At 39.4% G+C, this 144,179-nt stretch overlaps 2 protein-coding genes across 3 annotated transcripts in view; one reads left to right on the forward strand and one right to left on the reverse strand.

Annotated features, from left to right (window-relative positions):
* Positions 1-15,532: 15,532 nt before the first annotated feature.
* Positions 15,533-96,175, forward strand: si:ch211-236l14.4 (SITS-binding protein). Its single transcript, XM_062035583.1, has 10 exons — positions 15,533-16,296; positions 23,119-23,290; positions 57,723-57,930; positions 63,843-63,993; positions 77,064-77,261; positions 78,193-78,461; positions 78,534-78,670; positions 81,652-81,773; positions 91,939-92,118; positions 92,187-96,175. The coding sequence occupies exons 1-10, from the start codon at positions 15,826-15,828 to the stop codon at positions 92,358-92,360; spliced, it is 2,082 nt and encodes a 693-aa protein (XP_061891567.1). The 5' UTR covers positions 15,533-15,825; the 3' UTR covers positions 92,361-96,175.
* A 13,998-nt stretch (positions 96,176-110,173) lies between these two features.
* Positions 110,174-144,179, reverse strand: part of cpt1ab (carnitine palmitoyltransferase 1Ab (liver)) — a 35,940-nt gene continuing 1,934 nt past the window's right edge. The window contains exons 2-19 of one of the 2 annotated variants that reach the window (XM_062035580.1): positions 139,070-139,234; positions 138,565-138,707; positions 135,267-135,438; positions 132,802-132,903; positions 132,562-132,699; positions 132,371-132,448; positions 130,589-130,696; positions 130,001-130,088; positions 127,024-127,219; positions 122,419-122,607; positions 122,228-122,333; positions 122,035-122,151; positions 120,013-120,177; positions 118,677-118,808; positions 118,435-118,587; positions 115,257-115,370; positions 112,335-112,427; positions 110,174-112,260 (exon numbers count right to left, since the gene is read on the reverse strand). In XM_062035580.1, the coding sequence (XP_061891564.1) occupies positions 112,174-112,260; positions 112,335-112,427; positions 115,257-115,370; positions 118,435-118,587; positions 118,677-118,808; positions 120,013-120,177; positions 122,035-122,151; positions 122,228-122,333; positions 122,419-122,607; positions 127,024-127,219; positions 130,001-130,088; positions 130,589-130,696; positions 132,371-132,448; positions 132,562-132,699; positions 132,802-132,903; positions 135,267-135,438; positions 138,565-138,707; positions 139,070-139,210 (2,322 nt within the window). In that variant the 5' untranslated portion in view covers positions 139,211-139,234 and the 3' untranslated portion in view covers positions 110,174-112,173. Of the gene's footprint in view, positions 112,261-112,334; positions 112,428-115,256; positions 115,371-118,434; positions 118,588-118,676; positions 118,809-120,012; positions 120,178-122,034; positions 122,152-122,227; positions 122,334-122,418; positions 122,608-127,023; positions 127,220-129,456; positions 129,542-130,000; positions 130,089-130,588; positions 130,697-132,370; positions 132,449-132,561; positions 132,700-132,801; positions 132,904-135,266; positions 135,439-138,564; positions 138,708-139,069; positions 139,235-144,179 lie in introns of both variants that reach the window. The other variant, XM_062035581.1, reaches the window with a different exon arrangement.

Raw genomic sequence — 144,179 nt, forward strand, 5'->3', positions numbered from 1 at the left:
ATTTTAAGGCCGCGCAAGACGGCTGATAAGCAATCATAGTTCAAGACTTAATATACATTGACATGAAACATACTTTGATACATTGTGTACATTAAGGGGAACTGCACTTCAATTTTGCCTATCATTCACAATCACATTTTTATCAATGCATTCTGATTCGTAATATACGGCAAGTACGAGGTAGCTAACAATGCAGCTAATGATAGTACTCTAATGCGCCCATTAAGCGCTCTAAAAAAACCATTAAAAAACGCCAACAATACTTAATTTACATCTCATTACCTGAATATTACCCAAGTATTAGCAATATTGTTATAAGCGCAAACACCAAGGAACTACTTTTAGCTGCACCGTGGTAACAAAGGTAACAAAGTTATGCAGGTATGACATACTGCTGCATCACCTCTGAGTTGGTGAAAGTTAATTTTAGATTATAAATCATGCTTCTCACTTATATAGTAGAAGGTTGTTGCCATAAATTTAGATGATGGTCAACTTTGACATCCAACTTATACCTGGAGATGGTGAAACAAAAGACACAAAAATGTATCTGCTTATCACTCAGCTTTTAAAACTCATAGCTCATCCTCCTTATATTATATTTGGACATAAAAAGATATGTTCTGGATCATAATTTTTCCCAAATTAGTGTTTGTTGTCTCTAATGAAATATGTCATGATTATGTGTTGTTATAGAAAATAGCAGATGTTAAACGTGCGTCTGTAAAATTAATATGCCACAGTATGCTTAAAATGAGCAAAATACGTAAAAAATACAAGTTATTATGAATGTGCCGGTTGCTACATTACATATATGCTTATAGCATGTACGTTAATAGAGGTTTTTGGATGTTTTTGTAGAGCGCTTTATAGGCGAAATAGCACGAATGCCCTTACCTCCATTGTTAGCTGACTTTTGCTAGTGCTTATTTACAAGTTGGAATGCATTTAAAAAAATAAAAAAAACATATGTGAACTTCTCTCATATAAGGATTGTGAATGATAAGCAACATGTAAAAAAAATGCAGTCCTCCTTTAAAATTCCCCAAAAAACCCAAAGAGAGTGGATAACCGTCAAGAGCATTTACTCTATTTCTTTCATTTCGCTCAAAACGTTCCAGTCCAGATCCCCATCTAGATTCAGGACTTTTTTTTACTATTATGAGGTCGGGCCTGGCGTAATAAGTCTGCGCTCTTCGAGTGCTTTTCTAGCAAATAATTAATTCTCTTTTTAGTATATGCCGAGTGCCATTAAACAGATTTCGGGCCACACTTGGGTTAACTTGATCTACTACTGCCGCATAGGGTTGTTGTTTGTTTTTTATAATTTTGCCTCTAAAAGACTTTTTGAAAACTATCACACAGAGTTAAAGAGTGAATACTCCAACCAGTCTGCAACTGCTTATGCGACATATTTGGCTCTAAGACTTCAGTAATTTTTTTCTTCTCTGTATAAAATTTTTGCGCTCAAAAACCATTTGCATTTAAACGAGCGTCTAAAACATTATGCATTTTCATTCAAAATGATCTTTGAAAACACATCTAGTCAGTTTTTTTAACAGAGCCCCCAATCACAAGATAAGTTATCTTGAGAACTGATCAGATTTGGAACCACACTCCTTTTTCATTTCAGAGAACCAACCGAAACCCACAAGTGCGACCCCGTTGGGTTGACATAGAGCAACAGAGAGACAGCCCTTAAGACTCATTTTTAGTAGTAAAGGGAATTATATTTAAATAGTGCTTTCCTCTAGAGACTCAAATAGCTTTACTTACAGAAACCCATTATCTACATATTTTAGTTACTTTTAACCCAGTGTGGGTGGCACTTGGAACACGTGGGTAAAGTGTCCAGCACAAGGACGAAACGCCACTGACTAAGATGACAGAAGCAGTGATGGAACCTGGAACCCTTAAAGGCCTACTGAAATGATTTTTTTAATTTAAATGGGGATAGCAGATCTATTCTATGTGTCATACTTGATCATTTCGCGATATTGCCATATTTTTGCTGAAAGGATTTAGTATAGAACAACAACGATAAAGATCGCAACTTTTGGTATCTGACAAAAAAAAGCCTTGCCCCTACCGGAAGGAGCGTGACGTAGTCAGCTAAACATTTCCGCAAAGTTCCCTATTGTTTACAGTGATGGCGGCCAGAAGTAAGAGCGATTTGGACCGAGAAAGCGACGATTTCCCCATTAATTTGAGCGAGGATGAAAGATTCGTGGATGAGGAAGGTTAGAGTGCAGTTCAAGACATATCTTTTTTCGCTCTGACCGTAACTTAGGTACAAGCTGGCTCATTGGATTCCACACTTTCTTCTTTTTCTATTGTGGATCACAGATTTGTATTTTAAACCACCTTGGATACTATATCCTCTTGAAACACTTTAGCTACGAGCTAACGTGATAGCATCGTGCTTTAACTGCATATAGAAACAAAAAAAATAAACTCTGACTGGAAGGATAGATAGAAAATCAACAATACTATTAAACCGTGGACATGTAAATACACGGTTTATGCTTTCCAGGCTGGCGAAGGTTAACAATGCTGTGCTAACGACGCCATTGAAGCTAACTTAGCAACCGGACCTCACAGAGCTATGCTAAAAACATTAGCTCTCCACCTACGCCAGCCAGCCCTCATCTGCTCATCAACACCCGTGCTCACCTGCGTTCCAGCGATCGACGGTGCGACGAAGGACTTCACCCGATCACAGATGCGGTTGGCGGCCCGGAGACGTAGGAAGTCAAGGTGAGGTCGCCGGCTAGCGCATCTGCTCTCCAACAAAGTCCTCCGGTTGTGTTGCTGTAGTCCGCTGCTAATACACCGATCCCACCTACAACTTTCTTCTTTGCAGCCTTCATTGTTCATTAAACAAATTGCAAAAGATTCACCAACACAGAAGTCCAGAATACTGTGGAATTATGAAATGAAAACAGAGCTTTTTGTATATGATTCTACGGGGTACCAATACTTCCGTTTAACTGACTACGTCAAGGGCATACGTCATCATACCGAGACGTTTCAGCCGGATATTTCCCGGAAAATTTAAAACTGCACTTTATAAGTTAACCCGGCCGTATTGGCATGTGTTGCAATGTTAAGATTTCATCATTGATATATAAACTATCAGACTGCGCGGTCGGTAGTAGTGGGTTTCAGTAGGCCTTTAAGTTGCTGACATGGCCAACCGAGCCACGCTGCCCCTTTAGTAGGGTTGGGCGTCGGGCATCAATGGGAGCCGAGACTTACATTCTACCGGAACCGTCCAAATTCTTAAACATTAGTTCCTATTTTTGATGCTCAGTCCGCTAACCATCAGAAATAGCTGCCACATAGGTGGTTAACAGCTACATTATGTGTCTCTCGTCATACACAGTGTGGAGCGCTCCTTTAGGTCAATAATCCTCCATTGAGGAAAATGAACTACATTTCTTACAAGGACTGAAGAATGACACTAAATATGTTACACACAGAGAAACAGAATATATAAGTAAATGGTAAAGTTTAAGAAGTGTATATGGAAGTACATTACAGCAGTAAGTAAACAGTTATTAACAGGACATTAACAAGTGGTTTAATAAGAGTCTAAAAAGAGGATGATATAACAACAACTGTTGGACTCCTTTGCTGCTCTTTAGCAGAAACTGCCAGCCACGCATGTAAGGGGAAGACGGATCGATCCATTAATCCGTAGTAACGATAACAAGGTCAGTATTTGGTAGATACTAGAGTGATTAGATTTTTTTTTTTTAATGTTAAGTTGTTGTCGTTATTATCAATGTTTATAAACTCATGGAATAAGGCCCTGGACACAGGAAGACCTTAAATACAGAAAACAAAAGATTTCAATTAATTATAGATTGTAATTGTTTTGCTTTTTAGTTATTGTTTACTACAGTATTGACTTGTTTTGATCAAACAACTGTATGTGAATAAAATAAGGAAGTAGTTTAAAATTTGTAATAATATTCTTACATTGTCATTAGCACTCACTGTAAATAAACAAAAAATACATATATACTTAAAGCATGTGATTGGTATCAGTCGATTTCAGTCATGGATGATCAGAATCAACAGAGTAAACAACAGAATATGTGGAGATATTTTTTAATGTAGTTTTCAAAAATAAAGTGAAACTTTTGTGAAAGTGTGCCTGTGTGGAAAGAAACGTCATAACTATTTTACTGCTTAAATATAGCCCCGTGAAAAATATCATAGTATATTTTGACCATTCTTCTTAGGAGAATAAGAATTGAGAATCGTCCAAATTCAAACAATGCCCAACCCTTGTGTTGGAGTATGTTGATAGTTGTGATATATTTCAAAAGTACATATCAATTGTCCTTAGGGTCCTTAGGGTGAACTTGAGCCAATCCCTGCTGAGTTGGACTGACCTAGGAAATAAACAATTCACACCTTGGACAATTTAAAGTCTCCAGTTAGCCCCATATGCATGTCTTTGGGCTTTAGGCGGAAGCCAGAGTACCTGAAGAAAACGGCAATGCAAATTCAATTAGTGGTCAATTGTACGGAATGTGTACTGTACTGTGCAATGTACTAATAAAAGTCTCAATCAATCAATCAATCAACGTGGCACTGAGAAAAATATGAGAACATTCCTCCACGTTTTTTCTTCAAGTATACGTTGAGTATTAGGACACTTTTCTCCGTTCCCTAAAATCACACAAAATAAAGCATCATTAATACCGTCACCAATCTTCCATCAGAACTAAATAAGTGGTCAAAATATGTGACTATTTCAATCAATCAATCAATCAATCAATCAAAGTTTATTTATAAAGCCCTTAATCACAAGTGTCTTAAAGGGCTGCACAAGTCACAACTGCACAACTGCCTTGTGGTTAGAGTGTCCGCCCTGAGATCGGTAGTTTGTGAGTTCAAACCCCGGCCGACTCATACCAAAGACTATAAAAATAGGACCCGTTACCTCCCTGCTTGGCACTCAGCGTCAAGGGTTGGAATTGGGGGTTAAATCCCCAAAATGATTCCCGAGCGCAGCCATCGCTGATGCTCACTGCTCCCCTCACCTCCCAGGGTGTGGAACAAGGGGATGGGTCGAATGCAGAGAGTAATTTCACCACACCTAGTGACTATCAGTGGTACTTTAACTTTAACTTTAACGACATCCTCGGCTCAGATCCCACATTAGGGCAAAAAAAACCTCAACCCAATGGGAACAATATTTCAGGTCCGATTTGTCTTGTTAATGCCCCACGTTCACACTCTCTGAGGGAGTGGATGCATGCCAATCAGCAGTCCTCGTCCTATTTATAGCCGCAAGGGATGGAACCGAGTGGGGGGTAAATTCAGACCCTCCCTTGATGTTCTGTTGATGTCATTAGCCTGACCTCTAACCCAGGAGCCCGACTGCTGCAATGCCCATGTTGAACTTGAACAGACCGACATGCATGCATCCACTATGCTGCGTCCCTGCCCCTGCCAAAGTCATGTGGTGGATTAGGAGCTAAGGGGGTCTGACATATATACAGAGGGACAACAGCAACTGATATTTAAGATATGTCAAGCAGCTCCTCTTAGGACATCTGCTGTGGCGCTGTGGAAGACCTTAACCTACAAACACACCATTGTTAAAGGCCTACTGAAACCTACTACTACCGACCACGCAGTCTGATAGTTTATATATCAATGATGAAATCTTAACATTGCAACACATGCCAATACGGCCGGGTTAACTTATAAAGTGCAATTTTAAATTTCCCGCTAAACTTCCGGTTGAAAACTCCTTTGGATATGACGTATGCGCGTGACGTAGCCAGTAGAACAGAGGTATGGCTCCCCCATTGAGGCCAATACAAAAAGCTCTGTTTTCATTTCATAATTCCACAGTATTTTGGACATCTGTGTTGGTGAATCTTTTGCAATTTGTTTAATGAACAATGGAGATTGCAAAGAAGAAAGTTGTAGGTGGGATCGGTGTATTAGTGCAGTGTTTTTCAACCTTTCTTGAGCCAAGGCACATTTTTTTCATTAAAAAAAATACGGAGGCACACCACCAGCAGAAAAGGTTAAAAACTGAAACTCCACCAGGTTGTCGTGCCTTATTTTGAGTTTGTTGTTGTTTCCTGTGTGTAGTGCTTTAGTCTCTGTCTTGCGCTGTTCATTTGGTGACCCTTCCTGTTTTGTTGGTGTTCTCCTGTAGCAGCGTCACGCCTTCCTTTTGAGTGCTATTGCCCGCACCTGCTTTGTTTTCGCAATCAAGACTGTTTAAGTTGTGCGTACGCTATCCTTCTTTGTGGGGACACTGTTGATTGTCATGTCATGTACGGATGTGCTTTGTGGACGCCGTCTCCGCTCCACACGCTGTAAGTTTTTGCTGTCGCCCAGCATTCTGTTTTTGTTTACTTTGTAGCCAGTTCAGTTTTACTTTTGTTTTGCATAGCCATCCCTATGCTTCAGTGCCTTTTCCTAGCAGGACTTGCCTTTTGTTCATTTTTGGTTTAAGCCTTACATTAACTTTTTACACACCAAAAAACACTGCACTAGACAACGGCACATTATTATAATTATTGATTTGCAAAAAAATATTTTTTGGACCTATTAGGTGAAGTTGCATAATTTCCCACGACACACCAGACAATATCTCACGGCACACTAGTGTGCCGCGGCACAGTGGTTGAAAAACACTGTATTAGCGGCTGGCTGTAGCAACACAACAAAGAGGACTTACTTGGATAGCAGACGCGCTAGCCGATGCTAGCTGCCAACCGATGCTAGCCGCCAACCGCATCTGTGATCGGGTGAAGTCCTTCGTCGCGCCGTCGATCGCTGGAACGCAGGTGAGCACGGGTGTTGATGAGCAGATGAGGGCTGGCTGGCGCAGGTGGAGCGCTAATGTTTTTATCATAGCTCTGTGAGGTCCGGTTGCTAAGTTGCTAAGTTAGCTTCAGCGTCGTTAGCAACAGCATTGTTAAGCTTTGCCAGGCTGAGAATTATTAACCGTGTAGTTACATGTTAATGGTTTAATAGTATTGTTGATCTTCTGTCTATCCTTCCAGTGAGGGATTTATTTTATTTGTTTCTATCTGCATTTGAGCCAGATGCTATCACGTTAGCTCAGTAGCTAAAGAGCTTCGCCGATGTATTGTCGTGGAGATAAAAGTCACTGTGAATGTCCATTTCGCGTTCTCGACTCTCATTTTCAAGAGGATATAGTATCCGAGTAGGTTTAAAATACAAATCCGTGATCCACAATAGAAAAAGGAGAGAGTGAGGAATCCAATGAGCCAGCTTGTACCTAAGTTACGGTCAGAGCGAAAAAAGATATGTCTTTCACTGCATTCTACTCCGTCACTCTAACGTTCCTCATCCACGAATCTTTCATCCTCGCTCAAATTAATGGGGTAATCGTCGCTTTCTCTGTCCGAATCGCTCTCGCTGCGTTGAAAACAATAGGAAAATATGAGGAGGTGAACAACTGACTACGTCACGCTACTTCCGGTAGGGGCAAGGCTTTTTTTTATCAGAGACCAAAAGTTGCGAACTTTATCGTCGTTGTTCTATACTAAATCCTTTCAGCAAAAATATGGCAATATCGCGAAATGATCAAGTATGACACATAGAATGGATCTGCTATCCCCGTTTAAATTTAAAAAAATCATTTCAGTAGGCCTTTAAAGCTATGTCAATTTTTAAGAATAATTATTATTCTGGGGCCAATAATGTGTTATTATATTAAAATGATAAAGTCAGACCGGTTTGGCTGACTGTCAGATCTTCACTAAAAGTTGTGTTTCACCGTCACTAAACCTGTATTGAAGGCACCCATACGTTATCAAAGAGCTTCAGTGGCACCATGTTGACACTGACAGACACAGTGGACGGTGACAGTCCAAATAATAGCAATTTGACCTTTGACCAATCGCAGTGCTGCATTTGAGGCTCACATAAACAAAATAGTTGAGTTGAGTTGAGTTTGTGTTTATTTCGAACATGCATGCATACAACATGATACATCACAATTTCCAGTTTCTCTATTCAACATGTTCGAAAAGGAGTAGGAAGAAGCAGAGCTTATTTAATCCTACCCCTTTTCCTTTACATAGCAGTTGCTAAAACTTTTGTTTACTTCCTGTTCTCAATTTATTCACAATATACTCCAAAAGTTATAACAATACAAATAAATAAATACATAAATAATAATTAGTGAAGTAAGTTATATTTCATATGGTGAGATAAGTAAGATTATCTAGAAAATGAATAGATGGATGGAATAAATTCAGAATGTTTATTATGGTTCTTCTTGTTTGTACTTTGTAAACACTTTAAATTTGAAGAGTTTCTTGAAGTGGATTATATTAGTACATTGTTTTATTTATTTAGTTAAGTCATTTCATAATTTTTAATTCCACATACTGATATACTGAAGGTGTTAAGTGTTGTACGTGCGTACAAATGTTTTCAATAAAAAAAAATTCTAAATTTACATTTCTCCTTCTTTGTTGAGAAGAATTGTTGTATATTCTTGGGTAGCAGGTTATAGTTTGCTCTGTGTACAATTTTAGCTGTTTGCAAATTCACTATGTCATGGAATTTCAGTATTTTCGATTTAATAAATAAAGGGTTTGTATGTTCTCTATATCCAACATGATGTATTATTGTAACTGATCTTTTTTGTAACACCGTTAATGAATGAAGTGTACTTTTGTAGTTATTTCCCCATATTTCTACACAATAACTCAGATATGGTAACACTAGCGAGTTACCCTCTTTCACACTCGAACAACTGAAGCCACACAGCCCGACTCATGTGCACAATGCATGAAGTTTGATCAAAACATTCTATGGCTGTAGATATCGATTATTTTAGTAGTCTATTGATCTATTGATTACTTTGTTAATTTAAATTTGTAATCGAACAAAACACACTTTATAGCCTCAATGTCTATTTTGAGGAAACTAGTAGGAATAAACACAATTTTTTTTGCTTGCCATAAACTTCATTGTTTGTTCGAATAAATGCTCGTCATCCACAATGTGGTTGCACTTTTTTAACATACACTACCGTTCAATAGTTTGGGGTCACCCAAACAATTTTGTGGAATAGCCTTCATTTCTAAGAACGAGTTTCAGATTAAAGTTGTCTTTTTCTGGCCATTTTGAGCGTTTAATTGACCCCACAAATGTGATGCTCCAGAAACTCAATCTGCTCAAAGGAAGGTCAGTTTTGTAGCTTCTGTAACGAGCTAAACTGTTTTCAGATGTGTGAACATGATTGCACAAGGGTTTTCTAATCATCAATTAGCCTTCTGAGCCAATGAGAAAACACATTGTACCATTAGAACACTGGAGTGATAGTTGCTGGAAATGGGCTCAAGCAACAGCTTAAGCTTTTTTCTAATTAAATAAATCTATTTAATTGAATAATCATTGCAACCCTACTCGTATAAACGCAACACTTGTTTTTGCTCCCATTTTTTATGAGCTGAACTCAAAGATCTAAAATGTTTTCTTTGTACACAAAAGGCCTATTTCTCTCAAATAATGGTCACTTAATCTGTCTAAATCTATGTTAGTGAGCACTTCTCAAGATATTATATCCAATTTAAAGTTGTGACATATCCAGATGCTGATTACACAGCATGATCATTGCACAGGTGTGCTTTAGGCTGGCCTCTATAAAAGGCCACTGCAAAATGTGCAGTTTCACTGTATTGGGTGGGCTCAGAAAACCACACTTCGCCAATTTGCCCTATAATGTGCCAATCCAGAGCATCTCGGACATGCCCGGAGAGTATTCTGGCACCCGCAAATTGTGTACAGATCACGCTGCCTGCCTTTTGCCCTGAACAGTGAATACCGTGATTCATCCATGAAGAGAACACCTCTACAAAAGGCCACATGTCATTGAATGTGAGCATTTGCCCACTTAAGTCAATTACGACGACAAACCGCAGTTAAGTTTAGGCTCCGACGAGAGCAATGAGCATGCAGATCAGCTTCCCTGACATGCTTATTGACAGATCAATGATTTAATTCTGTAAACCCATCAATGCAGCAGCTATCAGAGTGGCTGGTCTCAGATGATATTAGAGGTAAAAGATGCTGGCGATCCTGAGCTGGTTTGGTAACATGTAGTCTGTGGTTGGATGTACTGCCAAATTCTCTGAAAAGCCTTTGGAGACGGGGATTTGGTAGCGAAATGAGCATTCACGTCAGCTCTGGTTGACATTCCTGCTGTCAGCATGCACATCTGTGGGATTTTGCTGTGTGATAAAACTCCACATTTTGCCTGTGCAATAATAAAGCTGTCTAATTAGCACCTTATATGTCACACTTGTGGGGTGGATGGATTATATCGGCAAAGATGAAATAATCACTAATGCAGATTTGGACAGGGCCGCCCCTCCCTTCATGATCCATGGGTGCCCTTGTTTTGCGTTAATAAGCACATGCAAAATAAATGAATGACAAGGCGCTCTATATGAACATTTACCGCAAAGGTATATCTAGTCTCTTCCTGCTCTATCATTGATAAGAATTAAATGGCAATTTTCCACAAATATTTCCACTATCCCCTGTGTTAGTACTGGGCTGCTCCGTAGACGTACTGGGGTTGAATCCCAGCCAGGGATGTGCCAGGAACATATTCAGCTTTATGTTTTGGTTATGTTTAATGTCATGATTTCTCATGACATTTATCATCAGTTCCCTTGACTTTTTTATTTCCTGTCTACTGCTGTTATTTTTACGCTTCTCGTTCACAACCGTTTGCCCACTTGTGGTCTTAACGCTGGCCCCCTTCCCCTGTCCCTGATTGGAAATGAGGACACACCTGTCCCTGGTTGCCAATCAGGAAGCCTTCTATAGGGGACCTAGAATGCAAAACCAACTTTGTTTCTGTTTTGTGTGTTTGGGATCTTCATAAGTCCCAAAATTTTGAAATCAAACCATGGTAGAGGTATTTATGAAACAATCTGGCCTTTCCCCATACAGTACTTCCTCCAAACGAGACATTTTAAATTGGCCCAATTTGTGACGTTTTTCCAATTTTTGACCTCTGCGAATATCATCAATTAATCAATCAGTACTTATGTGTACGGTCCCACAAGTGCCTCAAAGGGCTTCACCAACCACAAACACATCCACTGATCTTAACCCACATCCGAAGTACATGTCAAACTACTTCCTTAACGTAAATGACCGCCAAAACCACAACACCAGAGGGAGCTCCACTAACCACGTTAAACCCAGATTCCGATCTAACAAAGGTCTTAACTCATTCTCTTTCTATGCCACATCAATATGGAATGCACTCCCAACAGGTGTAAAAGAAAGGGCATCTCTATCCTCCTTCAAAACCGCACTAAAAGATCACCTCCAGGCAACTACAACCCTAAACTAACACCCTCCCTTCCGCATAATACCTCTTCGGATTGTAAATAATCAAATGGAAACAATCAAATGTAGACACTTTTTCTTATACTTTCTGATCCCTCTCTCTATGTCCACTACTTGCTGTACATATCCTCAATATCCATTTCTCTGTTGATGCAATTGTTGATGCTGATTGTTGATGACTGAAGTGTTGATACCAACCAAACCTAACCCCCCCCCCATATCCCACACCCCGGATTGTAAATAATGTAAATAATGTAAATAAATTAATGTATATACTCTGATGATTATCTTGTGTGATGACTGTATTATGATGTTAGTATATATGATAGTATATATCTGTATCATGAATCAATTTAAGTGGACCCCGACTTAAACAAGTTGAAAAACTTATTCGGGTGTTACCATTTAGTGGTCAATTGTACGGAATATGTACTTCACTGTGCAATCCACTAATATAAGTTTCAAAATCCGGGCAAAGAAAACTCCAACAGCCTAAAATGTGAAAAAGAAGAAACCTCCTGGGTGACCGGCTGCAATGGATGCCGAGTGGGTCCAGTTATTGAATTATTACATTCATGATAATGTGAGCGTCCAGCCTATTGGAAATCCAGCAGAGGGTTGTAGGGGGATCTTTCTTCCATGTAGACAAGTCGACAACGCAGAGATGTCACCACTGGTGCATAGAGGAGTGGTCTATTCAGGGTCACAACTTGGGACAGCTAGCGCCTCTACCAGACGGGTACCTCTCTAGTAAGTGTGGAGAGTGTTTTGCATATTACCTATCGGGCTTTTTATAATGTCCACAAAGTTCAGTGAACAGGTTGTGTGTTATGTGGGACCATGTCAGTTGACTTTTTGTACTGGTTATAGTTCATTTGCACCATGAATGTGAATGGTTTTTGAATTGGGTCATGTAAATTGATTCTCTGCTCTTATCTCTTAAGAGGAAAAACTCAGTCATTGACCAAATGTACTCTTGCAGGACACAATATGGTAGCATTATAGTGAAACATACCTCGGGCCAATCGTCTGATTAAACTTGTGCCACCAAGAACGAGACAATTTTTATATGTTAGAATGCCAAAAAAACATTTGTCTTTTTGTCTCACATAAGGATTGTGAACGATAATAATTCCCCCCAAAATGTGCAGTTCTTCTTTTATGGCCTCAAAAAGGCATCTCAACCGGCAGAGGAATAAGAATAATAAACATCGCAATTGCAATTGCACCTTTGCTGCTCAGGCCCTATTATGTAGTTCTAAACATACCCCAGCTCATAAACTTACAATGAAACATGGTTTTATTTCGTCCAAGTATGATTTTGCGGCCATTTTTGACACACTCTGCTACATTCATGCAGTGTTTGAGTGACCAGCAGGCTAATGCACACCTGGCAATAAACTACACAATACAGAGAAAGACCAAAAATAACAATATTAAAAACAGCTTATTACCATCATTTTGCCAAAATCTTCATTAGCTGTGGACCAACAACCAGAGATAAATTATGACTTTTTTCCATATTTCTGCACAATAACTGGCGAGCGGTAAAGAATATGGAATGATTTTTGCTCCAGAACATATTTATTATTGACATATACTACTTAATTTTCAATTGTTTTTATTAGATTTCCAGTGTATTTTCTCATCTATTATTACACCCAACATGTGGTTTATTTTACTCTTTCAATGTCTACTCTGTTTATTTGTATTTGTGTTTGACTTTTTCTTCTACTGTTACCGAATGGCATTATTTTAGTTTTACTGAGAGTCAAAGATAGTCTGTTTTTGTCAAACCATCCTTTAATTTGTTCATTTGTTTTTGTTTTTATTTCTACTAGCTTCTGTGTGTTCTCTCCTGAACCAAACGCAGATGTTGTGTTGTGTGTTTACCTCGCACAAGACACTGTAATTGGTGGCTCTCCATTGTTGACGGCGAACCTTCACTTCCCATACTTGTCTTCTTTCCAGGTTGTTGGGAAAGCATGTAAAAAGTTTCCGCAGTCTCCTTTGATCAATCACTGAGGAGACTCTACCATTAGGGGTACGCGGGCTTCATCTAGTGGTACAACAAAGAATCACTTGATTAGAGTACAGTGTTTTATTTTCCTATATTCAAACACAGTGTTACTGTTCAAACTATGTGTAATTTGACAGTGGCCAAAATATCAGTTCAATAGGTTTATTGAACTTGATGATTAGGTGGGATGTGTTTGCTACTCTAAGTGACAGGTGCAAGACGATGTGTAGAATTAACCATGTGAACGTTACCAGAGTTTGTTGTATGTGCGTGTTGGATGAATCCTTCGTCAGACCAAAGGGGCGAGGCGAGAAGGCAGTCCGTGGGCAGGCAAGCGGTCGGGGGCTGGAGAGAAGCAACGAGGTCTGTGTCCAAGCAGGGGTTGAGGTTTGAGGGAGGCAGTCCGGAATCCAGTGGGAAGTCGAGGCACACACCTCGATCACGGGAGGCAGGGGAAGCACTGCGGGGAACACAGAGGACATAAGACACGGGAACAGGGAAGACACAGAGAGAGAGCAAGTACGCTGGAGGGAAGCCAGATATGGGATGCTTACTACAAGAGTGAACTACGTTCCGGCACTGGATCTTCGGGTCCGCTGTTCTTTATGTTTATTTTCAATCCGAGACTCCATTCAGGTCTTCCACATCAAACACTTGTTGTCTCATGCTGCTTTCTTAATTCTATCACATATTAATTGTACCCCCAACAATGTGAACAACAAAAAATATATTCCCCTCCAATTTGCATGGGTTTTGTAACAAAAATAAAGTTACCATAAACTTGCATGAATTAACCAAAGGAAATAACTTTTTAATCACATTATGTGTACAATATGAATTTATATTTATGCATTCTAATTATTTATTCTCACCAACTATGAAATTATATAACATCACATGGACAAAGATAAGACTTTCTGGAGGAAAGTTCTGTGGTCAGATGAAACAAAAATGTAGCTGTTTGGCCGCAATACCCAGCAATATGTTTGGAGGAGAAAAGGTGGGGCCTTTAATCCCAGGAACACCATACCTACCGTCAAGCATGGTGGTGGTAGTATTATGCTCTGGGCCTGTTTTGCTGCCAATGGAACTGGTGCTTTAAATGGGACAATGAAAAAGGAGGATTAGCTCCGAATTTTTCAGGAAAACCTAAAATCATCAACCCTGAGGTTAAGTCTTGAGCGCAGTTGGGTGTTCCAACAGGACAATGACCCCAAACACACGTCAAAAGTGGTAAAGGAATTGCTAAATCCGGCTAGAATGAATGTTTTACAATGGCCTTCCCAAAGTCCTGACTTAAACGTGTGGACAATGCTGAAGAAACAAGTCCATGTCAGAAAACCAACAAATTTAGCTGAACTGCACCAATTTTGTCAGGGAAGAGTGGTCAAAAATTCAACCAGAAGCTTGCTAGAAGCTTGTGGATGGCTACCAAAAGCGCCTTATTGCAGTTAAACTTGCCAAGGGGACATGTAACCAAATATTAACATTGCTTTATGTATACTTTTGACCCAGCAGATTTGGTCACATTTTCAGTAGACCTATAATAAATTCATAAAATAACCAAACTTCATGAATGTTTTTTGTGACCAACAAGTATGTGCTCCAACCACTCTATCACAAACAAATAAGAGCTGTAGAAATTATTGGAAACTCAAGACAGCCACGACTTTATGTTCTTTACAAGTGTATGTAAACTGTTGTTGTATCAAAGCTTCTTCGTTATCATTGCGAATCAAAGTTTACGTAAGTCTATCCTAAGATGCGCCTGTATAATTGCATTCAAGCGTGTCCATACTCTCTAAGAAAAATGTGAAATGCCACAAGAACAAATGTGGTTAAAATATGTCAAGTGTCCCGACTCCCCCCGCAGAGTGCCATTACCCACCCAAACGCACCACCAGTCGTCACCGTACAGGCTGGACACATCTTTACGCACGCAGAGCGCACGGAAAGTCTGCAGCCACGCATTCCCTTGGCTCGACCGTGGCCTCCTCGCCCACGCTGGCAGCTCCAAGACTCTGGCAAAGACCCCTGATCCCTCACCCCCCCCCCCCCCACCCCCCCTCTCCACCTTGCATGGGAAGAAAGAGCGCGACGTTACGTCAGACGGTACACGGCGCAAGCGAGAGCGCGTCTTCGGGGCTATTCGTCGGCACTGCTGCCAAACCGGGGGCGGCTCGCCGCTTTATTGATAGTTCGAGCCTTTTGTATGCGGCGTCACGATGCGGTAAGTCACGTATCCATTCCTGCGGTTTTGACAGGTTTGCTGGACGGCAAAGTGGCGCAATAACGAGTGTAGTTGAAGGAAATTACACGCGCAAAGATGGCACCATGAAGATTTGGGCGCACGGAGCTTTCTGCAGCATTTCTCGGTGTTTGCGTCTTTGCTGATCGGAAAAGAAAAAAAAAAAAAAATGCCTCACGCTCGAAATAGGAACCCCAGCCCCATCCCGGAGGGGACGTGGGACACGGGTTTGAAGGAGATGAACGAGACGTGGAAAGGAGCGATCGCGTGTCTCGGCGTGGCTGTTTTCTTCGTCATGACCATCGGGATCATATACTGGCAAGTGGTGGACCAGCCCAACAAGAACTGGATCCTCAAGGGGACGTTCAGCGGACTCATCTGGGAGAGAAGGACCCACTCGTTGGTCATCCAGACCCTGGCGGAGGACAGGACCTACGTGGAGATAGACGTCGGGAACGCGGGGGACCCCGACCTGGAGGTTCCTTTTGTCAGGAACCTGTGCTGGCTCAACAAGACCGAGTTCTGCTACACCTGGGACAAGGTGGCCGAGATCAAGATCTCCCTGGACGTGGACGAGGACGCGGGGAGCGAGTGCTACAGTATGACGTGGACGCCGGTGCAATGCCATGTGCAGCTCAAGGTAGAAACATCAAGCTTCCCTTTAATATGTGCTTACTTCTACTGGGCCTTTCATGCATGCGCATTAGACACCCTTAAAATGATTCATCACATGCAATTTGTCAATCTGCATGCATGGAAGCTAGAGCATTTGTCTGATTTCACATGTTTCACTGTAAATCATTTCATTGTGAATTTACCACAAATTTACTGGCTAATAATTACATTACTTACACAGTAGTATTTACAGTAATTGTATTTGTATGTTTAGGACAGAACAATTTACATTAGTTGTGCATACTCATAACTATGTATGTGCTATAATCTATAGTTTGCATATTCATAGCATAGTGTTTTGTATACACACATATATACATATATACATTATACAGTCGTGGTCAAAAGTTTACAAACACTTGTAAAGAACATAATGTCATGGCTGTCTTGAGTTTCCAATAGTTTCTACAACTCTTATTTTTTGTGATAGAGTGATTGGAGCACACATATATATACACGTATATATATACATATATATATACACATGTATATATGTGTATATATATATATATATATATATATATATATATATATATATATATATATATATATATATATATATATATATATATATATATATATATATATATATATATATACGTATATAAACACATGTATATATACATATATATATATATATATATATATGTATATATATACATACATATATATATATACACATATATATATATATATATATATATACACACACACATATATATATGTATTATATATATATATATATATATATATATACATATATATATATGTATATATATATATATATATATATATATATATATATATATATATATATATATATATATATATATATATATATATATATTAATCACTGCTATGTTGAAATTGTAACTAATATTGATACTGTTGTTGATAATATTCATTTTTGTTTCACTACTTTTGGTTTGTTCTGTGTCTTGTTTGTGTCTCCTCTCAATTGCTCTGTTTATTGCAGTTCTGAGTGTTGCTGGGTCGGGTTTGGTTTTGGAATTGGATTGCATTGTTATGGTATTGCTGTGTATTGTTTTGTTTGATTGATTAATTTAAAAAAAATAAAAAATAAAAATATATTTTTTTAAGTAAATAAATAAAATGAAAAAAATAGATTTTTTAAAAATGAGAATCGATTCTGAATCGCACAACGTAAGTATCGCGATTCGAATTCGAATAGATTTTTTCCCACACCCCTAATATATATATATATATATAGTACATTTCTCAACATTCAAATTAGTGCACTTCTGGATTTTATGGTAAAATACATCTTGTAACCCTGTGTTCGTTTATGCATGTTTAATGACAATACAATAAATCCTAATCCTAATTTACTGTGGAATATATTTACAGCAATTTACTGAGCTGTACATTTTATGGTTAATTACAAAAAAACTTACAACTACACGTTGTAACTTCAACATTTTCATTTTACACTAATAAAAAGTTTAACAGCATAAGGCCACTTACTGTACAACAGTGTGCGACAGTCTATACAGAACCCGTTGAAACACATATCAGTTAGAAATTTACAGTAATTTGTCATGATATTACAGAGGACTTGTTCACAGTCTTTTACTGTACCATAACAGTCATTTGCTGTGAAATACAAGGATATTGTTTTATTTTACAGTCACTTGTACTGTTACAGTAAATTTGATTACAGTATTTTACTGTGAAAGAATACTGTTATGCTGTGATTTTCTGGTACATGTCTACACTGTAGTATTGAAATTTTTGCAGCACAATAAATCTTAACCGTCCTTACACTCGCTCAGTCAAAGCTATGTTATACTTTCGAAAGTTTGGGATATGTCATCAACAATTTACAGCAGTATTTACCCTCAGGAGACAAAGTTGTACTTTTCTGTCCTTTCAGTAAATTGTTGCTGTATTTTGGCCATTTTCCCTTAAGTGTTATTTTAATGGTAACTTTTAAGTTTGCCATGTCCAATTCTTTTGCAGTCTGTTCTATACACTGGCAGTTATTCAACAATACTGACATATGAGTGAGTCCTTTAAAACATTTTAGATTTTTTTTAATTTTTTTTTTACATTTTACAAAATACCAAACGTGTAATGTTATTTAGATGTTTTAGGCTTAGGGGTTTTAATTAAAATATGTCACAGTTTTCAATTAGTATAAATTTGCACAACATGTTGGTTTACTAATTTAAACCTGTGACAGTAAAAGCCTTTCGAAAGGTAAAAAAACAAACAAACATATGTGTTCTTTTGTTTAGGACTGAAGTTGATTGAGAAATTTGAGCAAAAAAAGCATGATTTCAAAATGTTTTAAAACCCTTTGAGGGTTCCAGGTTTGATCCCGCTTCCACCATCCTAGTCACTGCTGTTGTGTTCTTGGGCAAGACACTTTACCCACCTGCTCCCAGTGCCACCCACACTGGTTTAAATGTATCTTAGATAATGGGTTTCACTATGTAAGGCGCTTTGGGTCTCTAGAGAAAAGTGCTATATGAATGCATTTCACTTCACTTCTATACTTTTTGACTTTAACTATTAAAATCAAATGTCCCCAGAAGGTCAATAATTTCAGTTTGCTATGCATCATTCTTACCCAATATGTTCCCTCGCATGATGCTAAATAAGGTAATCGAAATATTAGAACTACCTTACAGTATAAGGGCAGCCCAGTTACAATAATTGATATACTGTAATACTATTCTGACACTATGTTAATCAAAACTGAGGAACATCTTGTATTGGATTTTTTTGCCGTGCATTATGTTCTGTTATCACGTTGCAACTGCGTTTTTATGTTAGTTTTTACAAGTTTCCTGACATGGTGGCACTTTTAGATGTTGGCACAAATAGCTGAAATCATATGATTGTTGAAATGACTTGTAAAGAAAATAACATTCCTTCGGGCCCCCTTTTGGAACGGCCCGGCACATATTGTACTTTCCCTCTGCTTAATTCTCACACATGTGCCCATCAGGATGCTTGGGGAGGTTAATCTGTCCCAACCACCGTTTCTAGTCATGTGGCGGGACCGCGTGGGCTTAGAAAGCACAATTTCCCCAAATCCTCAGCTGACCACTTGGCGCCGATTCTGAGAAGCTTAGATTTGAGGCAACATCAATGAGCGACTGTTATTTGACGTTTCCTGAACATTTTAATCTACTGTACACATAACATATAGCAGATTAGTGCTAATGAACTGCTCTCAACTCATGTGACGCAGTGCAGGGCCAGAGCAAACATTTGCAATATTGCTCAATTTGGATGAAAACATTTGTTTATTATTGTGGTTGTAGTTTGCACCGGTGGAGAACTGCACATTGGATCAGATCAGGGTCCAATATTTGTATTTTTTACCTGATCCGTGATCAGCTTATGAGCTGCTGAGCCCAGTTGAGCGTTACCACAGCTGTCCCAGTGTTTACATGGCTAAAGATTGTACTCACGTGAAAGATTCCTTAAAGGAGATGCACCTGCACGGAGAAACAATTCAATCAATCAATTAATTGGTAACCTGCTCAGTGGCCTTGTGGTTAAAGTGTTCGCCCTGAGACTGGAAGGTTGTGAGTTTAAACCCCAGCCGAGTCATACCAAAGAATATAAAAATGGGACCCATTACCTCCCTGCTTGGCACTCAGCATCAAGGGTTGGAATTGGGGGTTAAATCACCAAAAAATTATTCCCGAGAGCGGCCACCGCTGCTGCTCACTGCTCCCCTCACCTCCCAGGGGGTGAACATGGGGATGGGTCAAATGCAGAGGATAATTTCACCACACCTAGTGTGTGTGTGACAATCATTGGGACTTTAACTTTAACATTAATCAAAGTTTATTTATATAGCCCTAAATCACAAGTGTCTCAAAGGGCTGCACAAGCCACAACGACATCCACGGCTCAGATCCCACATCAGGGCAAGAAAAAACTCAACCCAATGGGCACAATGAGAAACTTCGGAGGGGACCGCAGATGTGGGGACCCCGTCAAATTACATTTCCATATTCCATGTTACACACATGCAGGATTTGCATGAATTCCAAAAGGGTGCGTGTCTTGCCAGATCACTGTCTCCAATTTGAGAGCAACGCGTCTTCAATCCACAGTGTTAAGCCGGTTCTTAAATATTAATCCTCACTGCTATGGCGGAAAATAAACAAAGTTGCTTTCAGGTACATTATCACTGGAGGACTAGAGGACGAGGAATGGCTAAGCATGCTGCAAACACACACTCCAAAGCAGGACGACACAAGAATCTAAAAAGTAAAGATTCAACGTAAAGAAGGGGTGATCGATCCAGGTGTTCATACTATCGATACCTAGTGTAGTATCAGTATATACACCAGGGGTCCCCAAACTTTTTGACTTGGGGGCCGCATTGGGTTAGAAAAATATACATATATACATATACAGTATATATATATATATAAAACACAGAGGCTATTTCATCCCTACAAGCCTGTTTCGCAGATTTTTAAAATGCCCTGAAGAGCAGGGAAACCTGCGAAACAGGCTTGTAGGGATGGAATAGCCTATGTGTTTTTTGCTGACCTAGCGTATATCCCCGGTATTGAGCACTGTATAACAGATGAACCACAGTAACCTTGAATATATATATATATATATATATATATATATATATATATATATATATATATATATATATATATATATATATATATATATATATATATATATATATATATATTCCGAGCGCAATGATGTCATGTTATTGATGGGAAAATGCATTTTTAGACAATATGAATTGCCTGTGCGGCTATGAGACACCGAGAGTAACAAGCGGTAGAAAATGGATTAGAAAGGACAGATTTTTTTTTTGAATATGAATTTTTAAATTTTTTATTTTATTAACTTGGGACTTCCCGCAGGCCAGATTTTGGATGCTGGCGGGCCAGATCCATCCATAGTTTGGGGACCCTGCCCTGATATACACCATACTAAAGTGATTAGATTAATATAATCTTTTTCTTGTTCTTATGTTTACAAATTCCTTATTTGTCATTTTTGTTATTGTTTACAAAGCCAGGGAGTAAGTCTCTGGATACATGAAGGCTTTGAGGGCAAAAACCTACGTAATTTAAAAGGGAGGTTTTACTTTTGTTTAGCAATTGTGCAATAGCTACTTTATTTTGTTAGTAAAAAAACATTGCATGTAACATTCTATACCACAATTGTGATTCATCTTGTGATTTAGGACAATATTAGCAAATTCAAAATGTATTAAGATGGAAACTGTAGCTGCCATTATGATGTGCAGTGATGTTTTCAAATGACCATAAGTCTTGAACTATACAAAGTAGTTCAATGGTTGGAATCTGCGCTTTTGCATGATATACTATAGTTACTATGGTAATCTAAGTCACAGCAGCTCAGACGAGGCACCAAGCAGTGTGGGTGAGGAGCGTTTCCACAGAGTGTTTCCAGGGCGGCCAGCCTGGGTGTCAGGGACAGACGCGGAAGGAGATTTTTACACCAAAGTACTAAAGCTTAGTGATATATCGGATTGTAGGTGTTTTTTTACCCTTCGCGTTCATATTGCGCAGTGTTTGTTACATTTTTGTTGCGTTTCGCTTGATTGTAAAATATGTCGATCGAGAGGGGGTGATGACGTTCATATGTTGTCAATATTCAGTGTTTTATCGTTCATAGTTAATATTGTATATCACACTGTGGAGGTATCTTCCCTCCGGGTTCTCTGGACCACCAATCACCGACACGACAGCTCCTTTTCAGGGTTTGAACACTGGTTTATTTTCATAAATCGTGCACAGTCTTTTCGGTGCTTTTCAGCAGTTGTCTTTTCTCTCTCTCTCTTTCTCACGCGTGCTCCAACTCCAACTCCAACTCCAACTCCCCTCTCCTCCCCGGCCGCTGCCTTTTAACAGAGCGACAGGTGATTAGATAAGCAGGCCCAGGTGGACCATCTACGCACCTGTCGCTGATCTCGAAGCCGGTCCTGGCACACCCCGCTTCGCTGCAGGTCCGCAGGCCACGCCCCCCTCCACACACACATTCTTTATTTTTTTATGTACATTCTGGGTGTCTCATTCAGTAAAAAAATAAATAAAAATCCATTCTGTTTTTAAGGCGGTCTGTCATAAAGTTTTTAGCATTCAATCAGACATTATTGTGAGGTTTTGTATTAGTGTTCCTAAAAATAGATATACCGGCCCCCAGACACATTGTTTTCTCTAAGTTTGGCCCCCTGAGTCAGAATAATTGCCCAGGCCTGCTGTAGAGTGTAGACACTAAGGGTGAGCATTACTGCAAATTTTGATATGGATTTGATACCAAGTCAAGTGTTTCGGGTCTCGCAGCTATATAAAGATATGTACTGTATATATATATATATATATACATATATATAAATATTTGTGAAAATTAACAAGCGGGAACTAAAAAACAATATTGATCAGATAATGAAATTACCCTTAGTATGGATATTTACCACAGGCGATAACTTGGATGCTCTTGGAGTCTATGGTGTACTCAATATGTTAGACCTCATTTACAGACACACCCAGCTAGCTTAGCTGTGCGCTAGAACAGTAAACAAATCTCACTCCCCTACACCTCAAGAGCTGCACTAGTCAGTGGGTTGGGAGCTTTTAGCCCACTGGTTTGCATGCTTGACTAACAATGGCGTTGTGTGGTCATGGGTTCGAGCCCAGGCAAGCAGGGCTGTACTTACACTAGCATCAGTTTCAAGAATATATCACTATGTTTTTATGTAGCACAACTTTTTTTAATTATTTTTTTGTTATATGGTTGTCAGGACTGCTTCTCCATGACAAACATATCCTGGTACGGCGGCGCCAGTGTCAATGGTCAGACGTGGCCAATTAATGATCAAAACGCCACCATGCAGCCCTTCGTCGTCAGCGACCTCAAGGAGAATCCCTCAGGCTTCGGCTCTGCACTGGAGCGCTACTTCCTTGGCTCCTCAGGTGAGTTTAGCTGGTCTTTGCAGTGACACTGTGTGTTTGTGCGTCACCGTGCTCCTTGGAAATGTGACCACGACAATTAAGGCCGGCCCCGGGCATAAACAATATATGCAGTTGTTTACCGAGCGCATATGATTACGGCAAGCTGTTTGCTTGTTTTACTTTGATAGACTGAATGACTTCATTGATACAATCTGACTTTGTCTCCAATAAACTTAAATTCAGCAGTGAGTCAACTGCTCAGTGTTCGCCCTGAGATCGGTAGGTTGTGAGTTCAAACCCCGGCCTAGTCGTACCAAAGACTATAAAAATGGGACCCATTACTTCCCTGCTTATCACTCAGCATCAAGGGTTGGAATTGGGGCTTAAATCACCAAAATGATTCCCGAGCGTGGCCACCGCTGCTGCTCACTGCTCCCCTCACCTCCCAGGGGGTGGAATGCAGAGGGTAATTTCACCACACTTAGTGTGTGTGTGACTATCAGTGGTACTTTAACTTTAACATGTCCTTTGTAATAGTGTTGGTCCGTTTAGTGGCATCCTGGCCATGTCCATTCAAAAGCCAACAGGGATAATTGCTCATTTAGCATCGCTTTGAATCCTGTCAAGGGGGCATATTTTACGTCAGTATTTCTAAAACCACCCTACTTTTTAAGTTTACATTGTAACCAAACCTTTTCTCTTAACCTAAAATGTCTAAAAAACATTATTTTTTTCATAGTTTTTGCATATTTTTTGTGTTTTGTTTACTTTTTCAATTAATGCCAAAGCGGTTTAGCAGTTTTGGATTAGCTTCACTGTGGTCGAAAGTATCAAAAATGTTACTTTCCCCTTGGAGCTATCAACCTATTTCTTTACATTTTCAAATAAACTTTTGAAATTATTTGGAATATGAACACATGGCTATTGATTATAATAGATTTAACTAAATTGTAGTTGTCAATATAGTCTTTTTGTTGGTTTACACATGATTATTTTTTATTTATAGTAAATACACATCCTTATGTAACTTGTCAAATATTAATTATACATTATTGTTAAATGTACCGTACTTGAAATGCATTTTTTGTTTGTTGGTTTTTTTATGCACACACTTCCATAGCCAAATCTACTTCTGGTGGGCTAAAGTAAAAAACCCAAAACCAGTGAAGTTGCCTCGTTGTGTAAATCGTAAATAAAAACAGAATACAAGTTTGTCGCTACATCTGTAAGTGCAAGTTAAAACGCTACTATGCAAAGCAAAAGCCATTTATCAACAACACGCAGAAACGCAGCCGGCAGCTAAGCCTGTGACCTTCGATCCCTCAGGCTGTACTGCATCAACAAGCGACATCAGTGTGTAAAGGATATCACCACATGGGCTCAGGAACACTTCAGAAACCCACTGTCAGTAACTACAGTTGGTCGCTACATCTGTAAGTGCAAGTTAAAACTCTCCTATGCAAGGCGAAAACCGTTTATCAACAACACCCAGAAACGCCGTCGGCTTGCTAAGATGGACTGATGCAAAGTGGAAAAGTGTTCTGTGGTATGGAAAACTGTGGATGTCGTGTCCGCCGGACCAAAGAGGAAAATAACCATCCGGACTGGTATGGGCGCAATGTTCAAAAGCCAGCATCTGTGATGGTATGGGGGTGTATTAGCGGCCAAGGCATGGGTAACTTACACATCTGTGAAGGCGCCATTAATGCTGAAAGGTACATACAGGTTTTGGAGCAACATATGTTGCCATACAAGCAATGTATTTTTCATGGACGCCCCTGTTTATTTCAACAAGACAATGCCAAGCCACGTGTTACAACAGCGTGGCTTCATAGTAAAAGAGTGCAGGTACTAGACTGGCCTGCCTGTAGTCCAGACCTGTCTCCCATTGAAAATGTGTGGCGCAATATGAAGCCTAAAATACCACAACGGAGACCCCGGACTGTTGAACAACTTAAGCTGTACATCAAGCAAGAATGGGAAAGAATTCCACCTGAAAAGCTTCAAAAATTGGTCTCCTCAGTTCCCAAACGTTTACTGAGTGTTGTTAAAAGGAAAGGCCATGTAACACAGTGGTAAAAATGCCCCTGGGCCAACTTTTTTGCAATGTGTTGCTGCCATTAAATTCTAAGTTAATTATTATTTGGGGGGAAAAAAGTAGTTTCTCAGTACTTTGAACATTAAATATCTTGTCTTTGCAGTCTATTCAATTGAATATAAGTTGAATAGGATTGTATTCTGTTTTTATTTACGATTTACACAACGTGCCAACTTCACTGGTTTTGGGTTTTGAAATACAGTAATCCCTCCTTTATTGCTGTTTATTAAATTACCGCAAATTAGGAATGATTATTTATAGATGTTATTTAATAGCTAGAGCATGAAAAAACTGTACTCTTTTTAACATTAAGAAAGCCTTCTAGGCTTGAAATAACCTCCACATAGTCACATTTACAAGTTGCAAACTTCGAATGGCGATGTGGCGATGGTTGCCTACAGTATTATTTGAATTGAATTGAATTATATATTTCAAACCTGCACAGTACAACAACACACATTTTTTTAATTTTTTTTTTACATTTTGGCAGAGACATTTATGCAAGGCTTGAAAAGGGGTTGGATGAAGCAAATGCTTATAATATCCCAACCCCTCTCACTCATTTAACATAAACAATATAATACAAGAACAATACTATACAAACAAAAACAAGGAAAAGCTCCTGTACACTAACAATACAATAATACCACTGTTACTATGAGACAAGACAAGACGAGACAAAACACACACACACACACACATACACACACACACAGGCCCATTACAACACTCACTAGGCTGCAATCAGCTCTGCAGACCCTAGTGGGGGTCAGCAACGCGCGGCTCTCGAGCAACCTGCGGCTCTTTAGCGCCGCCTCTGGAGCTTTTTTAAAAATGTATAAAAATGGAAAAAGATGAGGAAAAAAAAAACATATTTTGTTTTAATATGGTTTCTGTAGGAGGACAAACATGACACAAAAAAATTGTTAGAAATCCCACTGTTTACATTAAACATGCTACACTGATGAGAGTATTTGGCTGGCGCCATTTTTTCCTACTAATTTCGAAAGTCCTTGAACGCACCGTAGTTTGTTTACATATACAACTTTCCTTGATGCTGCCACAGAAAGACGTGTTTTATGCCACTCCTTCTTTGTCTCTGTTAAATGATAATTGGTAAATGGGTTATACTTGTATAGCGCTTTTCTACCTTCAAGGTACTCAAAGCGCTTTGACACTATTTCCACATTCACCCATTCACACATACATTCACACACTGATGGCCATGCAAGGCGCTAACCAGCAGCCATCAGGAGCAAGGGTGAAGTGTCTTGCCCAAGGACACAACGGACGTGACTAGGATGGTAGAAGGTGGGGATTGAACCCCAGTAACCAGCAACCCTCCGATTGCTGGCACGGCCACTCTACCAACTTCGCCACGCCGCCCCTTTTGTTTGTCCATCAAACGTTTTATGCTGTGCGTGAATGCACAAAGGTGAGCTTTGTTGATGTTATTGACATGTGAGGAGTGCTAATCAGGCATATTTGGTCACTGCATGACTGCAAGCTAATCAATGCTAACATGCTAATTAGGCTAGCTGTATGTACATCCTTATGCCTCGTTTTTAGCTATATTTAAGGTCATTTTATTTGCAGTTTCCATTTCCTTCAACTTGGACACACACATCTTCACCTTTGGCCATTCTAGGCCAGTAATTGCCAGGAGTTATCACACCCTCTGAAAAGCTTCCGTTTTAGTAGTTTTCCAATGTTGTAAAAAATGTGTAGAATAAATATTACATTTCAACATTTCTGTCAACAAAGATATGCGACACATAGTCATTTTGATAGTAGGCTAATATAACTAATATAGACACTTATATCATGTGTTATCTTCATTATAACACTTACAAAAGGCTCTAAATTTTTTGCGGATCCAGACTTTTTTTTTTTTTTTTTGGTCCAATATGGTTCTTTCAAAATTTTGGGTTGCCGACCCCTGCCCTAGTGTGTTACACAAATGATATTAAAGAGCAAAATGAGGCCACAAACAGCGTGCAGCACAAAGTGTGGTGTGAAACGTGCAGGGTGTGAGGGAATCCCCCTGGGGATCTCATTATAAACTTGTTTGCTGGTGTGCAAGTGCAGAAAAATAATGCAACTGACTCCCGGAAAAAGCACGCCCAAAATACACCCAGCTGGATGGGGAAGTGGCCCACAAATAGACTGAAAGACAATACTGTCTGTGGCATGTTGGTTTAATAATTAAGAGATTACACTACAAAGAGACGCAAACCACTTTTTGCATCTTAAATTAACTCTCACAGACATGGAAACAATTGCCTTTTGTTTCTATTCAAAGACCAAACTGGATGAGGGCCTTAGTGTCTCTTTAAGTTATTTTAGGGGTGTTAGATGTAATCCCGGAGGAAAAAGGGAGGAGACACGAAGTTAATAGTTGATAGTTAATGTGAGTGATGAGGAATGTGTCATAATCTCAGTTTTCGGTGTTTGCTACATTGAAACTGCTGTCAATCTATGCCATAACCATCAAATTCATCTGTCTCTGATAATTAGCCAATGTAAAGACACAAAAATTAATATGTTATGTTGTGATGCTGCACACACTCTACTAAAAACAAGGCATGCATGGATGTATTAAGAATTACAGTGGTAGACTGAACAAGGGGGTCACATGCCGTATAGCTACTACACCCGCCATCTTTACAGTGGACTAGTGTTGTAACGATACCAATATTTTGGTGCCGGTACTAAAATTATTTCGGTACTTTTCTAAATAAAGGGGACCACAAAAAATGGCATTATTGGCTTTATTTTAACAAAAAATCTTATGGTACATTAAACATATGTTTCTTATTGCAGTTAAGTCCTTAAATAAAATAGTGAACATACTAGACAACTTGTCTTTTAGGAGTAAGTAAACAAACAAAGGCTCCTAATTTAGTCTGCTGACGTATGCAGTAACATATTGTATCATTTATAATTTTACTATTTTGTCAACATTATTAAGGACATGTGGTAGAAAATTAATTATTAATCTACTTGTTCATTTACTGTTAATATCTGCTTACTTTCATTTTTAACATGTTCTGTCTACACTTATTTTTCTGTTGTTTGATACTCTACATTAGTTTTGGATGATACCACAAATTTGGGTATCAATCCGATACCAAGTCTTTACAGGATCATACATTGGTCATATTCAAAGTCCTCATGTGTCTAGGGACATATTTCCTGAGTTTATAAACATAATATACATTTTTTTTAAAACGAAAGATGTTGTGATGCCAAAAAATATCGACATAATCATAGTATTATCGACTAGATACGCTCCTGTACTTGGTATCATTACAGTTGGATGTTAGGTGTAGATCCACCAATGGCGTTTGTTTACATTTTGATGCCGGTGAGCTACGGTGTGTAGTGAAGCATGTTTAGCTATTCCTCGTCCTGCAGGGATGATACTTGTAAGAAACCTACTTTATCTGTCACCATGGAGACCAGGATTAGTGATTTAGAAGTAGCGAAAACACTGCCATGTCTTAAAGCACTTTTTCCTGAGGGCGTTTCAGTGTTATAACTTCACCTCTATTGTTAGTTTTTAAGCCAAAATGCATCCGTTCTCCCTTTTCTGTCTACACACTGTGTCTGCTTGTAAGTACTCTGTAAATGTGTGCCGCCGAACATGCTCGTCTGCTCGTAAACCAGCAATGTCACAACGTGACGACGACAAGGGGTGCGGGGGGGTGGGGGACCGGTACTTTTCAGAGACGGTATAGTACCGAAAATGATTCATTAGTATCGTGGTACTATACCGCGTATCCGTACAACCCTACAGTGGACCTATGATGATTTTGCTCTTTTCTGACTTAAAAAAATTGCAATATTGGATACTAATCTTGTGTTAAACAATGCCAAAGCGTTAAAAGTTCATGCATCTAGGCGTGAGCTTGCAAGCAGTTTTGGATGCTTTTATAGAGGATGGAGCGTGAAGGGTCATATGCAAATCTGGGAACACCTCCACGCCCAAACAGCTTGCAGACAGACTCAAAAACCGGGTTATAATTATGTAAATTGATGCAGAATTTACCTAAAAGCATATCCAATACATAATATGTAGACCGCAAGGAAGTGTTTAAAGTGATTCAAATCATCATACAGTGCATCCGGAAAATATACACAGCGCTTCACTTTTTCCACATTTTGTTATGTTACAGCCTTATTCCAAAATGGAATACATTCATTTTTGTCCTCAAAATTCTACATATAACATCCCATATGACAATGTGAAAAAGTTGGCTTTTTTAGAAATTTTTTCAAATGTATTAAAAATAAAAAACTAAGAAATCACGTATACTTAACTATTTACAGCAGATGTCCCCAAACTACGGCCCGCCAGCATCCTAAATCCAGCCCGCGGGTTGTTTTATGTTTTTAAATTATTATTTTTTAAATCTGTCTTTCCATTTTGTACCGTCTCCTAGCCGCTCAGGCAAATCATATTGTCTTAAAAATGCATTTTCCCATCAATAACGTGACATCATCGCGCTTGCGCCGCAGTGTTACGTTACCGTAAAATATCAAATAATATTATTTATCTCATTCACGTAAGAGACTAGACGTATAAGATTTCATGGGATTTAGGGATCAGGAGTGACAGATTGTTTGGTAAACGTATAGCATGTTCTATATGTTATAGTTATTTGAATGACTCTTACCATAATATGTTACGTTAACATACCAGGCACGTTCTCAGTTGGTTATTTATGCGTCATATAACGTACACTTATTCAGCCTGTTGTTCACTATTCTTTATTTATTTTAAATTGCCTTTCAAATGTCTATTCTTGGTGTTGGGTTTTATCAAATAAATTTCCCCCAAAAATGCGACTTATACTCCAGTGCGACTTATATATGTTTTTTTCCTTCTTTATTATGTATTTTCGGCCGGAGCAACTTATACTCCGAAAAATACGGTACATGTAAGGTCAGAAAAAAACACAGAGGCTATTTCATCCTTACAAGCCTGTTTTGCAAGTTTCCCTGCTCTTCAGGAAAATCCCCTGAAGAGCAGATTTATCAGATTTAATTTTTTATTATCTATAGCAGGGTTGTCAAAAGTGTACCCCGGAGGCCATTTGCGGCCCGCAGCTACTGTTTTAAAGGCTCACTGCACATTCTAAAAAATACTATTAAAATAAACAAAAACATAACAAAAGTGAAATAAAAAAGCTTAAAGGTTAAATGTAATTTAGAAAAAGTTGCAATGTTGACTAATAAAACAAAGCTGTTTTTTTTTCTTTCAAATTGTCATTGCTCAAAACATAATATTGAATCAAAATCAATGTTATTATAAATTATTGACCTATCCAAGGTTTCGATTACTTCACATCAAATATTCCACTAAGAAAAATATTCTTGGTGGAAGATTTTGCAAATTTGGTAAATAAATAACCCAAAAATGTATATTTTGTTGTTTTCTTACTGCACCGAAAATTAACCGAACCGTGACCTCTAAACCGACGTACGTACCGAACCGAAATTTTTGTGTACCGTTACACCCCTAATATACACATACATACAGCCCTGCCCACTCAATGCGGACCCCATTTACAGCCTTGGCCATGAAGCTCAAACCCAATGAAGTCGAAGAAATTATCTTTAGACCTCCGAGACAGGATTGTCTCGCGGCACAAATCTGTGGAAGGGTAGAGAACAATATTTGCTGCCTTGAAGGTCCAAATGAGCACAGTGGCCATTAATGGAGGAAGTTTGGAACCACCAGGACTCTTCCTAGAGCTGATCGGCCGTCTAAACTGAGAAGGGCCCTAGTCAGGGAGGTGACTCAGAGCGCACTCGGCCGGAAGGGGGGGGAACACTCTGGACAAGTTGCCACCTCATCGCAGATAATTCAATCAAAAACATAAAATAAAATCATCATAAGAAACTATTCCAATTAAAATTAAAATCAAAGAGTGTGGATAAAATACTTTCACTTGTGATATGCAAAATTAAAAGTTTTAAAAGTGTTTTTTGCCTGGATTTGAACATTGCCAACATTGAGGCTTGTCTCACAGTTTTAGGAATTATATTCCTGATTTTCGGAGCATAAAAATTAAACCATGTTTGGTCCTGACATTGGGCACTGCAGGCCCCCTTTAAAGAGGAGTACTGTCATGGTTAGCACCATACACATCAAGAACATTTGTACAGATATTGAAAAACACAAAGCACTGAACGTAGTTATGTTCCAGATTCACCCACTTACCCTTCCGTGGGGAGACAATTTATGCAAAGTGTGGATTCTATTTATTTTATGATATTATACGTATTTAAATACATAGAAACACTTCCTATGCTTTTAAAACACTTCATGCACACTAAAACCAAATTCTTTAACATGGAAAATTTAAATGCGTACTCAAATCTTCCTGGAGTAAACGGTACTTTAAAATGTGTGATGCACTAAGACTGCAGTACATTTACTGTCTGTCTTTCAATAATTCGTTAATTTTATTCTTACAATATACAGGCTGCTAGTAAAAAAAAATTAAAACGTTGAACACCATCCAAACAAACCTCCAGTTTGTTTGGATTTTCAAACAACTTTTCCCCCATGCAAAATAATGGACAGTGTAAAACTAAGCAAAGGGCTCAAATGACAAAAGCTTAAAGGGGCTGTTTGCTGCCTAGAGGGCGCTCACGTTCAAAACGAGCTGCAAGCATTATATCCTGGCCTCTTCCTGGACCGACCATGTACAGTAAACGATGCCCCACTAATACTGTACACACAGTAGCAAAGTGATAACGTTATGTTACAAGGACAGTGTTTTAAATGAATATTATTTCATTCACCGGTTTAACAGCAAAAAGCAACCATAGCATCCGTTTTTAGATCATTTCATTCTTCAACATCTCTATTGTGGATGTGCACATGCACCAGGCATGCATGACTACTTGAGCCAGCCAGTCTTGATCAACAGTCAAGTTTTACAAAGTTTAACTTCTAATTGTGACCAATATAAACATGTATTTGTTAATTATGTTCTCTTAATAACATAGGCTAGTCCCTTGTAACTTTACAAATATCAACTATATAGCGATTGAACAATAACAGTAATCCCAGTGTCCAACTCTTGTGACTGTTTTGACCTTGTGTTGTTTTTTACCCCCATGTGTTTTGTGTTTACGTTCCTGTTCAGTGCTCTTAATATGTAGTTTAACTTCCCCTGTCTGCCACTGAGTGCTGGCTCTCACGCCAGTCCTTGATTGGCAACCAGGACACACCTGGTGTGTATAAGTGATTATTACATTTTAACAGAAGTGTAGATAGAACATGTTAAAAGAGAAAGTAAGCAGATATTAACAGTAAATGAACAAGTCGATTAATAATTCATTTTATACCACTTGTCCTTAATAATTTTGACAAAATAATAGAATGGAAAATGACACAATATGTTACTGCATATGTCAGCAGCTAAATTAGGAGCCTTTGTTTGCTTACTTACTACTAAAAGACAAGTTGTCTTGTAAGTTCACTATTTTATTTAAGGACAAACTTGCAATAAGAAACATATGTTTGATGTATCGTAAGATTTATTTGTTAAAATAAAGCCAATAATGCAATTTTTTGTGGTCCCTTTTATTTAGAAAAGTACCGAAAAGTATCGAAATAATTTTGGTACCGGTACCAAAATATTGGTATCGGGACAACACTACTCCAGACCATGACTTTATTTGTTCTGCAAGTGTTGGTTGAATTATGAATTGTTTGACTCCAGAGGTGTAGTTAGGATCTGATACGGTTAGTAGCTCTAAAATATTATTTAGGAAAGCGCTATGTTGAATTTGACCCTGATACTTGCAAAGAACATTTGCCTAGTAAAGCTTTGACCTCAAACTACTGTACCTCAGCCATTTGTTTGTCTTTGTCATATTTCAGTGCAATAAAACATACAGTACATGCGTTACAGTACCACTTCAGTTGTCTGCTGACAAGGAGCATGTACATACATCAAACGAGCAAACAACCTTTAATCTTAGCTGACTGGGGCCAGTCTCTGTAGGTTTAAATAAGGTCAGGCAGAGGCTATTTACAATTTTAGGATTGTATTATGTTGCAGGGTGTCAAACTATATTTTCCTGAGATTGACATATAGGGCATAACACATTTTAAGGGGCGGTTTGCAACTTGCCCAAAGGATATAAAAACTAAAACCATAATACCAGCGGCTAACTTATGTCTATTTTTCACAATTACTAATTATATTGAATAAAAATAGATTGGTTATGAAAAAGGGTGGTGTTCATGGCTGTCACTCTTGTCGGTCTCTTGGGGGGCAAACATTCAATAGCTCCTGTTAATTTGCCTCTTGCTGAACTGATACCAGCGTATTATTAATGATCATACAAGTCGAATATACAACTTAGATTGTCAGGCTCAGATGAGCTTTGCTTGCGACTTGCGGAGGCCAGCAGACGGCGTGCAGGCACAAGTATATGAAATGAAAAATACTAGTGCAACGTGGAAGTGCACAGGAAGTAATGCGAACAAACCAACATCTTGTATTATTGAATGCAAACAATCCATTACATTAAATACCAGGAGGTAGGTGGAACTGGAATATAAACCCTCTTGATTGGCAATCAGGGACAGGTGAGTCCACTACTCGCCAATCAAGAGCAGGTGAGGGAAACGGCACTCAGGGGTAGGAATAAAGTTACTGCAGGACAAAACATACAACAGGAAAAATTAACTAGAAATAAGAGCGCTGGACAGGAACTAAACACTAAACACATAAACAACCTGTCAGGGACAATCCTGACAAAGAAAAATAGACAAATTTGATAGATTGGACCCATACAAGATTTAGAATATATCAGCTGAGTTTTTGCAATTGTTCCCCTGTGTCAGGCCAAAAATATTGTCATATCTATAATTCAGCGTCTGCAGTTACTTTAACGGTGTGTATAGATTAGAGTTGTACAGTATACCAGCACTAATTAAGCACCGCGGTACTAATGAATAAAAAAAAAGGTACCATACTGCCTTTGAAAAACACCCGTTCTTTTTATTTTTCATGGACATGGTGGCAATATGAGCTGAGGCGCCTGTGAGTAAACACACACGCAGAGCACTTACAAGCGAAACAGCAAGGAGACAGAAGAGGGACAAAGGACGTATATTGGCTTTAAAACTAACGATAAAGGTGAAGCTATAAAGACTGAAGCACCGCTCTGCTAGTGGTGCTTTAAAACAGTGGTCCCCAACCACCGGGCCGTGGATCGATCAGTACCGGGCCGCACAAGAAATAAAAAATAAAAAAATATATCAAAAATTATTTTTTATTTTTTATTTTTATTAAATCAACATAAAAAACTCAAGATACATTTACAATTAGTGCACCAACCCAAAAAAACTCCCACCCCCATTTACACTCATTCACACTCATTCGTACAAAAGGGTTGTTTCTTTCTGTTATTAATATTTCTGGTTTCTACATTATATATCAATATAGATCAATACAGTCTGCAGGGATACAGTCCGTAAGCACACATGGTCATATTTTTTTTTAGGACAAAAAACAAAAAAACAAACACTTTTTTTTTTTTTTTTTTTTAACTAATATCAAGAGTTTTCTCCAAAAATACATGTTTTTATTACAAATGGACCAATGCAAATACCAATAGAAATAGCACTATTGATAATGAATAATAACAATAATTACCTCTATTATCAACAATACAATTGTTTCAAATGCAACAATACTTATACTGTATGTAATGATGACTTGAAATACAAAAGAAAGCAGATAAATGGAGGGGAAGAAAGAGAAGCCAACTATATTAACCTTGTAGATTGTTATAGTAACAATAGGTTAAACTGTGTCAGTGTGCCATCTGTTACCCAGTTTCCCCTAGGGTAACAACGTTAATATATGTTAGATGAAACGTGATTATATGCATGAGTGTATGTATGTATATGTACTTGTATATGTACAGTAAGTGTATATGTATGTTTGTACAGTGAATGTGCGTGCGGATGTACGAACTTTGTGTGTAGGTATGTAATGCACTGGGTGTTTACAACAAAAACAGAAAGTATATTGAGTTGGGGCGGCATGGTGTAGTGGGTAGAGCGCCCGTGTCAGAAACCTGAGGGTTGCAGGTTCGCTCCCCGCCTCTTACCATGCCGTTGTGTCCTTGGGCAGGACACTTCACCCTTACCCCCGGTGCCGCTCACACCGGTGAATGAATGATGAATGAATGATAGGTGGTGGTCGGAGGGGCCGTAGGCGCAAATTGGCAGCCACGCTTCCGTCAGTCTACCCCAGGGCAGCTGTGGCTACGAAAGTAGCTTACCACCACCAGGTGTGAATGAATGATGGGTTTTTAACATGTAAAGCGACTTTGGGTACTTAGAAAAGCGCTATATAAATCCCAGGTATTATTATTATTATTATTATCAACTAAATCATGACACTGATTGTTTAAATGTATGTTCAATTTCATAAATCATTAACTCTGAAAGGAATCTGATCAGTGTTAGACATTTTACAAAGAAAGACTGCACATAGATTTATAAGAATTGTATAATTTGAAGAAAATTTGTTTACAAAATAAATGGTGAAACATTTTATTGTGAAAAAACATCCGTCCATCCATCCATCTTCTTCAGCTTATCCGAGGTCAGGTCGCGGGGGCAGCAGCCTAAGCAGGGAAGCCCAGACTTCCCTCTCCCCAGCCATTTCGTCCAGCTCCAGGATCCTGAGGCGTTCCCAGGCCAGCCGGGAGACATAGTCTTCCCAACGTGTCCTGGGTCTTTCCCGTGGCCTCCTAGCGGTTGGACACCTACCCAGGGAGGCGTCCGGGTGGCATCCTGACCAGATGCCCGAACCCGCTCATCTGGCTCCTCTCGATGTGGAGGAGCAGCGGCTTTACTTTGAGCTCCTCCCGGATGGCAGAGCTTCACACCCTATCTCTAAGGGAGAGCCCCGCCACCCGGCGGAGGAAACTCATTTCGTCCGCTTGCACCCGTGATCTTGTCCTTTCGGTCATTACCCAAAGCTCATGACCATAGGTGAGGATGGGAACGTAGATCGACCGGTAAATTGAGAGCTTTGCCTTCCGGCTCAGCTCTTTCTTCACCACAACAGATCGATACAGTGTCCGCATTACTGAAGACGCCGCACCGATCCGCCTGTCGATCTCACGATCCACTCTTCCCTCCCTCGTGAACAAGACTACAAGGTACTTGAACTCCTCCACATGGGGAAAGATATCCTCCCCAACCCGGAGATGGCACTCCACCCTTTTCTGGGCGAGAACCATGGACTCGGACTTGGAGGTGCTAATTTTTGAAAAACCTCATTCTTCTGTAAATAATTTTTACACAAGGGAAGTATTAACAGGGTAAGGAAAGGGACAAGCGGTAGAAAATGGATGGATGGATGGTAATATTTGTTATACATAATTGAATACTACGTATCGGTCGTGACAAATTTAGGGAGAGGAAAAACATTCCCAAATATTATGAAAATACAAAATAAAAGTTGACTGGTCTTTTTCTAGAAATGTGTACTTTAGATACTGTATTGTACGACATACAGTCGTGGTCAAAAGTTTACATACACTTGTAAAGAACATAATGTCATGGCTGTCTTGAGTTTCCAATAATTTCTACAACTCTTATTTTTTGTGATAGAGTGGTTGGAGCACATACTTGTTGGTCAGAAAAAACATTCATGAAGTTTGGTTCTTTTATGAATTGATTATGGGTCTACTGAAAATGTGACCAAATCTGCTGGGTCAAAAGTATACATACAGCAATGTTAATATTTGGTTACATGTCCCTTGGCAAGTTTCACTGCAATAAGGTGCTTTTAGTAGCCATCCACAAGCTTCTAGCAAGCTTCTGGTTGAATTTTTGACCACTCTTCTTGACAAAATTGGTGCAGTTCAGCTAAATGTGTTGGTTTTCTGACATGGACTTGTTTCTTCAGCATTGTCCACACGTTTAAGTCAGGACTTTGGGAAGGCCATTCTAAAACCTTCATTCTAGCCTGATTTAGCCATTCCTTTACCACTTTTGACGTGTGTTTGGGGTCATTGTCCTGTTGGAACACCCAACTGCGCCCAAGACCCAACCTCCGGGCTGAGGATTTTAGGTTGTCCTGAAGAATTTGGAGGTAATCCTCCTTTTTCATTGTCCCATTTAAAGCACCCGTTCCATTGGCAGCAAAATAGGCCCAAAGCGCATAATACTACTAAAACCATGCTTGACTGTGGGCATGGTGGTGGTAGGGACAACGGTTTGGGAATAAATGGGGGATTATTGAATAATTGATGGATGAATGGGGATTGGTTTGTTTCACAAAGATTAATGTGTCAACGGTTAATGAGTCAGTTTTGGACATTACATTGGTGTCAAATTCATTAGTAGCAGGAAGTAACTGGGGAGTAGTGACAAATGCTATAATAGGCAGTGACCTTTGCCCATTATTATGTTCAGTTGGTGAAAGAGTGAGTTCCAAAGTGGGTACTTAGTAAAGCCGACTGGGAAAATTTTAAGGCAATGGCAGGAGAGTGTGACTAAGGTAAATATTGAGTGGAATCAAACAAAGATAAGGCAGGGATAACGGCAAAACATTTGGAGAATACACAGTCCAGAAAACCTCTTAGAAGAAGAGAGAAGAAAAAGTTTCCAGGGGTGTGAGAAAGGAGTGAAGTTATTGACCGTTGGATAGATAGAGCATTTACATAACATGGAATGAGGACAGCAATAAGCCGGTCAAAACCAAGCGCTCCAGGTAAAGATCAAATTTGTGATGTAATGTTGAAGCATTTAGGTGAAGGGGGCATTGTCAAAGCTGTTGCAGATGTATAACAAGGTGTGGAAGGAGGAGAAACTACCAATAACATGGAACGAAGCAATAATCATTCCTCTAAAAAGAAAACCTGGCGAGGTTCCGTCTAAACCCTCCCCTTACAGACTTATAGCGTTAACATCCAACTTGTGTAATATAATGGAGAGGATGGTAACAGTAAGGCTAGCATTACAAATGATATTGAAAAGAAAGGATTATTAGCATTTTTAGATGGATACCTCCATGGGGAGGTGCCAGGGGAAGCTCAATGGGTAGGAGGACATGGAGAAACCCAGGACATGTTGGGGGTGACTATGTCTCTCATGGCTGGCGTGGGATTGCCTTGGGATCCCCTGGGTAGACCTGAACAAACTGGCTGGGGAGAGGGAAGTCTGTGCTTCTCTGCTGAGTCTGCTGCCCCCGCGATTCGACCGTGGATAAGAGGAAGAAGATGGATGGATGGATGGATGGATGGGTATTAACAAATTATCAAAGTGAAATTAGAAATGGGAGAAATACAAAACCCAAAACCAGTAAAGTTGGCACGTTGTGTGTATCGTAAATAACAACAGAATACAATGATTTGCCTTCGATCTCTCAGGCGGTACTGCATCAAAAAAACGACATCAGTGTGTAAAGGATATCACCACATGGGCTTACAAACACTTCAGAAAACCACCGTCAGTAACCACAGTTTTTCGCTACATTTGTAAGTGCAAGTTAAAACTCTATAATGTAAAGCAAAATTAATTCATCAACAACACCCAGAAACACCGCCGGCTTCACTGGGCCCGAGCCCGGCAAAATATAGGGAGGTCACTGTTTGCTGATGATGGGGCTTTGTGGAAGTGGGGAAGAAATGTGGGACATGTTTTGAAAATGCAAAGAGCGATCGAGGAGGTGGTGGAATGGGGATGTGTTTGGGGATTCAGGTTTTAAGTGGGGAAAAACAAAGACTGTTTTTTACAAGAATAGAGTTATAAAAGGGCTGTAGTTAAGAATGCATCACAAAGAGGTATAAAAAGAAGAACAATCAAAAAGTTTAGGTGTGGTTTTTGATTTAAGGTTAACATGGAAGGGACATATACAAAGAATTGTGGATAAATGTAAAAAAAAAATGTGATAAATGTGACAACGTGTTTGTCAGGTAGCACTTGCAGGGTGAGTTGTGTACCTCTTAAAAGAGTTTATGTGGCCTTGATTAGGTCAATTTTAAATTACGGATCTATGGCATATTGCTCAGCAGCCAAATCAATAATTTAAACATTAGATGTTGTGCGAGCGCAAGCATTGAGTGTGCAGCGTTGCTTTTAAAAGGAACTAATAATGAATTATTGGATACATTTACAGGGAAGCGATGATTCACACAGAACCAAAGCTGAGCTTCAAGAGAGTGGTAGGAGTCGAAGCGGTATGTTCGTAGAGATACAGTAGGTATTAAAGGCCTACTAAAATGAAATTGTTTTATTTAAACGGTCCATTCTATGTGTCATACTTGATCATTTCGCGATATTACCATATTTTTGCTGAAAGGATTAAGTATAGAACATCGACGATAAAGTTCGCAACTTTTGGTCGCTGATAAAAAAAAAGCCTTGCCTGTACCGGAAGTAGCGTGACGTCACAGGTTAAAAGGCTCCTCACATTTCCCCATTGTTTACACCAGCAGCGAGAGCGATTCGGACCGAGAAAGCGACAATTACCCCATTAATTTGAGGCAGGATGAAAGATTCGTGGATGAGGAACGTGAGAGTGAAGGACTAGAGTGCAGTGCAGGACGCATCTTTTTTCGCTCTGACCGTAACTTAGGTACAAGCTGGCTCATTGGATTCCACACTCTCTCCTTTTTCTATTGTGGATCACGGATTTGTATTTTAAACCACCTCGGATACTATATCCTCTTGAAAATGAGAGTCGAGAACGCGAAATGGACAGTCACAGTGACTTTTATCTCCACGACAATACATCGGCGAAGCACTTTAGCTACGGAGCTAACGTGATAGCATCGGGCTTAACTGCAGATAGAAACAAATAAAATAAACCCCTGACTGTAAGGATGGACAGAAAATCAACAATACTATTAAACCATGGACCTGTAACCATACGGTTAATGCTTTCCAGCCTGGCGAAGCTTAACAATGCTGTTGCTAACGACGCCATTGAAGCTAACTTAGCAACGGGACCTCACAGAACTATGCTAAAAACATTAGCTATCCACCTACGCCAACCAGCCCTCATCTGCTCATCAACACCCGTGCTCACCTGCGTTCCAGCGATCGACGGGGCGACGAAGGACTTCACCCGATCATCGATGCGGTCGGCGGCTAGCGTCGGATAGCGCGTCTGCTATCCAAGTCAAAGTCCTCCTGGTTGTGTTGCTGCAGCCAGCCGCTAATACACCTAACCCACCTACAGCTTTCTTCTTTGCAGTCTTCATTGTTCATTAAACAAATTGCAAAAGATTCACCAACACAGATGTCCAGAATACTGTGGAATTTTGCGATGAAAACCAAGCTTTTTGTATTGGATACATTGTGTCCGAATACTTCCGTTTCAACGATTGACGTCACGCGCATACGTCATCATATATAGACGTTTTCAACCGGAAGTTTAGCGGGAAATTTAAAATGACACTTTATAAGTTAACCCGGCCGTATTGGTATGTGTTGCAATGTTAAGATTTCATCATTGATGTATAAACTATCAGACTGCGTGGTCGGTAGTAGTGGCTTTCAGTAGGCCTTTAAACAAAGACTGTGTTTTTTACAAGAAAAGAGTTATAGAAGGGCTGTAGTTAAGAATGTATCAGAAAGAGGTAGAAAAAGTAGAACAATCAAAATGTTCAATAAGGCACTTTTGGTAGCCATCTACAAGCTTCTGGGAAGCTTCTGGTTGAATTTTTGACCACTCCTCTTGACAAAATTGGTGCAGTTCAGCTAAATTTGTTGGTTTTCTGACATGGACTAGTTTCTTCAGCACTGTCCACACGTTTATGTTAGGACTTTGGGAAAGCCATTCTAAAACCTTAATTCTAGCCTGATTTAGCCATTCCTCTACCATTTTTGACGTGTGTTTGGGGTCATTGTCCTGTTGGAACACCCAACTGCGCCAAAGACCCAACCTCCGGGCTGATGATATTAGGTTGTCCTGAAGAATTTGGAGGTAATCCCCCTTTTTCATTGTCCCATTTACTCTCTGTAAATCATCAGTTCCATTGGCAGCAAAACAGGCCCAGAGCATAATACTACCACCACCATGCTTGACGGTATGGATGGTGTTCCTGGGATTAAAGGCCTCACCTTTTCTCCTCCACACATATTGCTGGGTATTGTGGCCAAACAGCTCAATTTTTGTTTCATCTGACAACAGAACTTTCCTCCAGAAGGTCTTATCGTTGTCCATGTGATGTCAGATGAAACAAAAATGACAAAACAATGACAAACATGATGAGCAGGTAGGGTAATGCTAAGGTGAGGCTAACCTAGTGTGTGCAAAGTGTCAGGTCATTCAGTGGTTGTAGAACCACTACCTGTGCATAAAAGGTGTACAAAGTCAGGACCGACACCCAGTACCACACAGCTAATAAAAACCAAGATCTGAATTTGTTCCATTGTTCGTGGGCCAAATCACTTATAATAAATGTAATATTATGACAATGACTACTGTAATTTGATTCTTTTATTAAGCCATATAAGTTGTTATCATCTCAGGTTGGGACAGGTGTGATGCTGGTGTGGCCCCAAGTGTGCACGTCGGGTGTTGCTTGCATGTGGTCCAAGGAATGTTGTTGATTGGGGGGGGGTCACCCTGCCTGCACCATTCCCTCAGACTAGATTATCAGATAGTATGAATTAATGAACAAATGAAGACGTGAGCATGTGACAGGAGTATTGTTGCTTTTCCTTATAACTCGTTGTACTGTAGTATGTATGGAGAGACAAGAAATATAGTTTCTTCCACGTATCTGCATTCATAGCATACAAAGTATAGGTCAGAGAAATGTTCTCTGACAAGATCTCAACAGTGTCTTTGTGCTAAAAGACCTCCCTCACAACGCATACTTTATCTGTGCATACATTGTCACTGTGTCTTCACTTTGACTTTTATGTCATCACAACCTTTTATCCCTCAAAGTCTTCATGTGGGGTCAAAATGAAAAACACTTTTGCTCTGGTTGGTTTATTCTTGTGGTCTCTCAATAGGAACAGACTGTATGCACTTATTCTTAACAGTGATTTTTGTACAGTGGTCCTTCATGGTGAATTACGGCAGAACATTTTGCTTTCACCCTACTTTAGTTGTGTTTTCATCCACCTGTGTATTTAATACATGAGAAAAGCCAGACGGATTATTTGATTGTCAAATAATAACTCTGTATGTCACATTATTTTCATGATCCGTTGCCCGGATCATGTTTTGTTTAAGTTTAGTATTTCCTTAGTTGTTGATTTAGTTCAGTTTCAGCACCCTGGTTTGTTTATTTGTTGCCATGAGTGCTGATTATTGTCACCTGCCTCTGATTAGTTGTCGGTACGCTCACCTGCTCCCGATCACTAATCGGAGAGCTATTTATTCCTGCCTCTCCCCACACTCTTCCTGGCAGTTTTGTTTGCTTCACGCAACAAGTTGCTTCCTGCTCTTTTTTGGCTCCTTTTTTGTATGTTTGTACAAACCCCGTTTCTATATGGGTTGGGAAATTGTGTTAGACGTAAATATAAACGGAATACAATGATTTGCAAATACTTTTCAACCCATATTCAATTGAATGCACTACAAAGACAAGATATTTGATGTTGAAACTCATAAACTTTTTTTTTTTTTTTGCAAATAATAATTAACTTAGAATTTCATGGCTGCAACACGTGCCAAAGTAGTTGGGAAAGGGCATGTTCACCACTGTGTTACATGGCCTTTCCTTTACACTCAGTAAATGTTTGGGAACTGAGGAGACACATTTTTTAAGCTTCTCAGGTGGATTTTTTTTTTTCATTCTTGCTTGATGTACAGCTTAAGTTGTTCAACAGTCCGGGGGTCTCCGTTGTGGTATTTTAGGCTTCATAATGCGCCACACATTTTCAATGGGAGACAGGTCTGGACTACAGGCAGGCCAGTCTAGTACCCGCACTCTTTTACTATGAAGCCACGTTGATGTAACACGTGGCTTGGCATTGTCTTGCTGAAATAAGCTGGGGCGTCCATGGTAACGTTGCTTGGATGGCAACATATGTTGCTCCAAAACCTGTATGTACCTTTCAGCATTAATGGCGCCTTCACAGATGTGTAAGTTACCCATGTCTTGGGCACTAATACACCCCCATACCATCACAGATGCTGGCTTTTACACTTTGCGCCTATAACAATCCGGATGGTTCTTCTCCTCTTTGTTCCGGAGGACACGACGTCCACAGTTTCCAAAAACAATTTGAAATGTGGACTCGTCAGACCTCAGAACACTTTTCCACTTTGTATCAGTCCATCTTAGCAAGCCGACGGCGTTTCTGGGTGCTGTTGATAAACGGTTTTCGCCTTGCATAGGAGGGTTTTAACTTGCACTTACAGATGTAGCGACCAACTGTAGTTACGGACAGTGGGTTTCTGAAGTGTTCCTGAGCCCATGTGGTGATATCCTTTACACACTGATGTCGCTTGTTGATGCAGTACAGCCTGAGGGATCGAAGGTCACGGGCTTAGCTGCTTACGTGCAGTGATTTCTCCAGATTCTCTGAACCCTTTGATGATATTACGGACCGTAGATGGTGAAATCCCTAAATTCCTTGCAATAGCTGGTTGAGAAAGGTTTTTCTTAAACTGTTCAACAATTTGCTCACGCATTTGTTGACAAAGTGGTGACCCTCGCCCCATCCTTGTTTGTGAATGACTGAGCATTTCATGGAATCTACTTTTATACCCAATCATGGCACCCACCTGTTCCCAATTTGCCTGTTCACCTGTGGGATGTTCCAAATAGGTGTTTGATGAGCATTCCTCAACTTTATCAGTATTTATTGCCACCTTTCCCAACTTCTTTGTCACATGTTGCTGGTATCAAATTCTAAAGTTAATGATTATTTGCAAAAAAATAATTTTGTATCAGTTTGAACATCAAATATGTTGTCTTTGTAGCATATTCAACTGAATATGGGTTGAAAAGGATTTGCAAATCATTGTATTCCGTTTATATTTACATCTAACACAATTTCCCAACTCACATGGAAACGGGGTTTGTATTTTGGCTTATTAGAATAAATATTTTTTCTTATCCGCATCTGCATCTCGGGGAAACGACCAGCGCATAAACTATGCAACCCCGACGTGACAATTATGTTGTTTTACCAATAGCAGGAAAAACATGTTTATCAACAGAATAGAGTAATCTTGTTTATGTACAAAACTACATCACACAGTATGTGTAGGCAGCGTGTTGTGCATGGTGGCCTGACCCCAAGATGCAGGGATGGCAGGTGACGGGCAGGCGGAAGGATCTTTTGTTAGATAAAAACTTGCATAGCATCAACGCGGTCAAGGTAACAGACAACGCATGAGTCAAAGGTAGCACCACATTAACCTTGGACCTCATTGATGATTAGGTTTGGGAAACAACAACTCACGATTCGATTCCATTTATTGAGGTGACAGTTTTATTCAGAAACTATTCTAAAGTTAACACGAATCTTGAGACAAACCGATTCTCGCAATATACTAATTGGTACACCTATTATGATAAAACCTTTTCAAAACAGGTTAAATGTTTCAAAATATCCTCTTGGCTGCTGAGGTATGGCATATACGCACAACAAGTAAGCAAAGAGATTGCCTAAAAAACGTATTTTTAATTATTTTTGTTGTTGTTCTAAATTTATTCTTGAGAATTGATTCAGAATCACAATAGATAAAAATCGGAACCCTGAATGGAAGCGATTTTTTGTTTCCGCACCCGTACGGATCTCCTGATTAATGATCTGAGGCAGACGAGTCTCCTGATCACCAATGAAGAGTAGGTGTGGAGATCAGCGCTTAGAGCAGAAAGTGGGAAAAATAATAAAAGAGCCCTATAGCAGTGGTCCCAAACCACCGGGCCACGGCCCGGTACCGGTCCACGGACCGATTGGTACCGGGCCGCACAAGAAAAGTAAAAATAAATAAATAAAAAAAATAAAAAAAATATATATATATATATATTTTTTCTTTTATTAAATCAACATAAAAAAACACAATATATAGATGATATATCAATATAGATCAATACAGTCTGCAGGGATACAGTCCGTAAGCACACATGATTGTATTTCTTTATGAAAAAAAATAATAATAATAATAATAATAATAATAATTTTCAAGCGTTAAACGGTCCGCAGCTACAAAAAGGTTGGGGACCACTGCCCTATAGTAGAAATCAATATATAACACAGAAGAAGAATAAAAATAAACCCAACCTGTCATCAGAGATCATGACACACAGCTGTCACAAACTTTGCGCCAACTCGAAGTTGTCTTTGTACTTTCTGTACACTTGCCCTCCTTTGGCGCGATTCGAACAGGCGGGCCCTTAGCCATGCACTCGTATTCCGAATATGTTCAACAGAGACACGTCACAGAATGATAATCACCACTTTTCTTGATACAAATATTGTAAATAATCCAGTGATTCTAAACACTTAAGTTATAAACACAGTAGAAATAAACTACTCAAAATAAGATAATCTGCAAAGTCGCTGGGGAGTCCATTGGTACACTTACTTAAGATTTGGAATTTAATGTGGTCTCTCCTCATGCAAGTTCTAAATGACTCTGCCACCTGGCAACAATAGAACAAGTGCATTAACTGTGGCGGCTAAGCAGCTAACTGTCTATCTCCATACGCAGTGTCAATAATCCTCGGATGCAGTAAATAAAGTAAATTTCTTACAAGTTGTATTATCACTGGAGGACGAGGCTGAACATGTTTGACCTGAATGATCTGACTTGGGACCATTGCAAAATTATGTGCGTCCCAAAGTCACCAGCCTTGGCGTCACTATAGACAGCGATTTTAAATTTGACAAACAAGTCCATGGCGTTTTAAAATCGTGTTTTTATCATCTTCGTCTTTTAGCAAAGGTAAAACCATTTTTATCTTTTAACCTTTTTGAACAAGTCGTGCATGCTTTTATTTCAAGTCGCCTGGACTACTGCAATGCACTTTATGCTGGCATTAGCCAAAAAGCTCTCTCCCGGTTGCAGTTAGTCCAGAACGCGGCAGCACGACTTTTAACAGGGGCCAGGAAACGTGAGCATATAACCCCAATTCTTCGGAGTTTGCACTGGCTCCCTGTTCATTTTAGAATTGATTTTAAATCCTTGCTGTTTGTTTTCAAAGCTTTACATGGACTGGCACCTCAGTATATCTCGGACCTCATCCAAATTTACACTCCTGCACGCGCTCTGAGGTCCGAGAGCCAGCTCCAGCTCGTGGTGCCCAGGACGAGACTTAAAACCAGGGGAGACAGGGCCTTCTCTGGGGTCTGCCCTAAACTCTGGAACACTCTGCCCCTCCATGTTCAAACTGCTTCCACAGTGGAGTGTTTTAAGTCTCGTCTTAAGACCCACTTTTATTCTTTGGCTTTTAACACTACGTGAGTTGTGTGGTCTTCTGTCCTCTGTTGTCCTGTGTGTTTTTTTTTATACATTTTGATGTCTATTTTACTGTTTTAATTGGTTTTACCCTTTAAAAATCGTTTTTAATCATATTTATTTTTTATATTGTCTCTGTATTGGTTTTCTATTCATTTATTCTTTGTTTTTATTCAGTCATTGGTGTAGCATAATATTGTTTTTAATATTGTTTTTAATATTGTTTTTAACATGGCTGTGCAGCACTTTGGAAACATTTTTGTTGTGTAAATGTGCTATATAAATAAAGTGGATTGGATTGGATTGGATGTTTCTCACAGAGTAAGAACAAGCAGGAGGCTAGCCATTAAAATAGCTTGAAACAGCACAAGAAATAAGTGCTTGGTAAACTTTCAATGTAAATGGAAGCACGTTACAGTAGGTTATTAACAAGAAATTGACAAGTAGATTATTAAGAATCTAGAGAGAGGATAATACATCAATTGTTGGACTACTCGGTTGCTGTTTGTCCACTATCAGACATACATGTAACTAGAAGACTGATCAATCCATAAATTGATACCCAATTGATACCCAGGATAATGATAGATACATAATTAATTCCATCAATCTTTTTGGCTTTTGTTGAAGACAAAAAACAAAATATTTAAATGAGTTGTAGATAGTAGATTTTTCTTTTGTTTAGTTATTGTGTACTATTGACTTTGTTTTGCTCAAAAATGTAACTGTAACCCCTGACGCAATTATGTAATAAAAGAGAATAAGCTACTTAAAATAATTGTGTTGATATCATACTTGCCAACCTTGAGACCTCCGAATTCGGGAGATGGGGGGGGGGGGGGGTTGTTGAGGTGGGGGGTTCTTGCGGGGGGTGTATATATTTTCAAGTATTTCTAATATAGAGATTTGTACAGGGTAAAAGGGATTCTGAATAAGGAAAGCTATCACTCCATTTTGCAACGCCATGCCATACCCAGTGGACAGCGCTTGATTGGAGCCAATTTCATCCTACAACAGGACAATGACCCAAAACACACCTCCAAATTGTGCAAGAACTATTTAGAGAAGAAGCAGGCAGCTGGTATTCTATGGGTAATGGAGTGGCCAGCACAGTCACCAGATCTGAACCCCATTGAGCTGTTGTGGGAGCAGCTTGGCCGTATGGTACGCAAGAAGTGCCCATCCAACCAATCCAACTTGTGGGAGCTGCTTCTAGAAGCGTGGGGTGCAATTTCTCCAGATTACCTCAACAAATTAACAGCTAGAATGCCAAAGGTCTGCAATGCTGCAATTGCTGCAAATGGAGAATTCTTTGACGAAAGCAAAGTTTGATGTAAAAAAAATCTTATTTCAAATACAAATCATTATTTCTAACCTTGTCAATGTCTTGACTCTATTTTCTATTCATTTCACAACGTATGGTGGTTAATAAGTGTGACTTTTCATGGAAAACATAAAATTGTTTGGGTGACCCCAAACTTTTGAGCGGTAGTATATAATCCGTTCATGAATGAGTATATCCGTTCGTCCACCGTGTTCAATGGAGAAGTCTGATCTACAAAATGTGCAGGCAGCATACCCCTTCCCCTTCGACCTATCCTGGATGAACTGAAATTATTTTTTCCAATCATTTTGGAACTTGCAAGCGTAATTCTTCTTCTTACTCGTCGTCGCCATGTCTCTTCTTCATTCTTCTGCTTCGTCTCTGTTATGTTTTTGGACATTACTACTTGCCGTAGTTTTGAAGCAATGCATGATGGGAATCCGGATGTTGTGTGTTAGTGTATTAACATGCCGGCTGGAATAAACACACGCTGAGAAATAGCTCCGTGCCTGCCTACTTTATGGGTTATAGATAAACCTATGGATAACGGAGACATATATAATAGTCTCCTTTTCAGGTGAGAGAGGACGCTAAAGGCAGTGCCTTTAAGGCACGCCCCCAATATTGTTGTCCAGGTGGAAATCGGGAGAAATTCGGGAGAAAGGTTGCCCCGGGAGATTTTCGGGAGGGGCACTGAAATTCGTGAGTCTCCCGGGAAAATCGGGAGGGTTGGCAAGTATGGTTGATATTGTGAAACTGTCAATAGCACTCACCATGAATAAATAACAACATTTACATTCCTGATCTTACTCATGAACTCAAAATCGTTAGCATAAAACCCCAATCGGACATTCACATTAACAGCAAGATTTGTGTAAATGTTTTTTTATGAGATTTTGAAACATAAAGTGAAACTTTATTGTATTTATGGTACGCAACATCATATCATGTATATATATATGTTCAAAGGATTGATATGTATATACTGCTTGAAAATAATTTGTAGTAAATTTTTGGTTCCGTCTCTTAAAAGCATCGCATTCGAGAATCGTTACGAACTGGATTTAAACAAGGAATCGGAATCGTCCAAATTCAAACTTTGCCCATTTCAGCCATGCTTGCCTTGTTGTTCTTCTTGTTGCATATGCGGGCCTACTTACAATTCTGGTCTTGGCTCAAAGGAAGTTATAAAAAAAAACATTGTTAATTTTTGTTAAAACACATCAAAATCGATTTTAATCAATACGCCGAGGTAAAATTCGATGCACCTCGACTTTTCCTCCTAAAGTCTGCGGAAATTGGGTAAACTTCCCATCCCTGCTCGATATTAAGCTTGTGTAGACGCTGTATGTGCATTTCAAAGACAAGAACAATACAACATAAAGACCAACTGACCAAGCACACGTCCTGTCATTCAGAAGGTCAGTCAGTGAGCAGCTGTCCAGAGAAGAAATGTGAAACACTTCAAGAATGACTCATTGTGCCAACCAAGGCTTTGTTAAACGCAAGCTGTCATCTCCTGTATGAGAGGGCTACTGTACTAGCAACATTTTCCACAAGCTAACTGAAATATTTCCATCATGGACAACAAGCGAGACAAAAGAAATACATCCAGTCCATGAAGAAGAGGGCTTACAGTTTCTTGAAGAAGGGTTGCAGGGATTTTGCATGGTCACACTTCAGAGGACAAAGGCTTTGAACAATAAAACAGATTGATGATAACAACAGAGTAGAGTATACGGTTGTGAGTGAGAGAGTGGGTTTGGAAATTTCTAAGACTTGAGCACAATTTAACATACTGTATGTCAATTTGTTAAGGTTAAAGGGGAACTGCCCTTTTTTGGAATTTTGCCTATCGTTCACAATTATTATGAAAGACATGGAGGCTAGTGCATCTGCCTCACAATACGAAGGTCCTGAGTAGTCGTGAGTTCAATCCCGGCCTCGGGATCTTTCTGTGTGGAGTTTGCATGTTCTCCTCGTGACTGCGTGGGTTCCCTCCGGGTACTCCGGCTTCCTCCCACCTCCAAAGACATGCACCTGGGGATAGGTTGATTGGCAACACTAAATTGGCCCTAGTGTGTGAATGTGAGTGTGAATGTTGTCTGTCTATCTGTGTTAGCCCTGCGATGAGGTGGCGACTTGTCCAGGGTGTACCCCGCCTTCCGCCCGATTGTAGCTGAGATAGGCTCCAGCGCCCCCCGCGACCCCGAAGGGAATAAGCGGTAGAAAATGGATGGATGGATGGAGACGAATAGATTTTTTTAATACATTCTAAATGTCAAATAAAACTCAGCTTACAGCGGAGCCAATGGGAGCTCCACTATAAATCCCATTATATCTGATAAATAACCATGGCCAACAATATTGTTATTATAAGCGCTAACGCAGATAAACTATGTATAGCGGCACCGTGATTACTTCCGTGTGTCCGTATGTTTACATCATCGAGTGGTCTGCTGCTTCCTTGCTCCCTGTAAGTATAGTGTAGATCATAAATCATGCATCTCACCTGGACAGAAGAAGTCTGAGTAGGTATTGCAACAAGTTGGTACACTTTGACAGCCATTTAGGACCCGTAAACGGAGAGGATGACACGAAAAGACGCTTGGTGCCCGTCACCCCATGTCTTTGTGTTTGTTATGAGTCATTCTTCATGTAATTATGAATATATTTAGACTTAGACTTCCTTTATTGTCATTCAAATTTTAACTTTACAGTACAGATAAGAACAACATTTTGTTGCATTATCTCTTTGTAGTGCAGGTTAAAAGAGCAATAAGGTGCAGATGTAAATAGATTTACTGTACAGATAAATATATTGCACTTTTGCATATGCATCCACATTTGTGGATGTATGTTATATTGTCTTTATATTCCAGTGAGTTAATCCGTTTTTGGGGGGAAATGAGGCGATTATTATGATGCGTTCAGTTTGTCTGTGTTAGTGCTTATAATAACAATATCCCTAATACTTGGTTGATATTCAAGTCAAAAATGTAAATGGAGTATTGTTGGCCTGTTTTTTGAATGGTTATATGAGGGCCCTAGCAGTCAGAATCCTAATGACAGCAGACCTTATACAGTAAGTGATGTTGTATTATGTTTGTTGGCTCTCGTGAAGTCTGCAGTGAGTAATAATCAGTGATGAAGAAAAAAAAATCCAATGTTGTGATGCGTTTTTTAAATTAATGTGCCGCGTACGCTTAAAATTATCATGTTTTTTTAAGAGCTTTATAGGCTCCATTGTGCGACTCCCATAGGCTACATTGTAAGCAAACTTTTGATCACCTTTATTTAATATTTAAAATGCACAAAAAACATCCGTCGTCATGTCTTTCATAATGATTGTAAACGATAGGCACATTTTTTTTTAAAGTGCAGTTCCCCTTTAATGTTGGGCATCAATTAAAGTTTCCATTAAAAGGGAATTCCTGCTGAGCACATGTGCTTCCATGTTGCAATTTGCATTTTATAATCCTAGTCCGGGAGTAGTCTACGGCCCTTTCTACACTAAGGTTATCCAGGGTAACCAGGGTATCCCACCTAACCTTATCCTTGTCCACACACACACAATGGTCGTTTAAGACCAGTTCCCTCCCCCCCCCGTCCGCCGCGCAACACAACCTAGTCCGCATGCGCGGAAAATGCGCACCTCATAGTCACCTCCAGTGTTGCTTTGTGTGCAAGTTCTTAAATTAAATGTAACTTATCTGAACAATATCCAGTTTTGTGGTATTTCAATTAACTGGAATCCAGTGTGCTGTGGGGCCCTATTGTAGTGAATCACACCTGAGCCATCATAAATTAATCAAATCTTTATTGGACACGTGAAAGTAAACAATGTGATAAAGAACATTTTACATCAACCAATCTAGATATCTGGTCAGGACACTCCTCACTCTTTTGCCTTCACCTTCATTGTCCATTCGTTTTTTGGTGACTTTATATACTCTGGACCTAGTCGTTGAGTCTGCTCTGGCAGTCCAAAAGCATTCAATGTTTTCCGTAGTCTTCCCTCGTCAGCCAGGTAATACAAAACACACGCTACCTTTTTAATCACATCCACTGGAGCCTGCATTCTCGTTGTTTCTCCGTCAACAAATGGACAAAGTTTTTCGCTAAATAGAATCACAGCTGACCTGGACATTCGAAAGTTCTCTTGCCGTCTGAGAAGTGTTGTATCCCAAATAGCTGCAATCGCTTTCTCTTAAGGTATTCATGTGTGATTTCCACAAGCGTCTGTACAGATGAAAGGAGAAACACGGGCATGTCTGGATGACTCGCCTCCATCTTTCTAGTGTTTACCTCCGAGTGGAAACAGGTTGTTATGAAGCGGACTGTGGCGCGTTCTTTCTGACGTCACTTCCTGTGTGGGGCGCGGTCTTTCTGGCGTCACTTCCTCTTCGAACTCAGTTTTTAAACGATCAATGAGTCCATACAAAGCTAAGAGCCGGAGATTCAAGAAATACACGGCGCACTTATCCGTGTAAAAAATTATCCAAGGAGGGTTACCTTAAACGATGGTTTAGTGTGGCTGAAATGGGGCTTAGGCTAAATAATTATTTGTTAAAGGCAGGGGTGTCCAAAGTGCGGCCCGGGGGCCATTTGCGGCCCGCAGCTAATTGTTTACCGGCCCGCCACACATTCTGGAAATGCTATTGCAAAAATAAAAAATAAACATGAAAAAAAGTAGAATGAGGTGAAATCTAACTAGAAAAAGTTGCAATGTTGACACAAAGCTGCCATGCAGGCTGTTTTTTTTTCTTTTGTCTATCTTTATTTTTCTTTTTTTGCCATTGCTAAAAAAACAAAACAAAAAAAAACAATGTTATAATGAATTATTGACCTATTCAAGGCTCCAATTATTTCAAATATTTCACTTTAAAAATGTTTTATGTGGAAAATATCATATATATTGTGTGGTTGCCATACAAAAACATTGTTTTCTTTGACAAAAGAGCATAAAACAAACAAAATAATAGTTAAAACGTAAAATTGACAGATATATCTGAAGTTGTTCTTGTAACTTAAATGTTGACAGTAAAAAAAACCTAATACAAATGTATCACTTTATGAGTGGGGCACCTTTTGGATCCTAAATATATTTATTTATCTTTTCACAAAGATTACTCAAAAATAACAATGAATTAATATCAATGGTGTCTTGCATTATTGATGTTTTTAAGGCTCTAATTACTTCACATCAAACATTGCTTTCTGAAGGTTTTGGGCAGTGGGGGAAATACTGCATATTTCATTTTTATTATAAAAAAACAAAGTTGTCTTGACAGAAAAGGCATAAAACCTTTTTGGTTTTTTAAATTTGATATCAACCTGAAGTTGATATACTGTAGAGATTTACTGTAAGCGTTAAATAAATAAAAACAATAATAATTTGACTTGTTTTCAACATTTTAATGACTTAGACCCTTTATGGTCCCCGGGAGCCCTAAAAGTAAAAAAAAAAAAAATCCATATATTTTGTTATGATTTGAAAATGAAAACTATCAAAATGGCCCCCGCAGGCTTTAATTTTTCCGTGTGCGGCCCTCAGTGGAAAAAGTTTGGACACCCCTGGTTTAAGGGGTTGAACGACTTAGTGTAGACAGGGCCTAAGTAGGCACAGGTGTGGTGTTGTATACAGCATGGATTGGGAGTGTCACAGGTAAAAGAGCACAGTGTTCCAAAGTAGCAGGGAGTCCAGCGGCAGTGCTGTTTCAATGGTCTACACGTTGTGTACAATCTGTGTTGACCTCTTAGAAGCTTCCCAAAGGGGAAGAAACATTTTTTTTGTGATACTAAAATAAGTGTCCCATTAAAGAGAATGCTTTACTTGCCGGCTTGAACGCTCAGTCAAGCATATGATTTTACTTCTGAGAGCTGGTGGAAAATATTCATGGGGAAGCTTGGAGTGTTTAAGGAATCGTTCTAAAAATAGGGCCCCCCATTTGCTTCCCCTCTAGCTCTCGGGGCACACCACCTTGGCGGTAACCCAAGACTCCAAACCTGCTTCTCTTTCTTTAAATAACCAGTAGAGTTCTGCTCCTGTCTGCCATCGAGGGATACCGTTCACTGGGTGTGCGTCTGCGTTGTACCCTGTTGCACTTCTGAACCGAGTGCGGCTCAGTTTGATTGATGACTTGATAAGAGCTCAACATAGCTCGAGGTATCAAACATCATATCGGAATTATGTAGTCAAAGAAGGAAGAAATTAAACAGCCGCCGCTGATTGAATTGTCCCGTTTCCGTGAGGGCCCACAATGTCGTTGCCCATAAAAATTAAATATGACTCAAGAAGCCACGCTTGCAAACACTTTCCACCTCGCGTGCACTCGGTAGAACCCTGGTATACACTGGTCGACTCTTTTTCCACCGCCTGCATTCCGCCTCCATCCCTCCATAAAACTGTAACATTTTGTCCACTCACCCACTTTTCACTCAGGCACTGCTTAGCCAGGAAGTTTTTACAGTCACGTTTTGCTCGTTGTATTTTCCTCATCATCATTAATGTAGATGTGACAAGGAGTAAGAGGTTGATCCAACCCCCTTGCAGGAAGCTCCAGTGATACAAGTATCTCTTTGACATTATCCATTGCAAACATATGAGATGTGTCCCAACTGAGGTGAAAGACTTTTTGCACGACTTGCGATCCGTGAAACTGTGAATCGGATTATAAACCTGCCTGAAAACAGGGCAGCCATTAAAACTAGAGAGGGCGGCATAATGAGCCAAGCTCTTAGGTTCTCAGACTGTCTGCTGGCCTCCGGAAATCCCTCTGGCACCTTAATCTGCTAAAGAACTCAAATCCCAGTTTGGCTATTAATGGCAAGATTTTGCCAATCACAGATAAGTTATCATGTTGAAAATGGCTGTGAAGAGAATTAACCACACAACACGACCGTGGGGGTGATTGGTGAAAATGGCAGTCAAAGAGTAGGATGAGTAACCTAACAGTAAAGTCAGTGATGGCCAAGCTGTTTGGAAAATGTAGTTAAAGTTAAAGTACCAGTGATTGTCACCCACACACAAGGTGTGGTGAAATTTGTCATCTGCATTTGACCCATCCCCTTGTTCACCCCCTGGGAGGTGAGGGGAGCAGTGAGCAGCAGCGGTGGCCGCGCCCGGGAATCATTTTTGGTGATTTAACCCCCAATTCCAACTCTTGATGCTGAGTGCCAAGCAGGGAGGTAATGGGTCCCATTTTTATAGTCTTTGATATGACTCGGCCGGGGTTTGAACTCACGACCTACCAGTCTCAGGGCGTACGCTCTAAACACTAGGCCACTGAGTAGGGAAATAGGTAAATACAGTCTATTCGGTTCCTTATGGCATTACTACGGCTTGTCCATGTGTATATGTTCCTTGGAGGTTGTTGGTATAGTGTAACGGTTATTGTCATTTTGTTTCTTTGACATTTTTTTTTAAATTACACAATTCAACAATTACATTTTATTTTTAGATGTTTTTTTATTTTTTTAAATGGAATAATACAGCAAAAGGCATAATGTAATGAGGAAAAGCTGCAATGTTTATACAAATGAAGACAGAAAGATGGGTCTTTAAATGTATGAATAACATTTATTTATCATTCATATTACCCTATGTCATTACAAATAACATGATGATGGCAGTAACCCCCATGCACACTGCAGTTGTCTTCTGTAGTTTTGTTGTACCAAAAAATCTAAATCGTAATCGCATATCGAGTTTTCAGAGAAGAAAATAGGCAGCCTTATCTTAAAGGCCTACCGAAATGTTTTTTTTTTTTTTTAAACAGGCATAGCAGATCCATTCTATGTGTCATACATGATCATTTCGTGATATTGCCATATTTTTGCTGAAAGGATTTAGTAGAGAACAACGACGATAAAGTTTGCAACTTTTGGTCGCTGATTAAAAAAAGCCTTGCCCCTACCGGAAGTAGCGTGATGTCACAGGCTGGAGGGCTGCTCACATTTCCCTATTGTTTACAATGCAGCGAGAGACATTCGGACCGAGAAAGCGACGATTACCCCATTAATTTGAGCGAGGATGAAAGATTCGTGGATGAGGTACGTGAGAGTGAAGGACGTATCTTTTTTCGCTCTGACCGTAACTTAGGTACAAGGGTTCATTGGAATCCACACTTTCTCCTTTTTCTATTGTGGATCACGGATTTGTATTTTAAACCACCTCGGATACTATATCCTCTTGAAAATGAGAGTTGAGAACGCGAAATGGACATTCACAGTGACTTTTATCTCCACGACAATACATCGGTGAAGCTCTTTAGCTACTGAGCTAACGTGATAGCATCGGGCTCAAATGCAGATAGAAACAAAATAAATAAACCACTGACTGGAAGGATATACAGAAGATCAACAATACTATTAAACCATGGACATGTAAATACACGGTTAATAATTTCCAGCTTGGCGAAGCTTAAAAATGCTGTTGCTAACGACGCCATTGAAGCTAACTTAGCAACGGGACCTCACAGAGCTATGATGAAAACATTCGCGCTCCACCTACGCCAGCCAGCCCTCATCTGCTCATCAACACCCGTGCTCACCTGCGTTCCAGCAATCGACGGAAGGACGAAGGACTTCACCCGATCATCCGTGCGGTCGGCGGCTAGCGTCGGCTAGCGCGTCTGCTATCCAAGTCAAAGTCCTCCTGGTTGTGTTGCTACAGCCAGCAGCTAATACACCGATCCCACCTACAACTTTCTTCTTTGCAGTCTTCATTGTTCATTAAACAAATTGCAAAAGATTCACCAACACAGATGTCCAGAATACTGTGGAATTTTGAGATGAAAACAGAGCTTTTTTGTATTGGATTCAATGGTGTACCAATACTTCCGTTTAACTAGTGACGTCACGCGCATACGTCATCATACATAGACGTTTTCAACCGGAAGTTTAGCGGGAAATTTAAAATTGCACTTTATAAGTTAACCCGGCCGTATTGGCATGTGTTGCAATGTTAAGATTTCATCATTGATATATAAACGATCAGACTGTGGGTCGGTAGTAGTGGGTTTCAGTAGGCCTTTAAAGTATGTAACTGTATTTATATTATTCACATGTAAAAAATACCTACGTGTTTATTGTTTATTGTGAGCGAACTGTGGTGCTGAATTTCCCCCAGGGATCAATAAAGTACTTTCTATTATATTATATTCTAAAGCATACCAATAATTTATTAACAAGTTAGCCCACAGGCCCTGCCCAAAATAATACATGAAAATGGACTGCTAATTTCTTTTTAAAAGGTCGCCAAAACCTCAGAAGGGGCCAAAAAGTCATAAGCTAAACTTATCCAACTGCACACTGCTCATTATGGGAGTGTTTTTCTCCCACCAGAGTGACACGATATCAGCTAACACGGCTGACCAGCGACATCCGTCACACTCGGTTGCATCATTTCATATCAGATGATTTGGCAATTGATCTATTTACTTTTCCTCAGATCATATTAAGATCATCCACCCACATGCACGTCGTCAACTCTGAGTTTTTAGAATATGTCCGTGTTGTTGGAATGATGCTGCTGATGTTATTGTGTAACATCACGTTACAATGTTAACTCTTAACTGTTCCTTCATGCAGGTGTTGCCCTACTGGTGTCTCCTGACCTCCCTCTGCAGCTGGGGATGGACAGCAGACAACAATTTTGCCTGCAGTCCCTGCCCAGTATGGATCTCCTCCCGCTGCAGTACACTGTTTGTGTGGCCAACAATGTGAAGGCAGCTCACCAGGAAGCAGTGCAGCAGCTCTCCCAGCTCAATCGGGAGATACCAAACATGAGTGCTGTGTGGTAAGTGCTTTTGTAAGGCAAAAGGCAGGGCCATTCAACTGGCAGCCGAATCTGGCTCAGGGATGACACCATAATGGCCCCTGACTTCAGTTTAAAACTTGGGAGACGTAAATGTTTGCAGAAAATTCCGAAAACCACGAAAGTGCTCCTGTCGGAACTTGGTCCACTATAAACACATTTCTTTGCATTGATATTTTAACCTTGCTAGCAAACATACCTGTAGAACTCTGGGGTCCAAACTTGTGATTTAAGTTAAAAAAGTAAAAAGATAGTCTCACACACACACTAGGTGTGGTGAAATTAACCTCTGCATTTGACCCATCCCCATGTTCCACCCCCTGGGAGGTGAGGGGAGCAGTGAGCAGCAGCGGTGGCCGCGCTCGGGAATAATTTTGGTGATTTAACCCCCAATTCCAACCCTTGATACTGAGTGCATAACTGAGGCGTTCCTCAAGGCACCCTATTAAGTACTCTCCTTTTTGGCAGTTAATAATTGTTTTGCAATGTGATTTATGTAAATAAGGAGTTGCTGTAGCTTGTTTACATCAGATGCAGTCCGCAGTCATTTGTTCAACTACTTCAGTTATACTGGTGGTGTTCCTCAAGGTTCTATTTTAGGTCCTCTGTTTTTCATCATTCGGGCTATTCAACTGGTGTGGCCCATGAGTTTAGCTAAAAAAACTTGTGAGACACTCACATTTCTGCAGAAGGTCTGTCATGATCTGTTGCCCGGATCATAGTTTATTTAGGTTTTGATTCACTTGTTTAAGTTATGTTTCCAGCACCCCTGTTTTGTTTTTCTGGGTTGTCATGGGTGCTGATTATTTTCACCTGCCTCTGATTAGTGATCGGGACGCTCACCTGTTCCCAAGCACTAATCAGAGAGTTATTTATTCTTTCCTCTCGCCTCACTCGGTCTGGTGCTTTTCAATCAATCAATCAATCAATCAATGTTTATTTATATAGCCCTAAATCACAAGTGTCTCAAAGGGCTGCACAAGATGTTTTCCCTCATGCAACATGTTACGTTCTTGTTCCTGCTCCTAGTGTTTTTGACTTGCAGCCTTTTGGCGAAGCCATTCTTGTTTTCTGTGCCGTGGGCACCGCACATCATATTTTTGTGGTGATTTATGGACAATAAATCATCTTTCTTACCTGCAAGCTGCTTCCTGTTGTTCCGCCGCATCTTGGAAAGACGACTTCTGGCATATTCATGCCCCGGTACCGTAACAAGGTCCTTAAAAACAGTGTAACACTGACAAAATAAATAGTTCAACAGCGAATAGCTACTGTAGTAGATGCTGGTTCTCCGGAACATGCAAAATAAGATGACTCGTGAAAGAATTCCGGCCTCCTGGTCCTTCGTTTTCTGGAAATGTGGCCTTCAAAACACTTTAGTTCAATATCCCTGGCATAAGGAGTTCCTCAACGTTAATGGAATTGATTGCTATCACTTAAGTAACGGAGTGAAAGTTAAAAGCTACAACACAATCTGTTCCCGGAGACTATTTCACCTTCATACTGTCAGGTTTCAAAATGCACAAATTTTGTAGATTACTACCTTACCCAGTTGATTTTTGGCCAGCATGAAGCGTTTACATTAAAACGAAAAAAAAATGTTTTAAATGTAGGGCTGCAAAGAAGTGGAAATTTTTAATGGTACATTTCTAGACTTTTATTCGGAAGTTTTGTTAAATGTTTGCAAATATTCATGATGAATATGAGGCACTAACTGGATATGCAGATCTATGTATGTACAGTATGTATGTATGTTGCTAACAGGATATATACTGTATATATACAGTATATATACAAAACCCAAAACCAGTGAAATTGGCACGATGTGTAAATCGTAAATAAAAACAAAATACAATGATTTGCATTCAACCTATATTCAATTGAATAGACTGCAAAGACAAGATATAAAAAATTTTATTTTTTGCAAATATTAGCTCATTTTGAATTCCATGCCTGCAACATGTGTCAAAAAAGCTGGCACAAGTGGCAAAACAGACTGAGAAAGTTGAGGAATGCTCATCACTTATTTGGAACATCCCCCGGGTGAATTAATTGGGAACAGGTGGGTGCCATGATTGGGTATAAAAGCAGCTTCCATGAAATACTCCTTTACAAACAAGGATGGGGCGAGGGTCACTATCTACGGTCCGTAATATCATCAAAAAGTTCCGAGAATCTGGAGAATTCACTGCATGTAACATTGAATGCACGTGACCTTTGATCCCTCAGGCGGTACTGCATCAAAAACTGACATCAGTGTGTAAAGGATATAACCACATATAGGCCTGCCGATATTATCGGACATCTCGACCAGAGACAGCCAAGATTGGGCTGAATGAGCGGGCAAATGTTCACATTTGATGGCGTCTGGAACGTTGGAGAGATGTTCTCATCATGGATGAATCCCAGTTTTCACTGTTCAGGGCAGATGGCAGACAGCGTGTGTGGCGTTGTGTGGGACAGCGATTTACTGATGTCAATGTTGTGAATCAAGTAGCCCATGGGCACATATGGGCAGGCGTATATTATAGACAACGAACGCAAGTGCATTTTAATGAATGGCATTTTGAACGCTCAGAGATACCGCAATGAGATCCTGAGGCCCATTGTTGTGCCTGTCACCCAAGACCACCGCCTCATGTTGCAGCACGACAATGCACGGCCCCATGTTGCAAGGCTCTGCACACAATTCCTGGAAGCTGAGAACATTCCAGTTCTTGCACGGCCATCATACTCACCAGACATGTCACCCATTGAGCATGCTTGGGATGCTGTGGATCGGCGTACATGACAGCGTGTTCCAGTTCCTGCCAATATCCAGCAACTTGGCACAGCCATTGAAGAGGAGTGGAACAAACATTCCACAGGCCACAATCAACAACATGATCAACTCAATGCGAAGGAGATGTGTTGCACTGCGTGAGGCAAATGGTGGTCACACCAGATACCTTTTTTTTGTGGGCAGCCTAATGCACATCTGTGCAATAATCATGCTGTTTAAACAGCCCCACCTGTGGCACTAAGTACTTACAAGCAGAAACAGTGTGGAGATAGAAAAGAGAGAATGGGCGCATTTTGGCTTGAAAACTAACGATAAACTTGAACGTATAAACACTGAAGCGCCGCTCTGCAAGAGGTGCTTTGCTCTTGCTCGCCATTTGCTAGCGAGCGGCTAACATCCATCGGCAGTCGCTAGTGTTTTAGCTACTTCTAAATCACTAATCCTCGGCGCCATGACAACAAATAAACAATGTTTCTTACAAGTATCCCCCCTGCAGGTTCGATGAATAGCTAAACATTCTTCACTACACACCGTCGGAGGATACAATAGCTAACCATTAACAGCAAGCTAGCGCTCCTGAATGTAAATTAATGCCGTGGGTGGGTCAATCCAGACATCGACTGTAACGATCGATACCAAGTACAACAGCCGTACATAGTCGAAACTACAATTATTACTTTGATATTTTTTGTTAGCACTAAATCTTTTGTCTTTTTTATTGTTTATAAAGTCAGGAGAACTTTAATTATGACCAATGTATGACCCTTTAACTCATACTTGCCAACCCTTCCGAATTTTCCGGGAGACTCCCGAATTTCAGTGCTTCTCCCGAAAATGTCCCGGGACAACCATTCTCCCAAATTTCTCCCGATTTCCAGCCGGACTTAAGGCACGCCCCCTCCAGGTCTGTGCGGACCTGTGTGAGGACAGCCTGTCCTCACGTCCGCTTGGCCAAACAAAAAGTAACCACAGAACACTATAGTGTTCTGTGGTTACTTTTTGGTTGGCCAACGGTTTGCGTTGTATTGCGCACCCTGACGGCAAGTGTGGGAGTCGGTTCTGAAGTATGAAGTAAAGAGACGTAACTTCGTCACCTCGCCTGGTTATTGACTCCAACCCAGAATATTACACTGCCCATACCTATGCTCCTTCAAAAGCTGTGCTACTGGCTGCAAAGCATTGCACTTTCAAATACAACAATGAGTAGAGAGGAGTGTTATGGGTGTATACGTGTAAATAAATGAACACTGAAATTCAAGTATTTATTTTATTTATATGTATAATAAAATAAATAAATATATATATAGCTAGAATTCACTGAAAGTCAAGTATTTCATATATATATATATATATATATATATATATATATACAGTGGGGCAAAAAAGTATTTAGTCATGGGTGGCTGACTAAATACTTTTTTGCCCCACTGTATATATATATATATATATATATATATATATATATATATATATATATATATATATATATATATATATATATATATATATATATATATATATATATATGAAATACTCAAGTTGGTGAATTCTAGCTGTAAATATACTTCTCCCCTCTTAACCACACCCCCGCGCCGCCCCCGCCCCACCACCTCTCCCCCTGGGCGACCGGTGCAATGGACGTCGAGTGGATCTAGAATAAATACACCACTACAGTTGACACTGTACTGCAAGATATGTTTTCTTTAACTTTTAAAGGCCTACTGAAATGATTTTTTTTCATTTAAACGGGGATAGCAGATCCATTCTATGTGTCATACTTGATCATTTCGCGATATTGCCATATTTTTGCTGAAAGGATTTAGTAGACAACATCGACGATAAAGTTCGCAACTTTTGGTCGCTGGTAAAAAAAGCCTTGCCTGTACCGAAGTAGCGTGACTTCGCAGGTTGAAAGGCTCCTCACATTACCCCATTGTTTTCAATGCAGCGAGAGCGATTCAGACCGAGAAAGCGACGATTACCCCATTAATTTGAGCGAGGATGAAAGATTCGTGGATGAGGAACGTGAGAGCGAAGGACTAGAGTGCAGTGCAGAACGCATCTTTTTTCGCTCTGACCGTAACTTAGGTACAAGCTGGCTCATTGGATTCCACACTTTCTCCTTTTTCTATTGTGGACCACGGATTTGTATTTTAAACCACCTCGGATACTATATCCTCTTGAAAATGAGAGTCGAGAACGCAAAATGGACATTCACAGTCAGTGACGTTTATCTCCACGACAATACATCGGCGAAACACTTTAGCTACGGAGCTAACGTGATAGCACCGGGCGTAATTGCATATAGAAACAAAAGAAATAAGCCCCTGACTGGAAGGATAGACAGAAAATAAACAATACTATTAAACCATGGACCTGTAAAAACACGGTTAATGCTTTCCAGTCTGGCGAAGGTTAACAATGCTGTTGCTAAAGACGCCATTGAAGCTAACTTAGCTACGGGACCTCACAGAGCTATGCTAAAAACATTAGCTATCCACCTACGCCAGCCAGCCCTCATCTGCTCATCATCACCCGTGCTCACCTGCGTTCCAGCGATCGACGGAGAGACGAAGGCCTTCACCCGATCATCCATGCGGTCGGCGGCTAGCGTCGGATAGCGCATCTGCTATCCAAGTCAAAGTCCTCCTGCTTGTGTTGCTGCAGCCAGCCGCTAATACACCGATCCCACCTACAACTTTCTTCTTTGCGGTCTTCATTGTTCATTAAACAAATTGCAAAAGATTCACCAACACAGATGTCCAGAATACTGTGGAATTTTGAGATGAAAACAGAGCTTTTTGTATTGGATTCAATGGTGTCCAAATACTTCCGTTTCAATGATTGACGTCACGCGCATACGTCATCATACATAGAAATTTTCAACCGGAAGTTTAGCGGGAAATTGAAAATTCCACTTTATAAGTTAACCCGGCCGTATTGGCATGTGTTGCAATGTTAAGATTTCATCATTGATGTATAAACTATCAGACTGCGTGGTCGGTAGTAGTGGGTTTCAGTAGGCCTTTAAGTTGACTTCATGAAGAAATTCCAATGAATTCATGTAGATCCATTGCACATCATTATGTGATATCCCCTCTGTGTGACTCAGGCTGCCATTCTGGAAGCTACTCAGCAATGTGGATTCGGGACAAAAGGTGGAGAGGGAACTGAGAACCTTCTCTAACCGTCTTAGAAGACACCAGCTCGGGGAAGGAATCATCAGCCTCAATGAACATTCCACCAACCTCCTCTCTGAAATGGTATGTGCTTGATAGTGTGACCTGCAGTGCACCTGGAAAGTATGCACATTTTGTTATGTTATGACCTTCTTCCGCAATGGAAGAAATTCATTTTTGTGCTGAAAATAGACAAAATTCTCCATAATGACAATGTGAAAAAAAAAAAATTTCAGAGCTTTATGAAATGTATGAATAATAAAAAAACAAAGAAATCACTTGAACATAAGTATTCAAAGCTTTTGATCAATACTTTGTTGATGCACCGTAGGCAACAATTACAGCCTCAAGTCTTTTTGAATACGATGCCACCAGCTTGGCACACCTATCTTTGGGCAGTTCCGTCCATTCCTCTTTAAAGCACGTCTAAAGCTCCATCTGGTTGGATGGGAAGCGTCGGTGCACAACCATTTTCAGATCTCTTCAGAGAATTCAAGTCTGGGCTCTGGCTGGGCCACTCAAGGACATTTACAGAGTTGTTCCGAAACCATCCCTTTGATATCGTGGCTGTGTTCTCAGGGTTGTTTTTCTGCTGAAAGATGAACCATCGCCTCAGACTGAGTTCAATAGTGCTCTGGAGCAGGTTTTCATCCAGGATGTCTCTGTACATTGCTGCATTCATCTTTTCCTCTATCCTGACTAGTCTCCTAGTTATTGCCGCTGAATCACCCCACAGCATGATAGAGATGAGCGCTGCCTGGTTTCCTCCAAACATGATGCCTGGCATTTACGTCCAAGAGTTCAATCTTTGTCTCATTAGACCAGAGAAAGGAAACCAGGTCCAAAGGAAATAAAAATGTTCGATATCTCCTACTGTAGAGATGCCAATTCAAAACTGCTAGGACACTTTCAGATTAATTGAAAAAGTAAACAGCAAAAGGGGAAAAGTAATGTTTTTAGACACTATATCTTTGTTGAGAAGGTTTGGCTACAAAAAACTTAAATAGTTGTGTCATTTTAGAAATATGGCCTAAAACATGTCACGATGAAGGCAACGCTAAATTAGCAAATATTTCAATGGGCTTTTGAACGGTGTTGCTAAAGCTAACTGACACTACTACAAGGGACATGTTGATAAATACTAAACAAAAGTTATCCATGTGGTAATTCTATCCATCAAAGTATACACTTAAAACTGCTGTCTTTGGCCTGTGGCCCATTGGCACATTTTCACTTTGGCTCTTGGATACAAAAAGTGTGGGCCCCTGGGCGTTAGATAGATTCTGGTATTGTTGTCATAGTGTTTAGAGGTCAACTCAGCACATCACAATCTGTCAAGCAGTAATCAAGGTCTTGTCCCTCAAATCCCAAATATGGCACGATTGAATGGAGGCAGCATAAAAGTAGGTGACAGTGTCATCACCAGGAAAGATGAGGTCACCTACCTAGGTTCCATTCTAGAGGCTAACCTTTCCTGTGATAAAATGGCAACCAAGGTAATCAAAAAGGTTAACCAACGAACGAGATTTCTCTACAGAATTTCCTCTCTGGTCAACAAAAGCACCTTGAGGATTCTGGCGGGAACTCTCGTTCAACCCTTTTTCGATTACGCATGCACCTCCTGGTACCCTAGCACCTCCAAAACCCTCAAATCTAAACTCCAAACATCTCAGAACAAGCTAGTCAGGTTACTTCTAGACCTCCACCCCAGATCCCACCTCACTCCTACCCACTTCTCTAAAGTGGGCTGGCTCAAGGTGGAGGACAGAGTTAAACAACTTGCACTGAGCCTAGTCTATAAAATCCGCTACACCTCCCTGATACCGAAGTACATGTCAAACTACTTCCTTAACGTAAATGACCGCCATAACCACAACACCAGGGGGTGCTCCACTAACCACGTTAAACCCAGATTCCGAACTAACAAAGGTCTTAACTCATTCTCTTTCTATGCCACATCAATGTGGAATGCGCTCCCAACAGGTATAAAAGAAAGGGCATCTCTATCCTCCTTCAAAACCGCAATAAAAGTTCACCTCCAGGCAGCTACAACCCTAAACTAACACCCTCCCCGGATTGCTAATAATCAAATGTAAACAATCAAATGCAGATACTTTTTCTTTTTCTTATGCCTTCTGATCTCTCTCTCTCTCTCTCTCTCTCTCTCTCTCTCTCTCTCTCTCTCTCTCTCTCTCTATGTCCACTACTTGATGTCCATATGCCCCCCCCCCCCACCACCCCCCTCCCTCCACACCCCTGATTGTAAATAATGTAAATAATTCAATGTGATTATCTTGTGTGATGACTGTATTATGATGATAGTATATATGATAGTATATATCTGTATCATGAATCAATTTAAGTGGACCCCGACTTAAACAAGTTGAAAAACTTATTCGGGTGTTACCATTTAGTGGTCAATTGTACGGAATATGTACTTCACTGTGCAACCTACTAATAAAAGTCTCAATCAATCAATCAATCAATCAATGTGCCACAACTTACCCCGATTGTCAGAAAAAAGAAGAAGCTAAGCCAGTTGTTAGCTTACCTGGTAACTGGCAATTTATTACCAACTCTTGTCATTGCTACCGAGGTCAAATTCGCGGGACGCATTATAGACACACTTATGTGTTTCCATTTGTGATGTCTTTCTTTTGTTTTGTCTTAAATCTTTACACTAAATAATGTTAGATTTTTTATCATTTTGTTATTTAATATGCATGTCTCATACTATCAAATGTATGTTAGTTTGGGTTAGGTTTTTATATCCGCGAGGTCTTTAAAAGTCTAAAAAGGTCTTAAATCCAATATTTTGAATTTAAGGCCTTAAAATGTCTGAAATTATCCTAAAATCCCATTAAAAAGTCTTTAATACGATTTTGAAAGGTCTTAAAAATCTATTGACGTTACTTTTATTTAAAACATACATAAACTTCAGTCTCGCTTTGAAATGTTTCGATTTTTGAGAACGCTATAACATAACTACACAGCGGAACTAACATGTGCTGCCTGGTCAGAAGTGATCAAACACCAACGGCTATTGCTGTGCGCGCGCAGCTGTGTGTTGACAGCTTGGTTAGCATAGCGGCGGAGAAAACTTAATGAAAGCCCACAGCAAAGCCAAATGACTTGCATACGATGGGTAAGTAAAAGTTCAACGATTTGTGTCTCCTGAACGATCAATTGAATGCATCGTTGAAGCCGGTGGATGGAAACGTATAAAGTGTTTAGTACTCGGATGTGCAGCCGTCAAGGAGGGAAGTGTTTGTAAACATGGCGGTGAAAGTGAATGGAATGATAATGTAAAAGTCAAAAATCCGGGATAAGTCCTGTGTCAAAAGATGCTGAAATGCCACAAACACTTGCACAACTTAACAAACATAAACGTAACTGTCAGGTTCAAACATTGATGACATCTATTAAACAAGGCAAGAAGCAAGGAATCAGACAGAGAGAGAATTAGATTTGGCACAGTGAGGAGAAACACGTACATCTGTACCCTTGTACAGTGTCACTACGCTCTGCCGAAAGATTGTACGCCTCCTCTTTTATTTGGACTTTCCCTGATTACATGGCAACAGCTGTTTCTAAAGGGACGGGGGTCGTAAACAGCCATCGCCTTTGATTACAAAACAGTTCAAAGAAAAGGTTGGTTTAAAGAAAAGGTGGTAAAAGAGTTAAAAAAAGAGGTGCCTGGAACTTGGGCAAATCCTGCTTTCTCTCCGCTTTGTAGTTCTCACGTCAAAACGAAATCTTTCTGTGATTACAATACATCAAAGAAACAGAACACCTTCATGTTGCTTCCCATCCTACACAGTGAAGTTTTACAAGCCTTCTTCTTGGTAGGATCAAGACAGCTTTTGTTTTCTCGCCGGGAACTCATGGCAACACAAAGTTTTGTGATAACTTACTGTAGATACAATAGTTCTGACAGTAACCCCCCCAAAATGTAGGTTAAGTGGCCCCAATTGCAAAAGTAGATCACTATGAGATGTTTAGTAGTTAAGTCATACTATTACATACAGTAAGCACACACTAATTTCTCTGTGGTAGTAGTGTACTCAGCAGTAAAATTATTTTTTTTTAAAAACATAATTCTCTATTATTTCTATTATTTGTTCGAATAATTTCAGGTCAGTTCCTCATGCCTAATCTTTTCTCCAAGTTTACACAGCAACCGACATTAAAAGTGGTTGCCTGTTTAGTGTTTACACTCATCTTATTGTTAAGTTAAAGTATCAATGATTGTCACCCACACACTAGGTGTGGTGAAATGTGTCCTCTGCATTTGACCCATCCCCTTGTTCACCCCCTGGGAGGTGAGGGGAGCAGTGGGCAGCAGCGGTGCCGCGCCCGGGAATCATTTTTGGTGATTTAACCCCCAATTCCAACCCTTGATGCTGAGTGCCAAGCAGGGAGGTAATGGGTCCCATTTTTATAGTCTTTGGTATGAGGAAAGCAATGGAGCTTTGCCGATGTCATCTTGTCATGCCTAAATAAAAACGAATCTTTGTGTATTAGTAATATGTTTCCAAAATACTCACAAAAAACAGGTACAAATGTAAACATACACACTAGATACAAAATGAGCCGAGCACATTTGAATGTAGGGTTGTACGGTATACCGGTATTAGTATAGTACCGCGATACTAATGAATCATTTTCGGTACTATACCGCCTCTGAAAAGTACCGGTGAGCTAGCTACACATCGTAGCTCACCGGTGTCAAAATTTAAACAAACGCCATCGGTGGATCTACACCTAACATCCACTGTAATGATAACAAGTACAGTAGCGTATCTAGTCGATATTTTTTGGCATCAAAACATCTTCTTTCGTTTTTAAAAAATGTATATTATGTGTATAAACTGAGGAAAAATGTCCCTGGACACATGAGGACTTTGAATATGACCAATGTATGATCCTGTAACGACTTGGTATCGGATCGATACCCAAATTTGTGATATCATCCAAAACTAATGTAAAGCATCCAAACAACAGAAGAATAAGTGATTATTACAATTTAACAGAAGTGTAGATAGAACATGTTAAGAGAGAAAGTAAACAGATATTAACAGTAAATGAACAAGTAGATTAATAATTCATTTTCTACCACTTGTCCTTAATAATGTTGACAAAATAATAGAATGGTAAATGACACAATATGTTACTGCATACGTCAGCAGACTAATTAGAAGCCTTTGTTTGTTTAATTACAACTAAAAAAAAAGTTGTCTAGTATGTTCACTATTTTATTTAAAGGCCTACTGAAATGAAATTCATCCATCCATCCATTTTCTACCGCTTATTCCCTTTGGGGTCGCGGGGGGCGCTGGAGCCTATCTCAGCTACAATCGGGCAGAAGGCGGGGTACACCCTGGACAAGTCGCCACCTCATCGCAGGGTCTATCTGTGTTGAAATGAAATTTTCTTATTTAAACGGGGATAGCAGATCCATTCTATGTGTCATACTTGGCCCGGAGACGGAGGAAGTCAAGGTGAGGACAGCGGCGCGGCGGCGGGCGTTGTAGCTTTCGAGGACACCCCGGCCGCCATCAGAGTCGGCAAGAAACATATATTTCCCCAAAGTTACATACGTGACATACACATAGCGCCACGCACGTACGAGCAAGCGATCAAATGTTTGGAAGCCAAAGCTGTACTCACGGTAGCGCGTCTGCTATCCAACTCAAAGTCCTCCTGGTTGTGTTGCTGTAGCCAGCCGCTAATACACCGATCCCACCTACAGCTTTCTTCTTTGCTGTCTTCATTGTTCATTAAACAAATTGCAAAAGATTCACCAACACAGATGTCCAGAATACTGTGGAATTATGTGGTGAAAACAGACGACTTAAGCTGGCAACCGTGCTATTCCAAAAATGTCTCCTTCAACCCTTGACGTCACGCACAAACGTCATCATACATAGACGTTTTCAGCCGGAAGTTTCCCGGGAAATTTAAAATTGCACTTTATAAGTTAACCCAGCCGTATTGGCATGTGTTGCAATGGTAAGATTTCATCATTGATATATAAACTATCAGACTGCGTAGTCGGTAGTAGTGGGTTTCAGGACTTAACTGCAATAATAAACATATGTTTAATGTACCCTAAGATGTTTGTTAAAATAAAGCCAATAATGCAATTTTTTTGTGGTCCCCTTTATTTAGAAAAGTACCGAAAAGTATCAAACTCATTTTGGTTCCGGTACCAAAATATTGGTATCGGGACAACACTATTTGAATGTTATCCACATTATTCACATCCAAATTCTGCTTGAGGCTTGCAAGCCATAATCGACTTCCTTCTTTTTTAGACAATCACACTGTCTGCACACACTGTTTTTCACAACTTTGTGCAGACACAGTCGTACTGTAGATGTTTTTATCGGTTTGCTCAATTCTGACAGCCGAAAAAAAAACACGCAATTCCATTTCAGCGTTCAGGAATTCCAATTGGGTGCATGTCTTGCCAAAACACCTGCAGTGAACCTGTTCTATTTTGGACAGATTATTGGGGGGGGGGAAAGAGACACACCTCAACATCGAATAGTCCTTTAGATAAACAGGCCTTTAGTAACGTTGCTTTGAAAATGGTAATCACATATAACGTTACCAAATTAATGTGTTAACCCTCCTTGAAAATAAGATATATATATATATATATATATATATATATATATATATATATATATATATATATATATATATATATATATATATATATATATATATATATTTATTTATTTATTTATTTATTTATTTATTTATTTATTTTTTTTTTTTTCATTTTATTTATCTTCTCTCAAGAGAAGTATCCCACACTTCTCTGGACATTTGTGTTTTGCATTAAAAAAAAAAGCTATTTTTTCCCCCCGAAATGTGTAGCTCTGGCAAAGGAGATCGACCAAAAACAAATGTGTTGACGCTGGTTCTTAGGAGGTTATGATGCAGTGCAGTTAATTTTGCAGGTATACATGATGTTCTGTTCTTTCTTTATTTTGTTGGCGCTGCCTAAAAACATGATCGGCAGGACCTCCGTTAAATGTCTCAAAGTCAATAATGGGCCATAGTTGTTGGAAAACAAATATTGCTGAGAGAAAACCACCAGCGATTCCTCACTGGGACTGTAACCTGAACATGGCATGGGAAAGGAGCGAATGTAACAGTGAGATCCTGACGCCAGCTGAGTGTGCTGCAGGAACCTTAGAAGAAGAAAACAAGCAGAAGACTTTCACATAATATGTGGATGAGATCTGCCAAATTCAGAGCATTTGACCAAATGTACATTCCACACACTCCACCAGCACACCACCTCAGAGTGTAAGGTGCCAAAGGATGTTAGGAATTAGACTTGGTGAGAAAAGTTCCGATACCCACAAAAAATATATATATACATTGTCCATTAAGGATATAAAACGCCAAATGTGTTCCCTTCCGTAAATGCAATTAGGAAGGAGCCGACATGCATGGCTGCTGATGGAAACTTGCAGGTCCTAAAAGTGTGCGACTCTACGGCAATGTGATCCTTCTATGTTCCTCCTGTTTTATTAGTCTGACAAAACAATCAGTCACGGCTCAGTTTTTTTCATAGTAGTTTGAAGCATAAAACACATTTGGTAGTTGGCATCCAAAAATGTCGATCGTTTCATCGGTTTGGCTCATTTCACGTTGGTGTTTCTGTTGCCGAAATTGATCTGTACATTGAAATTTGCAAACAAAAACATTACAATTATATAATTTATATCACCCAATATCTTCTAATCTCACTTTTCTTAACCTTTTTATATCACACAGTTAGGTAATAATGTAGTTAACTTTGCATGAACATTCCTAAGGATTTCCCTGGCCTAACAAACATATATATATATATATATCTATATATATATATATATATATATATATATATATATATATATATATATATATATATATATATATATATAATATCGAGGGATCGGATTCGCTGTCCACCGGCGTCAAAATGTAAATAAACACCATTGGTGGATCTACACCTAACATCCACTGTAATGATACCAAGTACAGTAGCGTATCTAGTCGATACTACTATGATTACATCAATATTTTTTGGCATCACATCTTCTTTCGTTTTTTTTTTATTTATGTTTTTTTTTTTTATTAAATCAACATAAAAAACACAAGATACACTTACAACCAGTGCACCAAACCAAAAAAACTCCCTCCCCCATCTGCACTCATTCACACAAAAGGGGCTGTCTCTTTCCGTTATTAAACTCCTGGTTCTTACAATATAAAACAATACAGTCTGCAAGGGATACAGTCCTTGAAGCACACATGGTTGTGTGTGCTGCTGGTCCACTAACATTTTCATTAATTAATATTTTTTATGTAATTGTTTTTATATTGTTTTACTTTCTTTTTTATTCAATAATTTTTTATTTATATATATATATATATATATATATATATATATATATTTTTTTTTTTTTTTTTTTTTTTTCAAAGGACCTTATCTTCACCAGACCAGGTTGTCAATGAGAATCAGATTGTTCAAAAGGGTTCTTAAAACCAGGTCCAGTTCAGATTATGTCCAGGTCGGGTTTACCCATGTACACTGAAAACCAGGGAACACAACAGATTGCATACAATGCACAAACAAAATTACATTTTCAAAATAAGCACCCATGTACAGTCCAGATCACGTCCAAGTCGGACTCAGCGACACACACCTTCATTCATGTACAATTAAATTAGGGAACACAACAACAGATTGCATATCATATATAAACAAAATTAAATTTTCAAAATAAGCCTTTGAGGACTTCCCATCTTTTTTTATGTTTTTTGGCATCATTATTGTTTTCAACCATATAACTTTCTAAAGTTAAAAAATACTGAATGAATGTTTTAAAGAAAGAAATACTAAGTGAATATCTGTTTTTGGCCTTAAAAATAAACCTTTTACCGAGTAAATTAAATTGACTAAATCATGACTGTCAACGAACTCTCCTAAAATAACAGAAACCACATCAAGCTTCATAAACAAACCAATCTTTAAACACATTTTTCCAACTTCCACCCAAAACGAAGAATTTATGTTATATTTATAAACTCAGGAAATATGTCCCTGGACACATGAGGACTTTGAATATGACAAATGTATGATCCTGTAATGACTTGGTATCGGATTGATACCCAAATTTGTGGTATCATCCAAAACTATCGTAAAGCATCCAAACAACAGAAGAATAAGTGATTATTACATTTTAACAGAAGTGTAGATAGAACATGTTAAAAGAGAAAGTAAGCAGATATTAACAGTAAATGAACAAGTAGATTAATAATTCATTTTCTACCTCTTGTCCTTAATAATTTTGACAAAATAATAGAATGATAGTATATATATATATATATATATATATATATATATATATATATATATATATATATATATATATATATATATATATATATATATATATATATATATATATATATATATATATATATACACACTACCGTTCAAAAGTTTGGGGTCACCCAAACAATTTTGTGGAATAGCCTTCATTTCTAAGAACAAGAATAGACTGTCGAGTTTCAGATGAAAGTTCTCTTTTTCTGGACATTTTGAGCGTTTAATTGACCCCACAAATGTGATGCTCCAGAAACTCAATCTGCTCAAAGGAAGGTCAGTTTTGTAGCTTCTGTAACGAGCTAAACTGTTTTCAGATGTGTGAACATGATTGCACAAGGGTTTTCTAATCATCAATTAGCCTTCTGAGCCAATGAGCAAACACATTGTACCATTAGAACACTGGAGTGATAGTTTCTGGAAATGGGCCTCTATACACCTATGTAGATATTTCTTTAAAGTCAAGACTAGTTTAAAGTTATCTTCATTGAAAAGTACAGTGCTTTTCCTCCAAAAATCAGGACATTTCAATGTGACCCCAAACTTTTGAACGGTAGAGTATATATATATATATATATATATATATATATATATATATATATATATATACATATATATAATATCGATATCTATAAACATTGATTGATTGATTGATATCTTGACATAAGGGATTGGATTTGCAGTCCATTTTCTCTCTTTGTAGCTCGTAGCTTTGATGCAAGCATCCTCGCTACATGGGTCTAAAAATAACTAGGCTACAGGAAAAGCTACTTTCATAAAGTGGTGAAGCTACCGCCAAGCTACTGGGAAATGTAGTTAAGATATACATTGCTTCCCTTCATGTAGCTTGTTACTGCCCATCACTGCCCATATGAATAGGGATGTGAATTGATAAGAATTTCCCTGTGACGATTACACTTTCGATCCTGCTTAACAATTCGTTTCTCTTTTCGATTCTTGTTTGTAAAAAAGGGATAACTCAAGATATTTCAAGCCTTCTTTTGATATAATTTTGATGATTAGAATTTTGATGATTATCCTATAAAAACCTTCAATTGAAAATCTCAGAAAATGTGCTGTCGCAATCTTTTCTTGTAAAATGTGGATGTCACTACACACATTGTGTAATGACGTCATTCCAATTCACTGGCATCTTTAAGGGAAAAATTGGCAAGCGAGTCCAAGGAATTGATACACTGGAAATCAGAGACGGTTTTCAATTCCCATCCCCAGATTATATTAGATTAAACTTCATAGTCATTACACATAAACCTTTTTGCAATAGGCATTTCTTGCATCGGGATCATTCTAGACACACCATCACATCACCTCTGGAGGCTCTGTCAGAGGTGACTGTTATATTCCTCTGCACAGGAGCACTTTCAGTAAGTCGGCCTGGTCAGTAAGGAGTGCAAATGTGTGGAACTCAGTACCTGAGGAGGTTAAACTGGTCACAATTTACAAGGCCTTCACAAAAACATTTCAAATGTGGCCTATCGACGCCTACAGCTGCCAGCACTAAAAGATGAGACTGTTTTGATGCTAAGATAAATGTTGTGTTGTGATGTTGTATTTTATTGTTTATCATATTTTATATGTATTGTGTGCTTTGTTATTTTTTCTCTCTCTTTCTTTTCTTTTTCTTTTAAATTGTGATTTTACTTCTTGTTTACATCATGGCCAGGGGACTATAGATGAAAACTAGCCTTCAGGCTAATTCTGGCTTTTTTAACCGTGTGTAGTCATGTGTTTTGTGAAATTGCATTGTCCCCTTTGAAATACAAGCCCCGTTTCCATATGAGTTGGGAAATTGTGTTAGATGTAAATATAAACGGAATACAATGATTTGCAAATCATTTTCAACACATTTTCAGTTGAATATGCTACAAAGACAACATATTTGATGTTCAAACTGATACATTTTTTTTTTTTGCAAATAATCATTAACTTTAGAATTTGATGCCAGCAACACATGACAAAGAAGTTGGGAAAGGTGGCAATAAATACTGATAAAGTTGAGGAATGCTCATCAAACACTTATTTGGAACATCCCACAGGTGAACAGGCAAATTGGGAACAGGTGGGTGCCATGATTGGGTATAAAAGTAGACTCCATGAAATGCTCAGTCGTTCACAAACAAGGATGGGGCGAGGGTCACCACTTTGTCAACAAATGCGTGAGCAAATTGTTGAACAGTTTAAGAAAAACCTTTCTCAACCAGCTATTGCAAGGAATTTAGGGATTTCACCATCTACGGTCCGTAATATCATCAAAGGGTTCAGAGAATCTGGAGAAATCACTGCACGTAAGCAGCTAAGCCCGTGACCTTCGATCCCTCAGGCTGCACAGCATCAACAAGCGACATCAGTGTGTAAAGGATATCACCAGATGGGCTCAGGAACACTTCAGAAACCCACTGTCAGTAACTACAGTTGGTCGCTACATCTGTAAGTGCAAGTTAAAACTCTCCTATGCAAGGCGAAAACCGTTTATCAACAACACCCAGAAACGCCGTCGGCTTCGCTGGGCCTGAGCTCATCTAAGATGGACTGATACAAAGTGGAAAAGTGTTCTGTGGTCTGACGAGTCCACATTTCAAATTTTTTTGGGAAACTGTGGACGTCGTGTCCTCCGGACCAAAGAGGAAAAGAACCATCCGGATTGTTATAGGCGCAAAGTTGAAAAGCCAGCATCTGTGATGGTATGGGGGTGTATTAGTGCCCAAGACATGGGTAACTTACACATCTGTGAAGGCGCCATTAATGCTGAAAGGTACATACAGGTTTTGGAGCAACATATGTTGCCATCTCAGCAACGTTACCATGGACGCCCCTGCTTATTTCAGCAAGACAATGCCAAGCCACGTGTTACATCAATGTGGCTTCATAGTAAAAGAGTGCGGGTACTAGACTGGCCTGCCTGTAGTCCAGACCTGTCTCCCATTGAAAATGTGTGGCGCATTATGAAGCCTAAAATACCACAATGGAGACCCCCGGACTGTTGAACAACTTAAGCTGTACATCAAGCAAGAATGGGAAAGAATTCCACCTGAGAAGCTTAAAAAATGTGTCTCCTCAGTTTCCAAACGTTTACTGAGTGTTGTTAAAAGGAAAGGCCATGTAACACAGTGGTGAACATGCCCTATCCCAACTACTTTGGCACGTGTTGCAGCCATGAAATTCTAAGTTAATTATTATTTGCAAAAAAAAATTAAGTTTAGAAGTTTGAACATCAAATATATTGTCTTTGTAGTGCATTCAATTGAATATGGGTTGAAAAGGATTTGCAAATCATTGTATTCTGTTTATATTTACATCTAACACAATTTCCCAACTCATATGGAAATGGGGTTTGTAAACTATGACTATTCTAACCTATTAAAGCATACCTTAACATAAAAAATGGGTTTTGTTGTCTAGATTTGGATTCAGCGTAGCCCAAAAAAGGTGGTGCATATTATATATGTGTGTTGCATGTCAACAACATGAAGAACCGCCACATGTTGGACCATATAATGCCATAAATGTGGAGGGAACTGAGTGTCTCTTTGGTGACAGCAAAACGCAAAAACCTCATTCAAATATGGCAATCGGTACCACTTTTGCACTTGTTATCAAGTGTACACGTAGTCTCACCCGCAATAGCACACGCAATTTTATAGTTTGCGCGTGCTATTTAGCATTTGTGATTTAGATCTTAGTAGATTAGGCCCATTGTGTTTGCACTTCTATGTCTTAAAATTGTTTTTTCTGACCATAGGACCATGACTACCTCAACAACAGGAAAAGAGGGAAGTCCAAGAGACTTACCAGGGACCTCCCACTTGTCAAGCTTCTTAACATTTCCGTCACTCTGTCCCCTTTCCTGAGCGTGGACACCACGCAGTTCCATACGTCCCTCCTGGATGGCACTGAGGCCTTCTGGCTTAGTCTCCCCTCAGCTCCTCACGGTCAGCTGGTGAGTCGGTACACACTGTATGCTCATTCAGCTCTGAATCCAGATTTGATGGAGACTCATGTATAGTAGCTTAGATCAGTGTTTTTCAACCTTTTTTGAGCCAAGGCACATTTTTTTTCATTAAAAAAAATTACAGAGGCACACCACTAGCAGAACAGGTTAAAAAAGGAAACTCCACCAGGTTGTCTTGCCTTATTTAGAGTTTGTTGTTGTTGTCCTGTGTGTAGTGCTTTAGTTCCTGTCTTGCGCTGTTATTTTGGTGGCTTTTCCTGTTTTGTTGGTGTTTTCCTGTAGTAGCTTTACGCCTTCCTTTGAGTGCTATTGCCTGACCTGCTTTATATTGGCAAACAAGACTATTTCAGTTGTGCGGACGCTATCCTTCTTTGTGTGGACATTGTTGATTGTCATGTCATGTATGGATGTACTTTGTGGATGCCGTCTCTGCTCCACACGCTGTAAGTCTTTGCTGTCGTCCAGCATTCGGTTTTTGTTTACTTTGTAGCCAGATCAGTTTTACTTTCGTTTTGCATAGCCATCCCTATGCTTCATTGACTTTTCCTTTCCGTTTTGTTCATTTTTTTTTTAAGCGTTACATACCTTTTTACCTGCACGCTGTGCTCTGCATATTGGGATCACGACAAACCATCCTCGACGCGTTCCGACTTCTGCAAAGCAATGAACTACCTGCTGCCACCTACTGATATGGAGTTTTACATGGTTACCCTGCCGAGCTCTATACAGCACAGACACTCGAAAACGGCACATTATTTGCAGATTATAATTATTGATTTGCAAAAAATATTTTTTGGACCAATTAGGTGAAATTGCATAATTTCCCACGGCACACCAGACAATATCTCACGGCACACTAGTGGTTGAAAAACACTGGCTTAGATAATATCGATCTAAAGTATGTGTTGCCATTCCCCAGGTCCCTTTGTTGACTCAGTGGCAGGGGAAGTTCTGTGTAAAACTAAACGTCACAAACCCGGGAGCGGTGAGCTGGTTCCTGGACAGAGTGGGATCCTTACAAGCACATTTGGGAATGGAGTACATCCTGCTGGAAGGGGGTGAGAGAAATTTGTTTGAGGAACAGTCATTAAGGCCACCTCAAACTCTGGGTGGGGACACGTACATCAGCCTGCTGGCCGACGTGGCCTCCAGGATCGGAGACTCCACCATCATGTCAGCGGGGACGAGGTATACCTTAGTCTTAGTCTTTGAAACTTTTGTGCCATTCTTCTGCTTATTATGACCGTGTTTGCTCGTCAGGTCCAGTCACAAGCCTGTATTTCTAAGGATGACACCCCTTCAGTCTGACTGGGGCCCAATGGGCCTGAAGGGCATCATTCCCTCCCTGCTGCACCACACTCTGCTGGGATACAACTTCCTCATTCCTGATGCAGTAGGTAATACTGCATCTTATAGGTCACCTTTCCCACTTGTGCAAGACAATTGCTCAGCGAGAATGGACATTGTTGGCACTCCACAGGCAGGGATATTAAAACATGTTTATACAACACAAATACTTTGGAAGCATGACAGAAAACCGGCGAACGGATGTGGGAAAGTCTAATCATCATAGCACAGCTGATTGTACGCACTACACACATGGGCTTGGTAAAGAGAAGAGAGTACCTGACACCAAAAGTTTCCATTGATACAACTGAATGGAATGCTAACAAAAGGTGACTCCATCCTGTTGTGCTATCAGAGGTCTCACTTTATTGTATCTTAGCTGTTATTTTGCAACACAATAGAGCGACACCATCTATGCCTTGGCATGCCTACTGTTGTAGAGGATACATCATTTGGATCCTGCACCATCTTCTTAGACTACAGCTGTCTTATGTACGTCCGTGAGCATGAACTGATGAAGCCTGCTGAAATGAGAGGCAAAAAGTCTTCTGAGATAATCGGATCAGTCCAGTTGCTATCTATTTGAGTAATTGTAGAGAAAACAATGACCTGGATGAATGAAAGTATTCTGCTGGCCTAACATAACCAGAAATCATGATCATAATTAAAGATTTGTACTTTTCCTAAATATCTAAATGTATTCATTGTCTTCAAGTCATATTATGCTCTGTTGTTTTTAGGTTAGAGTTTGTATCCAATCAAAATTCACCTAGCTTATGTTGCCATGCTGTACCAAATCTGCTAGAGGCCTTCAGAATCAATAATACGGGCATCCGTGCACTGTAAGTGAACGGACACATACAGTTGATAGATAACTGTGATAGCCAATCAGATCACAAGTTGTTGTCAGTAAGGCCTTCTCGATGGCCTCACGTTGAAAGTGACATTTACGCGTCCTGTGCTTGGATACTCACTGGTTTGAGCCGTGGCAGTGCTATGCAGATCAGCAGAGCCACACCCAGGACCGTTAGCGGATGAATTTGAGAACACATACAGTTGATAGACAGTTGCGATAGCCAATCAGATCACAAGTTGTTGACAGTAGCCTATCTAGGTAGCCTGACATTAACAAGACTGTGATTGGATACTCACTTGTCATTCCAAAGTGAGTATCCAATCACAAGTTGCAATTTACTGAAAAAGGAAGTGTTGCACCGTAGCCATACCAAGCTAGCAGAGAAATCACCGATACTCACTTTTTTAACCCACAAAGACGGAGGACAAAACATTGATTAGGTGGCAGATATATATTTGCAAGGCCATTTTCAGGAAGGATATTTAAAGAGAAACTACATCTTGTGAGACGATGTCGGTCAACCACGGAAGCTAGTTCAGCTGTCCATGCGATGAAATGGGGAAATGCCCGCCATTTCCACTCGAATCAAACGACTATGAGGGGTACCACTGGCTTATACGGCGTTGAATGGGTGCTACAAATTGTGAGTTCAAATATTTTATTTCTTTATTTTTTCACGTTTAATATGTTTTTTGCAATTTTAATTTTGACAATATCACATAACATATGTTTTAATTGCTGATGCGGGTTTATTGATTTTTAAATGCGCCAGAAAATAGCCCGTTTTGTACACTGTTGAGGTGTAGTGCGTGAATGGGTTTCTGTATAGTATTTCTCCAGCAATGGTCATGTGGTGACATAACTTAACTTATGGTATTTTGAGAGGTAATCATTGAAGTCGGACATCACTGAAGGCCTAGGTGGGAAATGCACAGCCCGCCACTGATGGGCACATAGTTAAACTAAAGCATAAAGTCAATACATGCTGCCACTGCCTACCATCAATTTAGTTCTTATAATCCCTCTATGCCAGGGGTGTCAAACGGTCGGCCCGCTGGCCAGATCAGGCTCGCTAACAGGTTTTAACCGGCCCGAGGGATGAGTTTGCTCAGTAAAAAAATTAGCCGAAATTTTTGAATGAAAGAAACTGCTGTTCTAAATGTGTCCACTAGATGTCACAATAGCAATTCTTTGTATCTGTGTAGATTATGCTACAAAAGTAAAAAATAAAAATAAAAATAAAATACATGAGCAAACTACATAAATAACATCTTGTAATTCTGATTTTGATATTATTGTTTTATCTTGATGGATTTAAAATTAACACCAATGAGTTGACTGATGAACATTATCACATAATTTATTCAGAAAGTATAAATAACGACAAATAAAGATAGAATACTATTAACCGCAACATGTAGGTGTAAAAAAAACCCAAACATTATGATTTCAACATTTTCATAATGTGCTTGTTCTATTTTTAAACAAAGAAAACAATCGGCATGATAACTTTTTTTTTAAGTTATCATGCCGTGATTTTACAAGTCCGGCCCACTTAGGAGTAGATTTTTCTCCATGTGGCCCCCGATCTAAAATGAGTTTGACACCACTGCTCAATGCAGTTTGCTAAAAATACTACTTGAATAATCAAGTGTTTGCCAGACTTTGAAAACAATTGAGGGATAACCAACTTTCTGTGAGTATTTAGCACCAGTTCTGTCTAAATACTCTGTATATCTATCAGACTGATTGTATCACTAAATGCATTTTCAACCTGTTGTCCCTTTGTCACACATCAGATAAAAATTAGATTATAGTTATTATAAATACAGAGACAATATATGGTCTGTGCAATATATTTATTGTGCAATGTCCCTATCAAATTAACAAATAGATAAATAAAAATAACTGAACCAAAATTGTTCTTTGATGGTACTCATGTCAGGTCAAAACCAACACTATAAATTGTCAATAAGTGTAAAAGTGAGTGTGAATTTGTACTTCAGTACTCATCCTCTGGCCCAAAGTTAGCTGAGATAGGCTCCAACTCAGCTGTGACCCTGAACTGGACAGTTGGTAGAATATAAATGAATGTTTCTGTTTAAACATTTCTGGGAGAAAATAATAACCAATTACATAATGTGATCGTCTCCCCCGGTCTGCTTCCCCATACAGGTGGCTCTCTATCTGGAGACATGGTCACGGATGAGGAGTTGTTCATCCGTTGGCTGGAGATTGTTTCGTTCCTCCCTGTCATCAGCTTCCACACACCACCATGGGTCTGTGGAGAAGACCGGGTAAAGAATTTTTTTTCTCCAGCTAAATTACCGTATTTTCCGCACTATAAGGCGCACCTAAAAACCTCCAATTTTCTCAAACTGACAGTGCGCCTTATAATCCGGTGCGCCTTATATATGGACCAATATTGAGCCCCAACAGGTCTCGCAACTACGGGATGCATAACGTAACCCCAGCCTCTACTGTAGCGTTTATTCTATGCGCCTTATAATGCGGTGCGCCTTATATATGAATAACATTTTAAAATAGGCCATTCATTGAAGGTGCGCCTTATAATCCGGTGCGCTTTATAGTGCGGAAAATACGGTAACCATAATCTAGATTTAACTACTGTATCACACCAGGACTAAATCATCCTGATTTAGATGAAGCACCTTCATAGGTATCAACCTCATTCATGTAGAATTGTAATTGCATTGTTTTAATCAGCCCCTTAAGTCATCCAGCAGCCAAAAAAAATAGTAAAACTCTTTTTAAAAATATAATCATGAAAATTATGTATTTTGTGTGTAACATTGCCAGTTTGCACATACATTCTAGACATGCTAAATATAGAAGCAAAACACCGGCCACCAAACAATTTCAGTCTTGATATATCACATTGCGAGTGCTATTAGATTATATTTGCATCTCCTCCTCACAGTATTGTGGGCGTTCTGATACTCGGCAAATATTCTGCATGTACATGAAGACAAACAGGCTAAATGGACACACTCTCTATTTTGATCGTTTAAAACAGTGGTCCCCAACCACCGGGCCGCGGCCCGGTACCGGTCCGTGGACCGATTGGTACCGGGCCGCGGCCGCACAAGAAATTTAAAAAAATATATATATATATTTTTATTTATTTTTTATTTTTTATTAAATCAACATAAAAAACACAATATATACATTATTTATCAATATAAATCAATACAGTCTGCAGGGATACAGTACGTAAGCACACATGATTGTATTTCTTTATGACAAAAAAATTTTTATTTTTTTTTTATTTTTTTTTTTACTACCCCCCCCACCTGGTCCGTGGGACAAATTTTCAAGCAAGTACAAAAAGGTTGGGGACCACTGGTTTAAAAGACCTAATCTTCTGTGCACAAGATTAGTAGATCAGCTTTGTGTGCGGTATCAAGTGTACACGTGTCTTAATACACGCAAACCTTTAGTAGTTCAGGCCTGCGCTATCCCAAATCGATGACTATTTCAGCACACTTATCGGAAATAATCGCAATGTTTTTCCTCTTTTTCTCTCCTTTTTAATTGTTATTTGCAACCACTCAAGTTAGCCCCTCCACCTCTGTTACATAGCCAAGATGGCAATGGTTTAGTGTGGTTAGGCTCCAACTGCTGCACACTCGCCATTTGAGGTGTGTCGAGTGCAACATACTGTGAGGGTACTGACAAAATGTTGTCATGGCTCACAGTTTGAACACACTTACGGACTGAAAATGCTAAGTGCAAGTATCAAAGTCCGCCAATTCACACGCAGCTATAGAGTGAATGAGCTGTGCACTGTATCATTTTAATTCTGGGGCAGGCAGCTACGCCCCTGAGAGGCATAACGTTGAAAATATATGCCATGGATGGCACTGTTCAACAAAGCCTTGCGGTAATTGGTTGTACAATCCTGCTAACTAACAACTAAACCAACAGCTGGTCTGTGTTTGTCTGTAGCCCAGGATGCAAAGACAGCAAGCAAAGTGCAGGTAAAAAGTACAAAACCCAAAACTAGTGAAGTTGGTACGTTGTGTAAATGGTAAATAAAAACAGAATACAATGATTTGCAAATCCTTTTCAACTTATATTCAATTGAATAGACTGCAAAGACAAGATATTTAATGTTCGAACTGAGAAACTAAATTTTTTGGGCAAATAGTCATTAATTTAGAATTTAATGGCAGCATCACATTGCAAAAAAGTCGGCAAAGTGGCATTTTTACCACTGTCTTACATGGCCTTTCCTATAACACGTTTGGGAACTGAGGAGACCAATTTTTGAAGCTTTTCAGGTGGAATTATTTCCCATTCTTGCTTGATGTACAACTTAAGTTGTTCAACACTCCTGAGGTCTCCGTTGTGGTATTTTAGGCTTCATTATGCGCCACACATCTTCAATGGGAGACAGGTCTGGACTACGGGCAAGCCAGTCTAGTACCCGCACTCTTTTACTACGAATCCACGTGCATAATGTGGCTCGGCATCGTTTTGCTGAAATAAGAGAAGCGTCCATGAAAAAGACGTTGCTTGGATGGCCAACATATGTTGCTCCAAAACCTGTATGTACCTTTCAGTATTAATGGTACCTTCACAGATGTGTAAGTTACCCATGCCTTGGGCACTAATACACTGTTTGTTTGTGAAAGACTGAGCATTTCATGGAAGCTGATTTTATACCCAATAATGACACCCACCTGTTCCCAATTAGCCTCTTCACCTGTGGGATTTTCTAAATAAGTCTGTAACGAGTAGGTGAGTGGATACCAAGAATGCAGAAACATATAGCGTGTTATCAAAAGTTCTTCCCTTTATTTAGGAAGTAGCATAAAGTAGCAAAACAAAGCGATGGTTGAAAGCACAAAAAACACACCATGCAAAAACTACTAAGAGATATAACATCCAAAAAACCAAAAGCGCTAGACGACGCTAGGGAAAAATACTTCATGAAAGAAGTAAAACAGAAAATAAAGTACAAATAAAGACGCTAGACAAGGCTAGGAATAATAAGGCAAACCAGAAAGGATGGGCACAAGACGAACAAGGGAGTTCTCTGGCGAGACCAATGACATGTGCGACTGCGGAAAACAGTAGGCTAAGTTCCGGCGCTCACATGTTGTCAGCAGCCAGGTTAAATAGGCTGCCGCTTAATTGTCATCAGGTGTGTGCTGCTGCCTCGCGCCAGCTGCACCCCACACTGTGGATGAGAGAGGGAGTGAGCAGGTGTGCAGACAAAACCGATTGAACAAGGAATTTCAGATTGATGAGCATTCCTCAAATTTCTCAGTCTTTTTCGCCAGCTTTTTTGAAACATGTTGCAGGCATCAAATTCCAAATGAGCTAATATTTGCAAAAAAATAACAAAAGTTTACCAGTTCGAATGTTAAATATCTTGTCTTTGCAGTCTATTCAATTGAATATAGGTTGAAAAGGATTTGCAAATCATTGTATTCTGTTTTTATTTACCATTTACACAACGTGCCAACTTCACTGGTTTAGGGTTTTGTATTTATTAACCAAAACTAGTGCAACTGAGAACTGCGCAAAATAGATACAGCAAGCACAGGGAAAGCTATTCATGGAGGTTCAAAGCACAATGATAAAAAGCATCAGGTGTTGCCTGATTGCCAATCAGGGACAGGTGAGGGAGGCAGCGCTCAGACAGAATAAGTTTTAGGAAATGAAACAAAAATAAGAGCGCCGGACAGGAAATAACACAAAATACAAGAAACTAATAAAGGTCATGAGACCAGCGATCTAATCAACACAATGTATACCAGTGTTTTTCAAGATATTGTCTGGTGTGCCGAGGGAAATTATGCAACTCCACCTAATTGGTGCAAAAAATGTTTTTTGCAAATCAATAATTATAATCTGCAAATAATGTGCCGTTGCTTAGTGTCTGTACTGTGTAAAACTCGGCAGGGTAACCACGTAACACTCCACGTCAGTAGGTGGCAGCAGGTAGTTAATTGCTCTGTAAAAGTCGGAATGTGTCGGGTGAGACGAGGATGGTTTGTTGTGATCCTAATATGCAGACCACAGCGGGAGGCAGCGTGAAGGTAAAAAGGTATGTAACGTTTAAACCATAAATTAACAAAAGGGAAAGGAAGAGGAAATGGCTATCCAAAACGAAAGTAAAACTGAACTGGCTACAAAGTAAACAGAAACAGAATGCTGGACAACAGCAAAAACTTACGGCGTCCACAAAGTACATCCGGATATGACACGACAATCAACAATGTAAATAGCCTTGCTTGCTAACACAAAGGTGCGCGGAATAACGCTCAAAGGGAGACATGAAACTGCTACAGGAAAACACCAACAAAACAGGAAGTGCCACCAAAATAACAGCGCAAGACAAGAACTAAAGCACTACACACAGGAAAACACCAACAAACTCAAAATAAGGCACGACGACCTGATGGAGTTTAATTTTTTAACGTTTTCTGCTGGTGGTGTGCCTCCGGATTTTTCAATGTCTAAAAATGTGCCTTGCCTCAAAAAAGGTTGAAAAACACTGATGTATACAATATATTGTATAGAAAATAATGAATACTAATAAGTCACAAATTGCAAGATGATATTAAAGGCCTACTGAAACCCACTACTACCGACCACGCAGTCTGATAGTTTATATGTCAATGATGAAATCTTAACATTGCAACACATGCCAATACGGCCGGGTTAACTTATAAAGTGAATTTTAAATTTCCCGGGAAACTTCCGCTTGAAAACGTCTAGGTATGATGACGTTTGCGCGTGACGTCAATGGTTGAAGCGGAAGTATTGGGACACATTGTATCCCAATACAAACAGCTCTGTTTTCATCGCAAAATTCCACAGTATTCTGGACTTCTGTGTTGGTGAATCTTTTGCAATTTGTTTAATGAACAATGGAGACTCCAAAGAAGAAAGCTGTAGGTGGGATCGGTGTATTAGCGGCTGGCTGCAGCAACACAACCAGGAGGACTTTGAGTTGGATAGCAGACGCGCTATCCGACGCTAGCCGCCGACCGCATCAATGATCGGGTGAAGTCCTTTGTCGCGCCGTCGATCGCTGGAACGCAGGTGAGCACGGGTGTTGATGAGCAGATGAGGGCTGGCGTAGGTGGAGCGCTAATGTTTTTATCATAGCTCTGACGAGGTCCCGTAGCTAAGTTAGCTTCAATGGCGTCGTTAGCAACAGCATTGCTAGGCTTCGACAGGCACTACATCATGTAGTTACAGGTCCAGTGTTTGGTTCGGTGTCTCCTGATAGTAGTATTGTTGATCTTCTGTCTATCCTTCCACTCAGGGGCTTATTTCTTTTGTTTCTATCTGCATTTAAGCACTATGCTATCACGTTAGCTCCGTAGCTAAAGTGCTTCACCGATGTATTGTCGTGGAGATAAAAGTCACTGTGAATGTCCATTTCGCGTTCTCGACTCTCATTTTCAAGAGGATATAGTATCCGAGGTGGTTTAAAATACAAATCCGTGATCCACAATAGAAAAAGGAGAACGTGTGGAATCCAATGAACCCTTGTACCTAAGTTACGGTCAGAGCGAAAAAAGATACGTCCTACACTGCACTCTAGTCCTTCACTCTCACGTTTCTCATCCAGAAATCTTTCATCCTTGCTCAAATTAATGGGGTAATCGTCGCTTTCTCGGTCTGAATCGCTCTCGCTGCTGGTGTAAACAATGGGGAAATGTGAGGAGCCCGTCAACCTGCGACGTCACGCTACTTCCGGTACAGGCAAGGCTTTTTTTATCAGCGACCAAAAGTTGCAAAATTTATCGTAGATGTTCTCTAATAAATCCTTTCAGCAAAAATATGGCAATATCGCGAAATGATCAAGTATGACACATAAAATGGATCCGCTATCCCCGTTGAAATAAAAAAAAATTCATTTCAGTAGGCCTTTAATAAGTTTTATGATCGGGTGAAAGGTGGTCTATGTGAAGTGAGGTGTCAATGCTGTGTGTTCGGTATTCTAAAATATAGAAAAGAAGTGAGAAGGCTTGTTTTGTTGGCTCGTGTCCATGCACACGAGACCACTATCAGTCCAAACTCAGGTTTACTCTACTCTGTGCCTCCTGCTGTTCATTGCATGGCAACAAAACATGTCCTCCGGTCTCAGAGAGTCCGGTGACGGACATCAATATCACCAACAGGGTTGACGTGGGTTGAGGTGAGGTCGGACTTTCCCACCTCACCTCGCAACAGGAATGATGGCTCTGGCCCCCTCCCAACATCACCTGTGGTTTTAACATCCATCTGTTCCGAATTATTATCCCCGCTCAGGATTTATAGCTCCGTGGCACTCCTGAGAGCCACTGAAGCAGGAACGGTGATGAACTTCAAGACAACTTTTGGAAAAAGTACTGGCTTTGGAGTTAAACGTTCCACAAGTATTTGACAAGTGTGACAATCAAATTGTTTATTTTCCTTTCGGAGGCAGCAAGTGGTATTGGTTGAGACTTGTGTTGCCGTGTCAGAGATAAAAATAGACTTTTTGCGAAGCCAGACGTTTGACAGCAGCAGTGTTTTCCATTCTGCATGGCGCTCATTTCAGGAAGTGAGACAGAAGAGGCGTCTTAGAGGAGCCTCTTCTCTTTTGTGGACGTTTCCCGCTACTTTTCAGTGTTCCACAGAGAAAGACACAACTTTGGAAGTGGATTATCATAAAAGCTCGTACTACCACAAACCACCTGGTTTCTCAGTTATGGAACGCTGCAGTCAGACCCGGCACATTCCGACTAATGTTCTCGTGAAAACACATTTTTTTGAAAGGCACGTCAGCTTTTGTTTTTGTCATGGGACACTGGCGAGGATGTGACCTTTTCAGGAATCTCCGAGTGAATTAGCAGGATGGAGACAGGAACAACTTTGTCGAAACCACAAAATCAGGATTTGATTCTTAGATATAATCTTTCAGCAATGACATCATTGCTTTTCTGCATATTTCCCTATTTTTTGAACCCAAAAAGAAACAAAAAGTCCATCTTATAGTGACTTTCCAGTTAGGGGTGTTTCCTTTAGCTCTAATACAGAATTGAAGTATACTGCAATACGGCACCATCCAGCGTTGCAGGAGCTTCCATTTCCATCTATCCATCCATTTTCCTACACTTATCCAAGGTCGGGTCGCGGGGGCAGCAGCCTAAACAGAGAAACCCGGACTTTCCTCTCCCCAGCAACTTCGTCCAGCTCCTCCCGGGGGATCCTGAGGTGTTCCCAGGCCAGCCAGGAGACATAGTCTTCCCAACAGGTCCTGGGTCTTACCTGTGGCCTCCTACCGGTCGGACGTGCCCAAAACACCTCCCTAGGGAGGCGTTCGGGTGGCATCCTGACCAGAAACCCGAACCCGCTCATCTGGCTCCTCTCGATGTGGAGGAGCAGCATCTTTACTTTGAGCTCCTCTCGGATGGCAGAGCTTCTCACCCTATCTCTAAGGGAGAGCCCCACCACCCGGCGGAGGAAACTCATTTCGGCCGCTTGTACCCGTGATCTTGTCCTTTCGGTCATAACGCAAAGCTCATGACCATAGGTGAGGATGGGAACGTAGATCGACCGGTAAATTGAAAGCTTTGCCTTCCGGCTCAGCTTCTTCTTGTTTGGATTTGGATTTGTCTTGTTTGATTCATATTGCCGTGTGGAGGCCAACTTGCTCTCACTTCCCATTTGACTGCTGATTGGTCAGCTGCTGCATGCTGTCAATCATGGTCTCGTTGGCAATGGCTTGTGAGCGATCTAAAGGCACAAGCTTCAGCCTACGCGGTCGTTTTCCGCATGGCACTAGTGTTTGACTTGTCTCCATTCAATAGCGTATCTTTATTTTTGGACGTTTAAAAGTGCAGGAGATAAAAACTGCTTTCTGAAAAAGTGCATGTCCTACCAAGCCACCGTCCGTTTGGGTTTTGTTTTGGCGTCTTTGGCTGGCGTTGAGGCTGCTTCGGCGTGGTGCAAAATGACTGTGCTGTGCTCTAGCTGCCTGGCAAGGACCACTACATAATCAGTCATATTTTTGATGAGTTGTTTCTTTGTCGTCCACTATTTCTTCTTGGCACTCTCCATCGCACTCACTTTCTCTGTTCCGGTGTTTGAAAAGTAGGGTTGTGTCGATCTCTAGCTGTGGGCTGTTACAGGCGGGGACCAGATGTTGGCTGTTTTGGATTGCACCCAAATGAAAATGGGATTTTATTCCATATTAACCCTCGACTTTTCAATAAACTACTGCCTTCAAACGTATGCATTGACTCAGTAATCATCTCCCACTTCAGTCTAATATTATTTTACTGTATTACTTTTCTTTCTAAAATAAAATAGTGTTACTTTTACTGTACATACTAACCATAAACACTAGTTAACACTTTCGGTTCCAGCTCAGCAAAGAGAGCTGAAATACTGTTTTCTGTGAATCTTAGAATCAGCGCTCTCAACCTACTTGGGATTGATTGGACTAACGCAGATCTGCTGTTCTAGAACCCGACACTCAAGAGTTTACCATCTTAGGGTAAATCAACTCAGACTTCAGGAAATCCATTGAACATCCAGGAAAATGTAAAATCTCAATTATGCAATACAAAGACCTACCTCACTAGAACCAAATAAACATTTGTTATGATTGTAAAGTCGAAATCTACTCAACGTTCCCTATCTTATAAATTTGGCAGAGCAATTCTATGAATCTACATCGCTGCATCCACTAGGTCAGCGGTTCTTAAACTTTGTGCCACCTCAGAAAACACTTCCTAGCAGGCACGAGACATTGATACAACATTGTTCATACATGCATGTCCTTTAAAACTGACTTGGAAACAACGTTGCAAAATAGTTTCAAAAATAGTATTAATTGAAACAACGTTGATGTGCAACGTTGGATCCACGTTGTTGGTTGGGAAATTACCAAATTTCAAAGGTCAAATCAACATAGCAAACTGACATTGAATAAACGTTGTCAAAAAGCATGTTGTTTCAACGTTGTATTTGTGTTGTAGAGTAATGGTTGGAAAAATGACCAAATTTCAATGGTCAAATCGACATCAGAACCCAACATTGATTAAACGTCGTCAAAAAGCACGTTGTTTCAATGTTAGGTTTGAGTTGCTCAACGTCAGGACCTAATTCAACAAGTTCTCAATGTTGTTTTAATGTCTTGTGCCGGCTGGTTTAGCTCTCGAAGTACCACCATAATGACCAACAATAAAATCCAGTAGCAAAGTAGGCCTAAGTATTCATTTAAAACACGGCATATATTTTATTTAACAAATATATCTAATATTTTTGACCACTGCAACATTACACACAGTTTGAACAGTAACACTGCGATAACGGCTCGTCATTACAATATTTAATTAAGTAATTATTTGGCAAATCCCTAGATCAGGGGTCGGCAACCCAAAATGTTGAAAGAGCCATATTGGACCAAAAATACAAAAACAAATCTGTCTGGAGCCGCAAAAAATTAAAAGCCATATTACGTACAGATAGTGTGTCAAGAGATATACATTTAAAGGACTTAAAGGAAACTAAATGACCTCAAATATACCTACAAATGAGGCATAATGATGCAATATGTACATATAGCTAGCCTAAATAGCATGTTAGCATCGATTAGCTAGCATTAATGCAGTAACCAAATATGTCTGATTAGCACTCCACACAAGTCAATAACATCAACAAAACTCACCTTTGTGCCTTCACGCACCACGTTAACAGTTGGGTGGACAAAATGAGACAGAAAAAGAAGTGGCATAAAACACGTCCTAGAAAGTCGGAGAAAGTTATACATGGAAACAAACTAAGGTGAGTTCAAGGACCGCCAAAATTAGTAGGACAAAACGGCGCTCGCCAAATACTCGAATCAGTGAAGCATGTTTAATATAAACACTGTGTTATAACAATTAGTGTCATGTTTGTCCTCCTACAGAAACCATATTAAAACAAAAAATATATTTTTTCCCCTCATCTTTTTCCATTTTTCATACATTTTTGAAAAAGCTCCAGAGAGCCACTAGGGCGGCGCTAAAGAGCCGCATGCGGCTCTAGAGCCGCGGGTTGCCGACCCCTGCCCTAGATGGAGCCCCCCTGCACTAGATAGTAAATCATCTGAGAAAGTAGTCTCTGCTTCATGTTTTAAAAAACGGAACTAAAAAAAAAAGCACATCAGACAATAACAGAGTCTGGAAAGCTAAAGTTTGTCTTGTTTTCTGTTGTGGAGCACACCTCCCGCCACCTGAACAGTGTTTTCCCCTCGGCCATCAGGCACATGAACAATAACAAGATCTGATAGCTCAGTTATTCTATTCTGTGCTATATGTGTTTTATGTTGCACGATTGCACCAAGTAAAATTCCTAGTTTGTGAACCCGTTCTCAAACAATGGCAATAAAAACTATTCTGATTCTGATTCTGATTCTGGAGAAACAATAAAGTGAACTTCCTCCGTTCTTGTGGTGGCTCATAGGTGCTCAACTTAACTCGGATATACATAACCAAGCACCAGAGGGATGTGGTGCCACTGATAGAAAAGTATGCAGAGGAGTGGCAGGAGACGGGAAGCCCCATCTACCGGCCCATGTGGTGGCTCAGTCCAGAAGACCCGCTCACCTTCGCCATCGACGACCAGTTCATGATTGGAGACGAGGTGACGTCATGATGGGAGCCTCCTTGAGTCACGTGTGCTTGCTTGAACGGGTTTGTGCCTGCTTTTAGGTTCTGGTGGCACCGGTGGTGGAGAAAGGGGCCGTGAGGAGGGACATTTATTTACCTGACGGGGGCTTCCAATGGCAGGACAGCCAGAACGCTCAGGTGTTCGATGGAGGGACGTTCCTGCAGGACTACCCTGTGCCCTTGGAGGCGGTGGGTCTTTTCTTTCGGCGAAGATGATTGTCTCCATTTCAGAAAAAAAAACTTGTGCTGTTCTAAACTTGCACTTTTTCCACAAAAGACCATTAACTGCCTCAAGGCCTTGTCTTGGAGCAGCATGTAGAAATATATCTTTATACTTGCACTTTATTCTAAGATGTCTTTGTTTTCCCTTTTTTAACAATGTTAATCAGTTTTACCTCTTGGCTGATTTTGAAATATTTGGACTTTTTGTTGTTGTTGTTGTTGCTGTCCTTTTGCGTACGTGGCCTGGAAGTCCAAGACGCTTACATTTCATGAAACAACTTATATGACAGAAAACAAGTTAAAGTTAAAGTACCACTGATAGTCACACACACAAAAGGTGTGGTAAAATTACCCTCTGCATTTGACCCATCAAGGGGATGGGTCAAATGCAGAAGATCACTCCTTAGTTTTTCTCCACTTCCTGCAATAGAACCTCCAATTTCTGAACTCGACCAATTTTTCTTCCGCTTCGAGGCTACCTCAGCAGTCCCCCCTTTCTTTAACTTACGTTTGACATTATGTATTTCCCCCGCGGGATAATACGAATTTCTCTTCTTTCATCTGTTTGTGTTTTCTCCGTATGTTTGATGTTCGGCTTTTCCGCCAGAATTGTGCCCTCATATGGGGAATTAAGGGTGTTTACCTATGCAAATTACGGAATTAAGGGTGTTTACATATGCATATTGGGGAAATAAGGGCGTGTTTTATGCAAATTATGATAGACACGCACGCGCTAACCATTTGGCATTCAGCAACTTAAGAACAGCAGGTGGGAACAATTTGGCCGTTTAAGAACACGTCATGAATTTGAATGGCCTCCTCTTAGGAAATCACTTAGGAAGAAAGATTAAGAGGAAAAGTTAGGAACTTATTTCTGAAAGGGCCCAATATTAATAAGAATTCCAACATAGCAGTCATTAGAAATCCCTCATTTACATCATCACAGCCATTTATAAAAAATTTAAGAAAACACATAAAAAAATTTAAAAAAAACATTTTTTAAAAATGAAAAGTTTTTGAAAAGAATTCGATTCGGAATTTTAAAAAAAACATTTATTTATGTAGTTTATTTTTTTTAAGAATACATTTTTAGAAATAAATTTTTTAGGCCATCTCTGCGCTTAATCGCTGCATGTATACATCATACTGTACACCAGCGGCCAAGAGGGGCTTCTGTAACCTGTAACTTTCATTCTAATTTTTGTAGCAAATAATATAATGCGAGAATCGGTTTTAATCGAGAATCGATTGGAAGTCGTTGGAAGATTCACATCCCTCGTAACTTGTTTTGCCTTTGGTTAACATGTTTTTTTGAAATTGTGAGGTATTTCATGAAATGTAAAAGGTTTTTAACGCACTTCCAGGCCATCGTATTATTAGTATGTAATCCGTGCGTTTACATACCTTGGTTGTTGTTGCATTTCAACAGTTTTTAATGTTATTAGCTGCTGCTGCTGCTGCTGTCTCTGTTGATAAGGAGGAGCCCATTGTTGCTTAAAATGAACCTGAATCTGACAAGAAGACCAAATGGACATGAAATGATGTTGAAAGGGGGTTTTATTGGGGGAAATTTAGGGGTACCTTGCTCACATGTTAAAAAAAAAAAAAAAAAAACGGCTTTTACTTGAATTTATTAGGCCAGAGTGCTGATATTTTTATGAATGTACCTCATCCCTTAAATTGTCACTGCTTTACATAATCACCCTTTAGCACTTATTCAACTTAATTTTACCTGGTTGACACCTGAATGTCCCATAGTACTGTAGGCACTGATATTGTAATCTTTGAATATATATCTGCCACGTTTGACCTTCTTATAACAACCTGCTGTAGCGAGGGGGCTCTCGCCGTCGCCTCCTTTGAATTTGTACTCGACTATTGCGTTGATATCTTGTTTCAGCTGTGCGAGAAAGGAAGATAACCTTACATCCTTTCTCACTGCTCACAAAAAAGACCATTTAACACAGTCTTATAAATACTTCAACAAAATAGATCCAATGCAAGAAAGAACCATAGGAAATCATGCAGTCTTTAATAATATTAGTGCTTATTTTTCTCTCCACGTTGGTGTCTCTCAGCACAACAGAGCACAATAACAAACATACAGTACTACCTCAATTTACACGTTTAGTTGGTTCTGTGACTCAAAACACTTGTATCTTAAATCAACATCACCCCTTGAAATGAATTGAAATCAATCAAACAGCACAATAAGAAAAACATACTTTTAAATAAGTAATAGTGTATGAAAACAATACAATAGAATGCACTACTAACAACTACAGTAATTTAATAAGAATACAGAATTTGCCTTTAAAAGTGGACTTCTACTGTAGCTTCTTCCAGCTGTTTGTCCGTCAAACACACCATCAGCAGCTTTTCCATAATTTTATACATAAATGTCCGCCGTTTAGATATTATTTCAACATTCTTGGCTGGTGTTAGACTCATTCTGCTTCAGTATCATGTAGACTCATGGTGATACGCTCTAATTGCTTCGTCATTCATGGTTTTGATGATTTATTTCCTTAATTCGCTGAATATCATCCACTTAAAGAGTAAGACCGGATGTTTTGGTCGGATCTTGCGTGGGTTCACTGTGACATTTGCCAACCAACTGCTTGTAACGCACATGTTTGCTGGCAACTTGCCACATAGCAGTTAGCCGAGAGACAGCTCTTATCTCAAAACACTTAAGTTGACGTACCACTGTATTGTTCAAAGAATATCTCGGTACACGGTCCATCATCGGTATCATTTCATGCTGAGACTTCTCGTGTTGGATCTCGTCTGATTGTGCAAAACTTGTTATAATCGCAATGCTGTTAGTTTTTCTGGCCATGATAGTATTGTATTGCATATTCTATAAATAGATGTACATTGCAATTGTAACCACTGTTTTACGTAATGCAGCCATGTAGTTCCATCCTATATTATACTTTTACCTGCAGTAGGGAAATGATTCATATGGACCCATTTCTGAATGAATCTGCCATTACAGGAGGAAGGGGGGTGGTTATCAATGTTGCAATGCAGTCTGCTGGAAATGATGGAAACATAGCAACTGATGCTGTGGTCAAAACAGGAATTGCCAAAAAAACACATTATAAGATATTCAACACTTGACTGCCAAACTGGAGGCTAAAGTGGATGGTGCACCCCAGCCTCCTCCTATCCCCCCTAATTTGTCACGTTTCATGTGGCAGGTAAATCGTGACGAATGGGGGCCATATAAATCCTCTTCCTACGGTCTATTGATGTATTTAACTACCCTGGAAATCACATCCATTGCTATCAATTGAACATTTATTTGACACCTGGACTAAATACTATACTATGATAGAAGTGATTGTGATGGTTCTATTCAAATGAACCTTTGCACAATGCCTTATGTGGCGTTTATGGATATTTTTATTTTTTTTCTTGGCTTGTTGGCGGTGATGATACAGACGGACTGAATATTTTACATTTTTCTGCAAGTAACCGTAAGTTTACTGTATCAACACTCAGGTCTACTGAAGCGTATCCAATCACCAAATGTCTTAGTGCAACACATTGATGTCTTAACCTCTCCTAGAGCTGAATGTACAGAAACTGTGATTTCCCCAACCCGAGCCACTCGCCGGAGGAGCTTTAATGCAGAAAACGCTGTTTTCACGTTTTGTTGATTGTTCGACTGGCTGAGCTGACATGATGACACATGTGCCTTAATTTAATCCAAGGAGCTGGATTATTTTTTTTTGCAGTATCAGCAATGTACAGATTACAATGACTGTGCCATTACAAGTGTTTTTTTGTTTGTTTTTGTGTCTCTCTTATGTAAATCAGAGGACTCTTTTGCAAATAAAGTTTACATTTTCTTACTACTTTGACTCCTACAATTTTATTTTATTTTTAAACAATAAATAAATAATCACTGGATTTTTGGATCTTCTCCTCCCTTTTTGCACAATACTGCAATTACTATGGGCCTGATCTACTAAAGGTTTGCATGCATTATGTGCAAAGCTGATCTACTAAGTTCATGCGCAGAGGATTGCGTCTCTTGAATGCAGTGGCGGGACGTGCATTTCCCACCTAGGCCTTCGGTGATGTCCAACTTCAAAGATTACCTCTCAAAATATCATCATTGATGTCACCACATGACCATTGCTGGAAAAATACTACACAGAAACACATTTACGCCCTACTGAGTATTGAATCACACATCAACCGTGTACAAAACGGGTTATTTTCTAGCGAAAACATATCTTATGTGTACTTCTGGGTTCTGTCAAAATTAAAATTGCAAAAAACATATTAAAAGTGAAAAAATAAAATATTTGAACTCACCCATAACTCAGTAGCACCCATTCCACGCCGTATAAGTCAGAGGTGCCCCTCGTCGTCGGCTTATTCGAGCGGAAATGGTGAGCATTAATCCCCATTTCATCGCCAGAACAGCTGAGCTAGCTTCCGGCGTTGGCCGACATCGTCTCACAAAATGTAGTTTCTCTTTAAATATCCTTCTTGAAAATGGCCTTGCAAATATATATCTGCCACCCAATCAACGTTTTGTTCTCCTTCTCTGCTATCCCGGTATGGCTACGGCGCAACACTTCCTGCTTCCTGCTAAATTGAAACTTGTGATTGGATACTCACTTTGGAATGACACGTGTGTATCCAATCACAGTCTCGTTAACATCAGGCTACTTGGATAGGCTACTGTCAACAACTCGTGATCTGATTGGCTATCGCAACTGTCTATCAACTGTATGTCCCCGCATTGTTGATTCTGAAGGCCTCGGGCAGATTTGGTACAGCATGGCAACATAAGCTAGCTGAATTCTGATTGGATACAAGCTAAAACTAAAAACAACAGCACTGGAACGAGCACAATATGACATGAAGAGAATATGAATACTTTTAGATATTTAGGGAAAGTAAATAAAAAAATAATTGTATCTTTAATTCTGATCATGATTTCTGGTTATGTTAGGCCAGCAGAGAAGGGCTTGCTGGCCCTAACGGCACACCACTGCTTGAATGTTGAAAAAAGAGAGTGCAATTCTCTCAATGTCTTCATCAATATACATAATATTTTTTCTGATTATCAGAAGGCCCACAATACTGGGAGGAGGATGTACAAATACAACCATTCAGTCCTCACAAGGTGATTTATCAAGACTAGAACTGTTCTGACCCTTGTTTTGCATCTATATTTAGTTTGGAATGTTTGTGTAAACTGGCACAAATGTCTGTAAAAAAGGAGGCGATTGCGCTGCAAAGACAAACAATGGACAGAGAATATTCCTACGTGTGTTTTTGGACTGTCATTAAATACAAATATTAGTCGTTTCATCTGTGCAGCAATGAAATGTTCACATCTTGTAGCTGCTGGATGACTTGCCTTGGATTTCCACTGGATGTGTAATGACAGCTGAACAGTACCGCCACAGAACGGGCCCGTCATCATGTTGTGGCTTCGTCGTGGAGCGAAATAACGTGGACTTTTGCGAGATCTTGGCACTCCGCGTGTAATCACGTGATAAGGGGAGTTGTAGTAAAGCAAACCACAGTTTATTCACACACGCACACACACACATTCTTGTATTTGTTAGCTTCTTGAGACCTCCAAAAAATGCCTACCTCTTTAGGACCACCCTTTCTAGATATATAAATATTTGTATTTACAACATTAATAATATATACAAATTCAGCAAATATAAAAAAGGTAAGCTTTTAGTAAAAACACATTTTTAAAATGTTGTTTGTTATTACATATGTTGGTCAGAGGGGGAGCACTTCAAATTTTTACACACACTTGTTGTTTCATATGTTGACCAGAGGGGGAGCACTTTTAAAACCGACACACAGTCCATTTGAAAAATCCCTCCTTTTTGGGACCACCCTAATTTTGATAGATTTCACCACCAGGGGTGCAAATGAGACATTCTCTATTAGATTCAATGGTTTTCCTTATTGGGACCATGATTTATGTCCTAACTTGTTCACCCGTCCTCATATGGAAGGTACTGATGTCTCAACAAGGGTAGAAATACAAGAACACACACACACTCACACACACACACACACACACACCATTTCCCTGCTTTCCCGGTTGCCGTTTCAGCTGTTTTTTGACAAAGGCCCCCATTTCCCCATATAGCTGCCCGGGATATGCCTGCATATGATTTTTTAATTTTAGACCTCCAGATTTAGCATGTCCTCATCCATTTGTGTTACAGTGTTAAACTGCGTCTGAAAACCTTTGACTAGTTGACTTCATGTTCTTCGTGGAAGTGTAAAATACGATCCGCCTCGAAAACGGGGTATTTTATTTTGAAAGTAAACTGGATAATTAATTTTGTTTTTGTGCGTAACTTCCTGTCCAACACAAGCAAATTTTAGCTAACTAGAACAGAAGCTCTGTGTACATGCATTCCGCAGCGGTGGAAACTGAAAACATTGACTTGTATAAAAACGAAAAGACTCTGTTGCCGTGGTGGCGCCGTTCAGCTGAGCATTACGCATCCAGGGTCAAGGGGCTGGTTGAAAAAAATGTAATATTTTTTTTTTGTGTGTCTGCCGGTGTTTCTTTTTTTCTGTGGCTTTAGCTTTTATTAATAATAAACCTCCTATATTTAAAAAATTAAAAAAAACGACCTATTGCCGCATGCATTTCATACATTCCTCCATACACTTCTGGATCATTCCAGACGCCCAATGGTAAATGGTAAATGGGTTATACTTGTATAGCGCTTTTCTACCTTCAAGGTACTCAAAGCGCTTTGACACTATTTCCACATTCATAATTATTCATGTTAGAATAATTATGTATATATTATCACACAACTCTTATGCTTAAGGGCCGTTGCTATAGTTATTATCAATTGTGCTGAAATTTTATTTTTCTTTGTCTGTGCAAAGCTGGCAATCCAAAAGATTGCAAGCCAGTCTCGTATCAGTGTTTGTTTCCAGAATCGGCCTGCTGTCTGCCAAGGCCAAACATCGAGTACCGTGACGCAGGCAGAGCAGAGACAAGGCGATATCACGACTGTCAGCACATTTGCATTTTTGCATAATCATATATTGTGTCTAACTTGAGCTGTCGAGATTAACCCCTTCCCTCGCGACAGCTTCAGTGATGTAACCAGGGACCTCCCAAATAAATAGAGGAAAACGTGGGTAGGACTTTTAGAGTGTTTTTTGGATCTGTAACTAGAGTACAGCCCAAATAACGTCTTTCCTCAATTGAGCAAAATTTAACTCCTTGCTTCTCGTCTGTTTTAATAGATGTCATCAGTGTTTGAACCTGACATTCACCCATTCACACATAGTGTCTTGCTCAAGGACACAACGGACGTGCCTTGGTTGGTAGAAGCTGGGGATCGAACCAGGAACCCTCAGGTTGCTGGCACGGCCACTCTCCCAACTGCCCCACGCCGTACAATCACAACACCAGTGCCTCCCAGAGTGCACCTTGCGCATGCTAGCAAATAGTTTCTGTTGTCTAGATCAGTGGTCCCCAACCTTTTTGTAGCTGCGGACCGGTCAACGCTTGAAAATTTGTCCCACGGACCGGGGGGAAAAAAAGAAAAACAAATATATATATATATTTTTTTTTCATTTCTTTTTTATTTCTTCTGTCCGTAAACACACATGATTGTATTTCTTTATGGGAAAAAAAAAACTTTTTTTTTTTTTTTTTTTCATAAAGAAATACAATCATGTGTGTTTACGGACTGAATCCCTGCAGACTGTATTGATCTATATTGATATATAATGTATATATTGTGTTTTTTATGTTGATTTTATAAAAATTAAAAAAATAAAAATAAAAAATAAAAATTCTATTATTTTCATTTCTTGTGCGGCCCGGTACCAATCGGTCCGCAGACCGGTACCGGGCCGCAGACCGGTACCGGGCCGCGGCCCGGTGGTTGGGGACCACTGGTCTAGATCAGTGATTCTCAAACTGTGGTACATGTACAATTAGTGGTACGCCGGCTCCATCTTGTGGTACGTCAAAGAATCACTTGTCTAAATATTCAAACACAGTGTTACTGTTCAACCTGTGTGTAAAGTTACAGTGGCTAAAAATATTAAATATACGTGTTAATTAAAATGAATTAATAGTCAGGCCTTTTACTTTACTGTATTGTAATGTTGGTCATTATGGTGGTACTTAGCGAGCCAAGTGTTTTCTAAGGTGGTACTTGATAAAAAATAAAAAAAAGGTTTGAGAACCACTGGTCTAGATCACATTATATCACCTAAGAAGGGTGGCGTGTGTTGCATATTCCACAACACAACAGAAAAGCTTAGGTTGGAGGATATAATGCTTTGAACGTGGAGGGAAATGAGTGTCTCCATGGTGACGGCCGGTATAAATGCCTAATCCTCATTTAAATAGGGCACCCATGTAATTTTCTAGTTCATACACTTGAAACTGAGTATATCAGGCCCTGTGGCTTCATACAGCTTGTGTAATGTATTTATTATAAGTGTGACATCATTTTTCGTGCTAATCGGACAATACTGCAGAGAAATGCCACACATTGAGACACGCAGGCTCACCTGGGGGGGGGGGGGGGGGGGGGGCGTACGTGAACTTGCAGGTGCTTGTCGCTGCCATCCTTATAAAGTTTTTTGCTCTAAAATGCTCAGAAAATAATATTCTAAAAAAAGATGTTTATCATGTTGTGGTTGAAGAACTGAACAAGACTGCATTAGTTCTAATATTTTGGTGACATCATTTAACCACATCAGCGGGTCCAATCGGCTCTCAGTAGACTGCAGTGAAGGAGTACACAATAAATCACCTACAGCATTGTCCTTCAACCACTGTGCTGCGGCACACTAGTGTGCTGTGAGATACAGTCTGGTGTGCCGTGGGAGATTATGTAATTTCACCTATTTGGGATAAAAATATTTTTTGCAAACCAGTAATTATAGTCTGCAAATGATGTGTTGCTGTGGAGTGTCAGTGTTGTTGTTGCTCGGCAGAGTAACCGTGTAATACTCTTCCATATCAGTAGGTGGCAGCCGGTAGCTAATTGCTTTGTAGATGTGGGAAACAGCGGGAGGCAGTGTGCAGGTAAAAAGGTACCTAATGCTTAAACCAAAAATAAACAAAAGGTGAGTACTGCTAAGAAAAGGCATTGAAGCTTGGGGATGGCTATGCAGAACAAAACTAAAACTGAACTGGCTACAAAAAAAAACAAAAACAGAATGCTGGACGACAGCAAAGACTTACTGCGGAGCAAAGACAAAGTACATCCGATCATGACAATCAACAATGTCCCCACAACAACTGAAATATTCTTGATTGCTAAAACAAAGTAGATGCAGGAAATATCGCTCAAAGGAAGACATTAAACTGCTACAGGAAAATACCAAAAAAAGACAAAAAGCCACCAAAATAGGAGCGCAAGACAAGAACTACAACAATACACACAGGAAAACAGCAAAAAAGTCAAAATAAGTCACGGTGTAATGTGACAGGTGGTGACAGTCCACCTACTTTGAGACAAGAGCTATATTGATGCATGCTTGGTTATAGTTTAAAGTCATATCCAACAATTACGACAACGACTTTTTACTGTCAACTGAGTTTCGTTTTTTTTAATGACTTCTGCTGGTGGTGTGCCTCCGCATTTTTTCAACGCAAAAAATGTGCCTTGGCTGAAAAAAGGTTGAAAAACACTGACCTACAGTACAAGTTTGCCTCTCACTCTCCATGTATTTTATTTTTCAATGCACTGTATATTAAAAAAAAGGGAATTTTTAAAAACAAAGAAACGTCTGCACATTCACACGGTTTGTGGGAGCTCGCTGACAACTAATTCCATGTAGTCCAAATAAATGTTATTTATAGTGGCGAGAGCACTATAGTAAGTGGACAGGGTTGTCTTATGGTAGTCACATTCAGCCCAATCTCCACTTAGCCTCTCGTCCTGGCCGAGGTCCACCTTGGGGCCTCAGGGGCCTCGCCGCTCTCCCACATTAAAACAGGTGCAGCTGGCCGGAGTCATGCATGGTTCCTCCTTGCCAACAAACCAGCTCACACTCTCCGTTTACACCCTGCCTTTAATCGCTTGGATTCAGAAGGCACTTTTTTTTTTAATACGGGAGTAAATCTGGTGAAATCATGAAGTAGAAGAGTGGCTGCATGTTAGCATGCACCCCAAAACTTTCATCATAGAAGACGGCACATAGACATGTCCCTTAAATACAACATTTCCATTAAAAAAAATCAAAAATTTGTAAAACTGAACCTAGCAATTGTTTGCATCTTTGAACATAATTTTTTCTTTCTTTTGAGGGAGTAAACTGGCCCAGGAATTAAATTGATAACAAGTGTAGGTTGCAGATCTCAAAGTCTACTTTTAGAAACTGCAAGTCAAGGTTTTAAGTTTCAGGGTCTGCTTTTAAGCCAAGGACTTTTTCCAGCTCGCCAATTAGGTGTACAATCGGTAGGGCAGGGCGATACTGCAAGTAAACAAGGGGGCCAGGATTGCCGATACTGACGCCGAAGCTTTTTACCAAAACAAATGCCGAGCTCCGAAAACGACATCATGATTTTGCTTATAATTTTTTTTAATTCGTTCCTCAGAATTAAAATGTATACGTTTGGAGGGTTAGTGTTTTGGACGACTGAAATATCATTTTTGATGAAATTGGGTATGTTAAGGCCCTAAAATCATCATCATATAATATTTTAAATAACAAATATATTCTAATAATAACAACAATGATAATGATGATAATAATAACGAACGTAGCACAATAGCATCCTGATAAAATGCTATTACTTTATTCAAAATAAAATAAAACATTTGTGAACAAATGAACAATACATCATTACAGCAATATAAGACAACATAACAATATCAACAACATAATGCAATTATTAGGCTTTATTTGAGTAAAAATATATAGCAGTGAAAAAGGCAAAAACTACATTTGGCTCCATTCAAATCCTTTGACGTTTTTCCCCCCCTAAGCCCTTCTGTGTAAACAATATATACAATATAACTACCGTATTTTCCGGACCATAGGGCGCACCGGATTATAAGGCGCACTGCCGATGAGCGGGTCTAGTCAGGTCTATTTTCATACAAAAGGCGCATCGGATTATAGGGCGCATTAAAGCAGTCATATTTTTTATTTTTTTTCTAAATATAAAACACTTCCTTGTGGTCTACATAACATGTAATGGTGGTTCTTTGGTCAAAATGTTACATAGATGATGTTTTACGGACCATCTTCAAGCCGCTTTCTGACAGTCGCTTCAGGATGCGCCGTTTTGTGGGCGGTCTTATTTACGTGGCTCACCTTCGGCATTTTGGTGTTTACTGCAGTCATATTGCAGTCTACACGTGTCTCTTATGTGTGACTGCCATCTACTGGTCACACTTATCATTTCACCATGTAGCAAATAAAATAGCTTTGAGGTCGGTAAGCACAACCAAAATTGTTCCGTACATTAGGCGCACCGGGTTATAAGGCGCACTGTCAAGTTTTGAGAAAATGAAAGGATTTTAAGTGCGCCTTATAGTCCGAAAAATACGTATACAATATAAGATATATACGTTGCAACTTTTTTCACCAAGTACCACCTCAAAAACACTCAGCTCTCCAAGTACCACCATAATGACCAACATTAAAATACAGTAGCGTAGTAGACCTAAGTAATATTTAAAAACAAGGTAGAGGTTTTATTTACCAAGTATATACGGATGCAGCTGAGATAGGCTCCAGCACCCCTCGCGACTCCAAAAGGGACAAGCGGTAGGAAATAGATGGATGGATGGATGTTTAATATTTTTGGCCACTGTAACATTACACACAGTTTGAACAGCAACACTGTGTTTGAATATAGGAACATGAAACACTGTATTTTAACCAAGTGATTGTTTACAATACAAACAATACAATACATATAAAATAACTTTGTTTGGACACACCTTCTCATTTCAATGCGTTTTCTTTATTTTCATGACTATTTACATTGTAGATTGTCACCGAAGGCATCAAAACTATGACACCTGACAATCTACAATGTACTGTAAATAGTCATGAAAATAAAGAAAACCCATTGTATGAGAGGGTGTGTCCAAACTTTTGTACATATTATAACTATGTACAATTTGCAGTATAACTATATGCACAATTCAATATATTGTATACATTAAACAGTACATGTACAATATAACTATATACAATACAAAATATATAATTTAACTATATAAAATACAATATACAGTACAATATGACATCCATATTTGTTAGGGATTTTATGCAAAATGTCAAATAAAAACTGATTCGTAAGAAAACTGAAGCAAAGTGTCGCATAAGAATTCATGTAATTTTCTACCGCTTGTCCCTTTCAGAGTGCATTCGGGCGGAAGGCGGGGTACACCCTGGACAAGTCGCCACCTCATCGCAGACACCCAAAAATATTACCACAAAACACAAACGAGTGTTATGGTATCAATTCAATGCTGATACCACCCGTTGTACCGATACTGTCTTAATTGGCCAAACAGAAGTCTCCCAGAGTAAGTGAGGAGTAAGCAGACCTCAAAAATGCAGTCTTGAAATGTTAGCCTGCTATCGGAAGCCCAGGCCAGGGTGACATCAGGGCGCGTGTGTGTGTGTGTGTGTGTGTGTGTGTGTGTGTGTGTGTGTGTGTGTGTGTGTGTGTGTGTGTGTGTGTGTGTGTGTGTGTGTGTGTGTGTGTGTGTGTGTGTGTGTGTGTGTGTGTGTGTGTGTGTGTGTGTGTGTGTGTTCTTGTATTGCTACCGTTTTTGAGACATCAACAAGGAAAAGTACCTTCCATATGAGGGCCGGTGAACAAGTTAGGACCAAAACCATGGTCCCAATACGGAAAACCATTGCATCTAATAGAGAGCCACATACTAGAGTCTGTGAACATTGCTCCAAAGTCAGGATTTGTTTGTTGATATAATGTGCATACAAAAGTAAACATTGACAGGTGCAAAGGCAGCAATATATGATAAAACAAGACGGCAGCTAAAGGACTTCCCTATTCATCCCCAAAAAAAACCGCCAGGTGAACAGCTGATTTTACGACTTCCGGTGCTGACGTAAGACAACCCGCGTCCCATATGTGACCATAGGATGAACAAATATACTGCGTTACTAAGACCATAGTGGCCATTAACAGTTAGCTTCTACAGCTGGGTTGCCCAAAGTGTGGTACAGGGCCCATCTGTGGTCCATGACTCGTTTGTCATCGGCCTTAAGCACATTACAAAAAACAAAACATAGAGATCTCATTTGCACCCCTGGTGGTGAAATCTATCACACTTAAGGTGGTCCCAAAAAGAAGGGATTTTTCAAATTGACTGTGTGTCGATTTTAAAAGTGCTCCCCCTCTGGTCAACATATGAAATAACAAGTGTGTGTACAAATTTGAAGCGCTCCCCCTCTGGTCAACAAATGTAATAACAAGTGAGTGTAATAAATTGAAATACGCCCCCTTTGGCCAAAATGTATTTAAAAAATATAATAAATATGTATATGGAGACATACAGTAATAACTTGAAGTAAATAATGAAGATTAAAAACCAATTACAAACAAAAAATTCAACAACAACAAAATTAACTAAAAGCCGTCTTTTTCTCACAATGTGTCAACTTTTTTCTTATTAAGATTAAAGATTAAGATTAAAGTACCAATGATTGTCACACACACACTAGATGTGGTGAAATTTGTCCTCTGCATTATAAAATTGGGAACAATTTATCATATTCTTTCTGTTTCTGTAATATTGCAATATTTTCTCGTAAAATTGTTATTTTTTCATGCAGAATTATTACTTTTTAATGCAAGATGGGGACATTTGCCATATAAAATTCTGACTTTTATCACAATATTGCCAATCTTTTTGTTGTTTTTGTAAAAATGTCAGAATAATTGTATCTAAGTCATCACAAAACTGTGTGTTTCCATGAGTTCCCAGCGAGAGGACAAAAGCTGTCTCTGATCTTACCAAGCAAAAGGCTTGTAAAACTCCACTGTGTAGGATGGGAAGCGACATGAAGGTGTTGGTTTCTTTGATCTATTGTAATCCACAGGAAGATCTTGTCTTGACCCAAAATCTACAAAGCGGAGAGGAAGCAAGACCTGACGCCAGCTCCAGGCATATTTTCTTTTAACTGTTTTGTGACAAAGGGAGACGGTTGTTTACGGCCCCCGTCCCTTTAGAAACAGCTGTTGACATGTAATCAGGGAAAGTCCAAATAAATCCTTTCGTCAGAGCGTGGAGGAAGACTGTGCAAAGAGTACAGCCCAGACGTTTCTCCTCAATGAGCTACATTGAATTCTGTCTCTGTTTAAATTCCTTGCTTCTTGTCTGTTTAATATATGTCATCTGTGTTTGAACCTGACAAAAATAGTGCCTTTTTTTTTTAGCAAAATTGTGACTCTTGTCAATAATTTTGTTAAGCAAAATTCCGATTATCATTATAACATTTTATAACGTTTTCCCATAAAATTGTGACTTTTGTCAAGTAAAGTTACGACTCTTTTCATAAAATTGCCCAAATTTCAAGCTTTTCTTGTAAAATTGCGACAGTTATTGAGTAAAATTCCAACTTTTATCATAACATTGCACAAATATTCAGTTTGTCTTGTAGAATTTTGACTTGCGTTGAATAAAATTACGACTTTTATTATGGTACTGCTAGTAAGTTTTCCCTGTGAAATTGTGACCTTTTTCTTGTGAAATTCCAACAAATTTTTCACAACAAGCTTTTTTCATATTTGCATACTATGTATATATTATTGATGTTGTAAATACAAATCTTTATATATCTAGAAAGGGTGGTCCTAAAGAGGTAGACATTATTCGGAGGTCTCAAGAAGGTAACAAATACAAGACTGTAGGTGTGTGTGTGTGTGTGTGCCAGGAGCACCGAGACAACTGTCACATGTAATCGCTTCCTGCCTGTGCCCTCCTTGGAAATGTGTCACCTTGCAGCGTCTTCCTTCAATATGAGCGACTGTGTGAAGTGAAGCTGCCTTATTAATAGACGAGTCCAGCGGAAACAGCTGCCTTCCTTGCTGCCGACCACTTGAGCCTAACCATGTGATGAGTGGCCTTTTAGTGCGCTGGGGGGTTACTGTACTGTTCTGTGTGTAAGTTGGTGGCGTTGGCGCATGTACCGTAGATATCGGAGACGTTCCACCAAATCGGTGCCATTTTTGCACCGTCGACTCTTATGGCGAAAATGACTCATTTGAGTAACAGGACTGAAAGTAACAGGAGTTGAGTTTTTGGTATAGAATTATTAAATAAATGAATTATAGAACATTACAGTGATATGTCAACAACAACAAAAAATTACCATTAACATCAAGATATAAATCCGGCAACAGGACGGGGGGGTTCATTTGTTTGGGTAACAGGACAGAGAATTCCCAGGGACACGACTAAAGTGTGAATTTAAACACATGTTTAAACTTTTTTTATAAAATAAAATAAAGGAGAAACAAAAATCTAAAAAAATATATTAAAAAAATGTGTGTATATATACCATTTCTGAAAGATTTAAAACAATTTATGGGCAAGTCTAATTATAGAAAGTTGTTTTTGATTTGTATGTAATATGTAAATTTATCTGATCATGCAACAACCCGTATATCAACATGTACTCCAATTTTTTAGATATCAAAACAAATACATTAATGTGTGCTTGTCACCATGAGTTATGATTTTAGGGCAAGTTATCCATGAATTTGTACGTTGAAAAAAATATAATACATTTCAACGTTTTCTAGGCTAAGGAACCCCAAACTGAAAGGAGAAAAGGAGCGGAGACCTTCTACTTTTGTGTCCTGTATTAAACTTGTGCAATAGATACCTTGTTATCCTGCGATATGAAGATATTCAAATAATATAGTATCCGAGAGGGACAAGCGGTAGAAAATGGATGGTTGGGTATTAAGGACACTATTAACTATCTGGCAACTGGCACGCTAATTGCAATGGTGCAACTAATCGTTAGCTGTCAACTAGAGCGCTAATCGCCAACTAAAAAATTTGAGGAAGGAACCCTGTTGAATACCTCTGGCACAGGCAAATGTGGAATATCATGAGGTAATAATACAAAACCCAAAACCAGTGAAGTTGGCACATTGTGTAAATAAAAACAGAATACAATGATTTGCTAATCCTCTTTAACCTATATTCAATTGAATAGATTGCAAAGACAAGATACTCAATGTTCGAACTGGTAAACTTTGTTATTTTTTGCAAATATTAGCTCGTTTGGAATTTGATGCCTGCAACAGGTTTCAAAAAAGCTGGCACGAGTGGCAAAAAGACTGAGAAAGTTGAGGAAAGCTCATCAAACACTTATTTGGAACATCCCACAGGTGAACGGGCTGATTGGGATCGGGTGGGTGCCATGATTGGGTATAAAAGCAACTTCCATGAAATGCTCAGTCATTCACAAACAAGGATGGGGCGAGGGTCACCACTTTGTGAACAAATGCGTGAGGAAATTGTAGAACAGTTTAAGAACAACATTTCTCAACAAAAGGAATTTAGGGATTTCACCATCTACGGTCCGTAATATCATCAAAAGGTTCAGACAATCTGGAGAAATCACTACCCGTGACCTTCGATCTCTCAGACAGTACTGCATCAAAAAGCGGCATCAGTGTGTAAAGGATATCACCATATGGGCTCAGGAACACTTCAGAAAACCACTGTCAGTAACCACAGTTGGTCGCTACATCTGTAAGTGCAAGTTAAAACTCTACTATGCAAAGCGAAAGCCATTTATCAACAACACCCAGAAACGCTGCCGGCTTCGCTGGGCCCAAACTCATCTAAGATGGACTGATGCAAAGTGTAAAAGTGTTGTGTGGACTGACGAGTCCACATTTCAAATTGTTTTTGGAAACTGTGGACGTCGTGTCCTCCAAACCTTCAGGTATTTCAAATGCCAGCATCTGTGATGGTATGGGGGTGTACTAGTGCCCAAGGCATGGGTAATTTACACATCTGTGAAAGCACCATTAATGCTGAAAGGTACATACAGGTTTTGGAGCAACATATGTTGCCATCCAAGCAACGTTATCATGGACGCCCCTGATTATTTCAGCAAGACAATGCCAAGCCACGTGTTACATCAATGTGGCTTCATAGTAAAAGAGTGTAAGTACTAGACTGGCCTGCCTGTAGTCCAGACCTGTCTCCTATTGAAAATGTGTGGCGCATTATGAAGCCTAAAATACCACAATGGAGACCCCCGGACTGTTGAACAATCTAAGTTGTACATCAAGCAAAAATGGGAAAGAATTCCACCTGAAAAGCTTCAAAAGTTGGTCTCCTCATTTCCCAAACGTTTACTTTATGTTGTTAAAAGGAAAGGCCATGTAACACAGTGGTAAAAATGCCCCTGGGCCAACTTTTTTGCTGCCATTAAATTCTAAAATAATGATTTGCAAAAAAAACAAAACGTTTAAATAGCTTGTCTTTGCAGTCTATTCAATTGAATATAGGTTGAAAAGGATTTGCAAATCATTGTATTCTGTTTTTATTTACGAATTACACAACGTGCCAACTTCACTGGTTTCGGGTTTTGTAAATAAAACAGTAAAATAATCACATGTACATTAGGGGTTCACAGCCTTTGCTCAATTCTTCTGTGATGCACCTTTGGAATAAGGCTGTAACATAACAAAAATGTGGAAAAGGTGCTGTGAAAACTTTCCTGTATGATCCTATATATTGCCAAAAACAACTGCGGCATTACCAGAAAAAAATGACACCAACACACTCAGCGTTCATACAGCTGTCTGACATTCACTTTATTGTTAAACCTCTTTCGTTTTGTACCAGCTGCTTTTCATCTGTAATCTTAAATTAGAAGCAAACATATACAGCATCATTTCCAGAAAAGAAAAGAAAAACACACCATGCAGCAGTGTAAACATGGCGTCTACTCTTATAAGTCATACAACTAAAACGCATCGCCAATAAAGATCCATGTCAGCATAAATGTGGAAAGAGACCATCTAAATCGGTTTGTCTTACGCCTCAAAAGGTTAGAGATACAAATAAATAAAACGTACTGACAACATATACATAATAAAATGCATTCTTATGCATGACAGCACCTCTCTTTATGGGCGTGTTTGGGCTGGAGCGATGGACACACCTGCAGGATGATTGCAAATATGCATGGACAACATTAACAAATGTCTCATCAAAGTACTGCATTTTCTACCACGGCTGCTGCACATGTACATGCTGAGAGAATATTACGCCAAGTCAGTCTAACCGAAGGATGGAAACAACACACACGTTAGTGGCTGCACCGTACAATCACATTCATGTGTGCGCACCAATCAGAAAAGGACACCAGGGCTCACTTGATATTTGCAGGAATCCTAACACCTGATTTGGAGTATTCAAACGCTAAAAGGGGAACCACGCTTTTTGGAATTTGACCTATTGTTCACAACCCTTATGGAAGACAAAAATACATGGTTTTCTTTTTTTTATGCATTGTAACTTGTCCCGCTCACAATGGGGGTAATAGGAGTCACTGTATTTTGCCTATAATGAGCTTAAAAAAAACATCCAAACACTTCCATCAATATTTTATATACACTCTGTAAGAATATATGTAGTAACATTCACATTCATAATGTCATATTGACGTATTTTGCTCATTTTAAGCATACAGCGGCGTGTTAAATTAAAAAAAAAAACGCATCACAACGTTCGATTCTTCATTTAACATCACTGATTATTATTCACTGCAGACTTCATAATAAAACATCACTTACTGTACAATGTCGGCTGTCACTAGGATGCCAACTGTTTAGATGATACAAAAAAACTAACCAGCGTCTTTTCGAGTCTTTTTTTTGCCATTTCCGGGTATAAATCGGCTGTCAGAGGTTTACCAACTTCTCAGTTTATGTCCACATCTTTTTACTATCCAGGTGAGAAGCGTGATTTATAATCTGGAATAAACGTTCACGAGCTCCGAGGCGAGAAAGCAGCTGATGTCAATACAGCAGCATAAGGAAGTGACATCTCTCTGATCGCCGCGCCGCTAAATAAAGGTCCTTAACGTTAGCGCAATATGCTAATACTTGGCTAATACATAAGGTCACGAAATGTAAATGGATGGTTATTTGTTGGGTTTTATGATAGAGGATGTCCCGTTGACTACATTGTAAGATGACTTTAATTTACAAGTTAGAATGCATTAAAAAAGACATATGTGTTCTTGTCTCTCATAAGGATTGTACATGATAGGCCACATTTGTTTAAAAGTGCAGTTTCCCTTTAAAGATACAAATCAGCAGATCGCAAGCGTTGAAGTGTGACGAGCTAAGGGCAGAGTCGTGTGCAACTAAAGACATTAAAACACAAAAGCAGAAGAAGCTCCTCCTGCACCACATTGCAACGTCAAACCTTAAATATTGAAATATGCTACCGCTCGGATCAAACTCAAGTCTAATCTCTCCTCCCTTTTCTGCCCTTTTTACACAAGCGGGTCGTCGCTAAGGCACTGCTGCATACAGTCCTGTAAATAGAAACGTTGATCTGTGCACGGCCACTACAATCCATCGTTGCAATATGCATACGGTGTACACACAAACACCTCACACGTAAAATGAAAGCAAGGTTTGTAAAGAATACATCCCAATCATTCCATTCTTTTTTACACCCCCTCTATGACATGAAGTTAAATCATCCAACCTTATGTTTGATTCTGTACAGCTTTAGGAAGAATCAGCAATTCGTGTTGAAAAGGAGATAGGACATCACTTGGATGCTTTCTTGTCGAGCTGGAAAAGGTCCAGCATGTCCAACATGGCCTGTCGGATGTTGGCGCCAAAGCGGTGAGAGTCCTGTCGGGTGGAAATCAAGCCAAAAATAATAATAAAAGCGGGGAGGAAACAAATAATTGGGAGAAAAGACATACCGTTTCTGGGCTGGAGTGTTTGCTGGAGATGTGGAAGTTGATTAGGTTTTCCCCGACAATGATGTAAGACACACCGTAACCGTCATTTGCCACCTTCAAACAGAAGAGAACCGACAAGTGAGTTTCATCCCAATGTTAATCCACCATTGTTTCCCATATATCAATTTAACATTACCATATTTTTCAGACTATAAGTCGCAGTTTTTCCATAGTTTGGCCGGGGGTGCGACTTATGTGTGAACTTATTAACACATTACCGTAAAATATCAAATAATATTATTTAGCTCATTCACGTAAGAGACTAGAGGTATAAGATTTCATGGGATTTAGCGATTAGGAGTGACAGATTGTTTGGTAAACGTATAGCATGTTCTATATGTTATAGATATTTGAATGACTCTTACCATAATATGTTACGTTAACATACCAGGCACGTTCTCAGTTGGTTATTTGTGAGTCATATAACGTACACTTATTCAGCCTATTCACTATTTTTTATTTATTTTAAATTGCCTTTCATATGTCTATTTCCCCAAAAAATGCAACTTATACTCCAGTGCGATTTATATGTTTTTTTCCTTCTTTATTATGCATTTTCGGCCGGTGCGACTTATACTCCGGAGCGACTTATACTCCGACAAATACGGTACTTGTTTCTTTTTAAGATTTTGCAACACAGTAAGGTAACGCTTCTTCTTCCAGGTGATGCCAACTCATGGCAATCATACTCCACAAAAAATTACCTATGTTATTTGTTCTAAGATTACAGTTGGAGGGTTAAGCAACAGGCGTTCATAGTTAGTCAACACACACAGCAGCCAAGTAGTCCAACATTGGCGGACAATATTTGTTGAGTTTGGTGAGTATATGCCAACACGTAGATATACATGTGTTGTTTGTCAATTTTGTTTGGTGAAAATTTGTTAAATAAACATTTGTACAGGTTTGAATAATCGACATGCTATTTTATTAGCCTGTCAATGAGGTCGTCCATTGTAAGTTAGCAGATTGGTAGGTCGTGAGTTCAAACCCCGGCCGAGTCATACCAAAGACTATAAAAATGGGACCCATTACCTCCCTGCTTGGCACTCAGCATCAAGGGTTGGAATTGGGGGTTAAATCACCAAAATGATTCCCGGGAGCAGTGAGCTGCTGCTCACTGCTCCCTCACCTCCCAGGGGGTGATCAAGGGTGATGGGTCAAATGCAGAGGATAATTTCACCACATCAAGTGTGTGTGCGACAATCATTGGTACTTTTTTATTAAGCTAGCGACATAAGAGCCATCCTTTATGGTTGGATTGCTTTTTTCGAGTTTAAACTGTATTGTCAATTTAACATGATTCCTACATGTATGTGCACTTCATGTGTGTATATTAATGTACTTTCTTTTGTGTGCTTACTTTTACAGTAACTTCACTGCAGAAACTATCAATAAAAAAACTCAAATTGGAAGTTTTTTCCTCTCTTGCTTAAAGGACTGTCAAACTAAATTACAACATTCACGCATAACAGAAGAATATAGGTAAATAAACAAAGGGTGCTCTTCAGGGGATTTTTAGGGAAATCCCCTGAAGAGCAGGGAAACCTTCGAATAGCCTCTGTGTTTTTTCCTGACCTAATGTATATTCCGCTATTGAGCACTGTATAACGAATAAACACATATATACACATATCTATATACATATATGTATACATATATATGTTTACATATATACATATATCTATATACATATATGTATACATACATACATATATACACTACCATTCAAAAGTTTGGGGTCACCCAAACAATTTTGTGGAATAGCCTTCATTTCTAAGAACAAGAATAGACTGTCGAGTTTCAGATGAAAGTTCTCTTTTTCTGGCCATTTTGAGCGTTTAATTGACCCCACAAATGTGATGCTCCAGAAACTCAATCTGCTCAAAGGAAGGTCAGTTTTGTAGCTTCTGTAACGAGCTAAACTGTTTTCAGATGTGTGAACATGATTGCACAAGGGTTTTCTAATCATCAATTAGCCTTCTGAGCCAATGAGCAAACACATTGTGCCATTAGAACACTGGAGTGATAGTTGCTGGAAATGGGCCTCTATACACCTATGTAGATATTGCACCAAAAACCAGACATTTGCAGCTAGAATAGTCATTTACCACATTAGCAATGTATAGAGTGTATTTCTTTAAAGTTAAGACTAGTTTAAAGTTATCTTCATTGAAAAGTACAGTGCTTTTCCTTCAAAAATAAGGACATTTCAATGTGACCCCAAACTTTTGAACGGTAGTGTATATATAGATATATATATATACAGTATATAAATGTATACATATACACATACAGTATATACATATACATATATATACATTTATTATATATATATATATATATATATATATATATATATATATATATATATATATATATATATATATATATATATATATATATATATATATATATATATATATATATATATATATATATATATATATATATATACATACATATATATATATATATATACACACACACATATTTATAGATATATATACATATATACATTTATTATATATATACACACACATTTATAGATATATACATATATATATATATATATATATATATATATATATATATATATAGTCACAATATTATCATTATATTGCTTTTACTAATTTTATGCTAAAACCTCACCAAATAAGTCATATTTGTCATAGTAACCTTTTATGTTGCCTAAGAAGGGCCAATATACATGTTGAGTATTTCAATGAGGGAATTATTAGATTTAAAGTTTTAAAAAAAAAGGTAGACATTTTAGAATTTTCAGAATTACATCAAGCAAAAGACACCCATTCATTAGAATAACCTCTTTCAATTAATATGTTTTCATATTGATATCAGATCTGGAGCTGTGTGAGAACCTACTGGTCCAAATCCTCCTCCAGACGACACATATTCAGGGTGTCGGACCAAGTCGAACAGTTCCACCTGCTGCAGAGGTGTCTGACTGGTGGATAGCCTCCATGGCTCGGACAGGACCTACAACAGAACAGGTAGTGTCGGACAAATGTACTGTAGTAAGTATAGCTGTCATTAATAAATAAGATCTGGAGAATTAATTCAGTTTAGGAACAGAACTCATCAGCTCTGTCATAAAACGGCCACATAGCATTCATAAAAAAACATCATATTTAAATTATTTTGACACAGTTGTGTCACAGACAAAAACTACCTAATCATGTCCTTGTCCCATGAAAAAAAGCTCAGTGTGAACAATAATCTTGTTTTAGTTCTGGTCTGGAGCAGAGTATTTACTGTTAAGAGTGAATGTGGAACTTGCTAACTGGATCACATGTGGGGTCATATGATTTGGAAGCAGACCAGCATTTTTCAGAAAAAATATGGATATACATCAAACACTTTGAGGTTGGTCATCAGGCGGGACCTCATGTGATGGCTAAGTAAAGGTAACAACAATTCCAAGTTGTATAATGGTGCCAACCTTGAATAAAGGTTGACATTTTTATATACAAACCCCGTTTCCATATGAGTTGGGATATTGTGTTAGATGTAAATATAAACGGAATACAATGATTTGCAAATCCTTTTCAACCCATATTCAATTGAATGCACTACAAAGACAAGATATTTGATGTTCAAACTCATAAACTTAATTTTTTTTTGCAAATAATAATTAACTTAGAATTTCATGGCTGCAACACGTGCCAAAGTAGTTGGGAAAGGGCATGTTCACCACTGTGTTACATGGCCTTTCCTTTTAACAACACTCAGTAAGCATTTGGGAACTGAGGAGACACATTTTTTAAGCTTCTCAGGTGGAATTCTTTCCCATTCTTGCTTGATGTTTAGCTTAAGTTGTTCAACAGTCCGGGGGTCTCCGTTGTGGTATTTTAGGTTTCATAATGCACCACACATTTTCAATGGGAGACAGGTCTGGATTACAGGCAGGCCAGTCTAGTATCCGCACTCTTTTACTATGAAGCCACATTGATGTAACACGTGGCTTGGCATTGTCTTGCTGAAATAAGCAGGGGCGTCCATGGTAACGTTGCTTGGATGGCAACATATGTTGCTCCAAAACCTGTATGTACCTTTCAGCATTAATGGCGCCTTCACAGATGTGTAAGTTACCCATGCCTTGGGCACTAATACACCCCCATACCATCACAGATGCTGGCTTTTCAACTTTGCGCCTATAACAATCCGGATGGTTCTTTTCCTCTTTGGTCCGGAGGACACGACGTCCACAGTTTCCAAAAACAACTTGAAATGTGGACTCATCAGACCACAGAACACTTTTCCACTTTGTATCAGTCCATCTTAGATGAGCTCAGGCCCAGCGAAGCCGACGGCGTTTCTGGGTGTTGTTGATAAACGGTTTTCACCTTGCATAGGAGAGTTTTAACTTGCACTTACAGATGTGGCGACCAACTGTAGTTACTGACAGTGGGTTTCTGAAGTGTTCCTGAGCCCATGCGGTGATATCCTTTACACACCGATGTCGCTTGTTGATGCAGTACAGCCTGAGGGATCGAAGGTCACGGGCTTAGCTGCTTACGTGCAGTGATTTCTCCAGATTCTCTGAACCCTTTGATGATATTACGGACCGTAGATGGTGAAATCCCTAAATTCCTTGCAATAGCTGGTTGAGAAAGGTTTTTCTTAAACTGTTCAACAATTTGCTCACGCATTTGTTGACAAACTGGTGACCCTCGCCCCATCCTTGTTTGTGAATGACTGAGCATTTCATGGAATCTACTTTTTTATACCCAATCATGGCACCCACCTGTTCCCAATTTGCCTGTTCACCTGTGGGATGTTCCAAATAAGTGTTTGATGAGCATTCCTCAACTTTATAAGTATTTATTGCCACCTTTCCCAACTTCTTTGTCACGTGTTGCTGGCATCAAATTCTAAAGTTAATGATTATTTGCACAAAAAAAAAAAGGTTTATCAGTTTGAACATCAAATATGTTGTCTTTGTAGCATATTCAACTGAATATGGGTTGAAAATTATTTGCAAATCATTGTATTCCGTTTATATTTACATCTAACACAATTTCCCAACTCATATGGAAACGGGGTTTGTATCTAATTTATATGTTTTTATAATTCAGTAAAAAGGCTCCAAAAAGTTATACATATTTAAAGACACCATTTCAAATTTTTCATTTCAGTTTTTTCTTGTTACAGTATGGAGTTAGCTCTGTTGTTTTCCATTGTTGTTTGTTTTGGTTTCATTATACTTGTACAAGTACAATGAGCTGTGGGCCAATAAAAATGAGCTACTGGTTGCAAATGATTCTGGGGCAACTCTTTTAGGGCTGCAATGATTTAAATTATTTTGGTTCGATTGATCGTTTAATGAGTGTCCATCCAATCATCCATTTTCTACTGCTTGTCCCTTTTGGGATCGCGGGGGGCGCTGGAGCCTATCTCAGCTGCATTCGGGAGGAAGGCGGGATAACGTACAAAAATGGATACAACTTTGATTGCACGTAGTGCCCGGAACTTTAAATATGCAGACAAATATGCATGGCCACTGTAACACACACCTGAAAGCGGTAGTGTGGGTGTCGATATATATGTGACTGTGAACAGCGTTTGTTTATCTATTTATTTTTTAATTTTTATCAATGCACACATGTTGAAAGCGCTGTTTCAATGTTGTCAATTTGCATTTATTAGAAAAAATCATTAAGGTTATGGCAAGCAGAAAAATTGCTGTTTATTTATTTTCCTCTTTTTTTGAGGCTATAAAGTGTGTTTCATCAAATGACTCGATTAGTTGAACCAACTATAGAGTACTCGATTACAAAAATAATGAAATAATGCAGCCCTACACACTTTGGACAACATACTTTTATAACACTTTGTTAGGGTTTAGCTTGTGAGATCAACTCTGTGTACCACTACAAATTTTGTTGACTGTTTGTTAGCTTCCTTTGTTGAGACTCTCGCAAGCTAACGATAATTCCCTATTTGTAATCAAAAAGAGCAGGGTAGTGTTATTGCAGCTGGGACTAATTAAAGCGCTACAACAGTGGCTTTTATTACAAACAAACAGCAGCTCCTACAGTACCTCCTTAAGGAAAGCCGAGTCTTCTCCCAGGTACTTGGAAACCACGTAAAGACAGAAGAGGTGGCGATCGATTCCCTTGCCCGTCATAGCCAGGCGGTACATGCTTTGGTGCTTCTCTGCTGCAAGTTTCAGCAAGTTTAGACGTTCTTCTCTCTGGCAGGACAACAGAAGAAGAAAGCGGCGGTGGTCTGCAGAAACTAATCCTAAGCGATAATGGTGAGCATCTAACAAATGTTTCTTACGGTCTCCTTTCTGATCATGGAATGGACAAAGGCGCACGTCTCCATGGTGCAAGAGCGGACTGTTTCGGTTCGGCCCTCACGAAACAAACGGGTCATGGAGGCTTCGTAGGTCAGGCAGAACTTTGCTTTGTCCTGTTTGGGGACAGGATTAGTCAACCTCAACAGTAAATACTTCAGAGATTCTATGCTAAATATCTTCACAGTTAAAAAAACTAATTCTCACTACAACGCATTTACTAAATGTATCTCTATGATGATCTCCAATCAACTGGCCAGAGTTTTCCCAAAAAATCATTCACTGACATATTGGCGTGTTGGGACTGCCCTCTGCTGGAATTTTTAGGTACTGTATAATTATCATATTGTATCAGTGACATTACAGAGCATAACAGACTGTAAAGAAAAAAAACAGGATGCACGGAAATAATGTATGATAAAAATAGTAAATTAAGAATAAAGTGTAAATAGTGAGCAGTTTGTTGCATGTGTTAAGATGTGGAATGTAGAGGAAATTACATTAAACATAAGTTTCAAAAATACTGCAATTTTCTTATTACCATTTGGACATATGCAAATACATGTGTCTGAGGGGGGAAAATCTTGGATAGCAACTAAAAAAAAATGGCCTCTTTAGTTCAGTTTATTGACTCATGTTTTTAACAGTTGATATTAAATAAAGGTAGTCTCCATAGAGAATTGGTGGAAGTTGCTTGTACAAGTCTGACAATCAAGTTAAAATGATAACTTTATTGTTGTCATCTCGTGAGAGGCAACATCCTCTGCAGTGGACATTTGTGTTTTGTATATCAGGGCTACATTATGACATTACATCGATAAATCCCATACCATTAAAAAATACCTCTGATAACTGATACAAAAAAAAAGCTAAAATGAAATGAGATTATCTGTATTATCTGTTACGCAAACATTCCGCAAGGGAAAAAAACATGGAGCTTCAACACATCAAATCCTCATCAGTTACAAGAACACTGTTTTGAAAGGCTGTAAAACACATGCAAAGCAAAGTTATCGGTTTCAGTAGCGACTTGAAAAAAAATACATGGTGCATTCCTACTATATTTTCAGAAATGTGCAACACTGACAGATACAATTACAGACCAAAAACAGATGTCCACTGCAGAGGACACTGCCACTAGAGTTGATATTTTCACAATATAAACATTTTTAATCATAATAGTGAACTGAATTGTTAATTGTATATTGTACATTTTTCTTTCCAGACCCAATAAATAGGCCCTATAAAGGATCATTTTTGATGGACTACTATAAATCCATAGAGATTCAATTCATGCAATTGAGCAGTGAGAGTACTAACCCTGTAATGAGCCAACTGCAGGGCAATTTGGATAAAGGCATCAGGACTGGTGCGGCACTTCTTGATGAGACCCTTCCCAAAGTCATTGAAAGGGAAAATGTGGCTGTCCACATCATTAGCCAGTGTCGTGGCAACTGTCAGCGAGTTCTCGATGGCCTCTTGGCACTAAAAACAAATGCAAAGATATGAGGTTTGGCTCATAAACATATTTTGAATACTTTTTTAAATAGCATAAGATTTTTTTTTTAAAATCTGACTGAATCTTTTAATTGTTAAAGGGGAACTTTAACTTAAAATGTGGTTACAATTGTAGATACTTGTGCTAAACAAGGCCAAAATGTCAAATCATTCAGTTCATGCATTTTAGGGTGATAGTTTTGGATGTGTTTCTCACTCTGGCTATATTGTGACACCACAGTGACATCCACGTACTTATTTGGACATTAAAGGGGAACTGCATTTTTTGGAATTTTGCCTATCGTTCACAATCATTACGAGACATGAAGATGGATGTTTTTTTTTTTTGTCTTGCATTCTAAATAATAAATACATTTGATCAAAAGTCTGCTTACAATGGAGCCTATTGAAGATGCGGAATTCCGCTTGAAAAGCTCTTAAAAAAAACATCCAAACACCTCCATTGAGTTTTATATATAAATATATAATATTATATAAATATATATAATATGTGATATAAGTATATGTGAAATGTAGTAACAAGCACATGTATAATAACATTTAATATGTACGTATTTTGATTATTTTAAGCATACGCAGCGCATTAATTTAAAAAACACATCAAGTTTGCTTTTTTTTCATCATCATTGATTATTACTCACTGCAGAGTTAGTGACAGCCATTACTTACATTACTTACTGTACAATGTCTGCTGTCATTAGGATGCTGACTGCTAAGATGTTCAGATATTCCAATTTAGATGAAGAATGACTCATAATCCTCACGAAGAAACAGGGTAGGTGGTGGTGGCGGCACAAAACGTCTTTTCGTGTTGTTCTGGCCATTTCCAGGTCTTAAATGGCCGTCAAAGTCTACCAACTTGTCGGAATACCTCCTCAGACTTCTTCTTTCCAGGTGAGATGCATGATTTATGATCTACAGTAAACTTCCAGGGAGCAAGGAAGAGAGAAAGCAGCAGACCACTCGATGATGTAAACATAGGGAGACGCGGAAGTGATCTTGGTGCCGCTATAGTTGGTCTGTGTTAGAGCTTTTAATAACAGTATCACTAATATTTGGTTAATATTCAAGTCACAAAATGTAAATGGAGTATTATCGGCCCTATTTTGGATTTTATGGGTGGAATAGTGGAGCTAACATTGGCCCCGCTGTTAGCGCACTTTTATTTACGTGAGAATGCATTTTAAAAAATCCATCCGTAGTCATGCCTTTCATAATGATTGTGAACAATAGGCAACATTATTTAAGAAAAAGTGCAGTTCCCTTTTAAGTAAAGCTCTCAGTCAGAGGTGAGGAGGAGCTCTGTTTGACACCAGCTGAGCTTAAAGAAACACAAGAAAAGATAGGATAAATTATTTTTTTCACCTAATCTTGGCATGTGCACAATAACACCGACTTTTTCAAAAGATACATTCTAATACTTTTGGAGAGGGTGAGGGGTAGTTTTATTTGCAATCTGGGAACGCCTCTACAAATAACTCCTTGCAGACATAGGCAGAAAATAGGTTATAAAAGTGATTGTGGAGCAAAATTTAGACCAAAGAGGACCTATGTCCAGAATAGTCTAAATAGGTATGTCGACCTCGATCTGACACCACAACATAGCCATACTGTAAAACCCCTAGAAGGGGGATCCAAAACTGCGTACAAGCTCACGTCAAAAAGCATGAACCTTATGATTTGACGCTTTGTCATTGTTTAACATGAGTATCCAACACTGAAACAACGTTTTAAAATCAAAGACAAAAGAAGGGAGATATTTAAGACTGGTGCAGGTAGGTCAAGTAACCAGCAGAGGGAAGCAAAGTCGGCACTTGTACTAACCTCAGAAGGGATGTCCCACTGCAGCCTCAGGGGTGAAGGCAGGTTGGGGTGGGGATCCCCGCAGCAGTGCCCTTGATCAGTATATCCCAGCTTAAAGGGATCCATTGAAAGCACGTGCTACAAAACAAGTTTGAACAGCTCATTAAAGAACATGCATTAAAGACACCACGGATGTTAAACCACGATGACACACCTCCCACAGATGACCAATGATCGGAGCATCGGCCCAAGAGTGCTCTGCATTCAGACCCATGGTGCCATTCTTAAAAACTATCAGATTAAAGGATTTATCAAACCACCTGAGTGAGTAAAAAGGACAAAACACCTTAAGTGTATTGAACTGTCTTGTGCACCATTAGCATACAATCTTTTTTTGCCCCCAACCTGTCGTAGCACTTTCCATGGAGCAAGGACTTGGCGTAACTATCCAGAGACTTCACTGAGTTGCTTTGGTCGAAACGTTGCTCTGTGTCATCGAGAGTCACAAAGAAAGCAGCCTTCTCGATGGCATCCAGGGACTGCTTGTTCCTGCCGCGGCTGAAGTGGGCGTCACGTCTTTGTGCCCACGGGGTTCTGCACAGAGTGGATGTTGACACATTTAAATTCATGACTGAAGGTGAGAAAAATACTAATGACTAAACTAGAAAAATGTGGTCACATATAAGCACAGTAAATCCAATCACATAGTAGGTGAAATACATATTTAATCAACTACTAACTTGTATAAGTTTACCTCTTTACAAATATATGAACAACAGTCCACAATTTTTTAAAGGGATTGCAAAAGAAGGTTAAGAATGTAAATTAAAGTTAATAATTTATAATTGATCTTCAATCAAAACGTGATTTAGTGCTTGCCAGTACAGAGCTCCTACGTTGGCGGTTACACTCATTTCAGTAGGAATTTTGGTGCACTCCCCTTGGCAAACACCTCGCAAATCCTGAACATTTTAAGGCTGTCACTTGGCAAATCCAGATTTCAGCTCCTTCCACAGTTTTTCATGTGATTCTGCCTAGACCCCTACAGGTTCTTAGGGCACACAGATACTCTGCCATTGGTACCGTGCTAGACTTGGGCATGTTTCCATGTCCCTCTTCAGACGGCTCAACAGTCTGTCTCGCCCCATTTCTTGTGCCATCACTTCTTGTTTGATTTATTACTGTCATTTCTCTAACATACAGGACTACCTCCAATCTAAAGCGGGGTACAAATACAAAAACAATCAAGCTGTTTTTGTCCTGATTGTCCCCCTTCTGACCAAAGACAGCAAACGCCTGACTTTGTTATGTCTTATAAGATTGTCCTGTGGTCTGAGGTGTGTTTAGAGTGGATTTGGCCCAACCATTGGTTCCAAAGCGGGTCAGGGGAAACAACTGTAAATGTCAAATGTGATCAATATTTACGACCCAAATTCTTCATGTCTGTGGGGAACGCCGACGCCTCCCGAGTCATTGCTGTGTGAATTGTGAGGTGGTACAGAGAGTAGCCAAGAGGCCAAAAAAACGTCACAAAAGAAGCAAATTCCAAACAGCTCGTTTGGTTTGAAGTAGAAAGGAAGTCAAGATTGTTTTATAAATATCTCTGCAATGCCTCCACAATTTTGATTTCAAATTTTCGGGATTTATGCAGATCCCAAACACGTGACCTGTGCAAAAAGGTAAGAAAAGTAGTTTTTTACATAATAGGGCCCCTTTAAAGGCCTACTGAAACCCACTACTACCGACCACACAGTCTGATAGTTTATATATCAATGATGAAATCTTAACATTGCAACACATGCCAATACGGCCGGGTTAACTTATAAAGTGCAATTTTAAATTTCCTGTGAAACTTCCGGTTGAAAACGTCTATCTATGATGACGTATGCGCGTGACGTCAATGGTTGAAACGGAAGTATTCGGACCCCATTGGATTCAATACAAAAAGCTCTGATTTCATCGCAAAATTTCACAGTATTCTGGACATCTGTGCTGGTGAATCTTTTGCAATTTGTTTAATGAACAATGAAGACTGCAAAGGAGAAAGCTGTAGGTGGGATTGGTGTATTAGCGGCGGACTACAGCAACACAACCAGGAGGACTTTGAGATGGATAGCAGACGCGCTATCCGATGCTAGCCGCTGACCGCATCTATGATCGGGTGAAGTCCTTCGTCACTCCGTCGATCGCTGGAACGCAGGTGAGCACGGGTGTTGATGAGCAGATGAGGGCTGGCGTAGGTGGAGCGCTAATGTTTTTATCATAGCTCTGACGAGGTCCCGTAGCTAAGTTAGCTTCAACGGCATCGTTAGCAACAGCATTGTTAAGCTTCGCCAGGCTGGAAAGCATTAACTATGTAGTTAAATGTCCATGGTTTAATAGTATTGTTGATTTTCTGTCTATCCTTCCAGTCAGGGGTTTATTTCTTTTGTTTCTATCTGCATTTAAGCCCGATGCTATCACGTTAGCTCCGTGAGGTCCCGTAGCTAAGTTAGCTTCAATGGCGTTGTTAGCAACAGCATTGTTAAGCTTCGCCAGGCTGGAAAGCATTAACCGTGTAGTTACATGTCCATGGTTTAATAGTATTGTTGATTTTCTGTCTATCCTTCCAGTCAGGGGTTTATTTCTTTTGTTTCTATCTGCAGTTAAGCCCGATGCTATCACGTTAGCTCCGTAGCTAAAGAGCTTTGCCGATGTATTGTTGTGGAGATAAAAGTCACTGTGAATGTCCATTTCGCGTTCTCGACTCTCATTTTCAAGAGGATATAGTATCCGAGGTGGTTTAAAATACAAATCCGTGATCCACAATAGAAAAAGGAGAAAGTGTGGAATCCAATGAACCCTTGCACCTAAGTTACGGTCAGAGCGAAAAAAGATACGTCCTGCACTGCACTCTAGTCCTTCACTCTCACGTTCCTCATCCACGAATATTTCATCCTGGCTCAAATTAATGGGGTAATCGTCGCTTTTTCGGTCCGAATCGCTCTCGCTGCTGATGTAAACAATGGGGAAATGTGAGGAGCCCTTCAACCTGTGACGTCACGCTACTTCCGGTACAGGCAAGGCTTTTTTATCAGCGACCAAAACTTTATCGTCGATGTTCTCTACTAAATCCTTTCAGCAAAAATATGGCAATATCGCGAAGTGATCTAGTATGACACATATAATGGATCTGCTATCCCCGTTTAAATAAAAAAAATTCATTTCAGTAGGCCTTTAATACAGAAACTTTTTTTGTTTACGAACCCTGTTCAAGAACCGATTAAGTTTGTACATCAAGGTCCCCCTGTAATGTAAATTGTGTCGGTTATCATTAATTGAATTGCAGTCATTTTATGACTCAAGGAATTACAAGATCACCTCTTCTAATCATGCCAAAAGAGGTGAAGCAATTTGGTGCGCTTACACAAGCACTGTGCTTTAGGTGTTAATTGGGGCCAGCAATGGTACGCTATTAATGTGCTTCTTCTTGAGTTACTTGTGTGGTTTAATTTTTCTTATGCTAGCGGATCTATTCATTAATTATTTTCCAGAGATTTTTAGTAAAGATTTTAGGATAGGGTACATTCAAGTGAAGTCTTTCTGTACCTTTATCAGAAAAACAGCCCAGAGGCAGAACATTTTCACCTCCATGTTTGACAATAGGATTTTTGATTTTTTTTTATTGAAACTTTTATTAGTAGGTTGCACAGTACAGTACATATTCCGTACAATTGACCACTAAATGGTAACACCCGAATAAGTTTTTCAACTTGGAAAAGTGTTCTAGTATGTTCAGCATGCAAACACAGTGAGTTGAGTTGATGTCAAAGAGCTAAATTGCGGTTTTATCTAACCGTATCATAATCGTAAGTAAATGGTAAATGGGTTATACTTGTATAGCGCTTTTCTACCTTTTTAAGGAACTCAAAGCGCTTTGACACTATTTCCACATTCACCCATTCACACACACATTCACACACTGATGGCGGGAGCTGCCATGCAAGGCGCTAACCAGGACCCATCAGGAGAAAGGGTGAAGTGTCTTGCTCAAGGACACAACGGACGTGACTAGAATGGTAGAAGGTGGGGATTGAACCAGTAACCCTCAGATTGCTGGCACGGCCACTCTCCCAACTTCGCCACGCCGTAAGTGGTTACTGTATCTTTCCTGCGGCTTATAAAATGGTGCGGTTAATTTATGGATTGTTTTCGCTAACGGCCGTAACGTTTTGTATTCAACAGATAGTTTTCATGTTACAACGACATAGACACTGAAAAGGTGTGTTGTTTGTGCTGTGGTGACATCTTTTGGACGAGTTCACTCACTGCAGGTGCTGCGGATTCCTGCTTTGTGCCTTGAACCGGAAGTATAACCCTCCATAGCATTCTACTCGAAAGGATATTTCATACATCACTCCAAGCAAAGTTTGTAAGTTTTACAATATAACTAAAATAACTCATACTTACTAAACCGTCCCATGCGTGATATCTATAGGAGTGTTTTCATGCATAATTGTATGTATTATCGTAACGTAATCAAACAAGCGTCATTAGCATTAGCGAATATATTAACACGTTAACGACTGTTTGTTTTAGTAATATTAACTTACAATGGCATTCTTTTTGTATTGTTTAAGTTTCGTAAATTCACCAAAACATCACCGTGGAGTTATTGAGTCTGTTTAGCTGATGGGAGAGCCAGCTCCCGCAGCTAATGGGTCCATGACGATGACTTCTGTTTGTTTGATCAGCCATTTTACAGGCGCTGTTTGGAAAAAAATTAAGGTATGTAAATAAACATTTACATAGTCTTTTGTACCGATATACATCTGCAGCTTGTAGTCCGGTGCGGCTAATATATGTAAACATTGGTTTTTTTAAGATTTGGTGGGTGCGACCTATAGCCCGGAAAATATGGTACTTCTCAAACTTGCTAAATGTGCCCAGTTGTATGTAGTACAACATGCACTTTCCTCCACAAGTCAATGGCACTCTTAAATAGTGTGAGTGACGCGGCCATGCACACACCTCTCTCCTGCAGTAAGGGCAGCAAGCTTCTCCTCTCCTGGCATGGGCTCAGACTTGTCAGCCAAGATTCTCTCCATCTGCTGCTCGATCTCTCGCGGCAAAAGCAGCCGCCCGTCGTAAAACATCCACACCTTGAAGAAGCGGCCCTTGTGGTACACTGCTATGTGTTTGCTGTCATTCATGTGCTGAAGGATGTCTAGAGGAGAGGGACCAACGTTAAGATGCAGAAGGTCAAAGAATTATGTACAAATTCACAACAAATACAACATTTAGACCGGCTTGTTTTTCCACATATGGTTTCAGTCCTACTTTTTTTTTCTAATTCTCAAAAATCTATACTGATTAGAATAGATTTTTGAGCAACAACAAAATAATGTTGATTATTGTACTATATGTATGGCTGCAATGTCGCAGAAAAATTAAAGGCGGTGAGAATACTTTACATTCCTAATTGAATGTAACGTTTACTGCCTTCTCTTACTGTACATAATCTAGTTTTACATCTTATGTCATTTCTTATGTTACTTAATTATTTGATATTCACTGTGGACAGCAAAGGAATAATTTCATGGTTTCCTTAGTGTGCACATGACAATACATCTTTAAATTGAGCTCTATCAATGTTAATGCTCCACATGGGAAATGATGAGGGAGAGGAGACATTGAAGGCGATCTAATATGTGATGGAAGGGACTATCTGACTGAAAAGGCCGCTTGAGCATGCAGGAAGGCGGATGGAAAATGAAAGATTGTTTGATGCAAAGCTCGTTGGAACAGCACTCTGCATATACAAGACAAACACACATTTTGGTAAGGTCAAGGCAAACGAAAAAGGATTATTGTCTTGGTGATGCTCGCAGTGCTCCAACAAGCCTTGTCCTTTTTGACAGAGACAAACCCAGACAATGCTTAGCTTGGAATTACCGCCAAACAGAAAGCAATGTACATGCAGATTATACTTAGCCTGCTCTGCTTGCACACCTCCAGCAATAGAAATGTGTTGATGGAGCAAACTACAATGGGGCTTTTATTGTACTTACAGAGGGGGATTCATATCTACGGGACAATGTCAGTCTATTGGATGGCCCTGGACTAACCTTTAGCCACAATAATTGCATTTTCTGGTTTTGAGCGTCAAGGAAACAAGTCCCAAGTGAACTCTTTTTAGTTTACTAGAGACAGACTAAATATTAGAACATACATTAGAGGTTCATGTTGAATGTTAGTACTTCTATGATTACATAACCTAACACGGTATATCATCTCATTTGTTCCCTCTCAGACGCCAAACTTTGCCCCGAGATTAGTATTTTGTTTTTGTTTTGATTCCTCGGGTTTTGGGGTGCAAATTATTAAGATTGCAAAATACACTTGCCAGCCACTTTATTAGATACGCCTATTTAATTCCTTGTTATGCAAATACCTACTGAGTCCATCTAATGAGGATTAGAATGGAACAAAAGGTACATTTGAGAAATGGTCCTACAAAACTACTCCACCAACTCCGGAATTGTCTGAAAATATCCGATAAGCAACAGTTATTTTATAGGAGTGAAAGGCGAAAATATCTCGACAGGAACTCAACAACCAATTGTTTCTACCGCAGGTGCACAAAAGTGCATCTCTGAAAACACATTGCAAGTTGAAGATGAGCTGCAATGGAAAAAGAACACACTTGGTAACAGTCGACGTTACTTGTCGGTTACCAACAGGAAACCACCAAAACGAGACAATCAAGTTAGAGAGGGCCACTGTTTGGGCTCGTTAGTACTTGTTGTTGAACTATAAATCAACGCTCAACAACTTCACTGTAGAAATTAGTCTCTTCAGATCTCATATGCTTTTTTTTGTGACTGTTGCTGCCTAAAATGCCAGAATTTGTGGCATCTTCTTCAGAAAGGTGTGGCAAAAGTTGCAATGTTTTAAGGCTTATTTTTTTCCTAACACATTAAATCAACTTGTTATTATATGAATTTGGAATCAATCATTTTATACCACACAGACTTAAAACTAAACATAAAACGTATTTATGATTTTATTTGTATTATGGTGTTTAAATACCTTGTTAAATCGATACCACAAAGAACTAAAACAGTGCTGCAGGCACAATACCTGTGCATGTTTCTGGCAAAGTACAGCTAATAAAGTGACTGTGAATGTATTTCCAACTCCCGATTTCCAATTGAGCAAATACTACAGTATACTACATATCGTAAATGCCATACCACCCCAGCATTGTTGGTCCTGCAGGTCTCACAGCTGCACCCACTGTGGACTTCACTCACATGCAAATTATTCACCACACGTGCAAAAGCGCAGTACACATGAGTGTTACGATTTAACCGCTCAGATTATTTCCAATCCAGACAAAATGTCCCAAGGAGAAGTACAGTCGGGATAGTGTGGAGGAGACAACACTGTTCAAGACTCTACCTGTGTCTACACCTGGGACACGACTGGTGTTGAACATACGCTCATATTGGGAGGAACACATGGGAATTGTGTTTAGGAGCATGAGCTGAAAAGCAAGAGGGGAGAGTCAAACAAATAGAGATGACATTCTAAATCACCATAATCCAAATCAGGCAGCAGACTCACACACACCTACAGGGACAGAAGCATGGATGAGATGGAGGGAAAATGATACGCATCGGTTGAAAAAGCAGCGGGAAGAACCTCGGAAGGCTGCCAGTGGAGGGGATTTAAACAGGGTCCAGAAACCAGCGGCCTACCCTTTCAATGCCAGAAGCAAAGCCCAGATATCACATTTTAACAAACATTGGGATCAATTTTTGTTATACTGATCTTAATCTATGACAGCCAATCAATCAGAGGTTGGATTGTTTTAGGGCTTTGATGCTGAGAAAGGGTCAAGGAGTCAGCGTTTCCGATGGCTATCGCCATGGTGATGGCATGGATACCAGGGAAGGGTATGTATGGGGTCAGAGGACACGGCAGAGGTGTGCCCTCATCTTACCTGTCTCCAAACCAGGGACGCGGGTAGTGTTAAACATCCGCTCCCACTGAGCCGAACACAGAGGGACCTTGTTTGCCAGCAAGTATATCTAACGCAGCGTCCGACATAGCGAAAGGACAAGACAGCAAAACAGAGACAACTGAATGTGAGTGTGTAACATTGCAAGCCCATGCATGGGAATTTGTACAAATTCATACATGTGTCAGTGGCAGTGGGAATCTATTGAGGTTCACAAAACATATTGTCAGAAAAATGACAAGTTTTGATGAGGATACTAGAAACTTGCACTAAACAAACATGCGGGTTGAAGAAAGAAAAAAGGAACAGTCTTGACGATTCACTCTTTCAACCGCATTCTGAAGCAACAGGTGGAATTCAGAAAACGTTGCCAGTACAAACATTTGTAAGTCATTAACGAGCAATACGATAATAGTGAAAGGTGCTGAAGATTGTGCACTACAAAACATCACATTGATTTGACTATTGAGTCATTAATGATCAAGTAAAGAAGTGCATGGACATTAACAAATGTAGCCTACATTAAAAGTTACAGAATTATAGATTGAATTCTAGTCCATCATGACTCACCGGTTTGATCTGGGCTCGGTCCAGCTTCCTTCTGTAGAGCATGATTGCATGAATGGCATTACCTGCTCTGGCAGCCTGAATGGAGGTTGGGAACACATACAGGAAGTCCTGGGGAGGGAAAGATGGGTTGTATGCTTGTTATGAGATTCCAATATGAAGAGAGAAGGTACCTAATGAATTTACTGTTGATTAAACTTGTGTATGCACTTTCAGATGTGTGTCAATAAGCTAATGCCACATTGGGACAGTTTGTATCACAGGTATCAGTACTGTTAAAAATGGTTTCAGTGCCTAAACGGTGCCAGAACCAGTACTTAAAATATGGAAAACATACAAATGTTTGAAAACAATTCCTTTTTGGTTTTACTGAATATTGTGACATGCAAGTTTTATAGTGTACTAATATTCTATACAGTAATCCCTTGTTCTTCCTCTTCTTCGTTTGGATAAAGATGTTGATTAGAGGTGTAACCACTACACAGCTGGGCAAGTGTTTAACAGCCAACTGACCAAGCTCTCGTCCACAGCTGCCAGACCACGATTCCCAATAGGATGGCGGTATATGGGACAGGATGTTATGATGTGGTCTGCAGTCTGCTCCTCTGCACCACACTCACACTCATCCCTTGTTTATCGCTGTTATTAGGTTCCGGATAATGAGTTTCCACGAAGTATGAATCCTTAATTATAAATATAATACTTTCATAGCTAGAGCATAATTAACTAGTTTACTACCTTCAAAACAGATTTGTTTTAACAATATGAGATTCCTCAAGACATAAGTCAGAATAACCACTTTTAGCCAACTTTACACTTTTTTTTATCCAGTAGAGTAATGTTGCCTGAGGCTGAGCCAATCAGTGGCCACAAGACTGAACAGTGTGATCAGTTTGGTCTCATCTGGTTGCCAATACTACTGCACATTGATATGTTTAGTTAATTTAGCCAATTGTTTGCTTGCAAATGCTTAATTTAAGGCAAAAATGTTGTGGAATATGGTAAAAAAAAGGGATTTAATCCCTCAAAAATCCACAAAACCGCTATATTTGAAGTCCAATATGGCAAGGGACGACTGTAAGAGTAATACCAATACTATAATAAAAACAGTAATAAAATAACTAGGTCATACATTCCACAATATGAAATAAAATCCACAACAAATTGACAAAATTATTGCAGCAAAACCAGCAGCAATACGAATGGGCAAAATTGTGATTTAATATTGATGTTCAGAATTCGGTTAGCAACTATCATTCACTGATCGGTGCATAAAGAAAAAGTGTTTTGCTCTGAAATGTGCACGCTGTGTTAGACCTGGCAACTGCTATTGACGCGTTAAAGTCGGCAATGGAGTTGAAGACTGTAAGGGACCCTATATTATTTACAAGACGTTTCCTGCACCATATTGCCTTTATGCACATACTGTAGATAGCAAAGATACTTTATTTGTTCTGGTGAATACTACTTACGTCAAAAATGGTGTCCTTGTGGAACTAAATTTTGTACCCATTCCTAACATTAGCATATCGCGTACGCAACATTGAATGTCTTTTCCCACCAAATATCTGTGAGAATGGAACCATTGTGTGAAGCTCTCTTTAGCAAATCTTCCAAATTCCCATTTAGGTGAAAAAACTTTTATTTAGTTCAATCCAGACAGTGGCAAAGCAGTATTCACAGAATTTGTACAATCAAAATCGCAAAATTTGTTTATCAAACACAACAAAGAGCTTCTCAATGCAGGCTAATCATTAGAAGTAAATAACGGATTACATTTCCTACCATTGCATAGTAGTTGCTGTTGACCATGATGGGCCCTCGACCTCTAAGGTAAATATACTCTTCCCACCAGTCACTGACCTGTATGGTTAAATACACGTAAGAGAAGAGAACAACACAATGTAATATTACAAGAGAAACTACTCCTTAGAACATTCCAACAGACAAGAAGAATCTAATTATTTCTGACTCACATAATTTGAGGTCCACCACGACTTCAGTTTGACGTACCACTGCAGTCTCGGCCCCAGATTCATCTCAAAGTCCTTTGCCAGGCTCTTCATCCGCTCATACTTTTCATCATCCATAAGTGGGCGGACTGACTCCAGGTACTGTTAGGATTGGAACATTGAATTGTCACGATTAGTACATCCACACAGCTAGGATAGAAATGTGGAAAGTAAACAAAGCCCTTTGGGATTGGCAAGACCTACCCTCATGCAGGTATCCTGGACAGACGGAACAGGCAGCCGAGGCAAAGAATTCTGGAAACTATAGAGCATTGGTTTCCTTCCAGAGAACACCTTTACTAACAACTGGAGAAGTATAGCAGCACAGAAAAGGGAGGAAGAAAGACAGGGTTCATTGATAGAAGTAATTTGTGTAGGTAATATTTAACATAAACCTCAAAATATTCCCTTTTAAAGAGGAACTGTACTTATTTTTTTAATTTCATTTTGCCTATCGTTCACAATCATTATGAGAGACAAGAACACATACTGTATTTTTTTTAATTAGGATTTTAAAGAAACGCTTAAAAAAACGCTTGGAAGATGCGGCTAAAGGGAGTCACCGTTGTAGCCTTCAAAGCCCTCTAAAACAACTTCAAAACACTCCAACGTTTTATATACACACTGCAAGTATATATATAACGTAGTAACAGACACATTGATAACAATATGTATAATACACAATATTTACCTTAATTTAGTCATTTTAAGTATTGCTGGAACTGATTGACTACTGTAATGTCATCTGGTGTAACACCTTCCCTACCTACCTTCACAAATTAGAATCCATGCAAAAGAAAATCATACGGGCCCTGTCATGGTCCAAGTTTAATGCCCCCACTCGACATCTATTCCATAATTATCATCTCTTAAGACTGACAGAGTTCAATATTTATCAAAATGCTTGTTTAACCTATCAAGTCATTCACAGGCTGAATCTTAGGCTCTGTAGCTTGGTTCCTATCTACCATCCCCAACAGGCCCACAACACTCGTAACTTAGATCTGATATCAGGTAAACATCGTCTACTGGCTTGTATCGCTCGAAGTGTTGTATGCAGGGGACCAAAGATTTGGAACCGGCTTAATGAGAGCCTCAAGATGTGGTATCCATTCTCCAACTTCAAAAAGAAACTGAAAACTTACCTATTAACCACCTATCTCTAATGCCTCATGTGGGGTTGACTACTGTTGGGTTTTGCATGGTTGAATGAATGTATGTGTGTATGTGTATGCATGCTTTAGTACTATTATCTTGTGTTTATCATATAGCCTTGTTGTTTTTTTGTTGTTGTTGTGCTTGCTACCATGTTTCATCATTCCATGTATATACTGTCCTCTGGACCCCCTGTCAAAAGCTTTTTCTAGCTTATTTGGGGGACCCTTTCACTTACCAACATCTTTAAATGATATTCACTACTATTGTAATTGTTCTATGGTATTGTGAATAAACTTGAACAAATGCAAAAATACTCACCGCATTTATTTCCGTTTCTATAGCAGCAAACTTCCAACTTACGGCAACAAATGTCTGTTCTTACTTCCGGAAACAAACACAAGTGTTTTCTAATCATGGCAGAAAAGGTTAACAGACAACTAATATGACTATTTTTGGACAAATGAGGATTCACAACTATATTTTTTTTTAGAAGCTGAATATACGGAGGATGCACTGCACAAAGGAAGGGTGAAACACTGGACCGAATGAAAGCCGAGAGAGTGAGGTCGGCCTGACTTTGACGCTGTAAATGTGGAACTTGGGAGACAAGCTATGCGGACATAAATGCCATGCTTACCCAAAATAAACCCGAAAAAACGTACCCGGCCAGCTAGACCAAACAGACAACTGTCCATCGAGTGAGTCACTCTAATATTGATCATGATACACGCAGCACGTCATGCGTGTCATTACAACTACATACGCTGTCGAGCTAGCTGTGTAAAAACAAAACATGAATGTGGGCTAATACTTTACAGATACTGCAATATGATTTTTCATGTTTTTCAGTCAGTACAGATTGGTGTCCTATCGCATTGTGTTGTGCATTACTCACTCAAAAGCGATTTGGGGGCTGACGTAGACGCTAGCTTATCTTTTGCCGTAGCTAGCTTTTACGGCAAATACAGACGCATGCCGATATGTTACTCCGCTGTAAAAAGAATGCCTCAGTGTTCGCTCTTACAATAACAATGTTGTGCAGTTTGGTTATTATACAGGTTACAGAACGTAAATTAAGTATTGTTGGCGGTTTTTGAGCGCATTTTTAAAGTGATTTAGAGGTAGAATTGATTGCTCCCATTATCTGCTGCATTGCTAGCCACCTAGAACTAGCAGATTTTTGCATGTAAGAATGCTTAAAAAAAAACCACTTTTGTCTTCTTGTCTCTTATAAGGATTGTGAATGATAGGCAACATTTTTAAAAAAAAATAGCAGTTCCCCTTATAAAAGGATGTCAAAACAATCCATGGAAGCCTTACAGGAGTCTAGAATATAATACTAAATTAATTTAAACAATAATTAATAGCATTTAGTTCTGAATAAACTTTTTTATGAGTGAGTTGTTCAACATTGCCTTTTTAATGTATAAAGAGACGGACCACACAAGAATGCTCAACTCTGCATGCATTCTTTAGCGACTTAAATATGAATGAAATTATTTGTGTCTCACCATCCACAGTCGAGTGGAAAAGGATACAGAGCCGTGGCTTGCATACATCCATCCATGCCACGACAACAAGCACTTGAGGACATTCCTCATTACCATGATTATGGTCACCCATAGACCTGTGCCCACCAGTACTCCGCCCATAATCTGCTGACTGTTTGTACACATATATTTGCTGCAGAAAAAGAAAGACAAAAAGGTAATCAAGACCTTAAAACAGCAGCAAATCTCATAATAGGGTTTTTGTAGAATTTACTAAATGAGTCATCTTTGATCTGAGCTTGTTTAGCCTTCTTGTGTCAGCTATAATTCCAAATCAAAAGTATTTACACCCTGGACCTTGTGAGGCACCAGCACTAACCCCTGTGCCACCGGGCGAAAAAGGAGACAGCCACCGCACGGAACTGAAATCCAACACCATAAATGGGCCCCAAAAGGCCTGACCGCCGCTAGCCGAGGAAGACAACTTTTATTGGGGGTAGTATCAGGTGAGTAAAGGAGCCGGGAGAACGGCTATATATGTGAACTACAATAGCGGAATGCTGGAACAGGGATGTAAAGTTTAGATACACTTCTCCCATCCTGTTTTGTTAAAAATTATTGTTGCTGTCTCACATGTATTCCATATGTCACACCAGGTGCCAATTACACCAAATTTCTGTGTGAAAAGGGACACATTTTGAATCATGGCAAACTCAGCATTGCTTTGTTGGGCAAAAGTTCTTCATGTTAGATACACTGTCAGAGAATGGATATTGATTAATTATGTTATTCGTGTCCTCTTTATATGCAGGTAAAAGGCTTCTTATCTGCAGACAAAAATATATTTTTTGAGTGAGAGGTGACTTTTACCTGCTGACAATTTTGGCTGACACTTCAGCCTTTGTTGGATAAAAATAAAGTTCCTCGGACCGGCCAGCTGTTCTTAGACGCTTCACCCCAGGAAGCTCCTACAGCTCCGATGAAGGCTGACGTGTCAGACAAAACTGTCAGCATGTAAGCGTTACCTTTTACTAAAAAAAAACTACATTTGTCTGAACACAATAACTACATGGAGTGGATATGCAGTAACAAAACACATTTTTCTAGGGATGTGCCGATCAATCGGCCACCAATCAGTGTGGGACAATTGTCCTATTCTAGAATATGGGATTATCTTTGCAGCGTAACGTCTTTTAAGGGCATCACAAACGCTGACTCTGTATTTATTTTTAGTCCCACGGCTGACAAGCGGCTAGCAGCTAGTGATGTGTCCCCATACGCAGCCCCCAAGGTAATAATAATCACCTCCATTACGGCTAATAAAATGCATTTCCTAGTATCTTAAGTATCGTTATCAAGTATCAATCACTGGAGGACAAGGCTAAATATTGATACACACTAAGGGAAAGCCAGAAGCAGGCATCCTAACAGCTATAAATAAGTTTGATTGATTGATTAAAACTTGTATTAGTAGATTGCACAGTACAGTACATATTCCGTACAATTGACCACTAAATGGTAACACCCAAATAAGTTTTTCAACTTGTTTAAGTTGGGGTCCACGTTAATCAATTCATGGTACAAATATATACTATCAGCATAATACAGTCATCACACAAGTTAATCATAAGAGTATATACATTGAATTATTTACATTATTTACAATCCGGGGGGCGGGGGGTTAGGTTTGGTTGATATCAGCACTTCAGTCATCAACAATTACACTACCGTTCAAAAGTTTGGGGTCACATTGAAATGTCCTTATTTTTGAAGGAAAAGCACTGTACTTTTCAATGAAGATAACTTTAAACTAGTCTTAACTTTAAAGAAATACACTCTATACATTGCTAATGTGGTAAATGATTATTCTAGCTGCAAATGTCTGGTTTTGGTGCAATATCTACATAGGTGTATAGAGGCCCATTTCTAGAAACTATCACTCCAGTGTTCTAATGGTACAATGTGTTTGCTCAATGGCTCAGAAGGCTAATTGATGATTAGAAAACCCTTGTGCAATCATGTTCACACATCTGAAAACAGTTTAGCTCGTTACAGAAGCTACAAAACTGACCTTCCTTTGAGCAGATTGAGTTTTTGGAGCATCACATTTGTGGGGTCAATTAAACGCTCAAAATGGCCAGAAAAAGAGAACTTTCATCTGAAACTCGACAGTCTATTCTTGTTCTTAGAAATGAAGGCTATTCCACAAAATTGTTTGGGTGACCCCAAACTTTTGAACAGTAGTGTATATCATCTGAGAAATGGACAGTGAAACAGTGTAGGTCTGACTTCGTAGGATATGTACAGCGAGCAGTGAACATAGTGAGCTCAGAAAGCATAAGAACAAGCATATACATTAGATTATTTACAACCCAGGGAGGTGGGATGTGGTGGGGGGAGGGTGTTAGTCTAGGGTTGTAGTTGCCTGGAGGTGTTCTTTTAGTGCGGTTTTGAAGGAGGATAGAGATGCACTTTCTTTTACACCTGTTGGGAGTGCATTCCATATTGATGTGGCATAGAAGGAGAATGAGTTAAGACCTTTGTTAGATCGGAATCTGGGTTTAATGTGGTTTGTGGAGCTCCCCCCGGTGTTGTGGTTATGGCGATCATTTACGTTATGGAAGTAGTTTGACATGTACTTCGGTATCAGGGAGGTGGTGGGAAGTGCTTAGTAAACGTTAATAATGTCTAAATGGAACTGCGTTGCGGCAGAAAGTAAGCAGATACTAACAGGAAATTAAAAAGTAGATCAATAAGAGTCTAGAGAGAGGACAAAATAACAACAACTTTTTGTGTGTCAGCATTGTTGCATCCAGTACACAGGGAAGAGGGTGGCAGATCAACCCATAAATTGGTGATGTCAAGACCAAGGGAAGTATCAGTATATGATCGATATTAGAGGGACTGAGTCGATATTTTTATTTTCTCAAAATAATTATTTGTGTTTGTTAATGTTTTTGCTGTTTTGAATTGAAACATTTACCATACAGTTGATACATGTGAATGATATTGGTATTAGCGGATCTTACTCAAGGATGATCGTATCGGAATCAGCACCATAAAACCCTGATCGAAACATCCCTAGATTTAGCATTTTCCAACTGACGACTATTATATGCATTGTTAACCAAGCACACCAAATAACCTGATTAATAAGTCATTGTTTATCTTGACCCTCATTGATCATCTTGACAGGGTTAACATGCAAGTAATGATTAGCCGTGAAAGAGTTCTCATTCTTGACATGATGATACCAGGCGTGAATTGCCCTCAAGATTCGCTCATAGTCTTTTCCTGTTTGGGCAGTAAGGTGGCTTACCTTATAGGCATGTGTTGTCCCAGTTTGGAAATCAAGCCAAGAGACGGATCCAACTGGTTGTATTTATTGTATGACATGTAAGACACGACCACAACCATGAAGCCACCAGGGCTGCCTGGGTACACGCCAGTCATAACTCCATTCTGTAGAAGGTTACACCAACAATCGTGTTAAAATAGGGTTTAAAATTGTGAAAACAATGTTAATAATAATTTTGATGAAATAAATGTATATATTGGATCAACAAAGAGAAACGTCAGGCATATTCCTTGTGAGTAGGTGACGTTCAATTATCAGTGTGTTAACTATAAGAATGTACCACGGCACATTCCAACAAGGCTTTTATGATGCTTTTTATTGACCTAATATCTGCCAAGACCAGAGACGAAACGGTCTTAGTTAATGATAATAGGCGATGAAAGGATTTCACTCATCTGAGATGGACTTAGCAGGGTTCACGTTTCAACACTGCCCCCACCCCCAATTCAAACAGAACACCTCTCACCTTGAAACGAATGAATCTTTTCTTCCACGAGTGAAGAGCAGAGAGGTAGATTTGGCGCAGAGCCTCGTGGCACAGCTGCAGGTCGATGCCATCCGGAGTGACGGTGAACTGAAAGGCCACCGCCTGGTGAGCTTCCGCCATGGTGGCTGCGTTTGTGCAAAGTTACTGGAAGAAATCACAATGGGACAAAAATGCATTCGTAAAAAAAAAACTATTCTCCATCCAAGGAAAAGTTCACCAAGAGCTAGCCACATTTGCTACTTTTTAAAAACTCGCTACATACAGTCGTGGTCAAAAGTTTACATACACTTGTAAAGAACATGATGTCATGGCTGTCTTGAGTTTCCAATAATTTCTACAACTCTTTTTTTTTGTGAGAGAGTGACTGGAGCACATACTTGTTTGTCATAAAAACATTCATGAAGTTGGTTATTTTATGAATTTATTATTGGTCTACTGAAAATGTGACCAAATCTGCTGGGTCAAAAGTATACATACATCAATGTTAATATTTGGTTACATGTCCCTTGGCAAGTTTCACTGCAATAAGGCGCTTTTGGTAGCCACCCACAAGCTTCTGGCAAGCTTCTGGTTTAATTTTTGACCACTCCTCTTGACAAAATTGGTGCAGTTCAGCTAAATGTGTTGGTTTTCTGACATGGACTTGTTTCTTCAACATTGAACACACGTTTAAGTCAGGACTTTGGGAAGGCCATTCTAAAACCTTAGGCCTAGCCTGATTTAGCCATTCCTTTACTTCTTTTGACGTGTGTTTGGGGTCACTGTCCTGTTGGAACAACCAACTGCGCCCATGTGATGTCATATAAACATCTCTCTGTAATCGATTCCCCCCAAATGTGTTTTTTAATATCTGACGGGACATATATTTTAGTTGTTGTGATAATTCCTCCCCAAACTGCTCGATGGGTTTCTCAAGCCCCCGACATACCCCCTCCTCTCCCCCTCCTTCTCTAACACACAGCATCAGACAGACAGATAAAAACAATGTTTAGTGAAATCCCCTGACGTTATTTGTTGCAAAATTAACCACAACATTAGAGTAACTAAAAACATAATGACGCTACTGGTCAGACGTTCCCTGAACAAAATAGAAAGACAAGTCAAAGCTTCATCCAGCTGTTTACTGACGTTTGTCATGTTTAATGAAGGGAGAGCAAAGATACCTGACAACATTTGCATTTCAATAAATGGGAATTTTATAATAAGACATGCCCAAATCAGAGCTCGAAACAACATCCTTTGCTCCACCAGTAAGCATCATAACCATTGAGCGATCTATTCTGACAGAGATGACTGGCAGGAAAATATTTACTGAATGAATAACTATGAATAAATAATAAATAATTACTGTTCTATAAATTAGACAATTTCATTCAGTAAATTAGGGAGGTGAAAGGTGGGTCTTCAGTTGAGCTTTGATAGTCTACTGAGGTATATTCGAACGAACGAACAAACAAAAGAACGAACGTACGTACATAGAATTTAAAAAGCAACAATAACAATAAAAATATAACAGTAAAAATAAGAATATAACAAGAGAAATTATGCAGTAGTGACCATGTTATGAAAATGTATTGCACTGTTAATTGCACTGTTTTTTTTTGCAGTTTCTTTCAGTATAGGTAGTGTCCAGGCTGAAGGACAGGATGCATGTATATTTTCAGTGCACTAAAAGAGTACGGTCCCTGCACAAGACGGCGGGGGATGGACCCAAGTAACAATAGCACCGATACCAAGGGCAGTACAGATATCAACTCATTAGTAGTGTGATGAGAGCAATACTTTTCAGTTCTCTTCTGTGTTAGGCCATGTCCACACAAACGCAGATACTTTTAAAATGCATATTTTTAGATATACTTAGATATATATATATATACAGTATGTAGAGTTGGTGGCAGAGGGGTTAGTGCGTCTGCCTCACAATACGAAGGTCCTGAGTAGTCGTGAGTTCAATCCCGGCCTCGGGATCTTTCTGTGTGGAGTTTGCATGTTCTCCCCATGACTGCGTTGGTTCCCTCCGGGTACTCCGGCTTCCTCCCACCTCCAAAGACATCCACCTGGGGATAGGTTGATTGGCAACACTAAATTGGCCCTAGTGTGTGAATGTGAGTGTGAATGTTGTCTGTCTATCTGTGTTGGCCCTGCGATGAGGTGGCGCCTTGTCCAGGGTGTACCCTGCCTTCCGCCCGATTGTAGCTGAGATAGGCTCCAGCGCCCCCTGCGACCCCGAAGGGAATAAGCGGTAGAAAATGGATGGATATATAGAGTGCCGCTCAGGCGGAAGGCAGGTTACACCCTGGACAAGTAGGCACCTTACAAACTGTCACCCAGAAAATATATTTGAAGCCATATACATATTGTGTATATGTTTAAATGTCTAATATGTGTTATGTAATAAATATTTATTCAATTACTTCTGGTATATTTAATTATTTACTTATTTATTCACTGTTCTGTTACAAACGGAAAACAAAAAAAGGGGATATAACTGCTATGACATGAAAAGGGGTAGGAGTAACTAGGCTCTGCTTCTTCCTACTCCTTTTTGGACATGCTGTAATGAAACAACTGGAAATATGTGTTGCATTGCATTGTAATTGTATTTTATGCATGTTCGAAATAAACTGAAACTAACAATCTAAGTCGTAAAATACGGCAAGTAAAAGGTGGCTAACAATGCAGCGAATGGGAGTACAATATTACGCTCATAAAGCCCTCTAAAAACATCCAAAAAATGCCAACAATACTCTATTTACATCTTGTGACCTGAATATTAACCAAGTATTAGCAATATTGTTATTATAAGCGCATTTGCAGACAAATTATTTTTCGCTGCGCTATGAACATAGAGCACTAATAACTAGCTTATGCTGCTATATTGCCACATTGAGCCAGTGAGCTGGTGCATCACCTCTGAGTTAGTGAAAGTTAATTCTAGATTATCATTTGTGCATCTCAACTGTAAAGTAAAGGTTTGTGGCCCAAAACCAAGAAGTAGGTCAACTTTGACAGTTAACGTATACAGGGAGATGGCAAGAAAGACGTTCGTTTGCGGCACTTTTTTTAATCCTTTGTGAGGATTATGATTAATTCTTCATCTAAATGGGACGACATGAACATCCCATCAGTCGACATCCCAGTGAGAGCGGACACTGTACAGTAAGTGGCTGTTTTCTTATGTTTGTAGTTCATATTTCTTGTTCAGCACTTAGCACCACTACTGCTAGTGTTTGTTGTGATGCATCTGTGAAATTAATATGCTGTTGTGTGCTTAAAATGAGCAAAATAGGTAAATATTATATTTTATTATGAATGTGCCTGTTACTACATTACATATATACGGTACTTACAGTGTGTATATAAAACGCAGACAGAGGTTTTTAGAGGTTTTTTACAGGCGGAATAGAGCGACTCCCATTGGCTCCATTGTTAGCTGACTTTTGCTAGCGTTTATTTACAAGTAAAAAAAAAAAAAACATATGTGTGTATGTATTCTTGTCTTACATAAAAAAAACTGTGCAGTTGCCCTTTAAAGACCGTGTACACAATATTGTACTTCAAATATATCACTACTGTACATTGATAAACAGAGGCGTTTTCATGCCACCAATTCAGATGTGGCTTCATTTTTGATTTTATGATTGGACAAAATGTGCATGCAATCCTGTGAATGTTTTCACACAAACAGAGATTGTTTTGAAACATTGAGTCTAAAAAACATACATATAAGCGGGGGGTTTGCTGGGGGGTTTACCATATCCATGTGGACATACAGTACGTAATTTTAACCAATGTCTGTATTTTTGTTGTTGTGTTGTTCATATTGTTACATTGTTGATAATTAAGTATTTCTATATTGTTCACTAAAACAGGGAATATGTTGTTGGGCCGAAGTGTGATTTGGAGGCAAATGAGAACCAATAATGTTTTTTTGCCTTTGTTTAATTATTTTGCACTATTGACTCCATTAAGCTCAAATAATTGTTTGTAGGTGCAGGCCAATAATCAATCAGTCAATTAATAAAAAACAATAAATGTCAATGAACTCGATAATGATTTTGCCAGCATCAATAAATTGCCAAGTTTGTGTGTTTGTTTTCTTTGTCTTTCGCTTCTAAACAGGGTGCAAGGAGCTACTTGTGAATGCCATCCATCCATCCATTTTCTACCGCTTGTCCCTTTTGGGATGTTTGATCAGAATTAAAGGAATGGTGTGAACCTTCCAGTCAGTCATCCACAATCTTTGTCCCTGTTAGTGGAGGTGGAACTCACTAGTTGCTAGTAAGAAGCACTGCAAGGTAACAAAAAATAGAAAGACAAAAAATGATAGCAAAGCGAAATTTTCTACTTTGGGAGGATTTTGGCTTAAAACCGAATGAGCAAGATTAACCTATCAACAAAGAGGAATGAGCCAGTATGCCGAATTTGTTGGAAAGTGATGGTAAAAAAACAACAACAAAAAACACCAGATCTAGTTTTTTGGGGAAAAACTGTACTTGAAGATGTTCAATATTTATTTAAGTGCAGTTTTTGCTAACAGAGATTGACAGTCAATTTTATTTCCAAATGGTAAAAAAATACAAATTCAAAAATAATAACTTAATTTCATTTGAGAGGGTTACTTGCATTAATATTACATATTATGATTACATTAGTGCTTAATTTGGTCTCAAAATAATGCTGACAATAATATTGTTTATCGGCAGTAATTTGTGGGACAATATATTGTCCAGCAAAATTTGTTATCAGCCGAGGCCTAATTGTATGTATTAAAAGGTTATATTTAGGTTACTTTGTTGGTATTGTTACATTCTCTTATATTGGTATACTAATTAAAATGTTGTAAATCTGTTCACAAGTAAGTTTGTTGCTACTTTTTTATTTCTTACATTATGTTGTGACTTTAGGACTCTCCTTGGTCTAAGGTTAAGAGCGTCCAAACTTTTATATTCTTTACATGTGTGTTCATAAAACATGCTAGGCATAATTTCATGTATTTCAAGATATGCTTAACAGTTGACTACATAAACCAATGGTGTCCAAAACAGGGCCTGGGGCCCCCTGCACATTGTATAAATATTATTAAACA

The sequence above is a fragment of the Entelurus aequoreus genome, linkage group LG24 (genome assembly GCF_033978785.1).
Source record: "Entelurus aequoreus isolate RoL-2023_Sb linkage group LG24, RoL_Eaeq_v1.1, whole genome shotgun sequence".
Taxonomy (NCBI): domain Eukaryota; kingdom Metazoa; phylum Chordata; class Actinopteri; order Syngnathiformes; family Syngnathidae; genus Entelurus; species Entelurus aequoreus.

Bases quoted from the DNA above. Each gene is read 5' to 3' on its own strand.
- si:ch211-236l14.4 (XM_062035583.1), top strand. From the start codon at position 15,826: ATGCCTCACGCTCGAAATAGGAACCCCAGCCCCATCCCGGAGGGGACG. The intron at 16,297-23,118 runs GTAGAAACATCA...TATGGTTGTCAG, and splicing joins AATGCCATGTGCAGCTCAAG to GACTGCTTCTCCATGACAAA. The intron at 23,291-57,722 runs GTGAGTTTAGCT...TCCTTCATGCAG, and splicing joins CTACTTCCTTGGCTCCTCAG to GTGTTGCCCTACTGGTGTCT.